The sequence below is a fragment of the Lissotriton helveticus genome, chromosome 2_1 (assembly GCF_964261635.1).
Source record: "Lissotriton helveticus chromosome 2_1, aLisHel1.1, whole genome shotgun sequence".
Lineage (NCBI taxonomy): Eukaryota > Metazoa > Chordata > Amphibia > Caudata > Salamandridae > Lissotriton > Lissotriton helveticus.
Genome location: NC_136059.1, coordinates 1,549,357,031 through 1,549,501,209, shown reverse-complemented (window position 1 = coordinate 1,549,501,209; position 144,179 = coordinate 1,549,357,031).

The window sequence follows — 144,179 nt, the reverse complement described above, 5'->3', positions numbered from 1 at the left end:
AAGTTCCACCAAACTACACCCTTACTTAAGTCCCTTCACTGGCTCCCCATCTTGCAGAGAACTCTCTTCAAGATGGGCTGCATGGTCTTCATGGCCCGTGCTCTCACGGCCCCAGCTTACATAAACTCCTTGATCACCCCCTATTTTCCTTGCCGCAACCTCCGCTCCTCTACCCAGGCTCTCCTTTGTGTCCCCCGTTTCCGAAAGTCCAGAGTGGGTGGCCCCAGGTTCTCCACTCTTGCCCCCCGCTTCTGGAACAGTCTCCCTTTGACCATTAGGTCCATCAATGGATACCTTCATTTTCGGAAAGCGCTCAAAACCCATCTGTTTACCCAAGCCTTTTCCCCATAGTAGTTTCCTGGTGCTCCCCTATTCCCCGTCTGTCAACCCCTTAGCACCAGGAAACCTCTAGGTAACAGAGCGCTTTACAAATCCTTTCAACTTTCAACTTACAGGCCCCTTAGAGGAGCACAAACCAACAAGATTATGCAGTACACGGTGCCGGGCCCAAGGTCGGAGAAGAGTATTAGACCGGACCCGGAGCAAGGACCGCCGCAGGGATCGGCAGCCCAGGATAAGGCTGACATTCTGGAGGCCATTAGAGACTCAAGAGTGGCACTGGAATAAAAAATGGACAGTATGGCCATGGATATAAATCATTTGCGCCTCGACATACGAAAGGTGGCGGACCGAGTTACTACCACAGAGGGAGATCGGGCTTCCCTACGGACAGAAGTCCAGCACTTGCAGGCGACAGTGTCCGCACTCAAAGAGCACTCCTCTCATCTCGAAGACAGGGAGGAGGATGCTGAGGGGCGGTCGAGGAGGAACAACCTCTGTTTTTTGGGCTTTCCGAAAATGGCGGAGGGTCCAGCGGCTGACTTATTTTTGGAGGAATGGATCGTTCTGCCCTTCCGGGTCTTCGGCTCTCCAAGATGTTTGCGGTGGAAAGGACCCACCGCTCCCTCGGTCCCCCCAAAAACCGGGGTCACCACCTAGAGCTCTGACTGCTCGCTTGTTTAATTTTAGGGACCGCGACATTATCCTGCAGTTTGTCCGTAAGAATGGTTCCCCCAGGTTTGAGAATCAAGAGATCCATATTTATGCAAACTACACAAAAAAGGTACAAGACTTGTGGAACAACTTCCTGAGGGTCAAGCGGAGACTGAGGGATCTTAATGTAAAATACAGCTTAATGTTTCCGGCCCGGCTCCTAGTACCATATGCTGACAGAGTCCACTTCTTCAATGTTCCGCAAGAAGCAGCGAACTGGATGGATTCAATGGGCCTGGAGGGGCAGGACCAACATCACGGATGGCAGGAACAGAGGAGACGAAGTGGTCGACAACGACACCAGCATCGCCGCAATGGAGAACATCGGTCCAGCCCACAGGGGATACCAGATGGAGGTCGCATCATGGTGGGGCCAGACGGCACCCTAAGAGAAGAGTTTGGGGGCATACTGACGCAAAACCAGTTTTCCCCACTGTGCCTTGTACATGAAACTTAATCGGAACCGGAAGGCACTGCCAGCACAGTCGCTGACGGCTCTTGAGCTACCTGTGAACAAGTAAGGGGACTGCCATACTGGGGGTACTGGTCTGAGGACCTGCACGTGGCACTGTAAACTCGGACTTCAACGATGATGAAACTTGACTCTGTTGCGGAGCACTTGTGGGGAGTCTTCAACTTGAGGGACTATAGGGGGGGGGGGAGAGTAGCTGTTGGGGTGGGGTGCTATTCCACCACACTGCAGTTTAAAAGCTCCAACTGTAGTGCGCTGTGGCAGCCTGGTTAGGTTGTTGGTCGGGCGGGGTTGCGCAGTGTGAGGCAGATTGGTTGTATAACGAGGACTGAGGGTTCTTGCTGACTGTTGTTGATGCTTACAATGTTGCAGGGGGATTTGAGGGGAGGGTGGCAGCTGTGGGGCGGAGTCCTGAGTCCTCAGACCAGGTTTGGGTTTTGAGAATGAGGCTCTACTGCCTGAGGGTGGAGGGCGGGGGGTGTTCCACTGTTCTGTTTTATTGTTCTATGATGTGAAAGTTTTATGCCGGGTCGATAGAGGTCTTGAAAGCTTTCGGGGGGATCCCAACACTCCACTTTGAGGTCCATACCACTTCTACAACAGGTATCGTGATCACGTAGGATTTTTGACTTATGGCAGGTCACCAACAAACCTATAAACCTATAACATGGAATGTTAGAAGGCTCAATAACATGGTCAAACGGATTTGGGTAGCTACTTATCTTAGGCGGTATAAGATAAGCATGGCCTTTTTACAAGAGATACATCTCTGGGGGGGACTGCCTGAAATATGTCCAACGGCAGTGAAGGGGCCAGTTTTTCACGACTTCCTATTCGGGGTTTGCCAGAGGGGTGCTTATATGGGTGGCACCTGGAGTCCCCTTTCAGGTTTTAAAATGTAGTCCTGATCCAGACGGGTGATATGTGGTAGTGGAGGGGACATTGGATGGGAGCCACATGTGCCTAGTGAACGTTTATGCTCCGAGTACTGATGATGGGGACTTCTTGGGTAAGGTCCTAGGGACATTAGACTTGGCACCAGATGTGGAACTGATTATTGCAAGAGACATTAACTATGCCTTTGATGGCGAGTGAGATAGGCACCCCCCGAAAGTAGATGCTAAACCCAAGACACAGGAAGCCATGAGCCAGATGCTTAGCAACTATCACTTACTAGATATATGGTAGCACCTTAACCCTGAGGGTCGTGCATACTCTTGTCATACTCCGGCAGCTAACACATACAGTAGGCTGGACTATTGCTTTATACAGGTGACAGCAGCCAGTCGGATACTAGAGACACAGTACCTGGCCCGATATCTGTCTGATCATTCCCCCCTGCCGGTGGCCTACACTTTGGGCCGCCCACATTCCAAAACACCGCTGTGGAGACTTAACATCGAGGCTTTGACAGACCCGGTCTACAAAGAGACGATCACTGCAGGGTTGGAAGGCTATTTCGAGGTGAACTGGAACACAGCCAGCTCAAGGGTTCTCGAATGGGAGGCGATGAAAGTAGTGATGAGGGGGTATGTATGTCCACTCAAGTGGGGGTGAGGAGAGTGCTAGAGCGGGACATAAAACATCAGGAAGAACGCTTAGCGGCCTTGGAAGCAGAACTTCCCACAGACCCAGAGGGACCAGCCAAATGGGCAGAGCAACGACGAAAGATAAGGGACATATGGGAGTCATTAGGCAAGTATAATAGGACCACGAGTAGATGTTGTTGGTATACCAAGGGTGATAAGGCCGGACGCCTACTGGCACGTTTGATCAGGTTGAAGACACAGCCTCTCCCGATACTGGCCCTTAAATCCGATCAGGGTCAGCTTGTTTATACGCAACATGAGATTAATACGGTATTTACCACGCACCTCAGAAAAATATATTCTGAGCCTAAACCCAATATTGCCCCCCAGGCTTTGGAAGCCTACCTTGCTGAGATGGACCTACCTTGTCTTGAGGGGGCGCCCTTTACAGGGGAGAAGGTAAGAGCGGCAATCGCTCACCTGAAAACAGCAAAATCCCCTGGGATGGATGGCCTGGCGGCAGAGGTATATACAGAATTTAGGGGAGTCCTAGTTCCTAAGCTCCTGGACATTGTTATGGAGGTCGGTGAGACAGGCATACTTCCTGCATCCATGTGTGAAGCGCTGATTGTGATGATCTCCAAACCGGGTAAGGACTCCTTACTTCCCGCCTCCTACAAGCCAATCTCTATGTTGAATGTCGACCTTAAGATCATTAGTCAGGTGCTGGCAAACTTCTGTATCTCAGGCAACTGGTGCATGAGGACCAGATTAGTTTTATACCAGGGAGGAATGCGCTGCGGAATATCTGCCGTCTTGCCCATGTCATGCAATCACTAGAGGGCAAGGCCCAACAGAGTACCTTGGCATTCCTGGATATCGAAAAGGCGTTCGACTCGCTCAGATGGCAATATTTATGACAGGTGCTATTAAAAATGGGAATAGGCTTTGTGAATTGGGTGAGACTCCCTTATACTCAGCCGGTGGCAAGGGTCGCTATGTCTTGGATGCAATGTCAATAGCCAGGGGGATGCGACAGGGGTGTCCACTTTCCCCCTTGTTGTTCGCCCTTGCGATGGAGCCATTAGTGTGTCGTCTCCGTAGGGTCCTCCAGGGTCGGGTCATTCGAGTAGGGGCCATGGAACATATTTAGGGCTCCCGGTTTTATGGTATTTATTTCTTTGCCTTTTCCGTCTGTATTTATCCATATTTATTTTTGGGGCATTTTTTCTGTATTTATCCACATTTATTTTTGCCACAAGCAAAAGACGACACTACAGCTAGTATTTTTCCACATTTATTTAAATTGACAATACACACATGCGCTCACTTAAACTAGCGATTTGTTGTGGCTTTAGCAGTACTTTAAATGGTCCGGTACTGAGTAATTTGAAAAGGAGAGTACCTGTACTTCTCAGTTCTGCTATAAAAACACTTAATGATACAGAACAAGCACTTATCAGGAGCAAACATGTGCCAGCCCTTCTGTATTTCCATCTAAAGCCAGCTAGAAATCTGCGTTTTTAATAACTTTTGAAACATCTAAGTGAGAAACATTTGTTGTTTGTAAAAGTCTGCAATATATACAATAGATATTGTATTATGTAGCAAATTCAGCAAATATATAACTATGCGAAAACGCCACTGCTACACACTCACATAATTCCAGTGGCCCTGATTTAGGCTCTTACCAATGGCGGTGAGCAGGTGGCACTCATTGTGCCCCAGTCTGATTCTGTCAGTGCGTGTTGCCTGCCTATCACAGTGCATTGTTTTGTGCAGTGCAGTCCGCGCGCTCATGCAGGATTCTGATGTGCCACTGCATTTTTTGTGGTGCCTTCAAAGCGTTTCTCTTGTCTCTTCCTGTCACGTGGAACGGTCCCAGAAGAAGGCAGAAAACATGTTGCACGGACAGTTGGACAGTTGTCAGCGGCGAGTAATTAATTAGTCTGTATCCTGCTAAATGCAGAGGCGGCATCTGCGGAATGTGTGATCAGTCAGGGAGACTGCATGCACTAAACACTGAGCTGCTCAAGGGGTTCACCAGTGTGCCATAGAGCTCACCAGTGTGCTCCATGGCTCACCAGTGTGCTGCAGGGCACAGGGCTCACCAGTGTGCTGTAGAACACAGCGTGCTGCAGGGTTCACCAGCGCGCTGCAGGGTTTACCGGTGTACTGCAGGGTCAACCAGTGTGTTGCAGGTTACACCAGTGCGTTGCAGGGTTCACCAGTGTGCTGCAGGGATCCCCAGTGTGGTGCAGGGATCACCAGTGTGGTGCAGGGATTACCAGCATGGATTAGGGCTCACCAGAGTGGAGCAGGGCTCAGAGCTCACCAGTGTGCTGTAGAACACAGCCTGGTTCAGGGCTCACCAGCGTGGTGCACGGTTCACCAGTGTAATACAGGGCTCAGTCCACATCTGCCAATCTGGAGAGCGAAAATTCCTCCAGCAAACCTCAAATGCGCTCAGTCAATAAGGGTGTTTAGCAATAACTGAAATCTTCAGTCTGGATGAAAACTATGCTCTGCGTGTGCTTTGCAGTCGTGCGGTGTTGCACCCTTGTCTTACAACACGTGCTCTGTTGATTCCGGGAAGGGGCCCGTCAATACTTACCGGGCATTAATGTGTTATATCTGGGTAATATCAGCTCTCCTGCAGCAGTGTCAGAAGACGCTCTATGCACCGGACGCGATCATTACACCTTCTTGATCCGCTTTAATATGAAAGTGTCAACAATTTCAGTGCGCATCCTTCTCAAGATAAATTAAGATTAAAATACAGCCTTGTGTTACAAGCGGCTATTTCAGGAAATTGACACGAGCCCATTCAAAACCTGACAAGTGTATTCCCACTGGCAGAAATCCACCCGGAGGAGAACTCAGTCACTTCTAGAGGCACTAGGCACACGCCCCCCACTGTGGTGATAAATCCCTTATAATGACCTCTGTTTGTGCAGGGCTGACACACCACCCGGGCATGCAAAACTGACATGCACAACCTCCCAAGTCTGCTAGACTCAATCCTAACCAGAGGTGCAACTAGAGCCGAATTTCATGGGGGGGGCTGAGAAAAAATTTCAGGGGGGAGCTGATTGTTCCCTCAATAGGCAGAGTGGAGATGCAGGGTTGAAGGGGTGAAAACTGTAAGAACCGCTAATCTCGCTACTGACATTTGCGGGGTATGTTTGTCAAGAAAAGATCAGGTAATTCCTAGTGGGAATACGTGGACTAGCCTAGTCCGCAAGAGGAGATTCGAGATGGCACCCAAAATGGCCACTGAAGGTAAAACGGCGGTGAGCGGTCTAGTTGATATGCTCACAGTTGCGGAGGAGTAGAGGAGCAGCGCGAGTGCCTTCATGACGACGCACTTCACCAACGAACTTCGTCAGGAAGGTTGCCATATCCTGTTTTTCCCCTATAGTATCTTGGCCGGTATTTTAAGTGAAAGATATTCCAGTTATTTGAAGAGAAAAGGTATCGAATTACGCAACTCGTTCCTCAGAGCCCGACCGGAGTTGCTGCCGAGTAGAATTTCAGAGCGAACACGCGGAGAGCACGGAACGCGTCTGAGGCGGAGGTTCCCAGCTGTCAGTCGTGTGGAGAATACAAAGAGTTTCCGAGCACAGAGCTAAGTGGCAATATTTTCAGTATTAATGAATTAAAGGAAACAAACTTCCAGGAGCGAAGCCCATAATATTGTTGTATTGTGAAAATAAAAAGGACATTAGCGCTAAGGCATAAAAATATTTTCTATGGAACTGAAAGTACTATTGAAGGTCAGAAAATACATACCTGAAGCAGATTTACATAGTAGATAGGAGAAACCCTGCAAAAGGAGAAAAAAGAAGAGACATTAATTGTAATTCAAAAATTCTAAATGTTGTGAATAATGTACATAGTTCTCAGAGCAATATAAGAATACAACTAAGATCTGTGAGACAAGAACAGGTTTTAAACGAAAAGAAGACTAAGAGAATATTAGTGAAAGAGCTGGACTAAAGGAAGAAACAACAGAACCCCCCCTTAAAACATCTCTCAACAGTTAGTGAAGTAAGTGCACTTAAAATAAAATAAAAGATAGACAGAGAAAAGAAAAGGCAGAGGAATTAATATCTTTTTTTTTTATTTAGTAACAACTAACTGACGAGAAGACAATTCAACTAATCAGAAGAGAGGCATGGTTCAGGAAATCAAGGGTGGGTTAAATACACAGTAGAGTATAGAAGAGTATAGTAGAAGTATAGGTAGTAAAGATATTTTAAATTCCAGGTTCCGCTGAAAAGAAGAAGGCGAAGGTGTTGCCAAAAGCTGACAGACGGACCCTTTCCGGACCAGTCTCTTCATTGTTTATTATTTTATCCAATTCCCCCGTCCCCCATGGTAATGGTCAGGAGGTTCTTTACAAGACCTACTGGCATTGCTTAGTGGGACTAGGGATCTAGCATCTCTGTTCCTGTGCAAGAACTGGAAGACATTCAAGTGAGTAACTGAGTTCTGACAAAAACACAACAAAGCCTCGTTAAAAGTAAATGGTCCTCAAAAGACCTGTGAAGTACTCGGATGTGTGTGTGCCCGGGAAGGAATTTCCAGCAGCAGGAAGGGGGCGTGGCGAGATAACTGGATTCGAGCAGGGCAGCGAGACAACATTTTCTAGTATTTTGAGGTTTTTACATATAAATACAGACAGAGGAAGAATTGTTTTCCGTCTGTATTTATATGTAAAAATCCGTTTAAACTGAAAACCGGGAGCCCTAAACATATTGTATCTTTGTAGGCGGATGATGCGCTGATGTATCTACAAGAGCTGACCCACTCGCTTCCGTTATTGCTGATGGCTTTGGATCAGTTTGCCGTAGTCTCTGAACTCTACGTCAATAATACTAAAGCACAACTATATCCGGTGTTGAGAGTCCAGCTCCCAGAGATGGGACTTCCGTGGGTGCCAGATACGTTGCGATATCTCGGGATCTGGATAAGTAGGGACAGGAAAGTCTTTCATTAACATAATATGGGGAGTATACTTAGGGGTCTCTGAGGCAGTATTGCCTTCTGGAATACGCTCAAACTCTCTCTGATGGGGAAGATCGCCTTGATAAACATGGTGGTGCTGCTGCACTGTCTCTTTACAATGCAGGATTCCTTCTTTGAACTCCCACACCAGGTATTCAAAGATCTTGACGCAATGCTTATACAATTGCTATGGAATGGAAAACGCTGTCGGGTGAGCCTAGAAGTCATGAAACGCACTTGGGGTAGGGGCGGTTTAGAAATCCCTGACCTAGAACTTTAGTATTTTGCTTCCCAATTACAGCAAGCGGTGGCCTGGCTCGATACAGACCCTTCCTGGAAAAGAACGCTTCTGGCGGACACATATGGGGATCAACAGTTGGGCGCGCTCCTCTGGCAACCGAAAGGGCGACAGGAACAGTGTCCTGCACTGGGCAGATTGCTAGCTGCCATCTGGGTGAGGGTGGTTAGAAGACTTATTCAGGGGGCGACCGTTTGCCCCGGAGGCAGACCTCTGGCTGATGCAACCTTTCGCGTTCATTGAGCGGGTCATGTCTATCAACAAATGGAAGGCGGGAGGTTGTCTTATGCTGTCGGACCTCTATCCCTCTATCCAGAGCAACGATTCATAACCTACCAGGAAGCGGTAAACTCAGGGCAATTTCTGCAATACGCCAAAATAGTAGCAACAGCATGACACCTATGGTCTACATTCCTGGAAGCCCCAGAACACACGCTTACCCTGGGCACGATGATTGCCATGGCGGTAGGGTAGAAACTTGTCATTCACCTGTACAGGGAGCTCAGGGATGAAAAAAATGTGCACCTCTCAAAGTGGAAGGAAGATGGCAGGAGGTAAGTCCATAGGAGATTACCCCACGAGATTGGGAAAAAATCCATGGAGGTGCACGCAAGGTGGCAGTCTGCAATAGGTTTAAACAGATACAATACAACATGGTCCACATGACCTACCTCTCGACCAAGCGCCTACATACTATTGGCGGTTCGAGAGATCCAAGGTGCCCCAGATGTCACTATGCACAGGCAGATTTCCCACATATGGTTTGGTTGTGTCCGATGATTCAGGTATACTGGACGGCTGTCTTGGGGGACCTGCATAAAATAACGGTATGGAGGGTTGCCATAAAGGTGCGGACTTGTCTCCTTGGTTAATTTACAGAGACCCTAAACACAAAACCAGTAGTAAGTTCCTGGTCTTGGGGCTTGTAATTGCTAGGCGGAGAATAGCGATCCACTGGCTGACACAACAAGGACTGCTGATAGAGAACTGGAAAACGGACCTGAGGGAATGGGTGCTGGCGGAGGAGGGGCACATGTATAGTACTAGAAGAGATGTCAAAATCCCGGAAGTATTGCAGGCATGGGGGCTAATGGTCTGAGAGATAGAGAGAAGCTCCCCCAATTCTACACAGGTTTTGTCGGATGATGGTAGTCATGCGGGAAATGAGTCCTCCTGACAAGGGGAGAGACAAGAAGGTACACCTGATTGAGCTGCTGTTAGACGGACCTCTAGGTGGGAGGCCTGGAGGGAGGATGGGTTGGGAGGGGGGTGTTTTAGTTACAAGTTTATCTTTTTGGTAATGCAAATGACCACACTGATTGTCGGTTCAGTAAACACCTTTACGGGGCAGCCTAGATTGGATAATTTGCTGTTTAATAGAAACTGTAATGCTCATTGCTAAGAGTTGTCTATGGGATGTAATTGTCTATACATGTGAAGTTTACCTTGAAACCACAATAAAGTAATAAAAAAAATAAAAAAACATGACACACTGCCTGGTAGTATCTGCCTCTCATGTATACCATGTTTCCAGATAGAGTGTGCATACTCCAGAGTCTAACTCTGGAATTTGTTTCAGGCATTTCCTGACTTACATGGATTCCTCCCAGACTGGGGGGTTGATTATGATCTTGGCGGATGGAATACTCCATCGCAAATATGGCTGATATCCCGTACACCACATTACAAGTTCCATTACATCCTATGGAACTTGCAATACAGTGGAAGGGATATCCGTCACGTTTGTGATAGAGTATCCCATCCGCCAATATTGTAATCAGGCCCTTTGTTCCACCGTGTCAGTAGAAAGGAGGGGTAGAGTTGGAAGTCTCTCACTAAGGCAAACCCAAAACAAAGGCACAGAAGTGCCAATTAACCACCTCTTAACTTATTGTGGGTAACACTTCTAGCGAAGAATTAAGCAGCTACAATTTAACGGGTTTCCCTTTCAATAAAGGGTCCTTCTATCTCCTATCCTCCACACTATGGAGTCTGGTTCACTACAAAGGAACTGAGAAATGCTGGAAGATAACCCTGCCATTCACATTGCTGCTTACAGCTCTATCCATCTCTCAACGCACAGCCTATTGCACATAGATGGATCACACACACTCACACACATGGATCACCCGTGTCCCACATTGATGGAACAAATTACTGGCAGACCAACTGAAAAAATGCAGACCACAGTCCAGCAGGAAACTCTTTCTGGCACAGAACTTGTAAAAAGGCCTCTACAATCTTTTACTGCCACCAATGTTAGTTTCTACAGTCCTGTGAGTTGAAGGTAGTTAAACTCAATGACGGGAGAAGAATTCACTCTAGACCAAAGAGCCTCTATGGGTCTCATTCTATGTCACATGAAACCCTCTGCATGCACGCTATACTTCAGAGAGTACACTGTTTATGCACTGACCTGTAAACAGTGTCATCCAACTGACATCCCATCACATTCTAACATTTATGGATCGGGGGAGTTGCGCACTTGCGACTCAAGCTCTTCATGAGTGCTCTAGCTTAACTTCCATTTTTCTTAGAGTTAAAAAGTCTAAGCAAAATGGAAGTTAAGCACAGAGTTCCCAGGCAGCAAAAACAATAACACATCAATCTCTACAAAGCACATGCGAAACAAAGAGCATACTATGTATTGCAGAGTACTGATATGTTTTCTGCCTCTCTGGTGCCTGTCACTATCTTTGAATCTGCATGGATCTAAAGGCCCTTTCTTTTCTTTCTTTCACTCCCAACTCACTTGAATATGTTGTGGGTGCACAGCTTTGGTGGTAGAGTAAGAGATTCCTGATCCTTCAGGGCTGTCCTGGTCTCATGGATCACAGGATTACTGTGGTTGGCTGGGCTTTGGAATTGGCTCCGCTGGCACCAATGATTGGTTGTTGGCAACTGGAATAATGAGAGATGCACTGTAGCAGGATCTGACTCTTTGATGCTGCACAAGCATGGATAATCTGGTGCCAAGGGCTGGATGCACCAAAGGTCTCTTGTCTGTTTTTTCCTGAATTGGCTGAAGAAAGGGTGACTTCTCCTAGAAGCCACTATCTCATCATGTAATAAGTTATATACATTATTCACAAGGAGATACTAGTATCAGACGTTAACCACTGAATTATCATAGATATTTCAAACATTCTGTAACACACAGCTTATTGTCACCCCAAACAGTACAATGCAAAATCTCATAAGGATTATTCAATAGCATGTGGTTATGTAGTTACAAAGTATCAAATAGTAGGCAAGTTATTCTTGAACAACAGTGTGAATTAATACAATTGTAACTGGAACCTAATTTTAAAAGTGTAATTCTTTAATATAGAATATTTCGAGCAAAAACGGGTTTCGATGTGTTTAACTCTTCTTCAGGGCTGAAATTTAAGAAACAAAACAAAACTATCTTTAGGAAACAGCAATTCCCATCCAGATAGTTTGTAATTCACAAACAATTCCAGTCTATCTACCCACAAGTGGGTTTCCATTTGTGCTACATAAACTCTTTCTCTGGTGCTATACGGAAAATTTCATTCCTCCTATATTCCCTACTTCGTAGTAATAAACCTAATTGTACTCAAAATCTTTTCATAGTACATTTTTTATAAATAAAGCACCTGTTACTCTATGTTTATATCATAGGTTCACTACAACTCAAGGTTACATTGGCCTAATCTCTTCAATGTACTCCAAATCCTTTTACAATACATTTATTTCAGAGCACCTATTACACCATAAAGGGGGTTGGGAGTACACTGCCTCACAGTCCCAGCACAGTTCACCCCTTTGCATCCTGGTAAATGCGGTACACAGTTCAAACTTACTTCAAAATTAGCTGGGGTTTTTCCCCAAAGTTGGTGCAGACATTGCTGTATATCTCTAGACACGTGTTTCTGGGTTGAGCCCGTCTTCAGTAGAGAGCAGCAGTATTACAGATCAAAGAGAAATCAGCTGGGGTTGCTGGAAATGCTGCCAAGTTCATCTCAGGTCTCAGTACCACTCACAGGTGCATCTCCAAAGCTCATCAGCTTGCTGGCTCAAGGGAGCCTTTTAAACAGAAAGGGGGTTGGGAGCACATGTGGTCCTGAAGAAGAGGTTTAGAGGACACCTCGAAACATGTCAAACAAATACTAGGGAAAGTATACACATAACAGTTACACTTCCTCCCCACTATTAACCCCTTTTTATCCATACCAACTAGGCGCAGAAATAAATTAATCGCTCACTAGCTAGGTATTTTTAGCATCGCCACTCCCCCAAACACTGCACTACTAATTTTTCACAAAAAGTGCTACTACATAGTTCCGCAAGTTATGGCATGCCTCAGACAGTAGCAGTCTAGGATGGCCCCAATGATGAAGCATGTCACCTAGGGGCAACCGTTGGTGAGTGAGGGGACTCAAGAAGAGAATGTTCTCTTCTTTGTTTTGGGGGCGCTGTTTCGCACATTTAGCAGAAGCCCTTCCCTTTATTTAGGTTCTCTGATTTGACATTTACAGATTCATTAATAACTATCCACAGTCTGGAGGATGAATCTTACGTCTACCTCCATCTCCCCCCATTTTTGTTTATAATATTTTCTTGTTTAGCCATCCAGTGTGCCTCTGCTGAGAGTGTGGATTAACTGTCTGGCTTTGGAGTGACAGGGGCTGGGGATGTACATTCTTTTCAGAGAGCCACTGGCGGGGGTCGACGTGTGTCCTGCCTTTCCTGATGGATCAAGGCTGGACTGAATAGAATTGAGCTGCATTTAGAGTAGTGGGAGGAGACTTCCTTGCACCTCAATGGGCCTGGTCAGCCTTGGACAATGCTATCTCCACCTCCTGCCTGGAAGCCGGGCTAGAGAGGACAGAACTGGTTTGGGGGAGTCACAGGCACTCTCTGCCCCAGAGAACAACGAGAAATGCAGTATAAATATTGGGGCCCAAAACCCAGAATTTTAGAACTCGCTGGAATCAAGGAATCTGCCAAGAAGAAGAGCTGGAAGAAAAGCCAGGAGGAGTACTGCCCCTTTGCTTTCTTATTGCTTTGTTGGGTTGGCCTGCAGTTGCTGCTTCTGCCTTTGGCAGTGAAAGGACTGGACTGAACTTTCTAAAACTTGTGCTGAGTATTTCCAAGGGCTTCAAACTGCACTTGCCTCCTGTTCACGAAGTCTCAGGGACAACAAAGACTTCACTTACCTCTGGGAACTGCCTCTGAAACCGCTGTTTCAGTTGCCACAGAAGTAGAAAGCAACAGACTTGGTGTCCAGAAGGCACTGCAGAGAGAACCGCTGCACTGTGCACCGCAATCGTGGTCTCACAGGCGACGATGACCGCTGCCACCACGAGCTGCTGCTTGCACACGGCTCTGGGCACCGCACTGCGCACTGCCTCTCTTCACTCTGCCGCCCTGGTCTCATTGACCACGTCGCTGCCCACTTACCGTGACACCTGTGACTGCACCATGGTTTGGGGGCACCACTTGTAAGTTACATGGCGCTTCGCCCCATCCCACACTGCCGTCTGGGCCGACCGTCGCCATTTCCCACCAACTGGCACTGTCGCTTGCACCGTGATCTGTCAGCAGTGCTATGAGCACCGCCTCACTACAAACCACAGCCCTGGTCTCACCGACACTGTTGAACAACCGTCACCGAGCCAATACCTGTACCACGACGTAAGGGCACCGCACACCTCACTACTATGCTTCACATTGCAACCGCGACGGTTGCCACAACCGGCCCACACCAACGTGATGGGCCGCAACGATAAGGTACTGTTTACGAGACTGCCGACACCCGACTGACACAGTCGGATGGAACTGTTGGATTCTGTTGTTTTCAGCACCACAGAAGCACCGGAAGGAGCTACAGGCTTCAAGGAACTACATTTTAGGGTCAGTCTTGCAAAGTGTATATTTTTAAGTACTATATGTTGATTTTTTAAAATCATTTTGGTCTTGTTGTTTCTATATAAAGTATTGGATATTTTTCTAAACTGGTGTGGTGTTCTTTTGTAGTGTTTTCCCTGTATTACTGTTGGTTATGTGCAAATGCTTTACACACTGCCTCGTACATAAGCCGTCTGTGCTCGTACCAAGCGACCAAGGGCGTGAGCAGGGGTTATATTGGGATTGTATCCCCCTTATCCTGACTAGGAAGAAGGGTTCCTACTTGGACAAAGGTGCAAACATTGCCAACTAGAGACCCCCATTTCTAACACATACCAAATACTTCTTATAAAGGAAATAAAAAAACACTTACCCTCCAGTGCAAATATTAGAACATACACACAACCAATTGTATCTCTAAATCAGATAACACACATTTCTCAAAACCAATTTCCTGCTGTACGGGTCGAGTCTTAAACAGATAAAAGACAAAGGGGGGGTGGGGTGACTGCCTTAACATAAGTCTTCACACTATATCTATTCTGAAATGTATTTACCAATTTTTATCAATCCATACATTCATACCAGCACCCACTTTCCAATAAGCTAAAGTATTCACTTTAAATAAGTCAAGTGTCTCCTTAAGAGGATCCCAGTTAATAGGAAAAAATACCAAGCAAGACCTATTTCTTGCCAATCTTGTAGACTTTTGATTGTAGATGATAAATGACCACCCTCAGCCAGGAAGAAGGAGTCCAGTGTAGGATCTTCAGAACTAGAGAATCCAAATAAGCGTTGCTGATGAAGAAAAAAAGCAAATATCAGGGACAAAAAGGATTCAAAGTGAGTGATGAATGTGACAAAAAATAGTGGAATTAATGTGTCACGAGGCATACACCTCAAGGCAAAGCCTCCTTATAAATGGTCCAAGCAGGAAATGAAATCACAGGTAAATGGGTTAGCATCATCCTGGATTAGGATCTTCAGGCAACAAATACTGGGAAGGCAACCAACATGGAAAGGAGCAGATTTAAGGCTAGCCACACTTTGTAATGTAATGTGGATTTGTAGAGCGCTTCTTGTTACCTGTGAGGGTTTCCAGGCACTGAGTAGACGACTGTAGGAATGTGGCAAAGCTGGGCCTGAATACAGGCCGTGTGATGCCCCGCAAGAAGATAAATTAAATAGCAAGGTCTTCAGCTTCTTGCAGAATTTAAGAAGTGAGGAGGGGGCCCTGATGTGTTGGGGGAGGTCATTCCAGGATTTGGCAGCTTGGAAGGAGAATGATTGACCTCCCGTTCTGCTTCTGTGGATGCTGGATGTGTGTGCAAGTGGGATGAGAGGTTTTCTGGTGGGTTGGTGGAAATAAAAGCACTGAAGCCGATGATTGAGGTTGAACTGGGGGGACGTGGCCTGTTCACCGATCATGGCGTCAGCGATTTAGCACAGCTCCGAGCTGCCACCTAAAATCCAACATCATCCTGCAGCTACACTACTGAGGAAGTGTCGCCATCCTTTAAAAACTAGTGTCCGACAAGTACCAGCAGCACTACAGGAGAGTTTCAAAGTCACGGACGCCCACAGAGACAATTAGTGTTAGAAGCCACCCCCGACCCTGCATTGTGAGGCCCTACAGTGGAGGAAGTTGCTCACAGCAGTGTGGGACGGCAGAGCGGAAGGGGACGTTAGCAGTGGAGCTCTCCACTTTGATGGGAGGCGCCTGACCCAAGGCTAGGACGAGTCCAAGGAGTCCCACCAGATTAATTGGTCCCATTCAAAGGGTGGCAAGATTCCCTAGTAAGGCCAGACTCAGACGGGTGGCATCTGAGATAGCACTTTTTGTGCACCACATGCAAATATCTACCCCGTGTTCCCGGCTTTGTCCTTGGTGGCCGATGTGGACAGCCCGGCACCCCGATCAAGCACATCAACAGGAGAGTAGGGGCACACAAGTAGGACTAGGTTCCCAGGGGGCACATCAATCATAGCTGTAGCAGACAAAATAGGTCTGGGAGCCATCATTCCATGAAGTAAGGGGAAGCTGTAACCTCCCCCTCAGAGCAAGAACACTTCAATATCAGACCCCATTAGATGGCTGAACCGAGTTCCGGTGAGTTTGCAGCAGCGTGGGACCCTTTTCATCCTACCATACCCATGTTTTACCCTGTTCTCGCCTCCTTGGTTGTAAGCCAATGCAGTAATGAAAATCCAGCGAACTGAGGATCTGACTGCACGTGCCACCCACGGTGACGCAGTGGGGGTCGGATGGGTCAATGGTAGAGCCAGACTTGCTGGGATCTTAAGACCGCACCCAGGGACAACTGTACAATATGACTAAAGACAAGGGGCTGCCCAATGCCAAACAAAGTACCCATGAAAAATATACTTTATCAGGTGGGCCCTCAGTACCAGCTGGGGCAGGCAACCATGAAGGTATTGGACAATTCTGCCTTGTTGGCGCCATCACACAGTTTTGAAATGTCCTTGATGCTAAGACAGGTGCTGTGGCATCAGAAGTCACAATGCTCTGTCAGGATCGACGCAATGCAGTGGAGAGGGTCATTGAGGTGGAGGCCTGGGTCTCGGGGGTCGAGGATTCAGTCACATTCCTGCAGCAATCAGTGTCCAAGCTCACTTCCATGACCAGGGAACCAGCGGCACATGTGGAAGACGCGAAGGGAATGGCACGCTGTAACAACCTATGCTTCATTAGATTCTCCAGGGGTGCAAAGGTGCCTTGATGGAGCAGTTTCTAGATCTCTGGCTCAGAGAGTTGCTGCCGTCAGGAGGCTTCTTCCCCTGATTTGTGGGCGAGTGTGTTCATTGGACTCTGGTTTGCTGTCCCCCCCCCCGGGTGCTAGGTCTAGAGTATTGCTAAGCTCCTCAAATATATGGACTGGGATACCATCTTTAAACATGCCGGCTCCAGGAGAACATTTTGTACCAATCACATGCTATTTTGATGTTTCTGAATTACACCAGGCTGGTGCAACAACAGTATCAGTCTTTCCAATCCACCAAGCAGTGCCTCTATGAATTATACATCTGATAGATGCTTCAGTCTCCAACACAACTCAAACTGATCTATCAATGGCAGATACTTCTTTGAGTCCCCTGAGGAAGTGTTCCAGTGGACAGACAAAAGGATCCATCTTAAGACTCAAGTTCTTCCATGTAAGGACTCAAACGCCTCTCAGGACGATAAACAGAACAAGACCGCAAACGCTCCTGCTAATTGCCGCCACAGGTTCCGTTCGTCCTGGATGAGCTTCATGCGAGTGGCTGACACTCCGGCAGGCGAGGAGGATCCTCGACTTCTCAGACATCTGGCACACCTCTCCTAAATGATATTGGGGTACTTAAACCCTAGTTGGGCCTTCTTCAAGCTAAAAAGTGTATATTCCTATAGGCAGCCGTGCAGCATAGGGAGTGGGTGTTCTCATTCCGCCATGTAGATTGTTGAGGCTGGCATTGGCTCACCATTGGGGTCTATTAGACAGCCTGCCCCAAAACAGATACTTCATGTTCTCGAAGTATGAAGAGGGGGTGCTTAATGCTTGTTGTAACTATAGCGGTTATTGCATCAGGATGGTTGTATGTATGTATGTTCGCTCCCTCACACTCCGAGGCACATATGCGCTGCAGCATGACCCAAACATGAGTGTCCTTTTGCAGAAAAGTCCCACTGTCCATATTGGATAGCGTCATGAAATGTAAGTGGCCTGCTCTATAAGGTTAAGAAAGGGGCGGTCCTGAAGTAGACCAAATGGGTAGGGGCAGAGGTCCTATTCCAGCAAGAGACCTATGTCATCAGAAACAAGGTCCCCTGCCTGGCCAGATGGGAAAACACGCAGGCTTATCACTCAGGTTCACACAGGGTTGCAGGGGTACGGGTGTACTAATTAGGCAGATAGTCCCCTTCCAACACAATAAAACATGGACATAAAAATATGGTAGATACACCGCGTTAGAAGGGATGCTTTATGGAGAATCTCTCACACTGTTGAGTGCATATGCCCTATTCCCCTTGGACATTCCTTTGTTGAGTTACTGACGGAGCTCTAGGGGTATTTGCTGGCTGGACTCGTAGTGTTGGGGGGGATTGGGATGGAGTTATCACCATGACATCGGATAGATGGTGCCCACAGGGATCACCACCTGGGACGGGCTTAAAGCTCCTATTCTCCTTTATCTTAGCCTTAGGTCTTGCAGATGTATTGCAGGCACACCGCCCTACACCTGGGGGTTGCACCTTCATCTCGGCGGACAGAGGCTCGTCCTAATGACTAGATTATTTCCTAGTTCCCCACACTTACTTACACAGAGCGACAAATATCATAGTGCTACCCAGGGGACTGTCAGATCACTCTCAGTGCATTGGGTCTGCAGGTAGTTCACCAGCGCTAGGCGCTCTGTTGGCACCTATCACCATGGCACCTTCAGAACCCCGATTATCGCAAATATATGGAGTGCTCCATAGATCGTTATTTTGTGCCCAATTTAGGAACAGTGACATCTCCTCAGGCACTAAGGGAGGCTCTGAAGCCCACTCTCTGAGGGGCAGACATCAGCTACTGCACAGGGAAGCACCAACGCAAATTACGAGATCTGATAGACCTTGAGGCCATGATGGCAGAACTGGACCAGCAGTGTCGCCAACTCGATGGCCAACGTGCGCGTAGGTAGCTTGGCCTGGTGCAGCAGCAGTACCACCAGGCCCTGGTGCGCAAAGCACGACTGGCCTTGCAGGCATCCCAAAGCTGTATCTACTAATGAGGGGACAAGTTGAGTCAAATGCTTCATAGATTATGTCGGGGTAACCCCAGATTGCGTTCTTTTCCCCGAATTAAGAATGAGTCAAGTATACTACTTGAGTGATAGTGCACAGTTTTATTTCTATTTTGAAGGGGTGTATGCGAAACTGATGTAGTGTCCAGGATGCAGACTGAGGAGTTTGTGTGAGTGCTCTCACTCTGGACTCTCTCCCCGGCAGCCTGCGGGGAGAGAGTAACATGTATTTTGTTGAAAAAATTGTTATGAGATAAAGGAAAGGGCTTTACCTGAATATCCTTCTTTAAACACAGGAAGAAAACCGAAGATGGCCTATTTAAACTAACCTTTGCAAATCCACCCTTTGAGAGAGAAAAGACTTAAAAGGAAACAATTTATTTGAAAAGCACCGAGTATGTTTACCTTCAGATATAGCCAACAGAAATACATACCATTGACAAAGCTGACAGCCCTGGCTTGTTGTATATGTAATACTACTTGCTGCATTATATATCCGGATGCAGTAACAGAAGCACGAAAATATCAGAGGGGTGGATCACAATGCAAAAGCACATATTTTTAGCTTACGTGTTTTTAAGCCACGTGCTTATTTATATCTGCTTCGCCCCTTTGAGAGACCCACCAGTGTTTTCATCCCACATAGACCCTTCATTGAAGGCCAGGGTTTATTTCACAAAGCACGCTCCAATCAGTAACTTGCTGCATTCGATTTTCTTTCTTTCTGAGCGTGATGAACTGGCAACTGTGGTAAAATTTTATGCACGCGGTAATTCAGCATTATTCACAGCTGGGTGAAGCATAGTGATATTGTGTTGGATATTTGCATAATGCACACTGGCATCTGGGGTTGTTACAAATTGCTGGGGGCTTTGTTTCAATGCTTTTGTGGCTAATCTTGATAATTGTTCTCTGATTCTAACTTCTGTGGCCGTGCTCCCCCCATACTGCAGTGTAACTGAAAGTGCGGGTGATTAATGGTCCCTTGCCACCGCCCACCTGGGCTACCTGCAGGTAGGGCCTTTCCGTGCATAGCGTGGCGCACACTGAAAGAGCCTCTCACTCCATGTGCCGCCTGTTCAATAAAATGTGAACATCGGCTACTTTTCTTAAAAAGTAAATGTGGGTGAAAAGGTTGGCATGTGTATGGAAAAGAGTGGCAAACTGTACGGTACCACAATATATACATTATGGCAACAGTGGAAGTCGTTTTACAATCGTTTTCTGATCTGAAGAAACTTGTTACATATGTTTCTTTTCTTAAATAGGATTATACTGTAATTGCATGTACTGGTGATTTTCCTAGGATTACATTTGTACACATGTGCTGCTTTTGTGGGCATTTTCCCTAGGGCAGGATGACATTTGGATATTTATTAGCACTCATATTCTGCATCTACAATTTTGTCAACTGCCCCTATATCGTGGCCAAAGCACACGCAGCCATTTTCTTTGTCGGGCATACTGCTACCACCGATTCATAAACCACAATATCTGCTTGGTCACTCTATCTTGCTCTCTGCCTCACTCTGAGAACACGGAAGAGAATGTGCGCTGGCACAGGCAAAGCATTGTAGCGCTATTCAGGTAGCTCCCTGATGCTAAACTACACAGCTAGATGAAGTCATGTTTTTAGATCTCGGCCTGACGAAAGCAGCGCATGCGCTGCTCTCGTCATACGAATTTGTTGCAAAGGGGTGGGTAACCCAATATACCCTTGCGGGCTCGGGCAGTAAGTAAATAAATGTAATGGTACCGGCAAGGGTTTTATTTAAGAATCAAAATTACAGCATCAGGAGGTCTGCATGGCTAGAACTCTGCAACTGAAAATATCGGTAGCTGTCTAAGTTGAATTGGCACCAAAAGTAATTGATAAAAGGACCCTCAGAAGGCTACCACACTAGTCTTCGAGGAATGAAAAACAACACCAAATATTAATTTTTGAAGAAACTTATTTTTATATAAGTATCTTTGAATCAAATTGATAAATTACAAGGGTACAAAATGAAGTGAATTAATACCAGTTCTTCAGTATAGAGAAAGAGAAGCATTCATTTCAACAAATACTAAAGATGAAAAATCCAGTCTGACAAATGAAAATAAAGCGACTTCTTGTTAAAATAACTAGTAAGTCAAATGAAGAATGCAGACATGGATTGGTATGTCGACGTTTCGGTCTTTCGTGGATTTATCCCAAGACCATCATCAGGACAGAAGAATGAGATGGTAATGTTGACCCCTAAAGAATGACATAATGTTAATTAACATTAAAAGGTGTTGCAAACATTTTGATAAAGGTGCAAATTCGGTCTAGAATTCATTCACTCTATTTACACTTGTATAGTTCTAACATACATTTGTGTCGGTGTGGCGACATTTCATTACTTTACAAATTATAGATGACATCTTGAAGTTTTACTATCATATCCATCAAGTTACAGTCATATTAGCTAAAAAGTCTTCTATTTGTCCACTACTCACTTTGGAGAATCACAATGAACAGTGTGACTTCTGAACAATGCTAGGATTTTGTGCTGTTACACTCTGTAAAAAACAGGTAAAAGATAAACATCCTTAGACCTCATGGACATGTTTATGACTTTTGCGTTAATCAAGTTGGTAAGTGTGTTCAGAGAGCTTTTGTTCATTACCTTGGGGAGTCCAGGTAATCTCCCTTAGACGTAATTTGGTCGAAAGTACCAGATTTTTGAACAGTCAAAGGAATAACTGCAAGTAGATAATAAGAGCATTTGTCAAGCTATGAACTTTATCTTATGCTCATTAACTGATTTTAACTATATCTGAGTTGTTTTAAGGTCACAGAATTGAACACATGAAGTTACATAAGGAAGAAACATTTAAAATGGTTTAAAAGACTTCACATACTGGGCTAGAGAGCCGTGTAGTGTTTTTTAATGTAATTTATTGGCCATTGCCCGAAATTTTTAGACACACACGTATTCAAACGTCTACCTCTCATGGCTGGCAAGCGAGTTTAGTGTTTGTTAGGAGAACGGTACCAATTTGACATTGTCACATTGCTAGAAACTTAGAGACTTAACGTTTCGATATCTATGTGAAGGTGGGGAGACAGTGATAAATCTCCATGTTTAAGGTCAATTTTATATCCTAGCCAGGTCTTAAGAAAGGACACATCAAAGGTACAGAGCGTTGTACGTTCATGTTATAGCCGTGCTTCGCAGAGCGTTTACGGTGTGCATTAATCTAGTGGAATATCTTGCCTTTGCGTTGCTTCTATTATATGTTTAAGATATCATACTGGGTTGTTGTGACAAAGACTGACCTTCGGTGAACTAATCACTATATCAACCGAAAGGGAATCTAAACATTACTTAACAATTCTTTCTAAAGAGAAGATTAAGGAGCCCTTAAGTACAATTGCTAACAATAGTACAGCGTACTTACTTCTTTAGAATTTAGACGAGCGTAGACAAGGAAACACCAAAAACCGCGGAGTCAGGTCAGAGGTTATCTAAGAACTCCTGCATCTCAGCCATTTAAATACCTCATTTCCGCATTCGGGCGGCAACTTCCCTAGTGGCGACCCATGTAGATGTTTTTTGAAAGAAAGGGCACGAATAGGGCGGCCATCTTTGAGTGGTTAAATCTACTCGTAACACTGCTGGATGTATATTGGGGAAGATATTCTCGCAATTCAACCTTTAAAATAATCGTTTATGATGGGTAACCATTGCTACTTGAAACCTTGTTTGTATAATGGGACAAATGCTCTAGGTGATTTTGTGTTTTTTTTTAAAATTTAGATCATGATCAAACTGTCGCAGCAAAAACTCGCGCGCACAATCTGGATGACAGTATAATGTGACACACTAGACATTCTCAATGGTACGGCAGAAAGACGGAAACAATGTTCAACTTAAGATAGCAGATATTCAATTGGCATAAAACTGTCGCATAGAGAGTTGCGCGCACATTCTGGACAGCGTCATAATATTGAAAACTCAACATAGAGAATATAATGCTATAGGTTGCACCATACATCTGTCTTTGGACGAGTGAGTGTACAGTCAGTTATTTTGAACAAACAGTTACACATTTAACATTTTGTAGTATGTATATATTTAAGTTGTAAAGATAATTGTATATATTATTCTTAAGGGTGGTACTGCTGGTTAGTTATCACTGAACAGACCCTAGTGAAGTAATAGTTGCAAAACCTTACAGTGCAAACACTAAGAGCTAGAATAAACAGGCTAGTGTATGCCATTCTGTGGAAGAGTTCAACCCATGTTTGATGCTGTTGGTTGACTCAATCCATTGGTTTTCTTTCAGAGTCAAAAGTCTGTCGACGTTCTGTTGTCTAATGGTGGGTTTAATTACTTCTATCACCCACCATTTAATTTCCTTCTCGGTGTGTTTAAAGCGTAGAAAATGCTCAACAAGGGGCGCATTCTCTGTTCTGCATCGGATTCGAGATTGGTGTTGGAGTATTCTTTGCTTAATCATTTGGGTAGTCTTACCGATATATATCAGGCCGCAAGGGCACTGTATACAGTAGACTACATTCTCCGTTCGACAGTTTGAGAAATTCTTGATAATGTTTGTCTTACCATTTAGTACAAATGACTTAATGTTAGAGGTAGTGCCACATGCCAGGCAATTGTTGCATTTAAAATGTCCTCTTAAAGGGACTAGTTGTCTCATGTTGTCCACAATGTTCAAATCATTTGTTTCATATGCATGTACTAGCCTGTCACGTAGATTGCGGCCTCGTTTGAAAGAGAATAACGGTTTCTCCTTGAATTCTGGAAGTTCCTTAAGGAGTGGCCAGTGTTTTGATATTATTTTTTTCATCTGGTTGCTAATCGTCCCAAATGTTGTGACACAAACAAGGGGGTTGGTGGCTGGTTTTGTGCTTTTTATGAGCAACAAGTCTCGGTTGTTGTACCATGCTCTCTTGAGAGAGTGCTTGAGAAGTTTGTTGGGATACCTCTCTCAGATAATTTGTTTTTGAGAATCTTAGCTTCTCTGAAGTAATCTGTTTTCCTCGTGCAATTTCTCCGAAGTCGGAGAAATTGTCCGAACGGTAAACCATCCCGCAAAGCCTTGGGGTGATGGCTACTGTACTTAAGCAGTGTGTTTCTGGCGGTTGGTTTTGTGTAGAGTGTTGTGTAGAGGGTATTATCCTCATTGACTTTGATAGATAAATCCAGGAAATTCATAGCATGGTTATTGCTTTCTAGAGTGAATGTTAGATTGGGATTTCTATCATTAAGCCATGAATGGAAATTGGAAAGAAGATCTTTACTACCTCTCCAGATAACAAAAACGTCATCAATATACCGTAGCCAACATGAAATGTTGGCTAGGTATGGATTCAAAGGGTGATAGAAGAATCTCTTCTCAAACTCTGCGACATATATGTTTGCTATGTCTGGAGCATATATTGCCCCCATTGCCACTCCTTTGAGCTGCTGGAAAAAGCTTCTTTCAAAAAGGAAAAAGTTTTCGCATAGTGAGATTCTAATACATTCTAGGATGAAGTCGGTTGGTACTTCATGAGGTCGACAGCGAGAGTCAAGAAGATGCCTCAACACATTCAGAGCCTCTTGTTGAGGAATGTTAGTATAGAGGCTTTCTATATCCATCGATACTAAGAGTTCCTCTTCTGGGTTGAAAGTGTGATTCTCTAATCTGTTGATGACTGATGTTGTATCCCTAATGTAGGTATCTGAATCTACTGCAAATGGTCGAATGAAATAGTCGGCATATTGTGCCAGTGGTTTGAGGATTGAATTGCATCCTGACACTATAGGCCTCCCTGGTGGTTCTGTGGTGTTTTTATGTACCTTGGGGAGGATATATATTGCCGGCACTGTTGGAGCCTTATTTTTTAGGAAAAGTGCTTCTTTTTTACTTAACCATCCCCCATTAAGGCCAGTCTGGCTAAGTTCCGCTATTTCTTTTTCAAGTCGAGCAGTGGGATTGCTAGAGAGTCGTCTGTAGTTGTCTGTTACTGAAAGCTGTTTAAGGACTTCGTTTCTATATGCCGTTCTGTCCCAGAGGACAATTCCTCCACCCTTATCTGCTGGTTTTATAAGGGTATCCGGAAGAGATTCTAGGGTTTTCAAGGCAGTACATTCTTCTTTGCTGAGATTGTTCCTGATGAAGGGCAGTTCTTTGAACAGAATGTCAGTTTCAATCAACACAGCATTCTCAAAGGTGACTATTTCCTTTGCTACCATGTTGTTAAGTGGAAAGAAAGTAGATGGTGGGCGTAGCCCTGTAATGTTTCTTTCGGGATTAGCTGGTCTGTTTGAAAAAAAGCTTTTAAGTCTGATGGTTCTAAAAAATTTGTACAGTTCAAGTTTGGTTTGGAACTGATTGTTCCTATTTGTTGGTACAAAAGAAAGTCCAGCTGAAAGGACCCTAATTTCTGGCTCCGTGAGAGAGTGATTTGAGATGTTAAAGATAGGGATCGTGTTGTTATCTCCTACCATTCGTAGTATTGGTTCCGCGTCTGGCGTTGGCCTGGGGTATATTGATTGCGGTACCAACCTCGTCTCCCGCCCCTGTTGTTCCGAGGACGGCCTGTGCCTCTCCTGTCCTGTGCTAAAAAAGGCTGTCTGGAGGTTGAGGGATGTTGGTCAATGGTGGGTCGGGACTGACCCCCTTGTTGTTCAGAATCTGTGTCAGATCCTGTGTCTGAGAAAGTTGTTCTTTTTTGTTGGAACTGTTGGGAACCCTTGTTGGTGTTTTGGGGTTCATAAAAGTCTTTTTGTAAATATGGATAAGTTTTATCCTTATTGTATGCACGGATGTCCTTGTGAAGTTTGTCAGTTTTCTTTTGAGAGTTAAAGATCTCAAATTCCTTGATTGTCTGTGATACCTTCTCTAGGAGTATCTTGGCATTTGTGATGTTGCTGTCAGAGTTAATCCTATTTTCAATTGTTTCTATTTCCTTTAGTAGAAGTATGATCTGTTTGGCTGCAGTCTCGATGCTTAAAACCATCCACGTTCGTGAACATTTATTCGCAGCGAAACCGAAGCCGGTTTTAAAGTCATTGTCTTCAATAAAGATAATTGGAATATTTTTAATCTGAAGTCCAATGATGTTAGAGTTTAGACTCTCCAAAGTGAGTAGTGGACAAATAGAAGACATTTTAGCTAATATGACTGTAACTTGATGGATATGATAGTAAAACTTCAAGATGTCATCCATAATTTGTAAAGTAATGAAATGTCGCCACACCGACACAAATGTATGTTAGAACTATACAAGTGTAAATAGAGTGAATGAATTCTAGACCGAATTTGCACCTTTATCAAAATGTTTGCAACACCTTTTAATGTTAAATAACATTATGTCATTCTTTAGGGGTCAACATTACCATCTCATTCTTCTGTCCTGATGATGGTCTTGGGATAAATCCACGAAAGACCGAAACGTCGACATACCAATCCATGTCTGCATTCTTCATTTGACTTACTAGTTATTTTAACAAGAAGTCGCTTTATTTTCATTTGTCAGACTGGATTTTTCATCTTTAGTATTTGTTGAAATGAATGCTTCTCTTTCTCTATACTGAAGAACTGGTATTAATTCACTTCATTTTGTACCCTTGTAATTTATCAATTTGATTCAAAGATACTTATATAAAAATAAGTTTCTTCAAAAATTAATATTTGGTGTTGTTTTTCATTCCTCGAAGACTAGTGTCGTAGCCTTCTGAGGGTCCTTTCATCAATTACTTTTGGTGCCAATTCAACTTAGACAGCTACCGATATTTTCAGTTGCAGAGTTCTCGTCATACGAAGGCTTCTTGGAATCGATACGATTCAGAAGCTCCCTTTCTGCTCTGCCCATGTTTTGCATTGGTGCACGTCATTTTGCGTCACTAATTATGCAAAACCGGGTGTTCTGATTGTCCAGGAGGGGTTTTAGTCCCTTCTGGTTACCACCCTCTCTCCTTTTGGCCCCGCCCACTGGGATTGCATCTTTTACTGGCGGCGGGAGACAGTGGCTCCTAATTAGCCGCTACGCACTTTTTTGTTATCACTCGGCTTTGGCAAAGGCAGCTGCGTTTTTATTTTTGAATCGCACTTTCACTTAAAGTGAATTGCGATGCAATTATAAACAAGCGGCTGCTTTTGCCAAAGCCGAGAGCTTGTTCTTCTTTGATGGAACAGTTTGCACATCATTTGTTATGCACAGTTGAAAATGGGACATTTTTGCTTGCATCCTCCTGGTCCTTCATTGGGGATTGCGCGAGGGAAGAGAACACGGTGAAAACTCATTGCAGTTAAGTGGGTTAAAACTACTAAATTACTCGGCCCTTAAAATAAATAGCATTTTGGATGTTCAGCACGTAAAGAAGGATCACAATTACCCACTGTGCCATTTTAGTATTATTATTCAGCCAAACCCATGCTACTCGTACGTCCACCTCTTTAAGCGGAAAGTCTGACATGGTCCTTTTGGGATGTGTAACCTTACCTACAGTCACTGTATATAGTGGGCGCAGACACAACTATTTCGTACTGCCTTCAAAGCATTTTGAGAGTGCGTTTAGTGAAAATGAATGCTTTCTAGGCTGTCAATGGAGACACAATTAAATAAAGGCTGTTAAAGTAAAAGAGATTTTTGGGAAGAATATGGAGAACGGTTCCTTCTAACAAAGCAACGCGCTGGCAGCGATTTAGGATGTTGCTGGGACAGGCAATGCCTCCCCAAGATGGGCAGGAAACTATGGTTTGCTGCTGCCTGCGATGCTTACCAGCCCCTGCAGGTGAACAGCATCTCTGGCATGTGTCGCAGCAAAAAAATCCCCCCTTTGCATCGTGGCCCACGCTTCTCCGAGGACTGTTTGGGCTGTGCTCTAGAGAAAATATATCCAGATTTGTTCCATGTTCTTCTGTCGGATAACGGAAAATGTTTTATTCATATTGATGCTGCTTTCCTTTTTTTTGAGAGAATTTACTTATGACAGTTTTGAAAAAGCCACATCGTGCGTTTTTACATTAGGGGAATGAATAAAAAAAATCAAATATCCTTCATTTTGTAATACCTTAAAATAAATAGGTGAACATGCTTGCTAGTTTTGTATTTGCCACATTTGTACTTTTAAACTGATTTAAAAGTGAAGCTAGAATACATTTGATGCAAACGTCCAAAGGTTCTGTCAAAATATAATTTTACATTTTTTCTTCGAAATTCATCTAACAGATTTAGGTACTTAAGAGTATGGACACCAACTTAATGTCCATAATAGTCACGGCAAAGAACCCAAGTGGTTAGGAGCCACATATATTGATGCTTCCTTGCTTTGTATTATGATGGTGAGTGACTCATCCAAGATGACTGCGGGAAGGTCACAAGGAGCATCTTGATTTTATTGCATTGAAATACTCAGTGAAACAAAGTGGTGATGAACACTTTCTCCTGCCTGTATGAATTTTTTTTTTCTGTCTTGGAGTTGCAGACCTCCAGAAGGGGTTCCCATGCATGGCCACTCAACACCTGAACTGGGGTGGGGAGTGAGCTAAAGAATGGTAATGGATTAAACCCAGATCAGTTGACTGGGGGTGAGTGTTTGATTTGCTCAAACGCTCCGTCCATCATCCCCTTTTCCATCCCCTTTTGTATCTCTTCACTCAACACCTTGGTCCCCGAATACTGATGTGTTGGTATTTTCTGACATCCATGTAAACACCAGTTTGCAAAGGGGTGGGAATTGCATGTCAGCTGGTAGTTACAGCATCCCGTAATTAAGGGTACAGTAAATATATCTCTATTCTTTAAATAAATATTGGCAAGTCAAAGCTGTCAGAATTTAAGAAGGGAAAAGAAAGTATGGTAGGTACCTCACCATGCAGATTTGCACCAAGAACTGAATGTTACTTCTAGGAAACTCGTAATAGGTGCTATTTATCATGCCCAATAAACAATGTATCCCATGGTATTACTTATCTGGTGCAATAAAAAGTAACCCAATGATTCTGCCATGCTCTATTTACCTGTCCAATGTGTGGACCTGCTCAGTGACCTCTCAGTATCTTTAGAGCAGTGGTCTTCAAACTTGTTTATGCTGCTTCCCCCGCCCCATCTAATAAAAAATTATAAATTATCACCCGCCACACAGAAACTTTCTGTTATTTTGGCAATGCTTGGAAATGTCTAAGCATATTTAAATATTGCACTTAAGTTTTGTTATCCCTTTTAAAAATGCAATCAAATACATGATTGCCAAACATACTATTCTGGTAACCAGGTCTTTCTAAAGTGTAAAAGTATCCACAGTGGGATTATCAGAAAAAAGCGGGGGTGGTCTGAGGAGTATTTGGAGTCCCTTCCTATTTGACACCTATTCCCAGCTATTATATAAAGACAAAATATGTTAGTGATTGCCCATTACATAGCGGCATATTGGCACTCATTTTTTTTCTCACTTAAAACAAACACTGTGATCACATGATGCCTTTCTTGCCCCCCACAAAATCAATTAAGGCTCCCCAGTTTGAAAACCTCTAGACTTGAGATTGCCATTTTTCCTTCCAAAGCCAACAGTGCCTCCATCTTATGACGTTTTCTGGATGAAAATGCTTCTAAAGAGTCTGTTTGTTTAGACCGCTCCAAAGAGTATCTAAATATGTAAACAATAAGTCACACTTCACTCCTAGCCCAGCCAACGCACATGAGTAAATCCACTTCCGTAAAGGAATTTCAGGAACAAGGCACAGATGAAGGAAAAGAGAATGCAGGGTTGGGTGTGCTGAAAAGGGGCGTGTTTCAATGAACAAGATGAGCCCAACGAGTGATAAAAACCTCAACACAACAAACCCCACCCCCCTGTAGATGACAGCTCGTGTCACAGACATACTGGACTTTTGAGAGAAGCAGATAGGCAAAAGAACCATTGAAAATGCAATAGATCTTGCCTTACATTAAGTTAAAGCTATTTGCTTTGCTAATGATGTTGTACAGCAAAGTAACTGGCTTTAACTTAATGAAAGGCGAGACATATTGCATTTTCAATGCTTGTTTAAGTTTCTGGCTGTCTCAAATTGAGACATACTGCATCTAGTATGTGGGCTTCCGCCTGCCCATAAGCTTCCCATTTGCTGCCACCATCGTCACTCTTCAATGTTATCCACATCATTCCACAGCACACCATGCCACATATTTCCACTACACAGCTTCACACCATGCCACACAATTCCGCAACAAAAAATTCCAATCTACCACAACTCTCACTTGCACTATCACCAATCCTGCCATCTCGCCCCTGCACACTCACTGCCCCTCATCTCTCCCTCACACTCATAGTACCCCCTCTCATCTCGCAATACCACCGCCCCTCTCATCTCTCCCTCATACTCCATGTCTCCTCTCTATACTGCCTGCTCACACAGGCTACCTTCCTGTACCACCGCACGCTCTGCACTGGTCCAACTCTCGCCTTCCCCCCATATGGGCCACTTCTACTCGTACATCTATCTCTCTCTGTCTCTTACTTTCTCTCACCCTTCTCTCTCGCTCTGTCACACTCTGATCCCACCTCTCTAATATGGTTCCATTCAAGTCTTCAAGCACAGTTCCTTTCCTGGCCTTTTCAAAAATTTCCATTCCTCAAACCCACGCTCTCCTCATCTTCTTCAGGTTTATTCTGCCACACATGTGCTCCCTCTTTCTGCATCTGTGGCTTGCTCTCCGCTTCTTTCTCACACACTCTTTCTGCTCCTCTATCTCAAATGCAATCATCACTTCGTGCACAAACTACCTATTCCTGTGTATCCTCCTTTCTATCTATTCTGTGCAGCTCTCACCCCTTTCTATTCACCATGCCACATAATTCCACCACAGAAATACACCATACAATTCCATCCCACACAATTCCACAACTAACAATTCCAATACAACGCACATAATTCATCTCAACACCACATACATCCACTACACTCAAAACCAAGACACACACGTTAAAGACTTTGGGCCATATGTAGGTAAATTGCCAATACCGAATCGTTAATACCGATTCATACCGAATCGGTATTAAGAATGAGGTAAACGTGATGTAGGTAAAAAATCGTAAAACATTACCGAATCGTTGCAAATCGGTATTAAATACCGATTGTGAACTGATCGGTAATAAAAATACATACCGAAAGGCCATTACCGAATCGGTGTTACCGAATCCACACCCAAAACGGAATTACCGAATCGGTAATTCAAAAAATAGCGTTTTGGTGAATCAGCCAATCCTGATACACCCATTAACTTCCCAAACAGGAAGTTGCCACACCCAGCCAGGTGCACAGGGCCTGGAGCACACTGTGAGGCAGGCAGGCAGGCAGGAGAGCTGAGGAGCCAGCAGCAACACAGCCAAGAAAAAAAACCAACAACCACTGAACAAGCATTGCAATGGCAAGCCAGGACAAGGAGAAGGAGGCAGGTGAAAGAAAAAGAAAACTCAAGTTCAGCGACAAGGAGCTTGAGATCCTGATCGAGGATGTCACCCAAGAGTACCACAAGCTGTTTGGAGCGCAGTCCCAACAAGTGCCAGACGCACAGAAGAGGCAAATATGGAGTGGCATTCGGGACAAGATCAATGCCATAGGTGTGACCCTGCGCACCATAGAGGACATCAGAAAGAGGTGGTACGACCTCAGAAAAACAGCAAAACAGAGGATGGCAGAGAGACATAGGCTGGCTGGGAAAACTGGAGGAGGAAAAAATCGTGCCCCAGTGCCAACACCACTGGAACAGATGGTAGAGTCCACCATCCAGCGGGAGAGTGTGAGCGGCATAGGAGACGCAGACAGCTCCGCCAGAGCAGCTAGAAAACAAGGTAAGAAGCATGCCCAGCATGCTGCCCTACCCCCTCCCCAACCCCAACCCCCATAGTGGTAAATGTGCTCCCACTCCACACCATGTCTTACTGCTTACCTACAATGCATTCTGGGTGATGTAGTCAGTGTGAAATCATGATCAGGACTGTCAGGGCAGCAAACACAATAGCATGGTAATTGAATAGGACAGGTCAGGATAACCACTGTGCACTGTTGGCATGTACTTTAATGCAATGGCATTGCAGACAGAGCATTGAGAATATTTACATTTGTGTCATTTCAGGCGAGTCATCTCGCAGTGCAGCTGAGGGCAGCAGAGGCAGGTCAGCCAGGCCAGAGGGGAGTGGACGGGATGAAGACAGCATGCCTGCAGGGAACACCAGCTCTGCGCCATCGCAGCCAGCCAATCCTCCACCACAGCCATCACCACAGCGCCAGGGAGGTCCGCAATCCCCCCTCACTCAGTCACCACTGCGACGTTCACCAACACCACCACCACCACCACCACCACCACAGTCAGGCAGGAGGCATGCCGTGAACACCCTCCAGCAGATGGAGGCGTCGGAGGAGGAGGGCAGCCAGCGCGCACGAAGTCCTATCGTAGAGAGATCCAACAGGGAGCGGGCTGGTTCTGCATCCGAGGGTGCGAACATCTCATCACGACGCCGCAGGGCAAGGCCAGACAGTCCAGTGGCAGTTGAGCAGGGTGACAGTGTGTTTGATGGACTGGAAGGCAACATGCTGAAGGTCCAGCGCCTGCAATGGAGGGAGATGAAGTCATTACACAGGGAGGTGGCAAACATTAACAGACATATGCACAAGATGGAGAAGGGTATCAGTGCCATGGGGGAGAATATGTCTGCAGGGATGGAGAGGGTAGCAACCTCGGTGGACAACCTCTGCAGCCAGCTGGAGCAGGACCGTGTTGGCATGCCCCGGGAGAGACAGAGACTCCAGGACTATACCAAGTCGGTGAACCGGCTGGCCACTACGACATCACTGATGTGTCGCCGGTCCATCGCCATGCAGGAGGAGATGGCGCATTGCAGCAGGGATGTGGCCAGGGGGATGGTGTCCATGACCTCAGTGCTAGAGCTCATGCAGAATGCTAAGGCCTCAAATATGGAAGGGGGGGGGACAGTGAGGAGGCTACCAGCCGTGGTAGCATTACACCCTCACCCACCGAGTGCAGGAGGCGTAGTGGACGTAATGTCCCAGCACAGGAACGGTCCGACTCACCAGTCTGTGTCGATGGGGAACATGCACGTGCAGCACGGGGACGCAAGAAGTGAAGGACACTGGCTGTCCACATGCATGTGATGGGTGATGTAACCCATGTCCAATTGGACAATGCTCACAATGCTGGAGGTGTGCCAAATAAACACCTCTACATGTAATTTGAAATGCCTCAGTGTCGTTACTCACTCAGAAATAGTGTGATGTAATCTCTGCCCGTCTATGTCTCCCATCATGTTCAATAGCAGCACCAATCCGCGCTGGGCTCTGGCTGAGGGTTGTCCTCGTCCTCTGACTCAGTTAGTTCCACTGCTGTTCCTTTTTTAGTGGCCAGATTGTGTAGCATTGCACACGTAGCAATGATCTTGCAACATTTGATGGGGCTGTACAGACGTGCACCTCCTGTTTTGTGGAGGCAACGGAATCTGCTTTTGAGCAAACCAAAAGTGCGCTCCACCACGTTGCGTGTGCTCCTATGTGCCACATTGTATCTCCTCTCCCTTCGGGTGGTTGGGTTCAGATATGGTGTGAGGAGAAAAGGCCGGAGGGCATATGCGCTGTCACCTATGATGAGAAGTAAGTTGCATTGATTGGTGTGACCAACAGCTTGTGCCAGGGTGTACATCAGGGTGTGTGACATTTACTTACCAAGTATGTATCCGTCGGCAAATTCACCAGCAAGCAGACGTGTATGTATGCCACTGTTCCTGAAGATGTAAGCATCGTGGGTACTCCCGGGGTATTTTGCCACGATGTCTGTTATTATGTGTTTAGCATTGCAGATCACCTGCACATTGATTGAGTGGGTGGATTTGCGGTTCCTGTAAATGTATTCACTTGCTGCAGGTGGGCAGATGGGAATGTGGGTCCCATCGATGCAGCCGATCACGTGGGGGAAGTGGGCAAGTTGATAGAACTCCAGCTTGGTTCTCTGCAGCTCCGCCTGCGTACTGGGGAAGGATATGTAATGTTCCATTCTGTCCATCATGGCGTCTAGGAAGGTGTTGAAGAACCGGGATAGGCAGCTCTGTGATACTCCACCCACTGCTGCTATGACACCCTGGAAACTTCCTGATGCAAGGAGGTGCAGGCAGCAGAGTACCTGGACATGGGTGGGGATTGCGTGGGCCCTTGGCGTCTGATGCTCCAGATAGGGTCTTAGGTCCCGTATTAGCTCCAGGATGGTTTGTGGGTGCAATCTGTATCTCTCGTGTATTTCTGCCTCTGTCAACTGGAACAGAGTGATGCGTACTCTGTACACCTGCTCCTCACGTCTCCAGATCCTCATTCCTGCTGCTCTCAGGCGTAGCCGCCTTGCTATGAGATAGAGGCCTGCCATTGTGTTCACACTGATGCATTTTGGGTCTGTTTATATAGACTCCTCCTGATTACCACATGCTCCTGAAACGTGGTATTTAACGATTCGTTATTACCGATTTTGGCCAAAATCGGTATTACCGGGGTTTGCTACATAGCATATTTGGGGGTTTTACTGATTCGTTTATACCGATTCGGTATTCATTGTTTCGGTAATTCCTAGTCGGTAACTTATTGTTTTTACCGATTCGTTATTATCGACTCTATTCGGTATTACCTACATCTCACATGGCTAACTTTTTGTCGGTAACACCGAAAATGACCCTTTTTCGGTGTTACCGATCGGTATTTGGCCACCTACATATGGCCCTTTGTCATTTACAAGGTCAATAGCTCTAACTCTTGCAAAACAAAGACCTATTGTTAAATGTTTGGTAAATTATCCAAGCCAATAACTACGCAGGTCTCTGCTTATTGACTGAGGGTTATTACGTGTGATGAAGATGCTCAGTGGCTAACAAAAGCAAGGCAATGAAATGTTCAGACTAGATGAATAGTTTAGAAAAATGCATCAACACCAAAAAAAGGTGGTGCCTACCTTAACCAATAGCTGTCAATCCAGAAACATGTAATCCAATTCTCTAAGAATATGTCAGTCACAACAGCAGTCCCAGCTCTTTCTAGGTATCTTAACACTCTGCACTGGTATTGCATGTATGTATGCATAGATATTTCTATAATCTGAACATCAGAAATATTGGAGTGTTGATGGATGGGCCAGCCTATCAAATAATGTACTCCATTTGGACAGGACAGTGGAGTCATGTTCTCCACTGACCTGGCAGACTTACAGCCCACCGTACTGAGGGAGTTCTGCCAGCCTGAAAATTCCATGCTAGTTAGTAGGACTTTAGTCAATAACATGAACAGTTGTGGGAAAATCCAGCTTGCACAACTGCAGGGTCGGCTTTGACTGTGAAGTGAACAGATTAGTGGCGTTTCATTGATTCATTTCACCCTGATTCGAGTGCAGCTATTGCACAAGAGACAATTCTTGATTTGTCCTGTAGCTGGATAGTAAGTTCTTTCTTTAAAAAAAATCTTTTGATTGAGTTTTTAACAACTTTAAGATCACAATACTGTAACACTGCATCGTCATCCACCCCATGCTCCCCTTGCACAACAACCCATTGAGTTCCAGAATACCATGAAGTTGACCCCACTTAAGTCAACTGCGACCAGTCTGAGTCCGGTAAATTATGGATAGATCTATGCTCCAGACAACAGTGTACTTTCCCCTAAGAACTTCCTATAGGTATTTTTTGCTGCTCTTTCCACTGTCCCCAGACTCTATCATACTTTTGTGAGCATCCTCCGTACCTATATACTGCTTTCTTAACGTAAGAGCAGTAACCCATCCCTCTTAGCTGTTTTGAGATTGGGGGATGCCACAGATCTCCAATGGCCCACTATGTGATGTTTAGCCAAAGCACAACCTATCCCAGCCATCAATTTTTATCCCCTTACCCATCCCATCCGTGGAATACTTCCATGATTCCTAATATGGGGTTGCGTTCTATCAGAAATCGTCATACCATTTCTTGGTTGTAGAAAAGCAGGTTCCAATACACCTGAATCACCCGGCATTTCTATACCACATGCATAAGAGAACCTCTGGCCTGTCCACAACTGAGACATTCAGGGCCGCTGTCGCTCCCCATCCTCCACAGCCTGTCAGGGCTGTAATACATTCTATAAAAGTATTTAACCTGGTCTAATCTAAAGCGAGGCAATATTTCCAATTCTCCAGTTGCCATTGCTTCCCTCAATTTAATCTATTAATTTAATTTTCAAAGTTTTATATAGCGCAAACAAGATCCTTACAGATATCGGAGCGCTTTACATAAATATGAAATGAGGAGAACTTAACAAGGCAGTTTGTGCAAATATCAAACAGTGCCAGGTAAACAAAATGTGAGTGGGTGGTCGATTCAGATAAAAAGTATAATAGAGAGATAAACAGTCAGCAGTATTTCCACAGTATATGTTCATGTGAATTTAGCCAAGAGGATCGATTTGACTTCCGTTTTGAAGGATGAAGTAGATGAGATAAGTCTTGTTTCTGGAGGGAGGGCATTCCGTATCCTTGGAGCCATCCCTGAGAAGGAGTGTTTGTATGTTTTTTTCTTGTGGAATCTCTGTGGTTTCAGAAGGAGAGTTTCTGCGCTTCTTGTGGCTCTTGCGCCTCCTAAGATAGTCAGTTTCTGGGCAAGGTAACTGGGCGCATTGTGGTGTAAGGCCTTATGGGTAATGCATGTGATTTTCAAGTGTATTCTGGCTTAGTAGGGTAGCCAATTCAGTGATTTTAAGTCCGGAGAGATGTGTGAGCGTTTTTTTGAACCAGTGATGAGTCTTGCTGCAGCATTGATAGAGGTTCTTAGTGGGGCGGTTGTTGATAGGGGGAGGCCGCAGAGGGCGGCACTTCCTTAATCAATCCGAGGGATAACTAGCGCTTGGACTGCAGTCCTAAAGTCTTTAGGTTGGGAGGAAGGGTTTTAACTTCCTCAAGGTATTGATTTGGAAATTAGCACCCTTCATTGCGTTGCTGATATGTTGTTGCATATTGAGATTGGAGTTGAGGGTTATGCCTAAAGATTTTGCTGAGTCTACAATGATAGGCTGTACGTTGAATGCAGTGAGGTGTTTAAGCCACTCCTGGGCAATGAGGATTTTGGAGGGGGGTGCTATTAGGAGGAATACAGTTTTTAGAGCATTAAGTTTGAGGTGGTTCTCTGCCAGCCATGACTGTGTGTCCTTGAGTGTTGAGTTGAGAAGTTTCATGTCTTCAGGGGAATGAAGTTTGAGGTAAAGTTGGGTATCATCCGCATACATGTGAAATTGCACATTAGAGGCTTGAAGCAGTGTGGTGAGTGGCTCCATGACTAGATTGAACAAGGTTGGGGATAAGGAGGAACTTTGTGGGACACCTAGTGTTACTGGAACGGGTGTGGACATAGTGTTGTTAATTTTGAATTTCTGAGATCGGTTATGGAGGAAGGAGGTGAACCATTTGAGTACTGTCCCTGAAAGACCCATTCTGATATTCAGCAGTTCGAGTTTGACCGCGTCGAATGCTGAAGAAAGGTCGAGTAGGATGAGGAGACAGGTTCCGTTTTGGTCCAGAATTTGAAGTGCGTCATCAATTATGTGTGTCATGGCTGATTCTGTACTGTGGCCTGCACAGAAGCTGGATTGGTGTCGATTGAGGAGGTCAAAATGATCGATGTGTTTTGTCAATTGGAGGTGAACACATTTTTCTAGCAATTTGGTTATGGTAGGGATATTGGAAATAGGTCGATAGTTATTAAGGTCAGTAGGGTCAGCTGTGGGTTTCTTTAGTATGGGCGATATTTGTCATACTTTGCGGGAGTCCGGGATGCATCCTTGTTGAAGAGAACTATTAATGATTTTGGTCCAGAGGGGGAGAAGCCATGGGAGGAAGTCTTTTACAGCGTTTGCAGGTAGACGGTCCGAGATATGATTGGAGGGCTTCAGGGTACTAAGGATCTTGCCTATAGCTTCTTCCGTGTAGGTATCAAAGGATGACCATGTAGCATTGTTTTTTAGTTTGATGGGTTTTTTGCTGAGGGGGCTGGAGTATAGGCTTAGATCCTTGAGGAGATCATTCTTGATGTTAACTGATTTTAGATTGAAAAAGTTGACGAATTCTTTATAGGACGGTAGGGTTCCTGGGTGTGTTATGTAATCGTTGTGGTTCCATTTGTTATCATCCAAGGGCCGCAGGTCTGCTTACTTTCTTTCCTGCAATTTGTTTAGCAGGTCTGGAACGTTTATCACCAGAGATCTGTATAAGCAAGATCTGTCCTTCCTACCAATAGCTGACATCATGAGTCTGATTTCTTATGGGCTGTACTCTGTGAGCGCTGATATGTGTGCCTTGTGCCTAACTGCCAATTGATAATTTCGATAATGAATCATTAATTAAAACCGTTGCATACACATAGCATAAGTGATTAAATAGGATTGATTGTGTTAAAAAGCAAGGTAAAAATGAAAGTTAATCAGTTTTGATGTTTTCTGTCATGACTTCCATACCCTTCTTCTTGCCTGCTTTTTACTTTCTTCTGTGTTATTAGCCGCGGGATGCTTGGCCCGGGGTGGCGCCCTTCTTGCACGTTATGTTTCTCCTTTTATTTTATTTCTTTTTGTTCCTCCTTTTTCCCTTCTTCCCAGTTTTTTGTCCTTATTGGATCCTTTCCCTCAGTTTCCCCCTTATTTTTCCCCCTCTTCCCCCCCCCCCCCCTTCCCTCCTCCCTTTTTTCCCCAGGCTAGTATGGCGGGTTGATTGGGTTCGTGCAGTCTATCCGCTCCCCTAGCGTTTGTTAGCATGTCATTGGGTGGGGAGCATGAGATGCTGGTAGTACTTGTATGCTTATCATATATTTTGCATTTGTTTTATGCTGCGATGAACTCGTGTCTTCACATCCTCCCCCCCCCCCTCTTTTCACATTGGCGAAGGTGTATTCCTGTGTATCGGGTTTTCCCGCATTTTCCACGAACCTGCCATGAGCCTTGTCCCCTTATTGTAAAATGAACCTTCATTGTTCCTGATATTGGGCCGTTAAAGTCGCGTGTCCTTTCCTTAGCAATGTTTTACATATGTTTGCTTGCCTGCCGACTGGCCTTGTGTTGCTTACTTCGACTTTTGCTTACACTTTTTGACTTGTGGCCGGCCGGCTTGGTTGTAGGCCCACGAATGTATATCCTATGGCTGCAAATAAAGGTTTTCAAAAAAAAAAAGAACAAAAAAAATGAAAGTTAAAAGAGCCTTATTTGTCCAATTATGTCCATGTAGTGATTATTTGGGTTAAAATCGAAAGAAAGCTGCTCTGTGCTCCATTTGTCCTTTCTGGTGCCGATGTTGTTTTGCCTGAAAGAGAATCTTGCATAGATTTGCATATAAATAAGTCTTGTGCGTAGTGCCGCTATGCAGACTAGGCTTATGAGATTCGTGGGACCAAGTGTGTCCTATGATGGTCTTTCTGCTAAGCAGTCCTTTGTTGTGTGTTGGTTGTATTGTAATGCTTATTGGAGTTGTGCGATGTGCCAGGCTAGAATGGTTCTAACTTCAGTCTCTTCTCTGCAATATTGAGAATTTTTATAAATCGACAGGTCAATTGCATGTTGACAGATATGAAACAAATCAGCACTGCCTGTCTGCAGGAACAGATCCTGTATGGATTAAAGAGGTAGCAAGAGTAGATGTTATTCTTGTACTAGGTTTTTGCAGTTGCAAATTATGTGTGTGAGATCTTCTGACGCTACATAGTTGACAGATGTTGTCTCTGGGTTTCCTCTTCCGTGGTGGAAGGTGTGGTAAGATTGGCATTATACCCATTCTGTATTGTAAAAGTTTCTCTTTCATATGGATATTGAATCCATAACTTAAATATTTTGGTAGTTTGGCTGCTACATAGTTGTTTAGTACGTATCAGGCATGTACTCTCTTCACAAGTGCAGGCTTATCTTCTTCCAATGACAGTGCTTTGATGGTCTTGTTAACCACTTCTTGATGCTAGTGTGGGACGCTGACGTTGCCCGCAGGTTCTCCAGACCAAGTTGACTTAGGGAGTCTCTAAGTAAATGTAAATGTAAATGTATGTGTCTTGTAAAGCGCACTGCTGCCCTGAGGCGTCATGGCGCTGTAGACCGCTGGGGAACCCGTCCTGGCTATCCCTGTGAGATGGTCCCTACTGGGTATCTCCAAGGTGAAACCAGGCATCTCCGGCGAATGTGGGGGGCCGTTGTAGAGATGAGGCAAGCTAATGCCCAGAGTTGCCGAGTGTGATCCCTGGTTAGAGTAGGCACCGAGGCGAGAATTATCGAGTCCGCTGACCCTGGTCCACGACACTGCCGCGTCGGGAATTGAACCCTGGTCCCAGGCTGTTCTCTGCTTCCGGGTCTGCCGCCTCTAACCAGTGAGTCACACCACTCCACTCTAAGATACGTCCCCACCGGTAAGTTCTTTCTTAGTGATAGTTCAACCCAAAGATGCCAGTTCAGTGTATCTTGCTCTGCACCTGTGTTCTTGTGCCAGCATTTTATAAATGCACCCCTTCTGGCCAGTAAATGCTCCTGTAACCCAAACTCTATCCTTATTTGGGCAGAGGAGGTGTATTTTGGGAGGCTGAAGATTGTTCTAAATGACCTGGTGATTATTTTTCCCCAGAAGTGATGTCTCTTCCTCTCATTGCCTCGCTCCCGTATGTTATTGTTGGAAGGAGTTTGGCTTGGATAACCTCTAATAGAGGGCTCTGAGATGGCCCGGCAATCACTTTTTAAAAAGTTTTCTTGGAGAAGGATAATGTATTACCTTTTTCTTTCAGGGTTTCCATATGAGGGTTGCAGGAACCTTTGTTATCTAGTAGAACAATTATTTGTATTCCTTTGCAGATTCTAGTCGGTGTGTGTCCAGAAGCCTAGCTGCTGCATGTCAGTGCTGTTAGAAAAGAAAGAACTGGGATATGTGTAAATCGTATTCAGCTTTGATTGGGTCATAGAACATCATATGGTGTATCTGCCAGACATCTCCCAATTTAGGGATCCCCAACTTACCTCAGTGCCCTGGATCCCTACCATTTCCGATAGCCATGTACTCATCCACTGAGGCTTATTCCTAGTGGGCACCCTTCACTGTCCAACCCACTGCAGTGCCTCTTTCCAGCTAATCACAGGAATGTCTGAAATAGCCGGAAAAGTGGGCAGGGGGGCTCCCCATACAGCCAAAACCCTGGGTCCTGCCCGGTTAAGAGAGTCCGCTCGAATCTCGTAGGTGGGTCCCCCCGATCCCCAGAGATCCAGTCATTAACCGAAAGCAGGAGGACTGACTAGTAATACAGGGTATACAACTGTGTTAAGGGTTTTAGGGTATAGGAAGTGATAGCGCTCAGCAAATATAGGTATAGGGTGTTTGGATGAACGAGCGAGTATGGTGCTAAACAGGAAGGGGAGACCCATGTAACCCCTCAATGTGTGTAGGGAAGACCCTACAGCAAAACAGTACAACGTTATCCTGTGCACTCATATAAATTAAAGCAAGTAAATACAACATTCGACGCACGCAATATGTTCAGAATTCTTCAGTGATACTGGATATTCTTTATTCTATAGAGAAATGTAACCAGCCAACACGTGTTTCGTCAGGGAAAAGTAATCCCACAACTCTTCAGGGCTGTTGAAAGTTGCGTGAACGTAGTAAAGCCCAAAGCCGGTGATAATTCCAACCCGGCTGGATGCAAAATTGATCGTAGATATTTGCAAGACAGCTAACTAAGTCTGTAAGAAGTCTTGTTTGTGTGAGGTATTCGGGAAACCGGTGATCCTTCCAAACTGGCAGTCAGCACATCTCATCAATGATAAGATCGGGTCTGAATTGTTTGGCTTGGTTTATAATATCATAAAGAAATGGTGCCACAAGTAGGGGATAAGTAAGAGTCCAAACGGTTATACATTAAAGTTCCATGGGGTGAATGTCACACCGGAATGCGGTGAAATCTACGGTTTTCGCGAAGTAAACAAATGGATAGAACTCATGTGTGTGTGTTCCCTATGTCTTTTTGAGCGAGAAAAAAAGCTATCGCGCATCCTGTCGGCACCCGTTCTAACGTGTGTGTGTGTATGTATTTACTTGCTTTAATTTGTATGAGTGCACAGGATAAAGTTGACTAGTAATACAGTCTGATGTCTACTGCCCCTAGTCTGCCATCATAAGGGGATTGTATGCAGTTCTTATTGGAGATTCACAGCGCAGATCCTCCTACTTGTAGCTATTGATGTTGGCCAGTAGGGTTGTAAATTAATGGGTACAGATTTTGTGGGGCTAGTGTTGCAAAACTTATAACAGCTATGGCAAGGCCACCGTTTTGAAGAGGGCTATATGCCCCATAATGATCGGGGGAAGGAGCTCCATCTTGCCAAATATCACTTAAATTTGCGAGTCAAAGGGGTGATTTTCCTGTCCCAGCGTTCCTGTGGGTCTCTTGATATGCGCATGCTCTGATGTTAGACATTTGTTTACTGATTGGCAAAAATATGCACCCTGTCCAAGCAGAAGCCATAATCCTGGTCAGGCTAAGCTAGATTCACACTTAAAGATAACCTGTGCTCACCCTCTGGCGAGGCTTATCTAAAGAGGCAATGTGTAAAGTATTTGTGCAACACACACACAGTAAAAAAATGAACACGGGACGCACGATTGCCACTTACCCGGATCTGCACTCATTTCTTGCCGCTAGTGAGGACCACCATTTTGCCCAGAGGGGTTGCTGTGTTTGCCGCATAGTCCTTGCTGCCGCCTGCCACCTCACAGCCTCTCCCCCGAAGTCGCGGACCGCGCGCTGCCTACTACAACACCCATAAGGCAGCGCGGTCCTGCGAGAGGAGAGGAGGGGCGGGGCCATTGGAGACATAAGTTGGGAGTGGGGCTCCCACGGCGCGGGATGCGCGATTGCCACTTGCCCGTATCTGCACTCATTTCTTGCCGCCAGTGAGGACCACCATTTCGCCCAGCGGGGTTGCTGTGTTTGCCGCATAGTCCTTGCTGCCGCCTGCCGCCTTGCAGCCTGTCCCCCGAAGTCGCGGACTGCGCGCTGCCTACTACAACACCCATAAGGCAGCGCGGTCCCGCGAGAGGAGAGGAGGGGCGCGGCCATTGGAGACATAAGTTGGGAGCGGGTCTCCCCAGTGCGGGAGGTGCGCGGGCAAAGCCCAGGCCAAGGGCGGGCCCGTCTCGCGCCCGTCGGAAGCCGAAAGAGGCTGTGCTGGGCCCACTCTCTTGGTCCCGACTTGCGATCACCTGTAATCTGGCCAAGTAAGACTTTATTCATCTGTGTTATCAGCCCAGCTATTTTAAGAACTACATACTCTCAAGACTGTTTTTTTGGGACTAAGTGTGCCGCATACATTCATATATCTGTTTTGCTGACCCCGCCGCCACTTTATTGGGGTGCGGGCTATTTAAATCAACTATATACTAACATAGACAGTCCATTGGGCATGAGTAAAAGAAAAATGACTAGTCAAGTTCGAGGCGTAGAGGGAAAACCTCACCCTGACCCCCAACAATCTCTACTGAGTTTTCTCACTGGTGCTATGGGGGTCCTAAACAAGCATATTCTAACAGTAGAAGAATCCCTCGAGGCGGGATGCTCAAAGAACTTTACTGAAACAGATCAAGTAGATAACGAGGTTCCCTCGAAACCATCTGAAGTCCACAAGAGTGCCACCAATGGCTGTATTCAACACAGCTTAGAGGAGATTTCGATAACCGACTCTGATTCACCTAAGCAGCCGCCACAGAAAATACAAAGGAATCCCGCACCTCTAGAAAATGTTGACGCAGGCAAAACTACTTCCAAGAGGGGGAATAATACAGTAGAAGTTTGTCACGAAGCCGAGCTCCCTGACCTGGATGAGCTCCCTGACTTGGACGGACGGGGTGTACCTGCTAACGTTTCTTCCTTTCCACCCCGTCCGCAGGATCCTTTCGACGTTTCCTGGGTTTCCCCGGCTCTGCCTCCAGTACATCCGTCTCTGTATCCAGCTTCTGTGACGCTGGGGGCGTGTTCTCCGGTATCTACAGCAGTCGACCACTCAGGTGCCCGGACGTCATCTGACACTGTCCAATCGGGGGAGCTAGGGGCGTTTAAGGAAGCTCCGTCTTGTTCTGTCAGCGCTGAACCTTTTGGATGCCAGCCGAAGCACGAGGAAGACGCCGTCACGGAGGAAGAAGGAGGAACTATCGTGGAACCGCTTCTGGGACCCCTGGAGCAGAGACTCGACAAGCCAGGAGGCCAACTTTACCACGAACCGCCCCGCCACACTTCCAAGGGAGAAGTGTGGCTCCACAAGGTACGAGGGCGTTTTCAGGGATTGTTTAAATCACGGGGTGGGACAGGGTAGCCTGAGGGTGGTCACTATCGCCGTACCTTGCCGTCCGCCTACACTCATAGACTGCTATAGATGGTGGTAGCAACCTGGTGATCCCTCACTACCCTACCCTATTCTCTCCTCTTGTGCATATCGACCCCAGCCCCTAACGTGGCTCTTTTTCTTTTCCCGAGCGTATCTCCGGACCAGCGGCCACCTCTGGTTGAGTCAAGACAGGAAGCGAAGACCCCGGAAGTTCCCCCAACGGAGAGACTCCACGCTTGTGTTTTGTACCCTGCTGGATATTGTGTTCTTGAACCCCTTCTGAGACTAACCCGGTATTGTTAAACCGAATAAAAACCGGTTAATGATAGACTCCAACTCGTGGCGACTCTCATTCTCCCGACCCCCCTTCCCACAAAGTTAATGCCCAAATCACCCCGAAGGAGCGCAACCAAACAAAGAAAAAAACGGGCTGCGGAGCGGCTTAGGTCAGAATACAATTGAGTCTCGTAGCAAACCTGACCCACTTAATGGAGACATTAAGAACTTAACTACGCTAGTGGAAAGGCTAAACCTTTACCTGAGAGTTAGTCTAGACTAAATAAAGTCTAGACTAACCATAATTGAAGATTTTATATTTGCTAACAAGAGTCAGGGTCCTGAGCCTGTAGCCGCCCCAAATGAGCAAGGGGGAGGGAACAAGGGTAACACTTTACATACTAGACCATCAACTGCTGCTGAAAGGGGCCGTCCTAATCCAAAAGAAAACGACCCTTCTGCGCCGCCAGCGGCATTTATAAAAGTTGCTGTTAACCACACAGAAAGGACCCTCTCCTATCCGACTAAGACACATAACCTATTAGATAACTGCATTACTGGTAGCAAGAATAATGTTAGAGAAAGGGAGACAGGACATTTTTCCCACTCATCACTCTCCCAGAATTCCAACCAACTAATACCTCCCTTTACTGTACGATGTTGGGATAATTCCGGAACAGACCCACTCTTACATCTTTCCCCAGATGCAACATCGTATGTAATTGTCCTGGCTAATGCCCCAATAAAGGGCCTGACGGAAACCGAATCTTGGGTATCACTCAGAAATAAATCACTCCACTGGCTTGGCCAGAGGATAGGTTTAACTGAACATCTGTTTCAAGAATTTAAAATGGTGAGAAGGGTTCAATGGGTAGGAAATTTGGAAAAATCGCTACCAGGAGACTGTATAGTTCTCACATTTAGATCAACTTTACGATTGCAGGTGGGATCAACATTCTCCCCCTGGGTTATTTCTATCCTCCGACTACCAGATACCCAATTAGAAGTGTTTCCCCACCACAAGTACCATTCTATGAATTTCCAACCTCTAACAGATTTAACCCTCTTATGGGCCTAGAAGGAATAGATTGACTGGCTCGTCCTAACTTTAGTTTGCTGGGGCTATGGTTAGCTCCATCTCAACTATCCAGTCAAGAAAACGATCATCCATCTACCATTAGTCGACCCCTATGTGTAGAGAATTCGGCTAGCAAATTTCATCCACTCAGGTCAACTCACCAGTTTACTCAAATGAACACAGGTTTATTATCAAGGGGCACTGACTCCTCAAAAGGTCAGGGGACTAATAACACACCCGCAGGGGAGGGGCAGGCTAATCAGATCTCTGAGAGATCAGTACACTGTTCTGGAACATTGCGGGCCTGCACTCAAAAATGATGAACAAGATCTGGCATGGTTTTTTTGGGAATTGTAATGTCCTCTGTTTTCAGGAAACATGGGAAAAATCACCTATTCACATTGAGGGTTACAAGACATTTTTCTCCCAAGCAATTCCCTCTAACTCTGGGAGAGCCAGGGGAGGCCTAACAATATTTATCTCAAAGCTTTTGGAATTGAAGAAATTTGCCCCATTTAAGCAGGAACCAAATTATCAAATAGTAATATTAGAACAGAGTAAATGTGACACCTCTGTAGTAGTACATTTTTATAATAATCTTCGTCAGGCCGAACTAATACCAACTTTAAAGGACATTTCGAGTTCACTACAGGAACTAAAAAATAAGTACACCAAAAATGTCCAAATAATATGGGGGGGGGGGTGACTTTAACCTTACCCTCTGTAAAAATAATATTAACTCTAATTGTGGCCTTCAGGATGAGAACAGTAATACATTAATCCATTCTTCCCACACCCAGGTAGGAGAATGTCTAAACGAGATCCTATTAGTTCTAGACCTAGCTTTGGCCAACGACTTAGTGACTCCCGCAATCCCACTTACTGCTACGTTTAATGGCAGGGGAGCCCATAGCATTATAGATTTTATATTTACCTCCAGAAATTTAGCTTTTTGCCTTCTGGATTTTAGAGCCCATCAAAACGCAACTAGTGATCATTTTCCAATTAGTATAACTGTATCTATCCCACTCAAGATCGACACGCGTAACTCGCAGAGATTATATGGGCAGGGTACAGTAACTTTGGATAGTCTAAATGGGTATTCTCTTAGGTGGGACATGATAGACCCCGTAGCAATTACCACGGAGGTCGTGAATAACTCTTTAAGTTCAATTAAGAAGTGTTTAGATCTTCCAACCCCACATTCGGAAATTTTAGACAGTTTCATGGCTATAAATAGTGCAGTTAAAACAGCACTGCGAAGGAATGTAAGGGACAGAAATGGTAAAAATAAAGGATGGCTTAATTACATTTGCAGAAAAGCCTACTATAATTTAAAAGCCGCCCTCCACAAGACAGAACGTGACAAGCAAGAAATCACCTGTCTTAGAAGGGCATATAATCAGGCCATTAATGCAAGGAAAAGAGAACTAAAAAATGAACTGTGGGACCAACTACATAAAAGTTGTACCACGAGAGACAACATTGCTTTCTGGAAAATCATCAAGTCTCCCTTTCTTACAGAAGCTAGGGAAAATTCCAAAATCGATATAGCCATCGATGAGGCTGCATGGGTTCCACACTTCGAACAGATTTTTGGTCTGCCCTTGCAAGACCAGGACCCCCACAATGATAAGACCAAGAAAATCCCCAACCCTATGAATCCCATTTTCCCAATAGCACTCGAAATTACACAACTAGAAGTTGAGCGTGCTCTGTCAGTGAGCAAAGGGGGAAAGGTGCCCGGTCCCGATGGGATCCCAGTTGGTCTATTTAAACACAATTCAGAAATGTGGATCCCAATATTGACCCGAGTCCTTGAAACCTAGAATCATGGTCTGACTCAATTTTAATCCCAATCTTTAAAAAGGGGGACCGTCAGTGTCCATCCTGTTACCGGCCAATTTCCCTGTTAGATTCGCATGGTTAAGTAGCAGGCCGTATCATTCTCGAGCGTCTTCAGCAGTGGGCAGACAACAATAGGAAGCTCTCAGACCTTCAATTTGGGTTTAGAGAGGGACTATGCACTACTGAGCAGGCTTTAAATTTGACACTAATTACGGAAAAATATGCTTATGCAAGGGGAGGGAATCTTTATATGGCCTTCGTTGACTTAACAGCAGCCTTTGACTGCGTGAGTCATTCTATACTGTGATCCATTTTATTAAATATGGGGGTTGACAACATCCTGGTCAATTTCCTACAGGAATTATACTCCAATGCAACAGCCAGGGTAAAATACGGGCTATCGGGCGAACTAACGGCGCCATTTAGGGTGGAGAGAGGGGTAAGGCAGGGCTGTGTCCTGGCGCCCATCCTGTTCACGCTCTATACAGATGGTCTGGAGCGTAAAATGTTGGAGGGATGCCAGAACCTACCTTTCATCGGAAAACGCCCAATACCAGCCCTGCTTTACGCCGATGACACCGTGATCCTCGCCCGCACCCCTTAGGACTTCAGCGCGCCCTTAAAACCTACCACACTTTCATGGGAAAACTAGATCTCAGGATCAATATCAAAAAAACCTTTGTGATGTCCATAGGCCCAAGATTCAAGAAAACAATGGACATATTCATTGATAACAAGAAGCTTGAAACCACAAAGACGTATACCTATTTAGGTATATTAATGGACAATAAATGTTCGTGGAAGCAAGCGATTGAGGCGAAGAAACTTCTTTTTATGAGTGCAACTATTGCACTAGCGAATTTTGCATAAAGGTTGGGACAAAGACCACCCACGAGTTGATTAAAATCTATCAGGCCAAATGTATAAGTGTCGCCATTTATGGTGCAGGGGAGTGGGGATAAGGTAAGGTGGACGCCCTCCAAAAAGTAGAGAACAGCTTTTTGAGATTTATTCTCGCTGTTCCACGAAGTTGCTCCACTTATAGTTGCCACCTGGAACTTGGTGTCTATACGTCACTGACATTGTCAAGATACAACCAATTCTTCTATGGTACCACCTTTGGACATCTACCAGGACTACCCTTAATCAAGAACTTATTCAGGACTGCCTCTCTCTAGTATATGCCCATAAGATTTGTTGGCTTAACTACAGTAAGAATTTTTTGACTGATTTGGGTTTTAGTAGATACTACTACTCCCCAACAACAATCTCGGAGTTGTCTAGGAAAGGCCTAAAAAAACTCTGCCTAAATCATTTAGACCAACTGCGGTTGACTATCGAGGCTCCAAAACCTACAGTTCAGCACATGTTAACCATCCAAACCACAATGACTATCCAGCCTTACCTCACATTTAATCTAAGTAGCTATGACAGGTTTCTTCTTACACGATTTAGGTTGGACATATTCCATCGCCTACTGACCTTTCCAAGAGTAAACGATTGGTCAAATCAGTTGCCACCGTGTCCGTGCGATGAAGTTTCTATGCAAACAACAATCCATCAGGCCCTATTTTGTAAATTCTATAAAGATGTAAGGAAGCGATGGTTGATCCCGATCTTAAAAATTATGGGCCTACGTAGATGCCGACCAGCCTACCTTGCACTGCAATTCCTTGAAGAACCTTATACTGCTAAAATCCCTGTACAATTTTTAAAACATTGTGTAAGGCATGGGCCTAACTTAGAGTAGCTGTTGAACTGTATTGGCAACCTCAAGTAATCCTAGAACGCTCACTGACACTACATTCTGCACTGTAGCACTTTAATTGTTGGCTTGCCTATCAATGTTTTCGAAATATATGAAATTTTAAATGGTCGATTTTATTTGCTAAATTTTATCCAACTGTTTGAATGTACTTTTATGGTTTTTATATGTGATGAAAACCGAATAAAGGACTTTGATTTGATTTGAATACAGGTTATTATATTTTAAACAAAAAAAGAACAAAATGAAAAAAATCCAATGTACAGACTTTGAGAAATTGAATTTTAAAGGCATAAATGCAGTAAAGTGCTTAGAAGCAAGTATTGCTAAAAAGGTTACTTTAAGTCATGCTGGACCAGGTTCAGGCTGAGCAAACATGGAAGCACAGGTCAGCTAAAGGATCCACGCAGGACCCAGTGAACAAAGCATCTTTCCTGGTCACAAACAGTGAGATGTGTTGATCTGTGCCTTGTAGTGAAGGCGATGCGTCTGTTCCGAAGACGGGTGCTGGAGTTAAGAGGTGTCGAACAATTTGTCGCATCGGATTCTACCACGCAGTCGAGGGGATGCATTAATCTCACCAAGCAGCAGTGGCGGTGTACGCTGTCTGATGCATCGATCTCTGAAGGCAAAAGCGCTGATTCCAATGTGATGTGCTCATTTTACATGTGCAACCGGATCGATGCTCCCGTTCTGCTATACACTGACAGAAGATGCGTCAAATTCCGTGCTGCAGGTATCTGGGCCACATCCAGTGAGTTCAGGCGCAGGAGTAGAGGAAGAAACTTTGATATCCCTGAGCCTCAAGCAAGAGGAGGCAAGCCAACAAGCCCTTGGAGGTCACTTGGAGGGAAGGTAGATTCCAGCTCTCCTTCAGCAGAGTCAAAGAGCATCAGACAGCAGGGTAACAAAAGAGAAAAGCAAACCTTCCAAGGATGCAGTCGAAAGATTTTTTATTTAAGCAGCACAGCAGTCCTTGTAACAGATTCAAGTTCAAGATCCAGAAGTGTCTCTTTTTGGGGGGGGGGGTCAGAAACCCAGTACTTATTCCCAAAAGTGCTTTTGTTGTGGCGTGGGGTGACTTCAAGGCAGCTATCTGAAATGCATATGTTCCCCTTACAGGCCAGACCTGTCTGCCGGGCCATCTGTGGAGGGTAATCAGTCCTTTGTGTGTGGACAGGATACTACTTATTCAAGTGAAGTGTTAACCTCTCCATTCCTTTTTTTTTCTTTTTTTGAAAAAAGAAAAAAAAGCATCTGCAAGATTAACAATAAAAGCCCATTCCGACCTGGGCGCCCAGGGCCTATGTCATTGCATTTGCTTTAGGTCAACCATGCCAGTTTCTTTTGTGCGAGGCTTGGTGTAATCATTGGACCATTGAGACCTTAGACCAGCCTCATTTCCGTACCCCAAGATATCAGTGGTGGCCAGATGTTTTTATTACTATTATCTACCAGGCCCTGGTCCAATCGCGCCATGCCCAATGCCGCACCCAACCAGTTCTCGTGCAGCAGAGGTCTAGGGTCTTTCCACAATTTACAGATCTCCTTGAGGGCAATCAGAATAAAGCAAAGAAATGAGCCCACTTGCACGGCAGAAAGCTGGCTTGTAAGGTCATTGTCCAGACCAAACATGACTTGGGCTAGGTTTAACTTCAGCTTGAATTAAAAAATGCCTTCCCGGGCACGCTCCACATTATACCAAAAGTCTCTTAAATGAACTCATTAAAAAAATATATGTATATTGTCCGCCTCAACTAAATCACATCCAGGACACTTGGGAGTTGGGCAGGAGGTGAATCTTGCAATTTTCTTAGCCGTATAATACAGCCTATTAACAACATAAAAATTATTCTTTTTAAGAGAAGCCGGTTTAACAAACTTATATAAGGTTTGAAGAGATGGAGCCTATAGATTAACAGATGTATCTCGCAAAACAGATGAATTCCGTACTAAGTGAGAGGGAGGAAGCTCTACATTCTAAGCGTCTAATAGGCTCCTGTACCAGAATCTAACCTCCTTTTTTTGGGGTCTGCATTCTGAAGTCTATACTCGATCTCCCAATTTCCGCCTATATGCTCCTTCTCTGCTGAAAACCAGGAGCATAATTGCAAATATTTGAATCTAGAGAAGGAGTCACCAATTGTAGATATTAAAACATCCCAAGGGAGGACTCCGTCAGATGATATTAGGTCAGACCAGATCGTGATTCTGCCTTCTTAATAGGGGAGGCTAAATTGTCTTCTAGACACACAGGCAGTCCCGGGGAATCCCAGATTGGAGCTAAGTCTGAATAGTATCCTATCCTCTATCTCGCCTTAACTTTATGCCACACATTAAGTGCTGATTTTAATACCTTTAGGCAAACCTTCTTGAAAAACCTTGGCTCCCCGACTTATAAAGAAACCCGATACCCCTTCCCTCGAAACTGGCCATGCCCTCAGAATCCTCCCCCAGTTAGTTTTTACTCGGCCATAGATGGTAAGGGGTAAATTCTGCCATCTAGAAAAAAGATGGTCAATTTCCTTAGCCACTTTCCTCAAATTAATCAGGGTAATATTAATTCAATCCTGTAGTATAGTTATCCCCAAGTACCTGAGCACCTTGCTGCAGCTTCCACTCTAGCTATCAACGCCCCAGCACTTTACCTCAGTCTTGGGTGAGTTAACTAAGTAACCAGAATACAGACCAAATTCTTTCAGGGTAGTTTCTACCTTAGGGAGCAACTCCGCTGGGTTGTTAGTATAGACTAGCAAATCGTCCACATAGAGGGCTAACTTGCACCTGTATTCTGAGACTTGGAAAGGAGTAATTTGTTCATCTAGTCTCAGAGCTTGGGCAAGAGGCTCTATATAAATGTCGAACAATAGGGGCGAGATAAGGCACCCCTGTCGTGTTCCCCTTTTTATACTAAAGCTCGATGTCGGTGAGCCATTCAAAAGGATAACTGCAGAGGCGCCCTCGTAGCATCTAATGAGGGTTTGTATGAATGTTAAGCCAAATCCCATAATTTTTAGAGTCTCCCAAGTAAGACCCAATTGACGCGATCAAACGCCTTGGCTGCGTCATATGCAGCCACTGCCAAGGGCTCCGACCGTGCCAACGCCTAATCAATTCTGCCTATTAGCTGTTAAGTTTGTTCCTGTATGAACCTTCCCAGGATGAAACCCTTTTGATCAACATTGATCAACTGTGGAACCATCTTGACCAACCTCCCTGCCAAAATGCTGGCAAGATCTTATAATCCGCGTTTAACAGGGAGATTGGTCTGTAGGAGTCTGCTTTAAGAGGATCCTTTCCCGGCTTCAAGATAAGCACTATTGTTGCCTCCTTCCATGACGGGGGGACCCTACCTTCAAAACTGTAAATGTAATTAAAAAGTTCACATAATCTAGGAACTATCACATTTTGAAGGGCCTTATAAACTTTGCCCGGAAGAGCATCCGTCCCTGCGGCTTTGTTGTTCTTGATCTTCTTTATGTGGAGCTTAATTTCCTCTTTCATGATGGGGCCATCTAGCATGTTCCGACCATCTCCTGTCAATGTTGGTAAAGCTTTATTTTTCAGCCACTCCTGAATACTATCGGGCTTGAAGTTATCTCCTCTTTATACAGCTTAGAAAACATAGAAAGGAGGCACCTTTGCACAGCCTCTTAAATACAAGAGGTCGCCCCAGTCTCGTCTATGATCAATTTGTTGATGTTATTCTCTACTCGGTCCGCCTTTACCTTACATGCCAGAATCGCTCCTGCTTTTTCACCATATTCATAGTTTTCCATATTATGGGCTAACCATTGTGCTTTTACTTTTTGCTCCAGCTTTCCCCTGTAGCTCCAAGTCGCTAAGAATTTGTGTCAAGTTGTCAGGTTGACAACTTAACCTAACTCCTTCCAGCCTAGATATTTCTCTTTCCAGTTTTTGGAATTTTAGCGCCTCTTCCTTATTTTTAGAGCACATCAGGCTGTGTAACAGGCCGCGAATATGGGCCTTAAATGCGTCCCAGACATAATCTAGGGGTGGAGTTAGACTTAGACTTATTCCTTAAATATGAAAAGGTGATAGGAGCGTGGTCAGATAGAATACTTGGGAGAATAGAAATATCTTCTAGGTTCTCTACGCCCAATCTATCCGTAGGAATATAATCAATTCTAGAGGAGTGGCCGTGCTTTTTACTGAAAAACGTGAAACCTGGTTCTACACCCTTCTTAGCCCTCAAAGCGTCTACCAGTCTGAGCTCATGGATCATATTGATCATTGCCCGACGTGTGCGGGGGGCAGCAGCATGCTGACTATAATTTGACCTGTCTTGAAGGGGATTGAGAAGGACATTAAAATCCCCACCGATTACTACCGGGGTAGTGACATCTACTAATTTGTTCTGTACTCTGAGTAGACAAGCAGGGTCATCGACATTGGGGCCATAGTAGGACACCATGGCAAGCTCGGTCCCCCTAATGGCCACCTGTACCAAAATCCATCTACCAGCTTGGTCGGTTAACGTGAACTTAATGGTACCACCAACGCCAGATCTAATTAGGACCGCAACCCCCTTATTATTACTGTCTGTTCGGAGCAGCATAAATGTTCAACCCCTCTATATTTTCTGAAGACAGTCTTACACTCAAGATAACTTAGGTGAGTCTCTTGTAAGAGGCACACCTGGGCTGAAGATTGTTCTAAAAATTTCTTAATCAGCCTTTGTCTTCACGGGCATTGGAGCCTATTGACATTCCACGAGATAAACCTTATCCTAGTGGTCGTCATGCTATTCAAGTTCTTCCTACCTCCCTCCCCTTAACTGGACACCCTGAAGACGACTTACTCTTCAAAAAAAAGAAAAAGAGGACATTTTTTATATTTTCTCCCCGTGCAACCCCACCTGTGCTCCCCCACCCCCGAGTGACCCCATCAATCTCTCACGACCCTGGGGAACCCTCCCTTCTCCTCTAAGCATACGCCCTTTGGTCAGGAGCCCCCCCCCCCCCATGTGCGGCTGAAAAATAATTACACAATTAAAGGGAAATATAAACTGATCCCACCTGGACGGCAGCGGCATTTCACTATACTATACATTTTCCCTCAGTTTTTTTATTTCCTTATTTTTTAGCTTATTAGTTCATTTAGATACCATACACACCCTTATTAGTTATACCTCACTAACACCTCCGCTTCCACTTCCACGTCCATTTCTGATCTTATCTATTAGAGTATCAACTTCCTCTATTTGGCGCAGATTATTCCTGAGGTTATTCCACATGATCCGAAGGGATGCATGAAATCTTAACTGGGTCTTAGCCCCTAATGAATTAAAAATTGCCATCCTTTTGCCCAATTTCCACTGCTTTGTTGTAGTGATGTGGGAATCATTGTAATGAATAGAAAATGAAAACAGGCTGGAGAAGGAAGTGCACTTAAGATGACCAGCTTTCAAGGCCAAAGATAAGATGCTCACCTTAATAGCATAAGTGAGAAAGTTCACCAGGATTTTCCTTGGGCGCTCTTTCTCAGGATTTCTCCTTTACGGATCGAAATGGACCCTTTGAATGTCGGCCATCAAATCCAAATCCACATCCTTAGAATCTTTTAAGAGAGAAACCACGAAGTTCTTGATGTCCCCCCTTCCAGATTTTCGGGTACATTTATAAATGTGCACATTATTTTTTCTGGAGTGATTTTCAAGGCGCTCAATGTCATCCTTCAATTCCCTGTTTTGTTGAACCAGCTTGTCCATCGTGGCAGAAGAAGATCATAAAGCCTCCTTAATCTTGGGGATTTCTGTCTCAAGGGCATCCGTTCTCTGTGAGACCTCTTCAACTTTCTGTGCCAGTAGTTCACAAGAGGCCTGAATAGCAACTTGATTGGCCTCCGAGATTGTGAATCTCCTACCGATATCCTCTTTCAGGCTTAACAAGATGTCTACCAATGTCCCAGGCGCGGTCGATTTCAGGGGCAAAAGGGGGGTGGAGGGCCCAGCCAATCGAGGCCCAGATACAGTAGATGGAACCTCTTTCCCCTCCTCCAGTGCAGTTCTACAGTCATTTCCCTGGTGGGTACTCTGATTATCTAATGCTGAAAAGCTGTTTGATAGTTCCACTGATGGATGCACTATTACCTGCTGTTCTTGTAGCGCACTCCCCTCCCCTGTTATATTAGAAAAATAACTAGAGGAGGGCTGAGGAATTTCTACCGCAACAACGGGCCGACTAAAGCAGCAGTAGAAGCGGTAGAGATGGTGGCCATAATGGTGTTTTTATCTTGCCCCCGGTAGCAGGTGGTAGTAGAAAGAACATTATAGTAAGATTTCAAAGATGGCATAATTTTAGGATTAGTAAAAGGCCCCCTCTCACTTTTTTCCTGCCTCTTCCGTTGCCAGGAGGTGTACCTTCCACAATATGGCTTCCCTTCCCCCATCTGGTAACAGCCTTAACTTCTATAATAGGGGGCAAAATTACCAGCGGTTTAGGCACAACTGAGATAGTTTAAGGGACCCTATTGCGTAGGGTATATCTGTAGACAACAGGTTCAGATTACAGTATTGCAGTAGCACAGTTTGAATCACTGCTGGAAACACAACACACTCGCTTCTCCATGCAGTTCTTTTGCTCTTGCCGTGAGTATACAGTCTCAGCTACATCAACATGCAGCTCTGGAAAGACTCTGTCATCTACAATTGTAACCTGTTTCTGAGCCACTGCACCCCCACCACCGACCTCCAAGGGAGAGGGAAACAGGGCGGCAGCCGAGCCCCGCAAGACCCGCACAGGAAGCTTCAAGACCTCACCTTGACCTCTATAACGAAAGACACCAGCAGCACCAACTTTACCGTTATCCAATCGCCGTGCTTCATCCTCTGCCCGGGCTCTTTCCATGCTGCTCTCTCGACTAAGTGCCGGCCCAGTAATAGAAAACAGACCCCCCGAGGGAGGGCTGCCCGAACTGCAAACGAGAGGTTCTCCGCCTCCATTCCCTTGCCGCCCCCAGAATACGGTACCACAAAGGCTCCAAAACTGCTCCTCCCTCGGCGTCGCACACCATCGAATCAGCGCCTCACCAGGATGCTCCAGAGGGCAACGAAAAAAAAACACTTCGCTCCACGCATATTCACAGAGCAGAGGTGAGCATTTTTTTAAATATATTTCAAGAAAAACGTATTTAGGGGAGCATTATTAGAGGAAGAAAAGAACTTTGCAAACTGCTAGCCGCTATGGTGGAGGATCAAATGCTGCATGCTGGACCTTTTTAATCTTATTTGCACAGCGAACGGAGGAACGCATTGCCCTAGCGGCTCACCTGTCTTCAGCCAAGCGCAAGCCAAGCGCAACTTCACTTCTCGGCGCACCCGCTTCGCGGGTGCCCCATCGCCTGCACCAGGAGGGAAATACACCTGCCGTTGAGAGGAGCACAGAAGCGGTAAGGAGGGAGCGGAACCGGGCGTGTGGCTGCAGCGGGGCTGCGAGCGTGCGGGGACTTCAATTCCCAGAAGTCCCTGCTAGACCGAGTGTGAACTTCCGGTCCGCTCTCCCTGCTGGCCCGCCCCCCGCCCTCCTGAGGCTTCAAAACCACACCTACAGGCCAAAGCAAGTGGGACCTTTTTAATCTTATTTGCACAGCGAACGGAGGAACGCATTGCCCTAGCGGCTCACCTGTCTTCAGCCAAGCGCAAGCCAAGCGCAACTTCACTTCTCGGCGCACCCGCTTCGCGGGTGCCCCATCGCCTGCACCAGGAGGGAAATACACCTGCCGTTGAGAGGAGCACAGAAGCGGTAAGGAGGGAGCGGAACCGGGCGTGTGGCTGCAGCGGGGCTGCGAGCGTGCGGGGACTTCAATTCCCAGAAGTCCCTGCTAGACCGAGTGTGAACTTCCGGTCCGCTCTCCCTGCTGGCCCGCCCCCCGCCCTCCTGAGGCTTCAAAACAACACATCACTCCCGCAGCGCGGGACGCAGCCCGGGCTAAGACAGGGCAAAGACTGGGCCGTTTGAGGCCGTTCGAGGACGGCCGAGGACTGGACTGGCCCACTCCCCCTGGACCGTGCGCCCTGACTAGCTCCTCTTTGTAGTAGTAAGTACATTGCCGGGATTGACACTTAAACACAAAATGAATACCCGGGGGAGTCGTAGTAAAACTGCTATGGGGCTCAGCAAGCCTAGCGGGACATTAGATGATTTCCTTGTAAAGACAAATTTAGCAATCGACAATGAGATTACCAAACTGCAGACCAGGGTGTCACTTGAGCTTGATGCCGCACGCAGGCTTTCTCAGACCTTTGCAAATTCTAAAAAATCTTCCCTAGGGAAAATCGCGTCAGCTGTATCCCCACAACATCCGCCTTGTCCTCCTTTATTGTTAATACATGCTGATATTCATTCTGTTCCCCTACTGGCCCCTCTCCCCCTAGAGCCAATACCCACCCCGGTCATTACATCCCCTAACATCTTTGAGGGAACAGCCCTCACTGGAACTGGCAGTGGGCTTGGAGCAAGAATGGCGAGTAACCCCTCGGACACTGTTAAACTTCCCAACTGTTTTGGTCATGTTAAAAATTTTGCCGGTACAACTTCACAAAAGAAAAATAGTATCAGATCTGCCTATGCCCGTAAAAGAAATGCTTATGCCCGTAAAAAAGCTAAAAGTGCAAGGCTCCAGTTTTTCAATAAAAGGCGAATACTACCAATCTTGGGGGACACTACACAAACGCCCAATCAGGATATTAACCCAACTGGGGGGGCCGAGGCGCACATTGCACTAGATGTGCTCCCTGTCCCCACCCAGGGGCTTTCCCCCACACATAGCGAGAGCCAAATGGAGAGTGTACAATCTGAGACTGGAAAGGGCAATAGCAAGGGGGATGAAGACGAAGATTTCCTTAAAAAAGTCTGGGCCACATTAAAACAGCTATTGTCACCTCTAGAACTGAGACTTTCGCGTATCGAGAATAACTTACTCGATATGGATAAGACTCTAGTCTCCCTGGCTACCCTCACTCTAAAACATCTGGAATCAACTTATCCTAACATCGTCGAGGGAAGTAATCAGGTTGAGGACGATGGAATTCTTCCGGCCCCTCTACCCAATGTGAGTCCCCCCCCCCTACAAACAATACCTTCGGTCCTGCCTCCACCTTTACCACTACCAAAACCAAATCCAATACCCAAACCACGGTCTAAGTTAAATGTCCCTCCTGCAATAACACCAAGGCTCTCCATACCAATGCCAAAACGTCCAGTAACCCAGACTTCATCCAAGCCTACCACTAATGCTGCCTTTAAGTCCACCAAGACCACTGTCCCCTCTACTGACCACATAGCTAACCAGTACTATGGTCGTCAGAATTTCCGGGGGGGATATATTGATCTCCCTCCTGAAGCGGGCCCCTATGTGGCCATCTTGGCTGGTGTTCCACCACTTGATCCGCATTCTGTGGAGACCCAATGGTCTCTAAAGAATAAGGTGATTCACTGGCTCAATACGAATAGGCGTCCTCCCAACCCCGGCAGGACAGGGGTTCTAATGGCCAGGAGAGTACCATGGGTGGGTCGTACCAATAAGTCTATTCCTGGAGACTGCATAGTGATCTCATTTGCAGACCCCCATACAGCCCAATATATCACTAGATGGGAAAACCAGGAAACTGACCATTCCATCGTCACCAGACCCTTAACCTTTTTCTACCCCCCAAAACAGACCATTGATCCATTTGGGACATGGACATTAGTCCACAACCGTAGAGGGAAAGGATATGGGGATGGCTGGCAACCAACCAACAACTGGTGGGAAGGAGCGCCCACGAGGAATAGGTTTGAATGTCTCGACCAGGTGGATTGACTGGGAAAAAGGCTTGTTGCTCTTCAAACCAACACCCTAGATCCCCTAACAGAGACTACTCGGAATGAAAAACTAAACCCCCCACCCGACGTCTCTAGTACCAAGGGGACGGATTTAGAATTATTAAAAGAGCACACTCTCCCCGCTCAGGTTATTACACAGGCAGATCCTATGCTTTTGAGAGATCTGAAAGGTACAAGGAGGACCAGTGGGCAAAAGCTACATTCAAAGGAAACTGGAAAACCCATGCACTCTCTTATTTCCTGGAATGTAGCAGGCCTAGCCAGTAAGATCACCCATAAACCTTGGCTAGAAACCGTGCAGAAGCATGGCATTATATGCCTACAAGAGTCATGGCTTATAGAGGAAGCACATATGCTAGGTTACCGAACCCTCCATTCACCAGCGGCGCCATCAGTTCAGGGGCGCAATAAGGGGGGCCTGTGCACATATATCTCGAATATAGGGGATATCAAACTCTGTAAATTCATATCTAACCAATATTTTCAAATTATATCATTTAAATGGGGCAATTCGCAAAAGGTAATCCTCGTGAATTTTTACAATAACCTGCCGTCTAATGAAGTGGAATCAACTTTGAATACCATGATCCACCACATCCATAAAATGAGAGACCAAGCCTCTGGGGTACACATAATATTGTGGGTGGGCGATTTTAACTGTACCGTCTGTCCGTCATCCGAGCTAGGTTTGTGCGGCCTATCAGATGTAGGAGAGGACGGTCCCTTACACTTCTCCCATTCCACTGTGGGGTCCCTCCTTAATAACGTTATTTTCACCTTTGATCTCAACTTTATTAATCAAGTATGCTCCCCCCCGGTCCCCTTTGCCCCAACGTTCAATGGCAGAGGCTGCGGATCCACAATTGACTTTGCCCTTATATCATCAACCGACCCAGACTTTGTAACCTTCTGGGAAACGGGGGATGACCCGATGACTGACCACTATCCAATTACCTTTGGGGTAAACCTGACTGATACCAAGGAAAAGGAATCCAGTGGGCCCTCACACCATATTGAGATTTCTCTAGTTAGAACCAACGGGTATGTAATTAAGTGGGAGAAAGTGGATCCTGCATCCTTCCTCCGTAATCTTATGTCCGCTTGTCCTAACGACATATCTACCTGCCTACAGGAAGACATGGACGCAGCGAGCCTTATGGCTGCTTTCTCTAACATTCAGCGCCACATAAAGAATGCACTGACAAGAAACTACAAACCCGAGGGGACCCAGACCAGAGGGTGGTTTGACTCTGGATGTACCTCCACGCTGAAAAATCTAAAGAAAGTTTTGTCTGCGAACCCGAAAGACAGGGTACAAATTCGCCAAGCAAGACGTGATTACAAGCTGGCAATTAATCAACGGCGGGCGACTTTGAAGCAAGAGGCATGGGAATCCTTGGGGGAGGCAGCCAGGTCTAAGGATAGTAATGCTTTCTGGAAAGTCATTAGATCCGTGTATAATTCAAAAGACAGGGATAACTCCATAGAGGTGGCGATAACGGCTGACCTCTGGGTAGAACACTATGGCAACCTTTATTCAAACAAGATACAGGGTAATCCCTTGAAACTTTCTAAGGGGATCTCCCTCATAGATAGTTTAAACCAGGATGACAAACCCACCGCCTCCCCAGTATCTCCTTATCCCATTGATTTAGTATTTACTATATCAGAAGTGGAAGATGCCCTTAGAGAAAGCCCATCAGGTAAAGCCCCAGGCCCGGATCTTACACCAGTGGATGTCTATAAATCAGAACCAGACTTTTGGGTCCCCCTGTTAACCAATGTATTAAACATGGGAAATAAGTGTGGCCTCATTCCCACCTGGTCTGATGCGATCGTAGTACCCATCTTTAAAAAGGGGAATAGGGACGATCCTGCTTGCTACCGCCCAATATCTTTATTGGACGGCCTTATGAAAATAGCTGGAAGGATAGTCCTTAAGAGGATCCAACACTGGGAAGAGGGGAAGATGGTTATTTCGGAGTGCCAATATGGGTTCAGAAAGGGCCTGGGGACATTGGAGCAATGCTTAAACCTGTCCCTTTTGGTCTCTAAATACACGCAGGCCAAAGAAGGGCACCTCTTTGTCACCTTTGTCGACCTCAGCTCCGCATTTGATTGCGTGGACCATGCGTTGCTTTGGTCGACACTGGAAGACATTGGGGTGGACCATATCATCCTCACATTCATCAAAGAATTATACAGAGAGGCAGGGGCCAGAGTCAGGTTCGGGACCCAGGGGCAATGTTCACAGAAATTTTCAATAAATAGAGGGGTTAGGCAGGGTTGCATACTTGCCCCCTTGCTATTCACATTGTATATAAACTCTATCGCCGACAGTTTAACAACTCTGTCATGCGATTTCCCCACTATAAATGGAAGGCCTATACCCATTCTTTTATACGCCGATGACGCGGCCATCATGTCTAGAACTAAGGTAGGCCTGCAGAAGGCTGTAAATGAATTTTCATCTTTTATGGGTAAAAGAAATTTAAAGGTGAACATATCCAAAACTTTCTCCATGCCCTGCTCCCAAAAGAAAAATAGACCAGCATGTACAATATACTTAGACCAGCAAAGGATTGCAGTTACTGATTCTTTTTGCTACTTGGGCATTGTGTTCGATAGGTGGGGTAGGTGGAAACATGCAGTATCAGCCAGGAATCTTGCCTTTGTTCGCGCTATAGGCGCTCTAAGAACCTTTGCTGCAAAAATCGGGGGTAAACCCACTAGGGAAATGCTGCAGATTTACCAGGCAAAGTGTATAGCCACAGCCACATATGGCGCAGGTATATGGGGTGTCGAGAATGTGTCCTCAATTCAAACACGTGAGAACACCTTCATTTGTTACCTATTAGGTGTGCCAAAAACAACGTCGACATTTATGACCCACATCGAGGTCGGTGTTAAATACCTTAGCGATACCATAAAAATATCACCCTGTTTGCTCTGGCATAAGATCTGGACCACAGAACAATGCAAATTGAATAGAACCCTCATTAAAGACTGTATGGCCTTGGATGGGGTATCAAAAATCAAATGGTTACGATATGTTCAAACGATGTTCTCTAATATTGGTCACCCGGAATTTTATGACGAACCAGAGTCTACACAAACCATGACTAGATCTGCCCTTAAAAAATTATTATTTACACACTTAGAGAGCGTACGATGGGACACTAAGAAACACAATGACAACATTCTAACCTACCAGCAAATTACTCCAACGGAAGGTTTGCAATTGTACCTAGGGATTGAAAATGCAACCTATGCTCGTTTTCTCTTAACTAGGCTGCGCCTAGGGATCTTTTTTCGTTTGGTCACTCTGCCAATACAGAACGATTGGGCCTCATCGAAGCTAATATGCCCATGTGATGACCACTCTTTACAGAGTAACATACATATTATGTTCTTCTGCAAACTGTATACTAGCCCGAGAAAATTATTCCTCTTACCCTTACTTAAACGGTTAGGAATAAGAACATGTAAACTTGCATTTTCAAAATTATTGCTCCTAGAAGATGTGAATGTTATCTTTGCTGTCTCTCGTTTTTTAATGGCAGTGATGAAATTCAGAAATACCATGAGTTAAACTGTTATGGGCTGCTTAAATAGACCAGGGCAAAATGATGTCATGCTTTTTAGCACTGAATTAGTCTCTCACCCTAGGAGAAATGTATTATCTATTGTTGAAATCATGCATTCCATTAAATATTTCTTTAATATTTTTATATATATTCTTTATGTAGAGACTCTATTTCTGGTTTTATGATCCCTTGAGGAATTTATCTTGGAAACTTTGTCAATATGAATATTCTTTTATCGTTTGTATAAATTTTATTTGTATGCTTTTATGATTTCTCGAAAATCGAATAAAGCTTTTTTGATTTATTTATAAATGCTGCATATCAGGGGAGCTCCGCCACGGCCCTTATCTTCCGGCCGCCATGTTCCCCCTTAACCTCTCCATTCCATCCAGCCCAGGCAAGGCCATCAGAAATCAGATGTATGTAGATGGGTACTCAAACACACCTATCCTTCCTGTGTTGTGGCTGTCTAGAGGAAATGCACAAAGCATAGCTGTCCGCCACCTTAGACATGCATTGGAGATGGGCTGTCAGGCACACAAAGCTTTAAGTGCAGAGAAAGGTCCACTTTCTAAAAGTGGCATTTCTAAAATAGTAATGTTAAATTCAACGTCACCCGTAAGTAGGGGTTATCACTACCATTCCAAACATATGAAACAGCAAACAGCTACTCCTCTCTGATCAGGAATTATAGCTAAAAAGTATATTAAGGAATTCCTGAAGCTAATCTATGAGAGGAGTGGGCCTCACATTAGCCGTTTTCCCTGCCGCAGCTTCTACCCGAGTGGTGGCATTACTTTTTTAACGGACTATTCTTGTCTTTTTGCCGATTTGGGGCCAAGACTATTGAAACCTGCTGGAACCTTCATTTTACCGAGGAGTGGGCGTGAGGAGCGGGACTGCGAGGACCAGCAGTCTGTGCGCTCTATCATCTAGCGCACCTGGGTCCTTCTTCCCGCCCCCTTGACCTGTGGCTATTTACAGCTCGCGGCCCCCGCTTTGCGGGAGCCGCTCGCAGCCGTTTTCCCTGCCGCAGCTTCTCCCGAGTGGTGGCGTTACTTTTTTAAAGGACCATTCTTGTCTTTTTGCTGATTTGGGGCCAAGACTATTGAAACCTGCTGGAACCTTCATTTTACCGAGGAGTGGGCGTGTGGAGCGGGACTGCGAGGACCAGCAGTCTGTGCGCTCTATCATCTAGCGCACCTGGGTCCTTCTTCCCGCCCCCTTGACCTGTGGCTATTTACAGCTCGCGGCCCCCGCTTTGCGGGAGCCGCTCGCAGCCGTTTTCCCTGCCGCAGCTTCTCCCGAGTGGTGGCGTTACTTTTTTAAAGGACCATTCTTGTCTTTTTGCCGATTTGGGGCCAAGACTATTGAAACCTGCTGGAACCTTCATTTTACCGAGGAGTGGGCATGAGGAGCGGGACTGTGAGGACCAGCAGTCTGTGCGCTCTATCATGTAGCGCACCTGGGTCCTCTTCCCGCCCCCTTGTCTTCTATATAACAGTGGTCTTTCCCGCGAGATGCGGGACGCGCGCGGGACGAAGCGCGGGCGAAGCCCGGGCCAAGGGCGTGCCCGTTGTAGCCCGTTAGAGACCGTGTTAGACCGGACTGGGCCCACCCTCTAAGTCTTTTCACCATATCTTATAAAGAACTGTATGTATGCCTCACGCTTGGAGTAACTTGTATCTGAATTTTGTTCCTATTTACACATAAGCGTTTACCTGGAATAGTATATCCTCACCTGTGAATCATGACTGCACGAGGAAGTAGGAGTAAAACTGCTGCTGAAGGGGGTCAGATAGTAGGACCTATAGATAATTTTCTCATAAGGGCAAACTCTTTTATTGATCTGGGTATTGCCGACCTTGAACGCAGAGTATCCCGAAACCTAGCAGTTGCTCTCTAAAAAAGATCTTCCTTGGGCCACCTTGCCACTGTAAGAACTCCTGATCAGACTAGAAAACCTCCCTCGACAGAGGTTCACATTGACGTGCATAGCCTACCAAATGTGGTGGACTTATCGGCATCGGAACTTCTGTCTGACTCCCAAATCAGTTTAGAACTAAAAAAACTCTAGATTTATCACTGCACACTACACCAGAGGTAACAAGACAGCTGAGAGGAAAGAGGGAGGGCGCTGTAAAGAAAAAAAGGGATAAACAGAAAAATAAAAGGGCCAAGAGGACACATGAGTTAGCCAAGCACCAGGGAAATAACCCAAATAACCATGTGCAGAAGGCGGAGGAAAATAGAAATAACAACTTATTAAATCCTGTTACAATCGAGCCTTCGGGAAATGTGAACACTGATGTTTTAACTATCTCGATAGAGGGAGAAAATGACAACGAAAAAGTGGTAGAAAATCAATTTCTAACAAAAGTGGGAGAGTTAATTAAATCTTATCTCGCCCCGCTAGAAACTAGTTTACAGCATATTGAAAAACACCTAGCTGAATTAGTTACTCTCTCAAGAAGGAAAAACCCATTAACACCGGGGATATCAAAGCCAGGGGGAAATAACTACTTGTTGATAAAACTGCGGTCCCACAAGTAACAAAAACACTGGCTGCAGGGCAAACTGTAACATCGAAAACCCCTGGAATAGTAGTAGAGAAGAAAAGTAATGGAAAACCCAAAGAACCTGTTGTGCAGGACAGGGTGATCAGTAATACCCCCACAGTACCCCTGATGAATGTCAATAGGGATTCCTATAGAGGAGTGTCCAATAGTAGACTCCCTGCTAATCTCCCCCCTGAGGCTAGTCCCTTTGTGGTAGTGTTGACTGGTGTCCCGGAGCTGTTAAACACCACAGATGAACCTCCCTGGGCATTAATGAACAAGGTCCAACACTGGCTCAATAAGAACCGACCATTACCACCTTATTGGTCGAGTCAGATCATAACGGTTTGCAGAGTTCCCTGGGTGGGCCATGGAAAGAAGTCAACTCAGGGTGACTGTATATTGGTTAATTTAAAGGATCCTAGTACAGTGAATCACATCTGTTCATGGGGCCCCCGAAACACCAATGAAGGTATAGATACAAAACGACTATCCTTTTTTTATCCCCCTGGGACCCACAATGACTTAGCTTACGAACAGAACTGGCATAGAGTAGGCCAACGAGCACTAGGAAGAGAGTGGGAGGATTGGGGAGGTAATTCCATCAGATACCCTACCAGGGAGGATTGGGGAGGAAATTCCACCAGATATTTTACACAAGAACCATCTTTCAGGGACACCTGGAGAGGAATCCCAACTATGAACAGATACAGCTGTCTGGAGATGGTGGATTGACCATCAATGCCAACTGGGCGCCAGAAAGGTGATTTGATGCATACTGATTGCATCTTACCACAGGGCGAGAGTGCTATCTCGAGACAGGTAGAATCTGTCTCATTGGATGTAGATATTAGTCAATCAATCAATCAATCAGGTCATTTGTAGAGCGCACTACTCACCCGTAGGGTCTCAAGGCGCTGGGAGGGGGGGGGGTGCCGCTACTGCTCGAACAGCCAGGTCTTGAGCTTCCTCCTGAAGGAGAGGTGGTCTTGGGTCAGGCGCAGATTGGTCGGAAGTGAGTTCCAGGTCTTGGCGGCCAGGTAGGAGAAGGATCTTCCTCCTGTTGTCGCTCTTCGGATGCGGGGGACGGCGGCGAGGGCGTGGTTGGTTGATCTGAGGAGGCGCTTGGGAGTGTAGAAGTTGATCCGGTTGTTGAGGTAGCTCGGGCCTTGGTCGTGTAGGGCTTTGTGCGCGTGGGTGAGGAGCCGGAAGGTGATTCTCTTGTTGACCGGGAGCCAGTGCAGATCTCTCAGGTGTCCGGAGATGTGGCTGCGTCGGGGGATGTCGAGGATGAGTCTCGCCGAGGCGTTCTGGATCCGCTGGAGTCTCTTCTGGAGTTTGGCCGTGGTTCCGGCGTAGAGGGCGTTGCCGTAGTCCAGTCGGCTGGTGACGAGGGCTTGGGTGACCGTCTTCCTCGTCTCGGTGGGGATCCACCGGAAGATCTTACGTAGCATGCGCAGGATGTTGAAGCATGACGAGGAGACGGCGTTGACTTGTCTGGTCATGGAGAGGGAGGAGTCCAGGATGAAGCCCAGGTTGCGTGCGTGGTCCGTCGGTTTGGGTGCGGTGCCCAGGGCGGGGGGCCACCAGGAGTCGTCCCAGGCGGAGGGCGTGGAGCCCAGGATGAGGACCTCCGTCTTGTCTGAGTTCAGTTTCAGGCGGCTGGTCGTCATCCATTCGGCTACGTCTCTCATCCCTTCGTGCAGGTTGGCTCTGGCGGTGGCGGGGTCGTTGGTCAGGGAGAGGATCAGCTGGGTGTCGTCGGCGTAGGAGATGATGTTCAGGTTGTGTTGGCGTGCGATGGCCGCGAGGGGGCTCATGTAGACGTTGAAGAGGGTTGGGCTCAGCGAGGATCCTTGGGGTACGCCGCAGATGACTTTGGTGGCCTCTGACTTGTACGGTGGTAGGCGGACTCTTTGTGTTCTTCCGTCGAGGAAGGAGGTGATCCATTCCAGTGCCTTCTCCTGGATTCCGATGTTGCTGAGGCGCTGTACTAGGGTGCGGTGGCAGACAGTGTCGAAAGCCGCGGAGAGGTCCAGGAGGATGAGGGCCGCTGTTTCTCCGTTGTCCATTGGTAGTAACCCCGAGAGCTAATGATGCACCCCAATCTCAAACTACAACACACGTGGGGGATGTAGACAGCCTGGCTGAGGGTTACTTCTTTCCGCCTGATCTCGTGGAACATAGCTGGTCTCTCACGGAGGCTAGAGGATCCGGCATGGTTAAAATTTGTGGAATCCTTTGATATAGTCTGTCTCCAGGAGACATGGAGCAGGGGGTCCCCTGGTTTGGATGGTTACCAATCTTTTAATGTCCCAGCAGAACCCTCACAAGCTGGAAGAGCCAAGGGTGGTCTTATGGCAGCCATTTCTATAAAGCATGATATGATAAAAACTGACACACTGGCGGAATGCCCTTGGTTTCAATTGCTTGTGATTAAGGACTTATTTTCGGTCCCCTTGCTCTTTATCAACTGGTATTATAATATATTCGATTCCCAAACTACAGTGGTCATACAAAAATTACAGGATGAGATTGCGAAAGTAACTAATACCATATTTCCTCTTTTTATTATGTGGGTAGGTGATTTTAATTGTTGTTTGTGTAAATTTAGTGGTTCAAGAGTCTGTGGCCTATTAGACCTAAATGACCAGCCGTTTGCGCATTTTAAGCACTTAAAACAAGGTGAGGCCTTAAACAATATTATAATAATTAATGATCTTTGTGTCCTGGATATGTCTAGTTTTTCAAGACTTTTGAGTATCCCTACTTTCCATGGCGCGGGAGGCCAGATGAGTGTTATTGATTTTGCCCTGGTCTCAAGAAAATACACTCACCTTAGTAATGATTTTCAGATTGAGGTTAACCCAGCAAGTGACCACAATCCACTTATTCTAAGTCTGTGTCCTGCTTTTAAGAGAATGCAGATTGTGGAACACCCAATTAAATTTAGTCAGAACCAGGGGTTACCTTAAGGCGGGATAAGGTAGACGCAAGACTTTTAGAGCTGGAGATCTTTAAGATAAATAAACAAAGGTTAGAAGCCTGCCTAACGCCCTCAAATGAGCCAGAGGTAATAATTGATAATTTCGAAGCTCTTTTAGGCAATGTGGCTTCTCATCTCCTGAAACCTACGGGAGGGAAAAAGGGTATTACCTGTAAATGGTTCCACTCAGAATGATCCAGAGCGCAATCGAGCCTAAGGAAGGCATTACGCCAAGTACCTCGGGATAGGGCTCTGGTCAGAAGGGCAAGGAAAGTCTATAGAGATGCCATCATTAAGCGTAAAACTGACTTAAAAAGACAGCAATGGGATGATTTGGGCAAAGCCTCAGAATTAAAGGACAGACGACTTTTTTGGGAGGTTATAAATCATCTTTTCCTAAAAAGTGAAGAAAAGGACACCCTACAGGTGCACATCCCAGGGGACATATGGGAGGCACACTATGGGAATATCTTTAATCCAAAAGGGGCCCACCTCGTAACTAGCCTCGAGGGGTTCTGCGACACAAAGAGGGAGTCATTAAACATGCTTAGCCTCTCACTGACTCTCCCTGAGGTAGAGGCCGCACTTAGTAAGGGCATTTCATTGAAAGCTCCAGGGCCGGACTCGGTGCCTTTGGACTTTTTTAAATATAACACAGATGTGTGGGCACCACTCTTATTACTCCTGTTTAAAGCAGTTGTGGTAGGTCGCATTCCGACATCATGGCAAGAGGCTGTAGTGGTCCCGATTTTCAAAAAGGGTAACAAACTTGACCCCTGCTGTTACAGACCAATATCGCTAATAGATGCGTCCTGTAAACTAATGGGTAGGGTGATTCTGGCTCGTTTAGAAACTTGGGCAGAATCGAATGGCATTATTGTTGAATCCCAATACGGGTTTAGGCGGAGAAAAGGCACTATTGAGCAGTGCCTAAATTTGGCACTAATCATGGGTAAGTACATGAGAGCCAAGCGTGGTTGTATCCACTTGGCTTTCATGGACTTATCCAGTGCCTTCGACACTGTATGTAGAAATAAACTCTGGCAAATGATGGAGTCTATGGGGTTTGAGGAGACATTGGTCACACTACTTCGCAGACTCCACGCTGCCACAACAGTAAGGATTAGATTTGGCCCTGCAGGGGAGAAGACAAAGTCCATACCATCGACTGAGGGGGTTCGCCAGGGGTGTATATTGGCCCCCTTCTTGTTTCTGGTGTACACCAATGGTTTGGAAGCCTTCCTGTTAGAAAGTTGTGCTGATTTTCCCCAGGTAAATGGTAAACGTATACCGATGTTATCTTATGCAGATGACACGGTTTTAATGACCCTAACTGCCAATAGCATGCAAATTTGCCTAAATGCTTTTGAAACCTTTATGCAGGGGTTAGATCTAAGGGTCAATTTCTCAAAGTCCTTCGCTATGGTCTGCGGGCCGAAAGGGGTAAAATCTCGCAGGCTCGCGGTGAAGGACTCAATCATTGAGAAAGTTGATAGTTTTAATTATCTGGGGAACTTATTTAATAAAACCTTGAGCTGGGACCCTCTAATATCAGCCCGTGTGCAAAAGGCTACCCAAGCTGTTGAAGCCATCTTCCGTTTCTCTAGCAAATTGGGTCAGAAGCCGGTTGCAGAATTAAACTCCTTATACAAAGCTAAATGTATCCCAGTTGCAACATACGGTGCGGGTGTGTGAGGTACTCAATCCTGTAACAATATCCAAATTATGGAAAATACGTTTATAAAATGCCTTTTATGTGTCCCAACAGGTACTCCTAACATCTTTTGCCATACTGAGGTGGGTCTTGAATTTGTGAGTGATACCATCCATGTCTCCCCTTTGCTGCTTTGGAGCAAGGTTTGGTGTTCTGATGATCTGAAACTCACTAAGGAAATACTACAAGACTGCCTCAAGCTTGAACATTTCGATAAGATCCCATGGCTATTATACGTCAGGGAAACCCTCTCCAAGATAGGTTTGGGCTATATTTTCTCGAATGTTGAGACTATTGGTACTGAGACTAAGCCATTAATTAAAGAGGCTTATCGCACCAATCTAGGTGTGCTGAGAAATAATGAGAGTGCGATCTACCATAGGGGAAAGTTGCAGCACCAACCCTACCTTTCATATATAGGGCAGACACAATGGCGCTTTTATCTAACCAGGTTTCGTCTTAACACACTGGATTTTTTATTTGCTTTTCCAAAGCCTCTCAAAACACTGTTCATCTTGTACTTTTTTGTTCTCTGTACAAAGATCCAAGAAGTAGATTTATTAGACCAATTCTGTTAACCTTTGGATCTTGCTATTATAAAGAGGGATATGAACATGTACTCTCACTATCAACCCCAGCAATATGCAATGCTGTGCTTAGTTTTATTAGAGTAGCACTCGGTATCAGAAACCGATATTGATTATTGTTATGGATTGCTGTTTCCTACATATGTGAATAGTTTAGAGTTTGGTACTCATATAAATTGTATTTGTATTGTTAAAATGTTTCTTCTTTTAATATATGTGATTTCTTTTAAATCTATCCGTAAATCATGTAACGACAATATAATATTAATGTTTAGATATAAATTGCATGATTCTTTTAAATTGTGTAATACTGCTATGTCATACCTTTATGATTCTGTTTTATGAATCGAAATAAAGTTTTCTAAACGAAACTAAATATGTTGTTTGTCACTACCAGGACGTGCAAACTATAAAGTAAATGTCCCACATTTTGCTTACATACCACCCTGCCCTAAGGCCTACCTAAGGCCTACCTTAGGGGTGACTTATATGTAATAAAATTGAAGTTTAAGGCTTGGAAAGTAGTTTAAAATGCCAATTCGAAGTGGCAGTAAACTGTCCACAAAGGCACTGCAGTGGCAGGCCGAGATGAGTTTGACAGGCTTCTTCTGGTGGTGGGACAATCATGGCTGCAGCACACTAGCGGCAGTACATTTACAGAGGCTGTGTATATGGTATACCACCTTACAAGGGACTTACAAGTAAATTAAATAGGCCAATTAAGTATGCACCAATTGCACGCATGCTCAGGGAAGAAGCACTTGCCCTTTAGCACTGATTAGCAGTGGTAAAGTGCTCAAAATCCTACAGCCAACAAATGATTCAGCAAAATGTGCAGCCAAAAATATTGGGGTAAGACCACCATAAGACTGACAGGTCTAACACCAAGTATTTAAATGCTCCAGATCGCCGTTGAGTCTGGAAGTAAATCTAGAGGAGAACCCACCATAGGGGTTATGGCTGATTCCCCCCAGTTCACCCTCAGGCCTGACACATCTTTGTAGATTTTTAGAATATAAATTAGCTTGGATGGATTAGTTTAGTCACCGGATATAAAGGAGGACATTGTCTGAATACAGAGAGATGCGGCTCTCTAATTTTCTGAAATACCTCAAGCTCAACACCTGCACATCCCGGCAATCTATTTGGCCTGTGGTTCAGTTGCAAGAGTGAGCAGGAGAGGAGACAGCAGGCCTCTGCCTATCTGGAACTGCTGTGAGTAAATCCTGTTCCCTCTGACCCTAGCCCATAGCATCATGTATACCAGCCTCACATACTAAAGGAATCTAGGACCAAAATTAATATTTTCCAAGATATTGTGGAGGAAATACCATTCAAATGGGGCAAAGGCCTTCTCAAAGTCAAGTTGCATCATGACTGTGTGGTCAGATACAGAATGTATATGGTCCAAGTACATATTTAGCCTCCTAAGACAAGGCCGTGTGCCTCTGACTGGCATAAAGCCATTTTAATCACAATGCGCTAGGGGGCTCACCTGTTTCATTTGCCTGGTTGCTTAGGCCTCTGCAACTATTTGACTTAAATATTTATTAGGGCGATCAGTCTGTAAGACTTGCAGTCTGTCGGTGGCCTATATCGTTTGGGGAGGGCTACCACTGAGGCACTCCAGATTTCATAGGGAAGTAGCGAAGCTGTCTCTGCAGCTTCAACCATCGTGCGAAAGTGAGAGAGTAGTGTTGATGCAAACCTTTCCAAGAATTCCACTGCTGGAGAGCCTCAACATGACGAGGGTTGCAGCTAAGGGGTTTTGTTGCTCCAACCTGCCCGGCTGCTTCGATTGGTAAAGTGCCTCATAGTAATGTGTGATTTGTAATGGGTCACCTCAGTCGAGCCCCATGTCTATGGGACAAACCTGTCTTCCAGAGTTGGTTGCAAGCCTGTTGTTGGACCTGCGAGGGGCAAGCCCAGCACAAAGTGGGTAGCTTGGCTCAAGTGACGAGGCAAGTGAAGGCTGTAGTGTTAAGCCGGCTCTGACCCAATAATAACTCCCTGCACACCACACAAAAAGAAGGACACCACACCACTGTTATAGAAAAATACGTTTCGTTTATGTAAAAGTTCTCTGGGTTTGTAGGAAGTTCACTTAGGTAATCACATTCACATTTCTTACATGGGTTTGATTAGCTGTGTACTGGTTTCTCAGGAATAAATAGTTGGACTCTAATAAATAAATATACTGGATAAATATCAGGATTCAATACATTAGAATAAATATCAGCAATGACTGGAATAAATATCAGCAATGACTGGAATAAATATCAGCAATGACTGGAATAAATATCAGCAATGACTGGAATAAATATCAGCAATGACTGGAATAAATATCAGCAATGACTGGACAGTTTCCTAGCAGGTTAGATACTGATCGTTTCACATAAATATCACAGGGTCATTCTGGTATCGCTGCCAACAATTAATCACTTTCAGGGTAAACACATTACGTTTGTCATTCAATGCGGAATGCGTGCTCTTACAGTTTTTGAAGTGTTCACGGGTTCGGGCTCTCTGGGCACAAGATACGCGTGATAATCCCTTAGTTGCACTCACAACTCATTGCGCGTATATCTAGAAGATAAAGGCATAAAATGACTACGGCAATTACACTCCGCAGTCAGCCGGTTCAATGCTACTGCTGCCGGAGGAGTCTGTGCGCTTCTGTCAGCGCAGGCGGAGTTTCCGAAGGCGGCTCCAGTTCACGAGTCTTGGGACCGTCGAACGGGCTGCCGGAGGGGCCAAAACACCTGCGCGCACAGTTCAAAATGAGACCGCATCACAGTTCCACAACAACGCGGCAACTTCAGGGGTAGAGACGGCCCACCTCACTTCGGCGGCGCCGGTAAGCGCTCCAGTCAGTATGGCACTTCTCCCAAGGCCGAAGGGGGGTTCCAGGGGCTCCGCGATCCTCCCTCCGAGCTCACTCACGGGGGGGGGTTCCCGCCCACACACCAGCTCCCAAGTCACTCGGGCAGGGCAGAGCCAGTAATCTCGCCCAAATGAAGGCCAGCCTTTCCCCGCCCCAGCGCAGCACCTCACCTTCTATCCACAAACAGCGCGTCGACGGCGGTGGGTTCGGAGACGTCCGAACGCCCGCCAGGAGGCACTTAAGTTGAAGCTGGCACTTTAAGAGTTGCGGTTGCGATCTCACCACTGGGGGGGCGGGGAGGCTCTAACTATGGCCAAAGTCTCTGAGGGGCAATTGGGCACTCGCTGACCAGGCGCTGAAGGCTAGAGGACACTGCTCACGCTTCTGACTGGAACGCCAGTCAGGGTCCACGCCAGCAACCTCTGCTGCTCTTCTGCCTGAACTATCAGCTGCCTCAGGGGGTTAACAGGGCAGGTGTCAATCTTGGGTCAAGTCCTCTTCTTCTGGTGTTCTTTGATCATTCTTCTCCTCTCCTCTCCTCTCCAACATGGCCGCCAGGGACTGGGCCTTTTATCGCCAGTGCCCTAGGATGCCAGCACGAGCCAGAAGGTTCTAGAACCTTCCCTGGCTATGTCAATGACATGGCCCTTTCAAGGTATCTATTTGGTCATTAGGAGCCACCGTACCGGGCTTCCTAAGGCAGCCATTTTGTGTACTTGTAACTCCTGAGGGGATTCCTGTCAGGTTTGCAGGTTACACAAAGTGCGCCAAAACCTTCAAAGGGTCAGAGGTCAGAGGGGCTCCAATGGGAGTCACTCTCATAGGGGACAATGGTGTCCACCATTTTAGGGTTGACAACCCCAGTTGGTTATGCCACCGGTTCCGTCAGGCGCCTTGTACATAGGTGCCAGGAACTTGGTGAGCAACTGGGCATCAAAGAGCATCTAGCCCCATGGGACAACACACAAAAAGGTCCTGGTAGACAAAGAAAAAGCGACAAATTTTTGGAGGCACGGGGGAACAAAATAAATCATAGTGTGAGGGGACTCTCAGAAGCAGACAGGTCTAACACGCGTCCCCCCCAGCTGAAAGTGGGGAGAGCTACCCAACCCCTTGGGAGTTCTCAACACTAAGGCGGAAATACCTGGAGAGACCGTCTGCATTGGCGTAGTCAGCTCCGGGCCGATGTTCCACCCGAAAGTCCATTCCCTGTAGGGAGATAGACCACCTCAACAGTTTTGGGTTTTCCCCCTTCATCTGCATGAGCCAACGAAGGGGTCGGTGGTCTGTCTGAACCAGGAAGTGCGAACCAAACAGGTATGGTCGCAGCCTCTTCAGTGCCCAGACCACCGCAAAGGCTTCCCGCTCAATGGTACTCCATCTCTGTTCCCGGGGAAGTAGTCTCCGTGACAGGAAGACCACGGGTTGATCCAGACCCTCTTCATTGAGTTGCGATAGCACCGCCCCAATGCCAATGTCGGATGCGTCTGTCTGGACAATGAATTCCTTTGAGAAATCTGGAGCCTTCAAAATTGGAGCGTTGCACAATGCTTGTTTCAGGGTGTTGAAGGCTCGTTGGCAAGCCTCGGTCCAGATGACTCTCCTGGGTTGCTTCTTGGCCGTGAGTTCAGTAAGGGGAGCCACGATAGTGCCATACCCCTTCATGAACCGTCTGTAGTAACCTGTGAGGCCCAGGAAGGCTCGGTAACACTGTGGGACTACCAGGGCCCGTGACAATCCGTGCACTGGCGCTCTGGGTTCACTGTAGAGAAGGCCATCCTCCCAGTAAACATGATAGTTCCCAGACTCGTTACCCGCTGCTTGGGCTTCAGCCTGTTGCCTCAGACCCTCGAGGGAGGGACATTCCCTTTGTCCCTTGCTCAGTTCCTCCCTGGACGGACCTCCCTCCACTCGCCAATCAGCGGGGATAGGTAAGTTCTCCAACGGAACCATGTCCTCCTCCGTGGACTCCGGGTCCACCTCCGCAGGTGGCCTATCCGCCTCACGGGGCACGGACCTCGAGGCAGGCTCCTCCTGTCCTCGACATGCTCCCTCATCAGCAGCTACGGGGCGGGCCATTGTTCCAGACTCCGACCCCTGCGACTTCTCCACTCGAGCAGTCGCCGACCTGGTACTCACACAGGCCCAATCAGGTGTACCCAGCATCTCAGAATGAGCCCGGTATTCCACCTCCTTCCAAGCATTGTGCTCCATATCATTGCCCAGCAAACAATCGACTGGCACGGCGGGGCTTACGGCGACTCGAAGTGGACCTGCAACCCCTCCCGACTCAAAGGGAACCTCGGCCACAGGATAGTGACCCATTCTGCCGTCAGCCATTGCGGCTGGATGAAGTACGCCTCGCATCACCTGCTCCGAGGACACCAGATGACTCCTTACCATAGTCATACTGGCTCCTGTATCTCTCAGAGCTTCCCCTCTATGGCCATTGATGGTGATCCACTGCCCATACTTGGTAGTATTCGCGGGCACCTGGATCTTTGGAACCATCTCCCGATCACCCAGGGACACTAAGGTGACTCCCGCCCACTCCCTTCCCTTACTTAAGGACATCTCCTCCCCGAGCGCTACACTAGCGACTCCCGGGGCCTTTCCTCCAGTGGGAGGGGGTGGTCTCTTTGGGCATTTCGGGTCTCCTTTGTAATGTCCAATACCACCGCACTCAAAGCAATGGACAACCCTTGGCTGCTGACTCTGGCCAGGATTAGGGTTCTTCTGCGGGTTAGCCTTAGAGTTGGAAAAGGTGTTTTTCCCCTTAAAGTTATTTTGGGGACCTTTGGAGAACTCTTTCTTATTATCTCCCCCCTCTTTCCTCTGGGGAGCGCCCTGTCTGGACTTCTGAGAATCTCCTCCAGTCCCCTTCGTGGACACTCGGGTACTCGCCCAAATGTCCGCCTCCTCAGCAAGCTTACGGGGGCAAGTAAGTTTGCTGTCTACCAGGTGTTGCCTCAGCTCGGGAAGACATTTCTCGAGTAGATGCTCCTTGAGGATTAAGTCATACAACCCTTGATAGTCCTCCACCTCACTACCTTGGACCCACCCTTCCAGGGCTTTCTTGGCAAAATCCAGGAAGTCAACCCAATTTTGTGAGCTCAGCTTGTGGCTGCCCCTAAACCTTTGCCGGTATTTCTCGGGGGTCAACCCAAACTTCCTGATGAGCGCCACCTTCATGGCGGGGTAATTAACCTGTTCCTCCCGGTCTAGGGCCAATAGGGCATCCCTACCTGTCGGAGGCATGTACCGGTATAATCCACCACCCCAATGCTTCTCATGGATCCCATGGGCTCTTAAGGAGACCTCATAGGCTGCCAGCCACTTGGCTATGTCGTCTCCAGCGGTATAACTGGCGACTACGTCCTTGGGTAAATGGGGCCTGGGCTCCCTGGCAAATTCCTTTGACTCGATACCCTTCGGAGTGATGTTAGGGGCCTGGAATTCGAGTTCTCATAGCTTGAACTCGTGTTCCATCCTTTTCCTTTCCATCTCCAGCTTGGACTCATGTTCCAACCTCCTCCCCTCCCTCCTTTCTTCCAACTCCATTTTTGCTATTTCCCACCTTAACAGTCTTTCCTCTCTCCTGTCAGCTAACTCGGTTTCTGACAACCCTCTCGATGACACACTGCTGCCCTCCCGTGAGGTTGCCTTGGGGCTGATTGACATCTCACCCACCCCCGGGGGACATTCCGCAGTCCTATCAATGACAGTACCTCTGTCCGATTCCTCCTCCTCCACCGTTCCCTCCGTGTGTGCTTCCACCCATGCTCGCAGACTAGTACGGAGCTCCTCTCTTTTGGCCCCTCGCCTGACAAACACTCCCCTCTCCTGACAGAAATCCTTGAGCTGGGCAACAGTATAGGTCTCCAGCTCTGACATTTCGAATTCCATCTTGTCAGTGAAAAGTGTGGACCACCACCCCGAAGTAGGTGACCAGGATAAGAACTTTGAGGGTCACTTCCACCCACCTCCAGGAGAGAATTTGGAAAAAGCAAAACGTTGAATTTGAGGGCCGCTAGGAGAAAACTCTGGGTGTGTACCTGTGGTGCACACTGAATTATTATGGGGTTCAAAACAAGCACGGCTCGCAATCCCACCCGCTGAGCACCAATTTTATGTTGGACCTGCGATGGGCAAGCCCAGCACAAAGGGGGTAGCTTGGCTCAAGTGACGAGGCAAGTGAAGGCTGTAGTGTTAAGCCGGCTCTGACCCAATAATAACTCCCTGCACACCACACAAAAAGAAGGACACCACACCACTGTTATAGAAAAATACGTTTCGTTTATGTAAAAGTTCTCTGGGTTTGTAGGAAGTTCACTTAGGTAATCACATTCACATTTCTTACATGGGTTTGATTAGCTGTGTACTGGTTTCTCAGGAATAAATAGTTGGACTCTAATAAATAAATATACTGGATAAATATCAGGATTCAATACATTAGAATAAATATCAGCAATGACTGGAATAAATATCAGCAATGACTGGAATAAATATCAGCAATGACTGGAATAAATATCAGCAATGACTGGAATAAATATCAGCAATGACTGGAATAAATATCAGCAATGACTGGACAGTTTCCTAGCAGGTTAGATACTGATCGTTTCACATAAATATCACAGGGTCATTCTGGTATCGCTGCCACCAATAAATCACTTTCTGGGTAAACACATTACGTTTGTCATTCAATGCGGAATGCGTGCTCTTACAGTTTTTGAAGTGTTCACGGGTTCGGGCTCTCTGGGCACAAGATACGCGTGATAATCCCTTAGTTGCACTCACAACTCATTGCGCATATATCTGGAAGATAAAGGCATAAAATGACTACGGCAATTACACTCCGCGGTCAGCCGGTTCAATGCTACTGCTGCCGGAGGAGTCTGTACGCTTCTGTCAGCGCAGGCGGGGTTTCCGAAAGCGGCTCCAGTTCACGAGACTTGGGACCGTCGAACGGGCTGCCGGAGGGGCCAAAACACCTGCGCGCACAGTTCAAAATGAGACCGCATCACAGTTCCACAACAACGCGGCAACTTCAGGGGAAGAGACGGCCCACCTAACTTCCGCGGCGCCGGTAAGCGCTCCAGTCAGTATGGCACTTCTCCCAAGGGCGAAGGGGGGTTCCAGGGGCTCCGCGATCCTCCCTCCGAGCTCACTCATGGGGGGGTTCCCGCCCACACACCAGCTCCCAAGTCACTCGGGCAGGGCAGAGACAGTAATCTCGCCCAAATGAAGGCCAGCCTTTCCCCGCCCCAGCGCAGCACCTCACCTTCTATCCACAAACAGCGCGTCGACGGCGGTGGGTTCGGAGACGTCCGAACGCCTGCCAGGAGGCACTTAAGTTGAAGGTGGCACTTTAAGAGTTGCGGTTGCGATCTCACCACTGGGGGGGCGGGGAGGCTCTAACTATGGCCAAAGTCTCTGAGGGGCAATTGGGCACTCGCTGACCAGGCGCTGAAGGCTAGAGGACACTGCTCACGCTTCTGACTGGAACGCCAGTCAGGGTCCACGCCAGCAACCTCTGCTGCTCTTCTGCCTGAACTATCAGCTGCCTCAGGGGGTTAACAGGGCAGGTGTCAATCTGGGGTCAAGTCCTCTTCTTCTGGTGTTCTTTGATCATTCTTCTCCTCTCCTCTCCTCTCCAACATGGCCGCCGGGGACTGGGCCTTTTATAGCCAGTGCCCTAGGATGCCAGCACGAGCCAGAAGGTTCTAGAACCTTCCCTGGCTATGTCAATGACATGGCCCTTTCAAGGTATCTAATTGGTCATTAGGAGCCACCGTACTGGGCTTCCTAAGGCAGCCATTTTGTGTACTTGTAACTCCTGAGGGGATTCCTGTCAGGTTTGCAGGTTACACAAAGTGCGCCAAAACCTTCAAAGGGTCAGTGGTCAGAGGGGCTCCAATGGGAGTCACTCTCATAGGGGACAATGGTGTCCACCATTTTAGGGTTGACAACCCCAGTTGGTTATGCCACCGGTTCAGTCAGGCGCCTTGTACATAGGTGCCAGGAACTTGGTGAGCAACTGGGCATCAAAGAGCATCTAGCCCCATGGGACAACACACAAAAAGGTCCTGGTAGACAAAGAAAAAGCGACAAATTTTTGGAGGCACGGGGGAACAAAATAAATCATAGTGTGAGGGGACTATCAGAAGCAGACAGGTCTAACACCTGTTTAGCAATTTTCCTGTCTTGCCTCAAATTCGTACTCTCGGTTTTTAAAAATCAGACACTGGTGTCCTGGCATGAGTCATCAGTTTCTGTTTAAGGGCCTCCTTAGTAGCCTCTAGACTACAAAGTGTTTCATGATCTCTCATTTGGTTAAGGCGATATTCTAATTCCCCAATCTGCCTTTCCAGTGCTGCACTTTTCGTTCTCCTCCCACAGGGTATGCTATTATTAACCCCCAAAGAACTGCTTTCATTGCCACCCACATTGTGATTAGGAAGACTTCTATTGTGGAGTTTGCTCTTAAGTAGAGTTCCATCTTTTTCTTCATGTGTTCTTAAAACCTAACAACCTTCAGCCACCCAACCTAAAGGCTCCAGTGCATGTTAGACCTACACCTCCCTAGTCCCATCGTTAATTAAATCGGTGATTTGCCCAGCAGTACCCCTGCGTGCATTGTAGGTCCTGACGACTATCAGAGTCCTGCAGCTGGGAGGAAGAAGTAGTCTAGTATGTGACCTTTGGGAGTGGGAATAATATGTGAACTCACATGCCAACTTGTTCTTTGCTCTCCATGGATTGCAAAGCCGCTGGGACTCTGCCCATGGTGCAATGGTTTAGCCCCACTTTTCACATCAAGTTGTAGGTACATGACATCATTGAAATCCCCCTACGATAAGCTCCTCATCCAGGCCTGTGATAACTGTAATCAGATTTTTCATCAAAGTCGCCTGCAGGGTCGGTGGAATATACACAGACACTACTGCCAATGGAATGCCAAACAGGAAGCGACTAACCACAACATATCTATCTATGGCATATCAGATAGTGTCCACGACCATCAGGGGAAAAGTAACTCCTCTGGAACCCCTAGTGAACCCTGCATGATTAAAGACATAATGTTCCAAAAAGGCACCCCTATTCCCAAGAAAATGTGTCTTTTGCAACAATGGAACCACTAGGACCCGATTGTGGGCCTCTCGAAGGATTGTTCTGTATTTTATTTTATCCAGCAACCCACTGAAATTCGAAGACAATTGCTTGTAGGGGATGGTGGTGCTGTCAGAGGTCATGGCAGGTCATTGCAACCATTTGACTGGGGTCCGCAGTCTGTCTTGCATGAGACGTAGTATTGTGACCAAAATAAACCCTAAAGTACCCAACTGTTCCCCCAACAACCCTCTACTCAACACCTCTAAAGTGGAAGCATTTTTAGTCTCTAAATCAAGCAACCCCAATGGAAGCATTTTTAGTCTCTAAATCAAGCAACCCCAATAGAAACAACATATAATACAATGTAATATTAAATCAAAATAAAGTAACCACAATGATCTTGTGCAGAGGGGAGTGCTTTGCCTCGAACCAGCCCCTGTCTCCAGAGGCAATGTGTCTGTTCTCCCTCAGCAAATGAGAAAACACTTGTAGCTCTACATGGAAGAAAGCAAGGAAGGGGACCAAACCCTTCCTCTATACCGCTGAATAATGTCTCATCATCCACTAGTAGGGCCCCCTCCCCGGTAATCACCAGAGCTCTATGAGGAGGATGTCCTATGTTTATCCTCCTGTTATAACCAGGTTTGGCCTCCTATCAGACTGCTGCATTTCAGCCTAGAGTGGGATGCTTGACCCCCTTCAGTCTCCCGAGATGGCATTGGCTCCTTTGTTGATATGGGCAGTCGTTTCATATCCGCCGCTCAGATTCAGGCATCTTAAGAGCTGTAAAATAAAAATGGTTCCCCACTGATCCATAACTTTTAGTTTGGCAGGGTACATCAGCACATTCAATGTACATAGTCCTGACTTTCCACTTAACCTCTAAGAAACATTTATGAAGGAGCTGTACTTAACTGTGTAATCGGAGAAGAGCATAAACTTGGAGTCGGTGCAAAGGACGTCTGGATGTTGGCGAGCCTGCCGCGGGATAGAGTCTCTGCCTACAAAGTTCAGTACCCTAATGATAATGGCTCTAGCTGTGCGACCGGCAGAGGGCATGGGGCCAGCGTTCTGTGTGCCCTTTCCAGAACGAAGCAGGGGGATAGCTCACAATCCGGGACTCTGGTTCTGAAATATTCTGTGAGGAATTTCTCTGGGTGCTCCTCCCCCATGCCATCTGGCAGGTCTACCAGCTGGGAGGGGACAGAAGGGGATGTATGACGTTACAACGCATACTTTTACAGCGCCTACCTTTACATCGCAAGTTTTACAACCCATACCATTAGAACGCATAATGCTTTTGGGCGCTGGATAGTGAATAGTTTAATTTACTATTCCAACTCCAGTCCCCGTGGATAGTAGGGTAGGTGTTGGATAGTACATTAAACCTATTCCCTATCCTAGAGCGCCCCCCAGCGGAATGCGTTGTAATGGTTTGCGTTGTAAAAGTTGTGTTGTAATGGTAGTTCGTTGTAAAAGTTTTGTTGTAAAGGCTGTATACCACAGAAGGGTCCTCCCTACACACAATGCAGGGGATATCTGTCCATGCATGTCTCTATGAGGCCATGTCTTACTGGCTCAGTGTTGGGGCCCCCTCTCTCCCCTCCTCCCTCCAGATGTCCTCCTGAGACACCACGGTGATCAGGGGTGGGGTAAGGCTGGGCTTTTGTGACCGTCACTGCCCCCATTGGCCATAGCAGTCTCCCAGGACTTCTGGGCACCCAGAGGGGATCACCTCCTGAGGTTGAAGCTATGTGCCCAGTCTCCTAACTTTGGGGTGAGACATCTTATGTGGGTCCCAGCGCACCTGGGCTGTAATCTTAGTCCTGGATGCTCATGCTGCCCATCCAATCTCTTCTACTCAGGCCCACCAATTCGGCTCATCTGTTGATGTGGCTGCCTAAAAGTGAAATGCGGTCCCTACCACTTCCCTCCCATGTAGCTGTTTCCTCTGTGCCCCAAGAGTCAATGCGGAGGTAAAGATGTATCGCCGCTATGGGATTGTAGCTCTAGGTTGGGTACGTTGGCAGTAGGCCAGTCTTCCGGCATGTCGTTGTTTGCCTAATGCTTTTCTCCCATCCCTGGCTCCCTACACAGGCTTGGGTAGGACAAAGGGTACATGAGTAGGGGCCACAACATGGATGTTTGCATCAGAGAAAAGGTCGCCCCATAGTTGGCTCGCCCAGTCTGCAGTTGCAGCCATGGCCACGTGTGGCACCCAGTCTGGCTCCTCCACTCTAAGGTACCTGTTCTGCTGTTTCCAGCCACCGCTTGGAAGTGAAAGCGGCTTCGTGCCACACCCCGGCCACTTGGCTGTCTTCTCTCCCTTGAGCACCCCAGGAGTCGATGCACAGGGGGGTTCACAGTGACTCCACAGCTTCAGGTGATGTTTGTCACCAGCAGGCACATGTCCAGGCAGGTCGTACGAATACCCAGGCTGTCAATCGCCAAAAATTGTCTCTCATCCCGGGCTCCCTGGAAGTGCTCCAGTGGGCCAAAAAGGGTTAGTATATGAGCCACTGCATCGGTGCTTACGGCTGAAAAAGGTAGCCTAAGGGTCAGATTCATCAGAATTCTCGGAACTGGCACGGAGCTCGCGTAAAATGCAGCCTCCATCATGCACTGCTTGGCAACTCCTCCCAGTAATTTCTTTGCTCTTTACAATGTAGTGGAGGTGAGTAATCTGTCAATGGTAGGCAAGAACTTTGGGAGCCAGGATGGTATTTATATCAGATAAGGTAGATACTATATGGTTTAGAAAGAGACATACACAATTTATTGGGTCAAGATCAGAGTAACCACTTCTGGTAGCAGCACACTTGTACACTGTCAGCTTACCATTATTCACTGTTTCTGCATATTTGATCAATTACTCACAAAAGTAATAGTTCTGCATTTAACGGTGATGAACACAAGGTTTCTTGAGGTGTGCAGCCTTTTGTGACTTCCGTCTCTGTGAGACTCATGAGAGTCTAGATGTGTTGACAACGGTCTTGTTAATGCTGATATATTCATTATATTTTCAGGATCCAACTATTCTGCTTGAAGAAGTAACACCACCGGAACACAGGGATGCCTTCGACATGCCCACCATTGCAGCTGAGAAATATGTGAGTCTTGTTTAAAGTTCTATACCATCAAGTTCATGTGCCCTCTCTCTCAAACTTTGTGGCTTCCATTCCATCTACACAAATAAAAAAAAATCCACAATATATCACAGGAATAACTGCCCATTGAAACTGCCCTCTATTCTCAGAAACAAAAGGAATTCATTACAATATTACCAAGGAGTGAATGGTGTAGTAACTCACTCCGTCTCTTATCCAGTGGCACCTTAGAGAGTTAGAACCGATTTCGTAACTTTAACACTGGTTTTAGTGCACAGTGTAAAGGGGCAGAGGTGGAAGCTATCTCTTGCTGGAAACAGGAATTAATTAAAACAATCACCCTTCTGACTACAAGACTAACCTCTTCTGTGAGAGAAGAGGACAAAGCACACAGGGGTTGATCGTATTTGTGGACGAGCAAGGAACTATAGAATCAAAAATTCCCTTTCACCTTAGGAGCAAATTTAGCTTTTTCTATCCTCACTTCTAAACCAGGCAAAGGATTCAGCTGGCATTGGCATTGAGCAACAGAGAAAACAATCTCCTATTCCCTGGGATCAACCAGTTACTGGCAATGCCCAGAGTTTACCATTTTTGAGAAAATAAAGTCATCTGTTATGCATGTTGTCACATCTAAATAGCCTTCTTGTTTCCATTCTCTCTATCTACCAGATCGAGGACATGATCAAAATTATGAAAAACACTCTCAAGTTATTCGACTACATACTTTCTAAGTAGGGTGAGGTAAGATTTTGATGCTTTTGTTTTCTGTCAATGTGAGTGAGATTGTGAGTACTAACAGATTGAAAGGATCACACAACAAACCATCACTAATCGATGGGGTTACTGGAATATATTGTAAATGTAAGGTGGATTTGTACAGTGCTGATTGTCACCCGTGAGGGTAGCCAGGCGCTTCTTCCATCCAATTTTGAGTTTTCTGTACTTACCAAATAATCCACCCTATGCTACATAGGTTGCAGATTTCCACAAATAAAAGTATTGCTACTTTAGAATAATCAAAGATAACACATGGTGCTGCGCCATGGTAAACATTAACTACTCACCAGATTACCTCACCCACGTGCTATACTGGTATAAGAGAGGCAAAGCTTTTTGGGAGAACAGCATTAATATGTGATAAAATAGCAGAATAGTATTCTCACAGAATATAATATTTAATGTTGCATAATTTTCACTGTGTCCCATAATTTGGCCATCCAAATGTACCTACTGAATATTGATATTGTCGAACACTAATATAATTGACAAAAAAGAGAGCAAAAAATATCAAAAGGTAAATATGAACAGATTTTCTGTACCTAATTCCACAAATGAGTACCAAAAATATATATACATATATCTTCAGTAAGGTGGAGTTAAGAATGGTAAATATATCTGCCCATCTTTGCATTTACCATTCAATATTTTTTCCCTCGATATTTTGTCCATGGCATTAGTGCGCCACAATATTCTTATACCAGACATTCAAGAGTACAATTGGCCCTTCATAGTCTCATAATTCCAGAAGCAGTTCTGACAGAAGGCCTTTGATTAATGTTTTAAATTACATTACAGTTGAGTGTCTAGAGAAATATGTAACCAACAATGGACATGGAGAGACTGAGGGATCACATCCCATTGGTTCTGGAGAAGGAGCGATTCTGGAGTAGGGTTGTCCAAAGCAGTTGTCATCAAAGAGATACCTCTATGTTGGGAAAAATTGGGTGCAAAACCTTTTAGAAGAGAAAGACAGTGGACTCGATTCACAAAGGTAAAGTTAGATGAAAGTCTAACTTTATGACTTTCGGTATTCACAAAGGGCTTTGACGAGTAGTAAATGCCCTTTGTGAATACCGAAAATCATAAAGTCAGCATTTTATCTAACTTTACCTTTGTGAATCAGGCCCTTTGTTTTTATGAATTCATAGATGCATCATCTGAGAATACAGCCATCAAGAGCTTGGCTGTAATTCCACTATGGATGCTTAGTGATTTCAAAAGAAGAGCATAATAATTCTGAACATCTGGTTCAGATGCAAGGGGGGGCCGTGAGCAAGCATTGGTATCTGCCCCCTTGAGTCGAACACTGGCATTTATCAGGTCAGTATCACATTGTTAAAAATAATCCATCTGATTACAAAACACCTACTGCCTGTTTAGGAATTTCACAGAGTCTTGAATTCTGTGGAGTAGCTCCTGTGTAGTAGAGGGTGTGACACTGAAGAGGACAAGAGGCAGCTGCTGGAGTACAATATTTGAAGGCAGCACATTTTTATGAACTAACCTCTTGTCATATCTGAAGAGGCATAATCTCTTCAGTGCTGACTCCCCCTTGACCTTGGTTAAATGTATTCAAATTCTTTGCAAGCCAACGTTGGAAACAAGGCAAAATATATTTTATCAGCTCATGATGCCTCAATTGCTTGCTGCACTGTAAGGATTGACAATTGCCTACTTGACCTATCTGACCATGTACCTTTCAACTTCCAGGTACCAGCCTAAGTGCCATCTCTTTGGCCTTTGATTCGGACACTGTGGCTAATATCACTAACAGCATTTATTGAGGATCCCTCACCATCTCCCTTTCTGATAAGCCTTCAGTGCTGAAACACCATATCCCACCAGAGGACATGCAGAGAACCATTAGAAATCATTGAACAGCAACACTTTACCAGCTATAGAGAAACACATAGATTCAACTGTTTGTGATTTGGTGAAGGATGATGACCCTATCTCATGAGTACGGCTGAGGATCACCTTGATTGACAACGAAAGATTGCTTCCTCTGGTCTTGGGCTTCTACATCAAATAATTAACTGATATCGGCTATGACACATTGGTTCATCAGAACCTGAGCAATATTAAGCAGTTGTAAATAGTTATTGTACAGTCATGATGAATTTTAAATTGCCTACTATTTGTGATGTAGATCTGGCTTTTTAAAATATTTGTATTGTGAATGCTGTTTCCCAGACCCACTGTATACAAACATTGTAAATTTTTTCTATGTAATCTATTTTTAGGGCCCTTCGCAGTAAATATTTTTTTTTTTAAAGATAATAAATCACTCTTGCCTTTAATGAGAACTCTCATATATTCTTCGCTACACAGTAATCCTTCAAGATCGAGTTTCAAAACTAAGTAGGTGTGGGGCCAATTGCATCACCATGCGTCACTCATGAAAAATCATTCTCAGCAAGGTTTTTCTATGCAGATTTTAAGATTTGGATGGAACATGTTTCTTCAATCACATTCAAAAGTTTGAAACACAGGGACCCACTGATCTTTGTCTATTAATTTGCTTGGGTCAGCCCTGTGCAAGGGAAACAATATGAAAAAAAGAATTCCTTTCGTTAGCCTGGGCGGGAAACTGCTTCACTCGCGGAGTTTGCAGAGTTTTCCCCACTCTGCTCTCCGCACAGAGTGCGGAGTTTCAAAAAACTCTGTGTAGTGGCATGGAGCTGAGTTTTTCCTCTCTGATGACGGGTCACCAACGCTAATTTGGCAAGCGCAAGCTAGGAAAATCCACTGCTAGACTATCTCCCGGGGAGATTTCTCAACACAGGCGGTCACAGCAGGTGATTACCGCTCACATTGAGAAACCTGCCACTTGCGTTGAGGAAGCTGCCACTCGAGTAGAACATCAGCTCAAGGGGCAGAAGGAAGCTGTACCCTCTTGTGCTGCAGGTGGTGCCGTTTGTGCTGTAATAATCCCGGTACAAAAAATCTGCAGCATGACTTAACTCACTCCACGCCGCATGCGGAGCTCAGCGGAGCACGGTGGAGTTTTTTTGTGACTTCATGAACTCCGCCCAGGCCTACTAATTTGTCCCTTGTTTATGTAAACGCGTATTCCAGCAATTAAAAACCCATGAAGAACCTAGGAAATCACATGTACACAAATTACCATAAAAACAATCAATGTTGATCACATTTATGAATGGTCTTCAACTATTTTCAACCCTCATCACAATTAGGGGTGTTTCAAGGGACATATATAATCTCACTCTTTGAATTGTTATGTGGTGTCCTTGAGCAGGGTAATGGGCACATACATCTTTCTTGGGAAAATAAATAAAGGACCATTTTTTTTAAAAGTGACCTCAAATGATTTTTTCTACTCTTGACTCATTCTAAGAAGGAAGAGATGTAACTGAGGGTCATATGGCTTCTCAGGCATTGCTCAGAGACAAGATCGGTAATCTGTGAATGTCACTGCTCTCCCAGTTTAATTTGAACCACTAAGGGCCATCATCCTTTGCATGTATTTTTTCTCCTATTCGCTGAATTATATTTATGGTCAAATGTTTCATTTAGTGCACAACTAAATGCTGATGCCAATTACTCAATTAGATTCTTTACAGTTTCTCACTGAGCAATGAAACATTTATGACTAGCAAGCATTTCACACAAGTGTCTAGACGGTTTGCTTCCGGACATCCTGATTGACATCAAAAAGACAATGAGATTGAAGCTTGAGTTATTTATGATGCTTCTCAGAACCCTCAGGGGAAAAATATTGTTGTTATTCACTGACACCAGCCTACAATTTAATGTTTGTTTTGTATGTTATGTATGGCACACCCAAATCATATGTCCCTGGTTTTACCATCTGTGCAGGGTTAGAGGAGTCATGGATGGGCAATAAACACAGTAATCTCACCTCCATCAGCGCCTTTCCTTGTGTTACATTTAGTGTCTTGAAACATATTTCCTCACCCTCTGACCATACCTTTATCACCTCCCTCCAAAAAAGAATACCCATTATCCTGCCAAACTCCAGAAAATCCCTAGCAATACTTTATCCTTCGCTTTGCAAATATTTACAACAAATATACAGGGTGTCTTGCTGTCCACACTCAGCATCCTCTGCATCGATCATCTCCTTAAAACCAAATAATTTTTTTTATTTACAAAAAAAAAACCTGGTGTTTTGCCTCCTACTCTTTAGGTTTTCCAATATATGAAATTGATTTTGCAGAGCCAATAGTCAGTTGCTGTTGTATTTCTGTTAATCTTCCTCATGCACCTCACTGTGATGTACACTTGATTGACTTTGTCATGGTGATGCAGCTCAATATGAATTTTGGCAACGACAATACAACATACATCTTGATGCGCATTTGTAATGCAATTAGTGTATCTCAAATGCCTTAAAAGGTTAAAACTGAGGGCCCATATCCCATGGGGTTTAGATTACAGTGGACAGGATATCCATCATCCATTGTTATGAAATAATCAGTCCACTGAGTTCTAAATCAGGTCCTAAATTAGAGGTAGAAAAACCTAAAATACAAAAAATCAGAAATTCTGAAGTTATAGTTATGCCCTAAATATATAACTTACCAGCTTCAAATTCTATAACTCAGGAAAATCTAAATTCAGTGATGTCAGCTACCTAGTCACACTACAATATAATCTTAAGCACCTTTAAGATGCACGGTGTTCTCACAAAATATCCTATTTGAGATGTTATTAGTGTTTTTATGAAAGCTATGATTTCACATAGTATGTGATGTAATAAGAAAGGGTATAGGCAGTGCCCTGTAAAGATGAGAGTTACAGTTACAGTGGAGTGGCGTGAAGTGCAGTAGCACAGAGTGGAGTGGCATAGAGTGAAGTGGTGTAGAGTGGCTCAGAGTCAATTGGCGTAGAATGGAATAGTGTAGAGTGAAGTGGCATAGATTGAAAAGGCACAGTGTGGAGTGACATATACTAGAGTAGCATAGAGTAGAGTGGCATAGAGTTGAATAGCGTTGAGTAGATTGGGGTAAACAAGAGTGGAATAGAGCATGCTAGCGTAGAGTGAAGTGACGTGTGGTGTAGTGGAATGTAGTCCAAAGACACGTAATGTGAAAGAGTCGGAACGGATGTATATGAAATTATGCAGGAAGATAGGTTATGACATGAATATATGTTTGTGGTGTTACCTGTAAATTGGATAAGTACTGTTAAAGTTCTAAGTAACAAAACACTTAGATATATATTGGACTGCACAATAGCACAATAATTTTGGGGGATACTTAGGTACATGCCGAGCACAAGGCAGTATATCATTGGATAATGACTACCCTTACAAAACTAAAAGGCAAGCATGTAGTTTTCACCACACTTTGGCAGTGTTCTAAGTTATGGCTTTAGATATAGGAAAGTTGTAGGTTTTATTGATGATCCCTACCTATTGCCACTTTATTAAAGTGGCAATAAGTAGTTGTAGGAAGCTGGCTCTGAATATACTATACGAAAGTAAGGTATAGTGTGCACAGAGTCCAGTGGATCCACAAAGGGAGGCAGAGGCAAAAGTAGAAAATACCTTACTCTCTATTTGTGGTAGTGTGGGCGAGCAGTAAGGCTTTATAAGAGGGTATTGATAAGCATTTATTGTACACTCTCAGGCAAAAAATTATGTCACACACTCAAAGAATGAACTCAGACCAATTTGTTTGTATAGAAATATTATTCAGTTGTACTTTATTTTCTACAACCAAGCCAGGCCTGGTACAGTTAAGTGTGACAATATTTTGCTAGAATATTGCAGGTAAATACAGTTTGAATGCTGTTGAATGCAATTGGGTTGGTTACAGGTAAGTCACTTGTTCATAAAACAATTGGAATTACTTTACAGTTAATGTTTAGATTGCTTTGTATGGTACATTTCAGATTACTTTTCAAGTTACTTTTTATCCTGAGTGCTATATGCCTAAATATCACACTGGGACATTTCCTAGAGAAAATTTAAGTAAATCAGTTTTTGTACATATGCAGTTGCTTAGAGTTCATACATACCAACTCCAGACGTGGAACAATTTTCACAAGAAAGCAGTCAATGCAGTCCTATTGGAGAAAATAATGTTATCGGTTTCGAGGTAAGTACTTAGGTTTGGGAGCTGGTTTTCTGGGGTTAGAGCCAGGGTTGCCCCAGGGTCTAGGATGCACTCTCAAAGCGCCCTCAGCAGCACTAGGGCGGCTGGGTGCAGAGAGCTGGGGTCCAATGATTTCCAATGGGAGATTGGGGGCTTCCGGTTGGTGGCTGCTCACAATCAGGCCACAATGTTGTGGGAGCAAAGACCCTGGGCTTAAGCTGGGAGCAAAGGGGGATCCGAGTTAGCAAACAAAGTGCAATCACAGCTGCACAGGGCCGGCTGAGTGCAGGGTGGTGTTTTGGCAGCAGGTGCCCTGTACTTGTCAAAGGGAGTTATAGGTTTGGCATTTCAATTGCTAGCTTGGTCCAGGAACTCTTCCAGGATGAGGAAACAGCTGGGAAAGTAAGGTGGAGGGCTAGGGGATGTAGGTGCACCTCGGGTTTGCTTATCCAGGGTGCAGGGCGCCTGGATGCAGGGGTGCCTTTTGAGGTCGGTTTTCACCTAACCGGGGTACTCGCGGTTGGGGGTCTCCATGCAGAGTCTGCAGGTGACGTCGGGGAGTCCTGGAAAGGTCTACGCATGGTGGACTCGGACTCTGGAGTGCTGAGGGACCTCCCTGGGACCAATGGGCCACTTAGACTTGGGCTAAAGGCATCGGGTGCAGTGGTGGTTCCAGGAGTCGGATTCCTTTGTCGTCAGCAGGCTTTGAGTCTTTCTTTGGTGATTCTGTTGAATAGAGCTGCTTTTCACAGTAGATCCAGTCTTTGTAGAAGGCATTCTGTCCTCCCAGGGGTTCTGGAGATCGCAGGTTATAGGACAAGGCGATATTTACACAGGATCGCCTTAAACTGCAGAAAGGCCGGTAGGGCTAGGCCCACTCAGGACTTCTCTGCAGTCTCCTCTGCAGGTGTCTTCTTTTGCCCTTCTTCTTCGTAGGCTCGGGGAATCTTTCTCCTTGGTTTAGGGCTGCCCCTACATACTGTATTTCAGGAGCATTTTAGGGGTCCCGAGGTCAGCTGCCAATGGGCTACTGACCTTAGAGTGACAACACCCTTTGTGTGCTCACCCCGCAAGGGGCGTGATGGCAGGCACAATCCCTAATCCTGATTAGAGAGTGCGTGCCATCTGCAAGATGGCAGGCACTGAAGAGTGGGCTTCACCATGCCTCCCTCACCTGAGGGGTGGAGTTGGAATAGGTGCGCACACCTTCTGGGCTGTTCTAATTTTCCCGCCTGTCTTCCCACTGAAAAGGTGGGGAGACAGGAGGGGGGCCTCCTCCTGATAGCAGGAGAGGTTGGGGGTTGTGTTACAAAGGCGGCAAGGCCTTTGAAGCTTCCCAGCCACAGATAGGTCTTCCTGACCTGGGGTAGGAGTGACTACCTCCACTGAGGAAAGGCTTTGTTTCTGGGCTCAGGGATCGAAGGCTCACACCCCAGGGGTACAGAAACATGGCGTGTGGTGGCTGGCTGGTGTTTATCAGTCGGGAAACCCCCCAGAGGCTGGTCATTTTTCAGGGGACATCTCTAAGATTCCCTCTGAGTGCATGCTATAATAAATCCCACACTGGCATGAGTGTGGGTCTTTTATGCTGAGAGGTTTGCTACCAAACTTCTCAGAATTCAGGGAAAGCCATTATGGTGCTGTGGAGTTCGTAATGACAAACTCCTAGACCCTATAGTCCTTATGACTTAACTGCACTTACAATGTCTAAGAATTGACTTTGATACTGTAGGGGTACAGTGCTCATGCAGCTATACCCTCACCAGTGATAAACTGCAGCCAGCTAGAGGGGTGTCTGACCTATACTGGAGATATTGGGTTGCAGGCAAGGCACACAGGGATGTGTGCCCTGTCGACCCTTCACTTTTCTCTGCAGCAACACACGCAGCCTGCAACTGCAGTGTGTGTGTTAAGGTTCAGGACCTCTAAGGGTGGCACAATATATGCTGCTGCCCTTAGATGACTTGCCTAGTCACTGTTTCCTTGGTACCCACGGTACCTTTTACAAGGGACTTACATGTGGCCAAAGAGGTGCCAATTGGGGGTACAAAGGTTCAGTTTTGGGAAAGAACACAGGCCGTTGTAACCTGATTGACAGGGACCCAATTCACATCATGTCAAAGTGCATCAGAAATCTGGCAACAAGTGGGAGGGTTATTGCAACAGAAACCCAGCTTCTTACACAAGCCTCCACCAGCCCAAAGGCCAGGAGACTTGGCCACACCTGGGAGAGTCTTCCTAGTCTTTCTTTCAGGCTCGGAAGAGTAGAGAAAGTGGTTTGAATGTTGCAGGGCCTACTCTGCCTTTCATCCTTCTGTCCAGGTCATTCCCACTGTGGAGCTGACCTACCTCAACAGTTTCAGGACCTAATTCCCAATGCTCCTTTTCTATATCTTTGGTGTATTCACACTATCTTTTTAGTTTAGGTTCAGAGGTGCCTACCTCTGCAAATTCTGAGTTAGCTAGGGCAGACCCAGCTTACCCACAGAGGTTAACCACTGCTTGAGTAACCCCACCATGACCAATAGGGTCAGGGGCCTGACTTGCTATTTGGCATGGGACTAGGCCACCCTGCTAATGACAGTGCTGCCATGAAGGCTAACTCCCGGTAGAGGACACCGACAGTTGTCAGTGCCCAGACCCACACTTTTAGCTCTTTATTGGTCGCTGAAGGGGCTAATTTACAGACTTCTTTAGGTTCTGGTGGCCTACCTGCTGTCTTAGGGTAGGGACCACTAAACGTTGTAGTGAACACCCTTCTTCCAACCTCTGTTCTGCCAGCTGAGGAGCCACCAATTCCGGCTGGTCAGTTGCCTGAATAGTCAGGTATTTTTGTGGGCTAGGGTGGACTTCACCAGTGCCAATTTTGGAGTTCTCCCTTACTAATATAGAATCTCATTGGCCCACTGGAACTGTGGCTAACAGTTGCCCACCTTCCTGACTCTTTTTGTTTCTTTTGACGCTTATCTGCATTAACTACAGGTTCAATCCCCCCCCCCGGTTTCTTGGATACGGTCTGGCTCTGGAACAGTAACTCACTTTGGCTCTCACCAACCTCTAAGTTGTCATTCCCAAGGAGACAATCAAAGGGAGGTCTTTATTGACTACCACCTTTCTCCAACTAAGGGACCCAGCTATTTCTGGAGGCACTACAGGTACAGGCCCAACTGTGACTTCCCCTGGGATAGCCCTTACTCTTTTTTTCCGCCTGGGACATACTGGTTTGAGAGTACCAACCTGCCATGCACCACAGTGTGACTGACGTGGGTATCTCTCAGTGCAGTGGCTGGGATTCCAGTCAACAGTAGGTGAGGAAAGTATCTACTTCCCTCTGGAATCTCCAACTTACCTTTTGGGCCCATTTCAAAGCTAGGGGTTCTTCCTCAACCGAGGAATCACTCTCCAAAGCTACACTGGCAACCCCTGGAGCTACACTAGGGGCTCTATTCTTAGGACAGCTGGGGTCCTTGGTGTGATGTCCTGTCTTTTGACAGTTTTGACACCATACCTTGTTGAGATCCCAACTCTTACCTTGGTACCTAGTTTTAGTTTGTGAGGTGTCTTTGGGCCCACCCTCCTGGAAAGGTTTTTGGGAGGCTACCTTAGACTCTTTTCTTTTTTTTTTAGGAGGCTCACTGTCTTTCCTCAGGAAAGTTTTTTTTTACCCCTTTCTTTTGGTCACTCCCAGTAGAAATCTTAGTCACCCTTGTCTTGACCCGGTGGGCTGCCTTCTTTCACAATTCTTGGGGACAAATTGGACCTGGGTCTACCATATATTAATGCAACTTTTCATCAATGCAATTACTTAATATGTGTTCTTTCATAAACAAATCATAAAGACCATCCTATTCTTGCACTTTACTTCCAGTCAACCAGCCACCTTGTGTTTTCATTGAGTGGTCTACAAATTCCACCCAGGGCTTACTCTGGATTTTCTGAGCCCTCCTGAATCTAATTCTATACTCCTCAGGAATGAGTCCAAATCCCTCAATCAGGGTGCCCTTCATATGTTAATTTGACTCTGCTTCTACCCCACTAAGAGTCAGAAGTCTCTCTCTGCTTTTACCAGAGAATAGTTCTCAAAGGAGTGCTACCCAGTGAGTTTATGTCACTTTTCTGGCTTTATAAGCTCTCTCAAATGCTGTGAACCACTTGGTGATATGATCACCATCCTCTAATTTGGGGACAATCCATTTGGGGAGTTTGGGATCATAAGATTGCACTCTAGCCCTGTTTAGTAAGTTGCTGCCATCATTGATTGGAGCTAGGCCCATCTCTGCTCTTTCTTTTTCTGGAGCCAGGAATCTTGTCTCTTAGTCCAATCTTTTAGCCAACCTTACTAAAAGTTTTCTCTTCATTGAGGCTGTCCTCAAGGGACTCAGAAGCACCTGACCTGACCCACCTGTGTGGTAGCTAGATGCTGTGAGTTGTATTCCTGGAGTAAGGGGCACAGGGAACCTGTTCTCTCTAAGAAGTGAGGGGTTGGAAGTTATCCTCACCCCCTCCTCATTCTTCCCCATTTGAGAGGGCCTCGTCTTGCTCAGAGGTGTGGTCCATAGCAGACCCTGCCAACAGCTTTTTGAGCTTCTGTTTGGAGGGATGGGACCCCATAACAATGTTTTCAAGTTTGCACAGAGACCTTAACACCTTAACTTCTAAAAGGAGGTAAGGGGTGAAGTCGAGCTCCTCAGCAACATTCTCTATGCCAATTGGTATGTTTTCACTAACAGTTGGGTTCTTCTTAAGAGACGTTCTGAAAAAAATCTAAACCCTCTCACCAATCACTATGGTGAGCTTTTATTTTTCTAAAATTCTAAATGGACTTTAAAAACCTTGTTGGTGCCTTGGTTGTCGTTTGAAAAAATTTGTCAATTCAAAAAATTCAGAATTCTAAAGACCATTTAGGAGTTCTGTCGTGTGATAAGCTGTTGACCAAGTCAGTCCAACAAATGCAAAGACGTAGACCCCCCACGGATCCAGCAATGAAGTAAGCTGGGTCTGTATATACTATACCAAAGTAAGGTATAGTGTGCACAGAGTCCAATGGATCCCCAAAGGTAGGCAGAGGCTAAAGTAGATAATACCTTACTCTCTATTTGTGGTAGTGTGAGCGGGCAGTAAGGCTTTATCGGAGGGTATTGGTATCGAGGTATTTATTGTACCCACTCAGGCAAGAAATGATGCCTCACACTCAAAGACTGAACTCAGACCACTTTGCTTGTATAAAAATATTATTTAGTTGTATTTTATTTTCTAGAACCAATCCAGGTCTGGTACAGGTATGTGTGATAATACGTTGCAAGAATAATTCAGGCAAATACAGTTTGTTTACAGTTGAATGCAATTGGATTGGTTACAGGTACTTCACTTATTCATAAAACAATTGGACTTAATTTTCAGTAACTTTTTAGATAACTTTGCATGTTACTTTTCAGATTAATTTTCAAGTTACGTTTTCTGCTCAATGTCATATGCCTAGATATCACACTGGGATATTTCCTAGAGAAAAGGTAAGTAAATGAGTTTTTGTACATATAAAGTTTCTTAGGGTTTCATGCAAACCAACTCAACACAGAACAATTTTCACAAGAAAGCAGTCAATGCCTTCCTACGGGAGTAAACATTGTTATCAGTTTTGAGGTAAGTACTTGGGGTTGAGAGTTGTTTTTTTGAGGTTAGAGCCAGGGTTCCCACAGGGTCAAGGATGCACTCTCAAAGTACCCTGAGCAGCACTAGAACGGCTGGGTATAGAGTGCTGAGGCCGAATGTTTGCCTATGGGTGAAAGGGGAGCTCCCTTTGTTGGCTGCTCACAAGAAGGCCAAAATGTTGTGGGATCAAAGCTCCTGGACTTAAGCTCAGGGCAAAGGGGGATACGAGTTAGCACACAAAGTGCAACCACAGCGGCACAGGGGCAGCAGGGTGCAGGGTACTGTTTTGGGGTCTGGTGCTCTGTCGTTTTTAATGGGAGTTGCCGATTTTGGATTTTGGCTGCAATATCGGTGCAGGGAGTCTTGCCGGATGGACCAACAGTTGAGCAGGAAAGTTAAAGGACTATGATACATAGGTGCACCTCAGGTTCTCTTATCCAGAGTGCAGGGCTAGGTGGATGTGGGGTACCTTTTGAGGTCCGATTTCACCTTACCGAGGCTCTCGCAGTTGGGGGGGTCTCGGTACAGAGTCTGCAGGTGATGTTGGGGAGTCCTGGAGGGGTGAAGCCATGGTGCACTCAGACTTTGGAGTGCTGGGGGACCTTTTTGGGGACAGTGGCCCACTCGGGCAGCAGGCGTCAGGTGCAGTGGTGGTTCCAGGAGTCAGGCTAAAAGTCTAACTTTGGTGATTCTGTTGAACAGAGCTGATGTTCACAGGGGATTTGGTCTTTGTTGAAGGCAGTCATTCCACACAGTGGTTCTGGGGGTGGCTGGCTCCAGGACAAGATGATTTTTTGAGCATGTTTTCTGGAAACTGCAGACGTGCCGGTAGGGCTGAAGCCAAGTCAGTTCTTCTCTGCAGTCTTCTCTGCTGGGTGTCTTCTTTCATCCTTCTTTGTAGGTTGGGGGAATCTGTCTTCTTGGTTCATGGCTGCTCCTACATACTGTATTTTGGAGGCATTTGAGGGATCTCGAAGTCAGTATCCAATGAGCTACTGACCTTAGGGTGAATATACCCTTGGTGTGCTCACCGCATGTGGGGGAGTGGGCACAATACCTGATCCTTATTGGAGAATGCCTGCCCTCTACAAGACGACAGGAACTGAAAAGTGGACTTCACTTCAACTCCCCCACCTGAGGGGTGGAGTTGACATATGTGGGCACACCTTCTGAACTGTTCTAATGTTTCCCAACGGTCTTCCTGCCGAAAAGGAGGGGAGTCTGGAAGGGGGCCTGCTTCTAATAGCAGAATAGGCTGGGGTTCATAATACAAAGGCGGCTAGGCCTTTAAAGCTCCCCTGCCACAAATGGCTCTTCTTCACCACCACTGCCCAGGAAAGGCTTTGTTTCTGGGCTCAGTGATCGAAGGCTCCCACCCCAGGGGTCCAGAAACATGTCTTGTGGTGGGAGGCTGGTGTTTACTAAGATGCCCTCTGAGTACATGGTATAATAAATCCCACACTGGCATCAATGTGGGTTTTTATGCTATGAAGTTTGCTACCAAACTTCCCAGAATTCAGTAAAGCCATTATGTTGCTGTGGAGTTCGGAATGAAAAACTCCCAGACCATATACTCTTTAGGACTTTACTGCACTTACAATGTCTATGAATGGACGTAGACACTGTAGGGGTACAGTGCTCATGCAACTGAACCCTCACCAGTGTTATTGTGCACCCAGCTAGAGGGGTGTCTGACCTTTACCATAGGCAGTGGGTTACATGCATAGAACACAGGAATGTGGGCCATGTCGACTCTTCACTTTCCTCTGCACAGAAACAATCAGCCTGCAATGGCAATGTGTTTGTGTTAAGGTACAGGATATCTAAGGGTGGCACAATATGTGCAGCAGCCCTTTGAAGTCTTTACTGGTCATGGTGGCCTTAGTACCCATGGTACCTTTAATAAGCGACAGAGAGGTGCCAATTGGGGGTACAAAGGTACAGTTGTGAGAAAGAACACAGGGCCTGGGAACCTGATTGGCAGTGACCCAGGTCACATCAAGTCAAAGTGCATCAGAATTCTGGCAACAAATGGGAGGTTTACTGCAACAGAAACCCAGCTTCTTACACAAGCCTCCACCAGCCCAAAGGCAAGGAGACTCAGCCAAAGCTGGCAGAGTCTTCCTAGTCTTTCTTTCAGGTAAGTTAGAGTAGAGAAACCCACCTTCCCACAGTAGGAGAATATATACATTTTTTCGATACTTAAAAAAAAAAAAGTTTACGGAGTGCCACAGTAAAACCTACAAAGTACCATGGTGCTTACTGGAAAAAAAAGTAAAATTAAAGAATACACAGGATTTTTCTTGCACAGTTAAAAAAAAAATCAGTAGTTCACACTTTATAAGTAGTATTGCAATGCTGAATTATTGTTCTTTTTAAAGTAAAACATTTTTTTCAAATTGCACAACCAGTTCAGAACACTCTGGGGCATATTATCAAGAACGGCGTTAAAATTATCACCACTTTGGCGCAGGAAATGCAGCTAATGTGGCGATAATGGGCTTGATAATATGCCCTTGAAAATTCCAATAGAAGCCCATGTTCACACCAGAACATGGGCTTCCACTGGAATTCACAAGGGCATATTATCAAGCCCATTATCGCCGCTTTAGCGTCAGGATCCTGCCGCTAAAGTGGCGATAATTTTAACACCGTTTCTTGATAATATGCCCCCACGTTTGTAAAATATAATGTAGTACAGTGTATTTTTCAATTTTTTACATATGTATTTGTTTGTCCTTTCTTTCAAGTTCCACTGTACTTCCAAGATGGTATCATAGTACTGTGTGATTTTTTTTAAAATATCCAGAAACTTATAGATAATTTGCCCTACCTAGTACTACTTTATTAAACTGGTAGTAGATTACCCAGAACTCAGCCAAAGTATGGGTAAAACAACATGGCTGCCTCTTACATTGATAAAGGCAGCCATCATGCAATCATATACTGCCTTGTCATTGGCAAGTACCACAAACTTACTGTGAAATTTAGCTGTGTTTCATGGCCTCTAATATCACTATGTTTAAATGCCTTGTAACTTTTAAAATGTATTCCCTACTTACCTACACACAATTAAAAAGTGTATTGAAAAGGAATGTTTCAGGAAGAAACGTGTTTTTGGTCCCTCTGATTTCATTGCATATCCTTGACCAATCAACATGTAACTGTGCATCATCTACCAATGTAGACAAGCATTCGCATTGCCAATAGGTCTCGCTTTTGGGACCTTCTAAGTATTTAGTTATGCAGCACAATATTCTTGGTGCAACAACAACTATTTCTTGGCTAAACACTTAAAAGGTCCGAAAGGCGAGACCTATTTGCTATGCCAATGCTTGTTATAAATTGGAACAATGATGGATTTTTTCCACGTCACCAGTGGACACACCCTTGCGATGGCGTTAGACACGTCCCCAAGCAAAGGCACCAATAAAACCTTACAGTCCATGAAAACATCAATTGGTACCCATTCAGAGCCGAGAGCCTTACCACTGCTACATTAGCCCAGGGCCGCTGTACTTCTGCTAAATCAAATACCAGAGGGGTCGCATGTATGCCTTGGTCATTGGTGTCACTGACTTCAGTTGACTAATCAGAACTTGAATATATCATTGAAAAATGTTCTATCCACCTAGATTCCAGTGTATGTACATCTCTGGATGGGGCAGTAAGGTCCCTATAATAGTGACCTGGATAAAATTAAGGGCTGAAATTAGATAATAAATTCAAAACTGCAAGGGCGTGGCATGAGACGTCAAGATGGCGGTTGCACTCTAAGAGTGCTCTGGGACCCCTCCGTCATCCACCTCGAATCCTGCAATCTCTGGCACCCATCAGTCCTCCCCACGTACCTGCTGTCACCCCTGGTGTGTGTGGGGCATCCTTTGAAGCCATTTGTAAACTGGTTCGGCCTCTAGGGTGGCCGGCCATCTGCTACAACTCTAGTGCCCTTGATTGCGAAATGGCGGCTCTCTTTGCACCTCGCCTATGGGTCACATGCTCCTGTCCTGGGGGGCTGCTTGAGATCGCGACTCTCCCCTGATCCTGCAGCGGAATCCCGAGCCTCTTGGATTTCGCTTGGCCTCTGACTGCCCGCAGGCTGCCAGGGCCGCTCCATACTCTCCGGGTGCGTGATGGCGGTGCCCGGTGTCACGAGCGGGCTATCTCCTTTCTTGCAGTGAGGGCCTCTGTGCAGTCGCAGGCCGGGCACCCGCTTTGGTGCTCTTGTGTGAACCGAGCCCATGAGAGGGGTGGGGCGGGCGGAGGTGGAGCTGGATCAGCTCGGCTTTGGGGCTGCCCGCAGCTTCTGAGGTGAGACAGTGAGAGGCGGATCATGAGGTGGTGGCTACCAACTGATGTGCGGCCCTCCCTGGGTCTCCACCCCCTCCAGGAGATTTCCACTGTTCGTGGCGGGAGGCTCTTGGCAGCGGGTATTGAGCTGCAGGCGCCTCTTTCTCTCTATGCCTTTCACCCAAGAGGTGGTCTCCTGCCTAGAGGTGCTGCGGCCCGGGCCTACATCGTCTCCCGGCTAAGTGATTCCTCGTAGTTGGGCGGCCTGCTAGGTCTGGGGGGCCGAGCTATAATCTGTGCTGGTGAGTGGGGGGTGGGTCCGTGGTTCGGCTGCATAATCGTACACCGGGGTCGGGAGGTCGGCATTGGGCTTTCCCGTGGGTGATGCCCACCCCCTCCCCCGCCCCTCCCGTGTGGCTTTTGGGAGTTCTGCTGGCACTGTGGCTTGGTTGGGCAGATCCCCTCCTCCACAGTGAAATGGATCCAGTGGACTTGGCACTTGGGGTCCCGCGGGGGAGAGGCCAGGAGCTGCTACCCCCCAGACTTTTTCACCATCGCCCAGGTCTGTGAGGCCTACCCCAGCCTTCTCCTTCTACCGGCTGCCAGTTTGGTGGCGGGGTGCAGCTGGCTGGCTTCGCCCCCCCCTGGTGTTCCCACTTCCTCCCTCCTGGATGAAGACTGACCGGGGGCTCACTGGTGAGCTTGTGGCCTTCACCTTCCACCTTGCTAGTCACACCACCAGACTGTTCTTTTACGTGCCATCTGGGGCGGGGCGTGGCTGCCCCTGTTGATCTTCTGAACCGTGGAGCTCCTCCTGTCCCAGTGGCGGTTCTGTGAAGATTCCCACGCCAGCTGTCGGGACCTTAGGCTGACCCCTGCGATCCCTGTGGCCCTGCCCAGTCGACAATCATGGGCAAAGACAGGACATCCAAAGCAGCGGCTGCTCCCACACAAACTAAAACTGCATCGCTTCACCACCCTTGGGCACGAGCCGCCAGGGCCGGCTGGGGGCACACCCCCCCATACCGGGCACAGAACTAGTGACCCTCTTGCAGGCCATAAGTAACTCGCAAGCCTCGGTGGGGGAAAAGATAGGAGAGATCAAGGTGGATATGTCTCTCCTCCGACAGGACCTCCGCAATGCCACGGCCCGAATATCCGAAACTGAATCCCGAATCTCAACTGCAGAAGATGACATTATTCAGCTCAAAGAGCAGGTGGCCAATCTAAGCTCCCACACCAAGGAGAACCACCAGCGCGCAGAGGAAACTGAAAATCACGCACGCCGCAACAACCTGCGACTGGTAGGATTTCCGGAGGGGGCAGAGACGAATCAGACGGCTGCCTTTGTGGAGGCTTGGTTCACATCCTGCATGCCGAAGGAATCCCTCTCAGCCTGGTTTGTGATAGAGAGGGCACACCGGTCCCTCGCCCCCAAACCACTGGTCGCGCCGCCCCTCGTCCTATCATCCTGAAGATTCACAACTTCAAGGACCGGGATGCCATCCTGCGTGAGGGTCCCCTAACACTCTATTGACCTCGTGTCCTCATTGTCCTTGGGCCTCACTTTCATTGGAGGGGACTTTAATGCGGTTTCCTCCCCGGATCTGGACACATCTGCCCCCGTCCCAAAATAGTTCTGCGCAGGAGAAACAATGACTGAACTGGTCCAAATCGCTGGGGCTGTGCGACCCTTGGCGCAACTGGCATCCACAAGCCAAACAGTTCATTCACACCTTGGCAGCCCACCACACGCACGCACGCACGCATTGACGCAATCTTTGTCCCCTCGATAGACTGTGCCATGATTCAAGATGTATGATCCCTCCTAGGGGTATATCTGACCACTCTCTGGTCTTACTCAGCTCGGGCCCCCCCCTTCCTCGATGCGTCTGACGTGGAGGCTGAACGCATGGAGTTCCGGAAGGTAGTGGGGCAAGAACTCAAGCAGTACTTTTTGGCCAACCACAGGTCTGTGTCCTCTCCGGGTACATTATGAGAGGCGAGCAAGGCCACAATCTGCGGTTTTGCTAAGGGCCACCCTAAGCATCAGTGGCAGGAGCAACTGCATCAGATTTCCTACCGTGAGGCGCAGGCTCTGCACCTCAAACAAAACTTGTCCATAGCTGAGGATGCGCACGGGAAGAGACTTTTTGCCCACCTCCACGCTGACATAAGCCAATTTTCTAAGGATGCTGCTAAGCTTCTTTAGCGTTCGTCGGTCGCCAGGGTATATGGATGGGGTGACAAGAACGGCACCCTCCTTCACAGGTTGGCCACCTATCCCAGGGCGAACAGCATTATTCCCGAAATAGTTGACCTGGATGGCTTGGTGCACCACTCCCCTACGGAGATCGCCCGCGCCTTCTCCTCCTACCACGGCCAACTGTACACGTCCAAATCCCCGACACACTCACTCACAGGCTTGCTAGAAGCCGGGAACACTCGCCTTCTGCGCTTGGACCCCACGGTGCAGGCGGATCTAGACCGTCCTATCACTCATTGAGGAGATCGCGAGGCCATAACCCGTACCGCCTCCGACAAGACGCCAGGTCTAGACGGATTCCCACAAGAATTTTATGCTCTATATCGGGATACCCTCCTTCCATACCTTGCTGGATTGTTTGAGGAGGCAGTTGACAAGGGTTCCTTCCCACCCGAGACTGACCTGTCCACCATTGTGGTTCTTCCCAAATCCAAGCCACCCCCTTCTAGATGCACGGACTACCGCCCCATCTCCCTTATAAATACGGACTTAAATTTTTTGCTACAATCCTGGCTCAACGGTTCCAGCCGCACCTGACCTCCAGGTTTACCCGGACCAGTGTGGGTTTATGCTCTCCCGCGGCACCCAACACTGTCTCCGACGACTGCACCTGGCCCTAGCCCACTGTAACTTGCTCAACCCTTATTCAGCGGTCCTCCTGGTGGATTTCGAGAAAGCCTTCGACTCTGTAGATTGGGGGTTTCTAGACGCCGTTCTCACCACAATGGGCTTTGGTCCATACTTACGGAGCCTGGTCAAGGTCCTTTACGCCCACCCCAGAGCTCGTGTTTTAGTCAACGGGGTCCTGTCGGAGCCCTATCCTGTCTGCCGAGGAACGCAACAGGGGTGCCCTCTCTCTCCACTACTCTTCACCCTAGTGATGGAGCCCTTAGCTGCTTTAATAAGGTTCGAGAGGGGTGTGCAGGGTTGGGCCTGGCCCAATGCATAGGCCGACAAGATCGCCCTCTACGCAGACAATGTTCTTGGCTACCTGGCAGACCCGGCCCGGGCCTCACTGCCTCCGGATTCTCCAGTCCTTCGAACGGGCTTCCTGTCAGAAGTCACAGGTTCCGTGCCTTCTTTATGCCTAATGTATGCCTTCCTTTTGCCTTTACTTATGTCTTGTGGTCCTCTGTACCAATTATGCCTGGTCTTGTTATCTTATACATTAAGTGAATTTCGTTTCAGGTACCAGTGCTTGTTATTTTCAGTACACTACTTGTAGTTATTTCTAGACCAATGCTTGTTTGAATCTAGATACTGCTGAGGACTTTTTGTTCGTTTGCAGCCACCGTAGTTGTGATCCTGGGACTATAAATAGGACCACGCCCAAGGAACCGTGCGGATTATTCTAGTGTGCTTTGCTGATGAGAGAAGTTGCTCCGCTCCGTTTCCTGAGGCTCCGGTCATCTCTTGAAGACTTCCTTGCAGTTTCCTGTTCATTGGTGGTTTCCTACCACAGAGTTTCGAATGAAGACGCTGCAGGTAGGATCCATCCACTGTTTATTATTCCGCATCGTGGAAGGAACCTTTAACTCTGCGTGTCTTGGTGCGAGTGGTGCAGCAATTATTTCATTACAAGCGTCTTGCTTGTACAGGGAGTCTTTTGGCTGAAAGCTTCAACATTTAACTATTTGAGTTCTGAAAGGTCACCACTCTTGCGAACTAAGGGCCAGATGTAGGTAATTCCTATTTACCGACTCTTTAATACCGACTCATACCGAATCGGTATTTAAGAGTCGGTAAATAGGAAGGAGGCAGATGTAGGTAAAAAATTACCGATTCTGTAAGAGTCGGTATTTACCGAATCGGTAAATACCGATTCGGTATTTCACATTGATTCCTATGGGCCTTGAAGCCCATAGGAATACGTTTGGTCCAGGGCCCCCAAAATCCTTAAGATGTCTCTGCGTGTTACAGAGCATGGAGGCTTGTTTCTGTGTCTTTTCTTTGTGCCCTTTATGCATGTCTATCCTTGCCAGATTAATGCTGTATGTCATGTGGGGGTAGCTGGAAGCAAAGAGTTTATCTATAAATAATTCTTGGTGTTTATAGCAATGCATTGCTTCAATAACTTTGTGCTACAAACAGGCCGAGTATCATGTATGACAAGTACAACCAAACCTGCCATTTTGCCTCTGGCGTTGTAGTTTCACATTTTTCGCATTGTATTAACTTAAAAGTCCTAGCATGCACTGTGCCATTGTTCAAACATTCAGAAATGCCTATTTATGTTGTGCCTGGGGCCTCCTCACAGTTTGGAAAAGTCCATGCTCCTATTTTTATCAACATCGGGTAATTAAACGCCGAGCTAGCTATTTGGAGACAGGTCTAGGGTAACGATTCCTGCACTAAGGACAGCAGCCTACGGGAATGTATATTATTGGGAGTGCGACCTCAAGTTGTTAACAGATTTCTGCAGGGGGCGCTCTTTCGTGCAATCAGTCGGCTCCGGAAATGTTTTCACTACCCGCGGCCACGAGCCAGACTGGCCGTGCTGGTCAAAAAGGGCATCTAATTAAATTAAGGAAAGGAAAGCAAACAGAGCAATAAATGGAACAAGCAATGGCCGCGAAAGTGAAAATAATTAGGCCAGCGATGCGAGGAAGAGATAAGAAAGGCAGATGGCGGCTGCACGCATTCACGCGCACATGCATGCAAGCTTTATGCCAGGAAAAGCTTGTGGGTAGCACTTTGAAATGCCCCTTACTAAAAGTCGAGCAGCAGCTCATGCTGCTCTAGGCTCGACCTAAAAAAGAAATAGGTCTGCAAAGGTTCATGGACAATCCTCAAAAAGGCATACATATTATTGATGCTCAAATATCTGAGAAGTTCCTAACTCTGGGGATCTGACCTATAACTACAGAGTGTCTACCACCAATCTGTAATACAGCTCATGGAATGTTGCTATCGAAAGTAATTCATGATAAAGGAAACAGTCCCTGTAAGCACCAGAAGAGTGGACCAAAATGATAACAGCACACAAAAAGTGTACAAATTGATAGCCACTGGTATTTAGATGTTTGAAAACATTGGAAATTAATACAAATTCCCAGCAAGAATTGCCCAAAAATATATCTGGAAATTAGGAAACCCTTCCCATGATGCTTATAGCAAAAAAACAGTGTCTGCTTTTTCATTAAAGTGTATAGATAAGTGATGGATGGAATGCTTGAATTAATCTCATCCAGTGGTAATTACTCGGGCTGCATGCCAATCCATAATTATTTTCCATAGTATGCCACCTCAATTGGGACCCAGCCATATGCAAATCAGTCTTGACTCTGCTACAAAAGGAACAGGAAAGTTTCTCCCTGTACCAAAACACAAGCAACACAGGACTGGTTTTGCACTACTTAGGGCTCATCAGACAGGTATAGCTTGGCTCCCATGACACAGAGAATGTCCAGATGTGGTTTCTGTGACACTGTGTAACTGGAACAAAGCTTTACCTGGATTGGAAAGCTTGTGGGCAGTCCCTTATTGAGGAACTATGAACTCTTCTGCATTTTATTTAAAGATAATCCTGCTTCTGTTGCAATTTCCCACACACCAGGATTCCACCCTATACAGATTCTGTGTCTGTGACATCATCAGACATTGCCAGGTAGCAGAAATAGAAACATAACACGCAGATGGTTGCTGACAGTGTCATGATGGCTATATTTCTGTTCCCTGTGACACTGGAGATGAGAGTTCTAGATCTCAGGCACAGTCGTCACTTTCCTTGGAGACTTGGAAAGAGGAGGTTGGAGCAGTGTTAGCTTGTGAGAACTATATTAACAACTAGAGAGTGAGGGAGCTTTCACTCTTCGTCCCCCTAACGGATATACTTCAGAACAACAAAAGAGCGAAAAAAAGAGAGGGACTTTCAAGGGTAGCACGAGGAGAAACCTCTTTATTTAAAAGAAACCTCACTCACCAACCTATAAAACTAGTTATCTTTTAATCTACACTACCCTTAGACTAACACCATCCCCACCCAAAAAAAACCCGCTCCGCTGTAATTCAGGCGTCATAGCATACCAGAGGGACAGTCGGTCCCTCTGGTGGGAACCCAATGATGAAGCATGTCACCAACTAGGTTGGTGAGTGAGGGTTCTTTTAAATAAAGAGGTTTCTCTTCATGCTGCCCTTGAAGCTTGTGAGAACTGCAATTTCTTTAAACACTGACATTTGTTAGTGAGCTTGAATACTACTACCACTGGTAAGTTCATTTATGCATTAGATTGCTTGACTGAGGGTGTTATTTAGTGTATGGTGGATGGGGAACCGGACAGAGACTTCTTCCGCCATATGACAAGTGCCATAGACTATAATACACTTGGAATATGATGGATGGGACTTCTGTTACGTTTTGACTCTCAATCATCATGTTAATATTTAACTAAATTATATTTAGACACTGTTCTACCTCCGAAGGCCTATGTATGTTCAGAATTCATGCACACTTACACACACATACTGTGGCCAAAAGATGAGACTTTACGTTAAAGTTAAGGGATTAGGGCTTATGCATTAGGGCAGTGGTTCCCAAACTTTTTCAACCCATGTCTCCCTTGGCTTATTGGCCGTTGGCTGTGTCTCCCTATTATGCAAATATTTTTTGCGGGTGGATGGCCTCGGGAGTACTTACACCTTTCTCCATGAAAATAATTGGGATAAAGTTGGGTCATGTACCCCATGACATGCATAACAGTCATGGGGTACTCCTGTAGTGTAGATTGGGATGGAACACCTATGGCCATATATAGGTGGCCCAATACCGGTCGGTAACGGTGAAATTCATTAAATTTCACCGTTTCCGACCGGTATTTAGGCATTTGTGATGTAGGGAAGGATTCAGTATTAAGGAATCGGTAAATACCGATTCCTTAATACCGATTCCTCATGGCCTTGCATTTAAGGAATCTGTAATACAGATTCCTTAAATGCAATGTAGGTTGCACTTAAAACAGTGCACCTCAGCCTTAACGAATTGCTATTTACCACCAACTTCAAGTTGGTGGTAAGTAGCGATTTCCTTTCGAAAAGCACTTTTTTGCTTTTTGAAATGTGCCATGTGGCACACATCCATGCCCTTAGGGCATGCATGTGTGCCATATTTGCACACATGCACATTTCAGGTGTGCAACAGGGTATCCTTTGGACACCCTGGTACCCTTGAAATACCTCCCGGTATTACCGATTTGGCAATACCGAATGTCTTCACATTCATTCGTATGGGCCTCCTAGCCCTTAGGAATGAATGGGTAGGTATTCGTTATTACCGAATCTCAATTACAGATTCGGTAATAACGAATATTAGGAATTTGGTATTTTTTACCGAATTCTTACCTACATCTGAAATAATGATTTCTAAATACCGAATCAGTAAAATTTGGTGTTTAGGAATCGGTATTTCCCTATTACCTACATCGGGCCCCTAGTTCAGTTGGGACATTCATCACACACAATACATTTCAATTCTTTTATAAGGAAGATGCACTTCATAACTTCAGGAAGCCAAATATTGCAATCTGTTCTCAGAGGAAATGTTTGTGGTTACTTTGCAGCTAAAACTACGCTGAGGGCTATCTGACCATCTATGACCGAAATACAGCTATAATGGCAAGTTTATATTTGTACTCAAAGCGCAAAGTCATGGCACAGTTTTGCAAGGCTATATCTAACTTGGTTATGCAGATGGAATACAATATTCTTGTTGGACAGCATTGGTGGAACTGCGCTGCTCGAGCACCATCAATGTTGGGGGTCAATTGTGCTTTCTTCCTATCTCAATTTCGTATTTGCTCAGGCTGTGTGCTCCTGATGAGCAGATGTGTTCTACAGTGCTGCAGAGTCAGCAGAAGCAACTGACTCTAGCACAGTCAGAATTGCCAAGCCAATGTAGAGGTCTAAAGTGCTACACTGGTATGAGCTACACGCTGAGGTTTATTGCTGCTTGTCATTGAACAAAGGTGCATAGGTAGGTATGATCATTCTCTGGCCCCTCGTCGTTGGAAACTGTTGGAGTGGGTGGTGAGGAGGTATGCAGGCCCTGATGGGCTCAGCGCTGCTTGTCAGGGAATCGCAGGTGCAGCAGAAGGTGCGGTGGAATAAGGGCATACAGGGAACCTCAGAGCAGATCTTAGTCAAGCTGACCAGTGGTCACTATTCTAAAGCCTTTCTCACTTGATTCACTTGACTGACACTCAGAAACACTAGACTCCAGCTCTCCAGAAGGAAGGAAAATGTTCTCCATGCTGGGGTAGGTAGTGTTTCTTCTTTCTCTTTTTAATTTCAAAGCAGCACTGTTTTTTCCTCAGTTCTGGAGTAATTCCCTAATCCTGCAGGAAAAACAGCCAAAAGTTTTACCTCCTCTTCCAAATGCATTTAAGGACTATATAAGCCTGGAGGGTGATGCTTATATCCAGTACTATGATAGTTGAGCTCCAGCTACACAAATTCAAAATGGGCCCTGTATATTCTAGGGTAGCTTCATTACAAATCGCTTTTCCTTCCTGTGTTTTATAGCAGCCTCCTATCATGACCACTGTCACTTGATTGGGAATGGGGTTAACTCTTGCCATGCAGATGCTCTTGTTTGTTGCTGGCTTCTTAAGTAGGAAATATGAGTAACCAATCTCCACTAGAAACATTCAGTTATGCGCTCTAATTAAAGAGTGCTCTGCTACCATCTGGTGGATAAAGAGGTTTTATGCTTTTACCAAATAACTCACATTTCTGTGATGTTACTCGCAATTTATGGCTTGAAATCGAAATTCTGAAACCTTTGGAGCACGGCGCTCCTGGCTAGTCTGGAGGGCGCACCAGGGAGCCGCGGCACACAGATTGGGAACCACTGCATTAGGGGAATGATGTGATGGTATGGCGTTAAAATGTGTGGTTTTAGGTTAAGAGTATAACAGTTAAGGTGGTGAGGTACAGGTTTAAGTGTTAAGGGTTTTGGGTATAGTGTTAGGGATTTAAAGGGTTAGGAGTTATGGTTATGACAGTTACAGAGGATACGGTTTAATATTGTTTCATATGCAGTATAGGTATTGACACTTTTAGGTGTAGGGTTAAGGGAATAGAGTTTAACAAATTGGAGAATAAGGTAGAGGGACAGGGGTATGGCTTAAGTATTTTGGGGATTTTTTATAAATAATTGTATTGATTTTTGCATAAACAAATAGCAGCACGACACATTTGATCGATATTACACAACATCACACGGTATATTGGAATTTAAGGAGTACCTTGTTCAATGTCTACGACGTGTGCATTAACAATTGCGTACATCAGTAAGTTACCCTTTACGTTAATTTAGTTGGCTGGTCCACTTGCCCCATATCCTACAGTATTTATCTGGACACATGCCTGCGCCTCAAATAAGAGTTTTTCCTGTATGGCACACCAATCCACCCGCCCACACCATTTGGATACACTCGGGCCTAGTCTGAGCCCCTGCAGCGGCAATGTCACGTTTGGCCACTGCGGGGGCTGTCCCAGGAACAGTTTGTCGGATTGGGACCCATATAGGCTGTCCAGCACTCCTAAAATGAGTCGTGTGTGGTCATGAGGAACCTGCCAGCCAGGATATGTGTGAGCTCGGATTCTATTGCAGTCCATTTTGTGGCTAGACGTGGGCAAGTCCAGATCATGTGATAAAAGTCTGCCAGTTCATCATCACAGCGCGTGCATCCTGAAGAGGAGTGCAGGTCTGCCTTATAAAGACGTTCTGGGGTGAGATAAGCGGTGTGTAGATAGTATAATTGAATAAGGCGGAGTCTGGCTGAAGTTGTGATGGGCTTGGGAGCCATAGGGGCAAGGCACCAGTCTTCTTCATCCAGGGTGGCCACCCATCCCTCCCAGCGGGTCCTGAGTGGGTCAAGCGTTTCCGGACTATTATTAATTAGGGTTCGGTATATTCAGGACTTCCCACCCTTCCCCTGGTTTCCCATCATGACCTGAACTTCTAGTGGGCTGAACTCTGGGAGTTTTGTGCCCGTTGACATGTGTGTGCTGAGGGCGTGGCATAGCTGCAGGTACCTGTAAAATTGCGAGGTATGAAGGGTGTATCGTCCCTGCAGGTCCTCGACCGTCCTAATGTGATCGCCCACCCAGACATTGCCAAGTAGTGAAATGCCAATATAGTCCCATAGTTTGATCCCCGCACGTGCAGTCACTTCTCCCAACCATCTTCCTTGCCAGAGAGGTGTCTGTTGACTTAGTTTTTTTTGTCCTAATGTGTGTGTCCTAATGCCGTGCGCTGTGCTATCAGGACTGCCCTAGTGATCAACGGCATTGCTATGGGTATTGGGCTTCCGTATAGGATCGCCTGGATCTGAGGGAATTCTAAGTTCATGAGCTCTGTTTTGTAGGCTGGATCGTACCAACCCCCAGTAAACCAGTCATGGAGAACCAAAAGCTGGGTGGCTATGTAGTAGAGGTGAAGAGCAGTCATGCCCATTACGCCATCAAAGGGCGGGATCCGACATCCCCCCCACAGTAATCTCATGGCCACACCATCTGTTTCCTTAAACCAGCTATGCGGGAAGTCAAGGGAGGTGTTCTGGATGATGTAGAGGAAGCATGGAATGACCATCACTTTATACAAAGCCACTCTCCCCAGTGGGTTGAGTGGTAGGGTTTACCAGCATTTGAGATCCTCTTTGATTTTTTTAACCAGCGGGGTAACGTTTAGTGCCTATTCAAGTTCGGGGAGCAGAGTAATCCAGATCCCCAGATATTTGAAGGATTGTCGCCTAATGGGGATAGATGCTTGCCAGTCAAAGCACTCCCTGGAGGGCTGAAGGGGCACTAGGATCGATTTTTCCAGGTTAAGCCGGATCCTGAGACCTTCTCAAAGGTGCAGAGGGTCTGGAGACATCTAGGGCCGGAGTTGGCTAGGTCTGCCAGGAAAAGCAGGACATCGTCACCATATAAGCGAATTTTGTCGATGTGGTGAATGTCCCAGGTCCAGCCTTTGATCAGGTCATCTGACCGAATGAGACATGCCAGGGGTTCCATTGTCAAAACAAATAGGAGAGGAGAGAGGGAGCAGCATTGTCTTGTGCCTCTTTGAATGGGGAACACCTCTGATAAGGCTCTATTGGTGAGCACTCTGGCTCTAGGGTTAGAGTAGAGGACATGAACGAGGCACCTGAATCGTGGACCCAGGCACATCATCTTCAAAACCTCTTCCAGATAGAGCCAATCAACTGTGTCGAAGGCTTTTTCAAAATTGACAAGGAGGAGTGTAAGATAATGAGTAAGATATCGACGGTGAGCCAGGGCCAGGTGGAGGCGCTTCAGACAGTGCCTCATACTGCATGCTGGCATGAATCCACATTGGTCTGGATGGACTAATCTGCTCAGGAGTGGGTGGAGATGCGGGGCCAGTATTGTGGCATCTATCTTCACTTCAGTGTTGATTAAAGAAATGGGGCGGTAGTCCGGGCAAGATGGTGATGGCGGTTGCATTTTAGGTATCACCACAATGGTCGCCACGTCTGTCTCAGGGGGGAAGGACCCGGCTTCGGCCACCTGTCAGTATAATTCCACAAGGTGAGGTACCAGTAAATCTCAGTACGCCACATAACAATCCTGCGGGAAACCGTCCGGCCCAGGTGTTTTCCCCGCTTTCAGCGAAGAGATGGCGTTGTGTACTTCTTCCGGGGTAAAGGGAAGATCTAAGTCTGCCGCCTCGAAATCCGTGAGGCAGGGAAACTGAGTTTTTGCTTGGTTAATTTTGTCGTGGAGGGATGCATCGGGCTTGCGAGCGGATTATAAACTGGCATAATAATCGGCAAATGTTTGTGCGATAGCATGTGATTTGCGTTTGATGGCTCCAGAGGGGTCATGGATTTCTGGGATTATCCGATTAGTCAGGGGATATCAGGCCAGGCTATGTAATAGCCTTTGATTTTTATCACCCCAGCCATATACTCGGGCTACAGAGGAACGCCACAGCCTCTTGGCCGATTCTAGGGAATTGTGTTTGATCTCTTCATGTATGGCTGTGAGCTGCCTGTCATGCAGATCGCTTGGGGGCCCATTTGGGGCTGTTTTGAAACGTACTGCTTGCGCCTCAAGAAGGGTTGTCGGTTGGTTTCAGTCAGCCGTCTTGCCTGGACTTGACCTGTGGCTACGCCCCGAATGGTGGTTTTACTGGCCTCCCAGAGGGTGCTCAGGGAGATGACCAATCCCAAATTTGCAAGAAAGTACTTGGCCAACTCTTCCCCTATTGCTTGTCTTGCAGGAACCAGGCATTTAGTAGCCATATTGGGCGAGGTGTATCAGGGCTTTCACCTAAGCGCAGAAGCAGGGCTGAGTGGTCCGAGATTCCCCGGGGAGAACGACAATGCTTGCTACTCTCTGACACTCAGAGGCAGGCATGATGATCATGTCAATTCGCGAGTGTGTGTGGTGCGCCGCTGAGCTATGAGTGTACTGGGAGCTCCGGGGGTTCCAGATTCTCCAGACAGCGCACAACCCCAGGGCAACTGCCCAGTCAACCATTTTTTTCGCATTTGCTATCCTAGCAAGAGAGGTTGCGCTAGTCATGTCCAGTAGTGGTTTCATGACTATATTAAAGTCTCCCACTATCACCTTCTGGCCCGTGAGCAGGGCAGTAACAATGTCAGTAAGGTGGTGCAAGGAGGAGATGAGTGTAGCTGGTGAAATGTATATGGAAACCAAATTGAGGGTGTTCTCTTCCAGCAACTCTGATAAGGTGCTAAGGCCTTGTCGTAGTAGGATTGCAACCCCCTGAGACCCTTGCTCGAATCCACACCCTATCGAAGCCATATCTCGCAAGGAAAGGGCATTGAGTTCCCAGGAGGTGGGTCTCCTGAAGGAGAATTATGTCGGGGGCATGTCTTTGGGCATACTTAAGGACAGCTGTCCGTTTAACGCGGTCTAACAGTCCATTCACATTCCAGGACAAAATTTGGAGGATTTACCTTTAAGAGAAGTACGCCTCATATCTAGTGTGTGGCACAGATGGGACAAGGGGCGAGAAGTCCTCAAGTGACTGATGTATTTTTGTGGGAGGGCGCAGCTGTGGCCTTCGCCCTGTGAGGTGTGTGGTCATAGTGCTTACATGAGGAGCATGTGTCAAAATTCTGCAAACAATGAAAAAGAGATGAAGAAACATTGGCTAGTCCCAACATGAAACTTGACAGAGGACAACAGTCCTAACCCTCCCCTCCCTACCCCCTCCCCCCCCACCCTATACTTCTGGAACGGAAGCATCTGTCACCCTGCAAAGGAAAACATGACTGGTTAGACTAAACTAAAATGTTTAGCTGGAACCTACGTGGTAGACCCCTCCACAATATCGGATAAAGTGTTAGCATTGGCAGGTGATTCTAGGAGCTGTGGCTCCATGAGAAATGTTTCTCGTGTTTATTCTCATTGAAACCCCTCAGTTGCATCTAACACAGGTGGCATCAGTACCTCAAATCGCAGGGCTTCTGGAAGGGTCTGAGTCTGTGAGCGCAGGATCCAGGGTATTGGAAGGACTCTGTGCGGTGGATAATTTGTCCACAGATCTGACCCGGAGTCAGCGGTGAGCCGCCCAGGCTGGTGGTGGCATCAGGCCTCTGGGGCATCGCATTGGGCAATTCAGAAGTCTCCTTGCGCACTTTACGGCCTCTACAGGACTGTTTGCGCCTCCTACATGGCTTAGGAGATGGAGGATCTGTTGCCTGTGATCTGGACGATCCAGGCAAGGATGCGGAGCGGACCTTGAGGGGTGGTTCTTCGGTTATCTAGGTCCAGGCTGATTGTGGAGACTCAAAAAAGTGTGTTTTATTTTGAAACACAACTCAGATTCGGGCTGGAAAGAGAAGTCTGTATTGAAGGCCCAGGTTGCGGAGTTTCTGTTTGACCTCTGTGTAGGAGCGCAAATTGGGCATAGATTTCCTTAGTGTACTCTGGGAAGATCATTGTAACATGGTTGTGGAATTTCAGGGCGCCCTGGACCCGGGCCGCACTTAGAATATCGTCTCTGTCCCTAGGACGCGGGCAATGATGGGGTGGTGTGGGGCGCCGGTAGGTGTTTTAGGCGCCAGAGATCGATGGGCCTGCCCAACCAGGTTGACAGAGCGTCTCAGGGCATCCATAATGTCAGCCAGTTCTCAAGGAAGGTTGCCGCCTGGTCTTGTTCTGCCCCTTGCGGGAATCCCACCAAGCGCATGTTATTGCGTCGTGACCGATTATACGCGTCTTTGTCCCTCCTGTGCAGTTCCTTATTTTGATTGCGTAAATGAGTCACTTGTTCCTGCAGTTTACGGATATCGTCTTCGGCTGTGGCTATGTGGGCTTCTGGTTCTGAGATACAAGCTGTGGAGTTACTCAGGGTTTGGCAAATAAGAGCCATATCCACCCGGGCCTTTCCGATTTTGTTTTCCACTGAGGCCTGGAATGTGCTGATAGCTTGCAGGATTGCAGCGAGGTCGACCTCAGGGAGGGATGAGCCTCTGGTCTCCCCTTCAATTGGGCCTGTTTCGCTTGTGGTGTATTGGTCCGTTTTGGTCTGGGTCTGGATGGTGGGCGCTTTGGGGGCCTGATCTTTTGGTGTCTGGGTCCGACTGCTTGGTAGTGTCCCAGCGTAGGGTGCAAGTGGGGGTCAAAGGAGAGCCATCATCCCACTCCATCCCACTCCAGTGGTAGATGTGGAATGGGGATAAGGCCTGGCCACCTGGTCGCTGTCCACCACCGTCAGTGCCCCACCCGAAGGTCTATGAGGGGGGTCACGCCATCTGTGACCAAGCTCTCTGAGGGTCAACTGGCTGCAGCAAAGGAGGTGTTAGAGATTGGATAGGTAAATTGGACCGAGGGGCCCAAATCGTGGGCCAGGTTTCCTCTGGTTGCAGGTTGGTAGCAGTCGGGTCCCCAGGATGAGTTCCAAGGAATAGCGGGGGTCCGCCGCAAGGAGTGAAGGTCAGAAGGGGCCTCTCAGGAGTCAAGGGCCAGCCAGACGCAGCAAGGCAGCAGGAGTGTTTCGGAGTCTCTCCTCCCGTTCTGATTGTCCACAGGACCCAGCTCACCTCTGTGTCCGCCCAAGTGATCTCCACTTCAAGCCTGTTTGGCGTATGTCCGGCACCAGCGGCACCCACCAGGTCCCGGTCTGCACGGTCATTTCAATGCGACCGGCTAGTTGATTGTGGGGGAACAGTCATAGTACAGGTTCTATTGGCGTTTGCTGTGTCTCTGGCTGTTACTTCTTGGTGGGGGCCTCCTTGGGAGCCACCAGGCCCAAGGGCAGGTCGGAGCTGTGGTTGCATCTCTGAGCGGACGGGGGGGCCCGCCGCTCTTGTCCAGGGTTCACGAAGGGCACGTTTTAGGCCTCACCGCCCGGCAGGCTTCACCGCCAGTGGGGCGTCAGGAATAAAGGTAGAACAGGCGGAGTTGTGTAGTCCGCTCTAGCTTCTAATTCGTGGGAGGGAGGGGCGCCAGGCGGGTGGAGCGGCTCAACTGCCATTGGTGCCGGATCAGAGATTACCCACAGATTACATGGTGCAGGGCCTCAGGGGCACGGAAGACTCACTGCTGACACTTCCCCAGCTGCTCTGGCTGATCAGTCGGTCCGTACAGGCATCCACCCTGCGGCCCAGGGCTTGGACCGCCTCACTCTCCACCGCAGATCTGGTTGGGTCGGAAAGACCGCAGCACAATGTCCAAGGGACCGGGTCAGGCTCCCGCCAGGTCCGAGCTCGCCCAGGGGCAAGCAGCGAAGGTGTCTGGAAGCTGGGCTCGGAGACTCCGTCCACAGGCCACGCAGATTCAGACCCGGGGAACAGAAGGTCCAGAGTTCCCGCGATTAGGCCGTTGCGGGTTTCAGGCCACCTCAGCAGCTCCCAATTTGCCCGGGGTTCAGCAGCAGGGCCAATTTGAGGTGGTGTGGGTGGCTTCTGATGACCACCAGTGCTACTGTGCCGGGCCTTAGGAGCCTGCCACCTCCAGGTCTGGTTGTGTGACGTGCTCCACTGAAGGCCCTCAGCGAGATTTAGAGCAGGGAAGATGGTGTGCCACAGTGCGGGGCTTTGCCAAGGCCTCGGCACTGAGAGGCTCAGGACCGCGAAGGATGGGTGGTATGGAAATTTCAGGCACTTCTGGTTAGTGGCGAGAGGATTCAGGCTGTGGGTTACAGAATTTAAGAAACTCTGCTATTACCTTTCTTTAATAATACAGAGTGAAATGTTTTAGATATGAGGTATGCTAATGAGTGTTTCAGGAGTTTATAGCCCATCTGTAAGAAAAATAGGCAGGTTCACTTTTCACGAGTAACATTGCTCTTAAATCATTTCAATGTACCATACATGACTTTCCCGCTAATTCAGTTAGAAGTGTTGCAAAATAACTGGACCTATTTCTCGGTATACAACTGTTGTGTATTGATTTAGATTCCGTATGCATTTCCCGATTCATGCCCTCATATTGGTAAAATTGACACGTTGCCCTTACATAGGCATGGAAATTCAGTCCTTATTTAGGCATAGTCCATGCTACTCAAATACAGGCATGGCTACCTCCATCCGTTCATCTACGTCACAACGAGTTCTTGGAAAACTAGACTCTTAAGCCGTTAGGGACTTCCCCTTGCTTGGATATTGATTTCTCCAAGAACTCATTTATTATGCATGAACATCTATTCCTTAGGGGTTCATTCATGACGTTCATATGCCCGACTTTACGTTAATACTGGTATTCCTAAACACCTTCGAGGTATAAATATACCTTCACTTGCTATGTCAAAGCACGGTGTGGTTCGGTGCAGTTCGACTACCTACTTGCACGACGCAGCTCGTCACAGCAAGTACCGAAGGAAGCCAACTCCCCAGCTGATGCACTGACTAGACGCTGCCATCCTCCTGTCGAGAATCCAGCTCCAGTGTTTCTGACTACCCTTGCGGGTGCTGGGAAATCGAGTCCCGAGAAAAAGATACCAACCTCTCTCATTCTAAGGTATTGAGCTGATTAGAACCTAGAGAAACCTTTGGCAATTCTTGGCAAAACTAAACCTATGCTAAAGCAGCACCTACTTCTTCCCTCATACTAGACCTAGGTTAGGTACACTGGGGTAGGCTTATTTTAGAAGCACCAGTTGAGTATTTTAGCCTGTGTTATTCATGTATGTATTTTTATATATGTCATAGCAACAGACAATGCTATTACAGTATTATTTTATATTACTCTTTGCACTGTATGCATTATACTTTGCATTCTGTCAAATGACTGTAGCAGTTCACATCTCTTGCATGAGAAATAAGACTGTTCAATAAAACCTTTTTATTGAAACTGAGTGAGAGGGCAGCTCAGGCTGCGAGGGACAAAGAAACCCACCTCCTGTGTTGTTGAACCATTCAGAGGCCATCGAAGCTCGGGATCAGCAGACCGGTCAGCAGTGTTGCGGTGCCTGTGAATGCAGAGGAGTGACTCCTTCACTCCAATAGAGTTTATCTTCAGGTGTCTTAGATGCTCCACAGGACCTGCATTGATTCTGTAAGGTGCATAGGCACAGACGAGGCAGCAGACTGAAAGGAAGGCAAAGTCAGGCTCCAACGAAGTTCAGCGAAGTCCAGAGTGCCCAGACAGTAGAAGTGCAGTAGTTTCAGTACTGAATCTTGTCCACAATGAATCTAGGGACCTACACCCAAGTAAGCCCTTAAATACCCTAAGGAAAGGGTTGAGAAGATTCAGGGGACCAGGGGAGGGTCAGGATAGGGTGGAGGTTACTCCCATGTCCTTCGTCCAGTTTCTCAAGAGAGCAGGAGCCAACAGCTCCCAGGACTAGTTTGAACTGGACTATGCACAGGGACACCAAATGTGCCCCGCATGCAGACTTTTAGGTGCTGGCAAGCTTACTCACCCAGCCCAATTACACTAAATCATGTCTAGGAGGTGGTCACACCTCCCTGTGACAGGATGCCTATTGTCCTTCCTTTCCCTGCTCAAGCTTGACTCAGCAGAAGGAGGGCAGAAAGGTGTGTCTGGTCAGCAGCAACCATGTTGTGCTGTCTGGGACTAGAAGGCTGATACCGGGAATACTACGGAGGGCTCTACCGGTAGGTGGAATCAAACCTCCCACACCGGTAATGCTGTGGTGTTATGATTCCAAAATGTTTGACACCAAACATGACAGGGTTTATTGCAGCTGTTTTCGAGAAGATGGTCATTGGGCGGTCACACAATGCCCCTCAATATTAGTATATGGGGCGACTTAAAGATTTTAAGTGCAATGACCATTAGATATGGTAAAACTATAACTTTTATAAGTGGTGCATGCACCACTTTACATAGGCTGCAATGGCAAACCTGTAGTTCCATTTTTTTTTTATTGAGATGAGACATAATACAGTAGGATATTTGGTACACAGAATGAGCGATACAAAGCACAAAGCAACAACAAAAGCAAAACAAAAGCATAGGGAAAGCAGAAGAAAAGAAACAATACAATATGCGTACCCCACTCCTCCTTATCAATCATATTACATGATATTGAATCTACACAAAATTAGCTTAGTTTTTTCCTTTTCCACACATCTTTCTACAAAATTTCCACCATTACATCCTCAGTATCATTATTTACGATCATAATACGATCTGTTCCTTTTTCTTTTTGTATTACCAACCCCTTGTCTCTTTTGCTCCTCCATCCAGACAATAAGTGGATTCCAAATGTTCATACCTTTTTCATAGTTTTTACCCCTTTGCGCTTCCCAATGAATATTAACCTGTTTAGCCACTGATAAAAAGTAGGTGGTTCCTGACCCTTCCATACTGTTGCAATCAGGAGGCGTGCTATTGCTATAATTAAAAACACAAAGTCCCTCTGTGCCACATCAGCTTGTAGCCTTGAATCATAGCCCACTAGCATCAGTGTAGAGGAGATCTTTACATTAGCCTTTAAGTTTGATGACATAAAACAGTTTTTCCCAGCTCCAACACCTTATCTATATCAACCTCCCCATCGTTTAATTTACTTTTCCAATTTGCTTCTGTTTCTTTCAGATCATAGAGCAGAAATGTTAACAGCTCTTGATAAAAATCTTTGATTCTATTACTAGAGTTGCTCATGAGCTGTAAGATTGGTATCGGACCCAAATTAATACTGTCTTTAGCCATTCCTTTTATGCAGTTGCAAATTTGCAGATATTTAAAGCATGAGTCCTTCTGCAAACCGAACTTTTGTGCAATTTCTATAAACCCCACCATTTCTTGATTTGCGTAGACATCTGCCAAAGTAGCAATCCCCTTTTGCTCCCACTTTCTGGCAATATCATAATTTATAAGTGGACGTAGAAGATCAGAGTGCCAGAGTGATGAATACTTATTAAACCTACTTATCCTACACATTTTCTCTGTCTTTTTCCACTCTTTCAGAGCATAGTCAATACATTTATAGCCTTTCTTTTGATATTTTTTCATGTTGTTTTGACACTGAAATATTCCACTTGAAACTTCCCCAATTATCAATTGATAGATATTCGGCACTTCAATCATATCGCTTTGCATAATCTCGTAATGATAGAGGGTACCTAGGTCTTGCAGGGCCGTATCCCAATAGTACAGCTGGATATTGGGAGCATTCCACCCCCGATCCCCCACCCCCTCCCCGGTCGATTGGCAGAGTCAAATATTTATACGCCTGTCAAGGTTTATGATAGTTCCAGATAAAGTTAGAGAACATCCCCTCTATTTTGCGTATTTTTTTTACAGTTAGCTCTAGTGGGATAGCCCGGATTAGATATAAAATGTTTGCAAAGATTTTCATTTTAATAACATTTATCCTTCCAATTATTGTGAGGTGTAAATGGTCTAGCCGTTTCAGCTCCCTATTAATTGAAGCCATCGCTGGATCTATATTTAATGCCCATAAGTCAGTAATTTTAGATGTTAATATGACTCCTAAGTATGTTGCTGACTGCACAACTCTGGTGAGGAGCAGATAATTTGCGTCTTTGAGCTGTTCAATAGATAGCCCGATCTCCTCCCAAATTTTTCCGCCAGCTTTTCTACTTCTATTATTGCCTCTTGTGGAGCTGAGGTTAGTAGGGCAATATCATCAGCGTATGGCAATATTTTTGTTTCATATCTATGAGAGAGTACCAGTTTAATTATTGGATTACTCAAAATTAAGGAGATGAAGGTGTCCAAATAGAAAGCAAACAGGTTTGGGGAGCAAGGGCAGCCTTGACGCGTACCCCTTTCTATCTTTAACCTTCTAGAGGTATATCCTATTATGTGGATCTTGGCATGAGGCTTGTAATACATAGCCTGTATTGCCCAGATAAGTCCTGGACCCAAGACTCTCTCAACCAATTTATCCAACAAATACCCCCAGGCCACCCGATCAAAAGCTTTCTCTGCGCCCAGGAGGACCACAGCCACTGCACTTTTTTCTACCTCAGCGATGTCCATTACTGATATTACGCGCCGTGTATAGTCTGTGGTCCCCCGGCCAGGAATAAAGCTGTGCTGCCATGGTGAAATAATTGCAGCTATATTCTTTTGTAGTCGGGTGGCCATGATTTTGGAATATATTTTTGCATCCGTATTCATAAGAGAAATCGGGCGATATGACGAGGGGAGCTCTGGGGATTTATCTTTCTTTAAGAATACTATAACATCCTTGTCCTGCCATGACTCTGGGGGTATTCCATGATATTGAATATCCAAAAATAAATCTTGCATAAGAGGTACTATTTGTGTTGCAAGCATTTTATACCGCTCAATAGGGATTTTGTCAGGCCCAGCCGCCTTACCAGACGATAAGGACGCCAGTGCCACCTGCACCTCTTCTGTCGTCATTTCCTGCTCTAATTCTTGAGAGGTTTCATCATTTATCCTAGGAAGTGGTATAGCAGTGCAATTGGTATCTTCCAAAGCCCCTTGATCTCCTGTCAGGGGTTCTGCTTGATAAAGTTTATTATAAAATTCCTCGAAGATTCTAATGATCTTTTCTGGGTCTGATACCAGTGCACCTTCCAAGTCTTGCATTTTTAATATATTATTTCTGACGCTTTTTTGTCTCGTTCTTAGAGCCAATAATTTGCCAGTTGTCTCTCCAAACTCATATACTTCCTTCTGATAAATCTGAAATTTCTGGGCCACCTTCTCTTGAACACATTGGTTAATTTCAGCTTTAGCCAGTGATATTTTACATAGATGTTGTGATAGTATATTTTCCATCGCTCCATTACTGAGTATTTGAATATGCGCTGATTCAAGTTTACCGAGCTTATCAAACAATTGATCCATCTGAATTTTACATTTCCTCCGAATGTGCACTACAAACCCTATTACTTCCCCCCTCAGGGCTGCTTTATACCTATCCCAGACCACTGCTCGGGATGCACTATATCTATTACTATAAAAGAACGCTTGAGTCCAATGTTTAATGTGGGTGCAGAACTCATTGTCTAATTTGTTTTTTTATCAAAAGTCCAAGTAGTTTGTCTATTCAGACCCTGAATCTCCTTAATTTCCAGAATTAGTGAATTGTGATCTGAGCATAGCTGCAGAAGTTTTATTATATCCAGATTATCCAACCATTGTGGGGGAGCCAGAAAGTAATCTAAGCGGACACATTTTTTATGGGGATGTGAATAGTATGTAAAAATAAGGTTACTTTGATGTTTCTCTACCCAGACATCTCCCAGCCCATGAGTATCCTTGAGTGAACAAAGTGCTTTAAATACTTTAGGCTTCCTTCCTATATAAACATTTACAGCACTGCCACCCTCCAAATGTATATTGAAATCGCCCCATATAATAAGCGAGCCAGGCACGTGTGCTAGCTCCATCTCTAGCTTTTCCCAAATATGAGCCTCATCCAAATTTGACCCATATATATTTACCACAGTAAAGCTCAAAGATAGCTCCATTATGGCCCATCGACCCCATTTATCTGATTTTGTTTGGAGGGCCGTGCCACTCCGATGTTTAACATATATAGCCACACCTCTCGTTGTTGTTGTCTGAGAGGAGCACACTACTAAATTATAGCCTCTAATCTCCAGACAGGTTTTGTTAGCCCATGCAATGTGTGTCTCCTGTAAGCACAGGAAATCCGGATTTAGCATCATAATTATTTCAAACACCTTCGCCCGTTTTGACTTATCATTCAGACCACCAACATTCGATGAACAGATCGAGCATTTACCCATAATTCCCTGATAGGAATGCCTTATATCCTTTTTTTTTTTTTTTTTTGCGATTACCATATCCACTTGCTGCTTTTGTACACGAACATATATATAAGATCTAGGTCCGACCCTCCCAACGCTACCATACGGTGGGGACCTGTTCATCATATTATCGAGTATATACATCTATTTCCTTGACCAGTGGGCAATTATCATATTGACCCATAAAAACTCGGACTACGAATATCGGATATCTGAGAGCCCTGACGAAGTTCGTTGTGAACGAAACGCGTTGGCTGAAGAGGTTGTTTTATGGATATTAAATAAAGGAACTTTGGAATACACGTTGGAGCTTCCGAGCACCCCTTTCTTTCTGTGCACCGTCCGCGTATATATGAACTTTTTGATCTGCTTGACAGGAGAGTATTGGTGCGGCATACTCTGGACGCATTGTGCACAATATATGGACTTACATTTCATACTCAGAAATACTTGTGCATAACCTTGGTCAGCCATTTCTTTTCCTTTTTATTTGATAGGAATGCCTTACATATCGATTGCCAGTACTCTTTAAATCTTTTCGTATTGTAGTACGCCTCCCTACACATCCAGCTGTATGTATCTGATCTCTGTTTTTCTTGCAACCCCCCCACCCCAACTAGCCCTACTACCCTCCCTCAGTTCCCACCCTTCCGTGACCCCAACACACACCTAATCCTCCACCCCCTGTGCCTCCCCTCCCCTACTCCCCCCACCCTCCACCCTTCATCTGAGAAAAAGGGGCTTATGGCTCTTGCGATGGGGAGAGACTTTATTCCAGTCTCCGCACTGCTCCAACATTTTAATCCTTAGCCACCATTTTCAGGTAATGGTATGCAAAATCTATACTAACATATTCATAATCCATGTTCCATCTTCCGTTTTGCTCATTACTCATTATCTAACCAAAATTAGGCAGAAGAGCCCCCTATTCTGAGTATTTATTCTAAGCTCTTATTTTTAAACATTCCTGAATTTAATATATTGAGGTTTTACATTTCAAAGAGTGTTATGATATTCCTGAGCTTATATCTCTGATATAAAAAAGCGTATACGTCCCTTATATAGTACTTTCAAAGTTGCTGGGTTCAGCAAAAAGGCCTGTGCTCCTTTGTTTTCTTGCAAGGAAAAAAGATGGCGTCCATGACGGACGAGTGAGAGGTTAGCTCCGCTGAGTCTCCTCTCTGCTCAGCAAAGGAATGCAAAGTCGGAAGAAGAAATCGGGAGATGTTACATGGAGAATTCTGCAAAGAAAGAAGCTAGCCTCCTACCTTACCTCTGGTTTATACTAGGTGGCTGCTGAGGTTGTTGGACGAAGCAGAACGGAACCACCAGAGCCGGCAGCCGGCAGAGTGCTGTGGAGCAAGCTGCGGGCACAGACTGTCGAGGGGCGGAATCGCAGTGACAGTCCCATCATCGCTGTGAGGAGGACGGAGTACGTGCGGAGGGTGTGTGGCGGCTGACGGCAGCTGACATCGGAGGACACGCCAAGCGGAGCGAGAGCGCCGGGACAGCTTCCATCGATGCACCACTGATGCATTGTGGTATCGCGAAGGCCTTGGACTACAATCAACGCCGTCGGAGCGGCTACGGTAATGGAGGGCGCAGCGGTGAGGCCGTGATGATCAGGTTACATTGCAATAAGTAACAATAGGCAGCCTGCGGCTGGTGTGAGAGAGACGCAGGAAGTAGACTGCTTTAAATGATACGGTGGGCAATTGCTCTCTCTACTATTTTTTGCTACTCCACCGTTTTCACTGCATAATTGTCAAGGTAAAAGAAGGGATAAATTGTTAAACACGGTGACTGTTAGCTTTCGTGGCAAGGAACAATGAGTGCCGCTGAATGTTGAACATTCACAATTTTTGCAAGAATTGAGTCTGGGTTCGAAATATAATGTATATAATAACATATATAATTTGGCAATTTGTGGTCCCTGCCTGAACTATTGCTGCAATAAGGTATGAGACATCAGAACTGTTGTGCTTTAGAGATGCCACCAAAAACAGCACGGGCGGAAAAAGTAGAGGAATGTCCGATACCCCTTGGGCAGCCGATTTCAAGACCCCCAGACAGGAGGGAGCATTAAAAAAAGAGCTCTGGAAGGATCAGTTGCAGAACTGAACTGCCCCAATACAAAGAGCGATCTGAATGAGGGAAAAAACAAGAAAGTCCCACAAATGATTGCGACCAGGAAGGATAAAAGTAAAGCAATCCAGAACATGGCGAGTCAACAAAAGCCTCTACCAGAATTAACAGCTCAAATAAATGCTGCAAATTTAATTGAGACAGATCAATCTGGAAAGAAAGCAGGGGGGCAGATGCTAAAAACAACTGCGCAACCTATAGATGTTTTGGACTCTCGCAATAGTCAGACCTCGGAGTGCGATATGAGTCCAGAAAAGGGCACAAAACCTACAGGCGTGAGTGATTCAAGTGAACCCTTCCTCTCACTATCAGATCGTTAGGATAGCTCGGATGAGGACCCAGATGAAGGACAGAAGGAGGAGTCCTTAGAAGGTTCGATTACCAGTCTGGCAAGCGAGCATAATGACTCAATCATGGATTCCACATCAGAGGAGATGACTCCAAATGCCACTATGGTTTGCAACTAAATGGTGGTACAAAAGTCCTCAAACACAGACATACCGCAAGCCGGAACAAGCAAGAGTTTAGCATGGGAAATATCTCTCTCTCCGCAATCTCCACCTGAAGCTCAAGCCAGTGTGGAATCTACTCCGGGAATAGCAGTCGAAGCCACAACAGAAATTACAGGAACACCTAATAACTCAAAGGAGATATCATTGGCTGCAATTTATCAGTTAATAATGGAACCTATAGCTGAGACACGCTCAGAAATCCAGAAGACACATACAGCCTGCCGTAAACTTCAGAACTCAGTTAGAAGAATTGCAAAGCGTTGCAGTGAATTCTCTAAAAGAATAAATGCAGCAGAGGGGCGGATATCATCCATAGAGGATCAAATGCTGGTACAAAAGGCCGATATAGATATGATTTCATCCGATTGTGAGGATATGCAACTAAAGATAGTTGACCTAGAAAATCGACTCCGGCGAAATAATCTCAGGATACTAGGAGTTCCGGAGGGGATGGAAGGGACGGATGGTCACAAATTTGTACAGGAACTCTTTCTTGAAGCCTTCCCGGAGCTAACAATGTGGAACTGGGTCAACGAGATACAGAGAGCTCACAGGTTTCCATTTAAACTACCTGAGGGGAAAAGCGGCTCAGCAGGAAATCGCCCTAGGGCAATTCTGATTAATTTGAATAACTTTTTAGCTCGGGAGGCATTATATGATCTTGCAAGACCCTATAGGAAATGACTAGGCAAAGGATTCCAATTTTATGTGAGGCCACACTTTTGCCATCACATAGTGGAGAGGAGGTGGCATTTAAGACAATTAATTGACCCCTTTCAAAACAAAGGAGCTGTAGTTCCATTTTGAAAGGTCTCTCATGGGTGGCATAATACAGGCTGCAGTCTTTGTGAGACCTCTGGGGTACCTATGCCCCGGGTCCATGGGTGCCATATACTAGGGACTGACAAGGGTATCCCAGTATTCAATCTGGGGTGTACCTAGGTACATAACTTGACAGTTTAAGGAGAAAGACGATGGACTGCAGTACTTATTAGCAGGATCCCAGTCAGACTAGTCAAAAACCTGCTTAGCACCAGGCAAAGAGTAGGGGTACACATGCAGAAGGATCCTACCTTCCTACAAGCTGTGATCATCTGAGAAATCAGTGCTTGCTCCCACTGTGCTAACACCCCTGCTGAATGTGCTGCAAGAACCTTTGTGACTTGTGACCCTTTGAGAGATCAATACTTGAGATCATCTACTCTGACTATGTGGGTAGTGCTGCCTTAGCACCTCAACAAATCCACTCCATCTGAAAAACAGTGCTTAGGTATATCCCAAAATCACCAGATTTGAGGTTACAGCTTACATGTTCTAGTCACAGCTCATGGCAGTAACACCCACTCAAAGTATTTGCTACCTGCCACTCCTCATTACACCAAGCACATACCCCCACTTAATCACAATCCCTGTCTCTGCCAACCGACCACCACTGACTTTTCAATAAACCTCTGCCGTGGACTTTCATCTCTCCTAGCAGTTAAGCATCCAACAAACATTTACCCACAAAGAAAACCAACCAATCTCCATCCTCACTTTATTGTGTCCATGGAATAAGAGGTGCCCATGTAAAAAGACCCAAAATATTATTAATCAATCATATGTATTGTAGGAAGCTGGTTATGTATGTATATACTGTAACAAAGTATGGTATAGTGCGCAGAGAGTCCAGGGATTCCCCAGAGGTATAGCAGAGGCTAAATTAGGTAAGTCCTAACAGCTCTCTTTGTGGTAGTGAGGGCGAGACGTTAGGCTTATCCAGAGGGTGTTCTAAGAATTTATTGTATTCACTGAATCAAGACTGATTGCACACACTCAGAGACATAATCCAGATCAATTAGGTAAGTATAAAAAAGGAAAACTTGTATTTATTTCTAGAACCAAGCAGGACTCGGTACAGGTAGGTAAATTGCACTTTTAATTGTAAACCTTAGAACTTTAAAAATACATACCCTACTAATAATGGATGAGTCTCACAAGAAATGACAACAAATATAACTGGAAATTAGGAAACCCTTCCCATGATGTACAAAGTACAAAACAATGTCTATTTTTTTGTATTGAAGTGTACAGAGAAGCAATGGATGGTATGATTGAATTAGTCTCATTGTCTAGTAATTACTCGGGCTCATCCAGATCCATTATTATTTTCCATACCATGCCACCTTAGTTTGGACCCAGTCAAATCAGTCTTCACTCTGCACTAATGGGAACAGGCAAGGTTCTCCCTGAACCAGAACACAAGCAACCCAGGACTGGTTTTGCTCTAGTTAGGGCCCATCAGACAGATATAGCTTGGTTCCAGTGACAAAGTGTAGGTGCAGACATGTTTCTTTTTTACACTGTGCCACTGGAACAAAGCTTATTGAATAACTATGGCCTTTTCTGCATTTTCTTTAAAGTGTGTTAGAGTAGAATGCCATAGAGTGTTGTGGCATAAAGTGGCGTAGAGTGGAGTAGTGGAGTAGTGTGCAGTAGTATGTCATAGAGGAAGTTGCGTACAGTGGAGTAGAGTGTCGTAGAGCGGCATAGAGTAGAGTGTTTTAGAGAGTGGTAGAGTGATGTAGAGTGTTTTAGAGTAAAGTGGCATAGAGTGTTGTAAAGTGGAGTGACAGAGAGTGGAGTAGTGGAGTAGAGTGGAGCAAAGTGAAGTAGTGTGTTATACAGAAAAGTTATGTATAGTAATGTGGAGTGGCATAGAGGGAGTTGCATAGAGTGCTGTAGAGTGATGTAGAGTGTAGTAGAGTGAAGTGGTGTAGAGTGGAGTGCCATAGAGTGAAGTGTCATACAGTGTGTGTCGTACAATGTTGTGGTGTACAGTGTCGTGATATACAGCGTCATGGCATAGAGTGTCATGGCGTAGAGTGTTGTGGCCTACAGTGGAGAGGCATAGAGTTGAGTGGTGTAGAGTGAGTTGCATAGAGTGGGGATGTGTTTCATAGAGTGGCATGTCATAGAAGTGTCTTAAAGTGGGGAGGCATAAAATGGAATACGGTAGAGTGCAATGGCATTGAGTGGAGTAGAGTGTTGTTGAGAGGAGTGTCGTAGAGTCGAGTAGAGTTTCATAGAGTGTTTTAGAGTAGAATGGCATAGAGTGGTGTGTCATATCGTAGAGTGGAGTGGCTTGTCGTAGAGTGGCGTGTTGTGGAGTGTCTTATAGTGGATGGGCGTAAAGTGGAATAGAGTGGAGTGGCGTGTCATTGAGTGGCATGTTGTAGAGTGTCAAAGTTGAGAGGCGTAAAGTGGAGTGCCGTAGCGTGCAATGACATAGAGTGGAGTAGAGTTTCACTGAGTGTGTTAGAGTAGAATGTCATAGAGTGGTGTAGAATGGAATGGCGCACAGTGTAGTAGACTAGAGTAGAGTTCAGTAGTGTCTCACAGAGTAGGGTGGAGTAATGTGGTATAGCGAGAGTTGCATACAGTGGAGTAGAGTGTCGTAGAGTGACATAGTGAAGTGTCATAGAGTGGGGTAGAGTGCAATTGGGTGCATTACAGATGAGTGTGTTAGAATAGAGTCGAGTGATACAGAGTGGAGTATTGGAGTAGAGTGAAATAGTGTGTCATACAGTAGAGTGGTGTAAAGTGACGTGGAGTGGCACAGAGGAAGTTGTGTAGAGTGAGTAGAGTATTATAGATTGCAGTAGAGTGGAGTGGCGTAGAGTGGAGTGGCTTAGAGTGAAGTTCCATAGAGTGTTGTGTAGTACAGTGTCATGGCGAACAGTTTTGTGCTGTACAGTGTCATAATGTACAGTGTTGTGACATAGAGTGTTGTGGCGTACAGTGGAGAGGCACAGAGTGAAGTGGCATAAAGTGAAGTGATATAGAGTGCAGTTGTGTAGAGTGGGATGGTGTGTCATAGAGTAGAATGGAGTGGCATGTCATAAAGTGGCATGTCGTCGAGTGTTTTATAGTGGATGGGCATAGAGCGGAGTGGAGTGGAGTGGCATGTCATGGAGTGGCATGTTGTAGAGTGTCTTAGTGTGCAGAGGTGTAAAGTGGAGTGCTGTACAGTGCAATGGCATTGAGTGGAGTTGGGTGTTGAGTGTCATAGAGTTTCGTAGAGTTTGTTAGAGTATAATGGCATGGAGTGTTGTAGCATATAGTGGTATAGAATGGAATGGCTTAGAATGAAGGAGTGGAGTAGAGGGAGTAGAGTGCAGTAGTTTGCCATAGAGTAGAGTGGAGTAAAGCGGCATGAAGTGGCATAGAGGGAGTTGCATACAGTGGAGTAAAGCATCATAGAGAGGGACAGAGTGGAGTAGAGTGTTGTAGAGTGGTATGCCTTAGAGTGCAGTAGAGTGTCGTAAACTGGAGGACCATAGAGTAGAGTGTTGTAGAGTGGAGTGGCATACAGTAGACTGTCGTAGAGTGGAGTGGCATAAAGTGTCATGGCATAGAGTGAAGCGGTGTAGAGGGAGTGGCGTAGAGTGGAGGGGCATTAGATAGGGTGGCATGTCGTACAGTAGATTAGAATGGTGAGTCATAGTTTGAGGGGAAGTGGCATGTCGTGAAGTGTTCTAGAGTGGAGTAGATTGGAGTAGAGGGCTGTAGAGTGGATGGGCATAGAGTGGATTAGAGTGTTATAGAGTGGAGTGGTGTACAATAGAGTGGTGCGTCGTAGAGTAGAGTGGAGTGATGTGTCATAAAGTGGTGTGTCATAGAGTGTTTTAGTGTGTAGAGACATAGAGTGGAGTGGTGTAGAGCGTAGTGGCATGTCGTACAGAGCAGTGGCGTGTTGTACCCTGGAGAGGCATGTTGTAGAGTGGAGTGGCATGGAGTGTTGTACAGTGGAATGGAGTGCCATAGACTGGAGTGGGGTGTCATAGAGTGGAGTGCATGTTGTAGAGTGGAGTGAAGTGGAGTGCATGTCATAAAGTAGAGTAGAGCGGAGAAGAGTGGAGGGGCATAGAAAGGAGTAGAGAGGGGCATACAGTGTAGTGCTGGAGTACATTGTTGTAGAGTGGAGTGTCACAGAGTGGAGTGTTGTAGAATGGAGCGTTGTAGAGTGGAGTAGCATAGAGTGGAGTAGAGTGTTGTGGAGTGGAGTGGCGTGGAGTGGCGTAGAGCCTCATAGAGTGTGGTGGGGTGGAGTGGCAAAAAGTGTCATAAAATCAAGTGACACAGAGTGGAATATTGTGTCATAGAGTACAGTGGAGTAAAGTGGGCTAGAATGGCATAATGGGAGTTGCTTAGAGTGGAGTAGAGTGTCACTGAGTGGCATGGAGTGGCATTGAGTGGAGTAGAGTGTTGTAGATCTGAGTGACATAGAGTGGAGTAGAGTGTGGAGGGCGTGGAGTGTCGTAAACTGTAGTAGAGTGTCATAGAGCAGAGTAGAGTGGAGTGGCATAGAGTGTTGTGTCGTACAGTGTCATGTCATAGAGTGTTTTGGTATAGAGTGCCATGGCCTACAGTGTTGTGGCATAGACTGTCATGTCGAAGAGTGAAGTGGGGTTTTTGTGGAGTAGCATACAGTGGAATGGCGTAGAGTGGTGTAGCGTGTCATAGAGTAGAGTGGAGTAGATTGGCATGTTGTAGAGTAGAGTGGAGAGGCGGGTTGTAGAGTAGAATGGAGTGGCGTGCCATAGAGTGGTGTGTCGTATAGTGTCTTACATTGAAGGGACGTAGAGAGGAGTGGTGTTGAGACGAATGTCAATTCATAGAGTGAAGTGGCATGTTGTAGAATGGATCGGCGTGTCGTGGAGTGGTGTGTCATGCCATATAGTGGAGTGAAGTGGTGTATCGTAGAGTGTTGAAAACTGGAGTAAAGTGGCACAGAGTGAAGGACCATAGAGTGGAGTACAGTTTTGTGGAGTATACTGGTACAGAGTGGAGTAGAGGAGAGTGGACTCAATACCTCCTGGCAGGTTGATGTCGCTGGTTCTTTGATGATTCTCTAGTTCTTGTAGGACTTTAAACTTGTTGCTAAGGGTGACTGAGTATTTCAGTGCATCTTTAAGGAGGGTGGTGTTATATCACTGGTGTTGGTTTGTCGATATCATGCATGCTTTTTAGCTTCAGCCTGGCTATGAAAAGAAAGTGGTCTGATTCCACATCCACTCCTTTCATCACTCTCACATCCTGCAGAGACCTCCGGAACTTCTTGGCAATGCAGTCATGGTAGATTTGATTCTCTGCTCGATGGTCTGTTGACACGCATATTGCCTTGTGTGTTGTTTTGTGTGGGAATACACTGCTGCCTATCACCAGATTATTCAGGGTGCAGAGATCTACAAGCCTTTCACCATTCTCTTTCATATCACCAAGGCCACTGTTGCCCATGGCCTCTTCATATGTGGTGTTGTCGCCTCCAATCTTGGCAGAGCAGGTCTCCAGGATGGACTGCAGTCTGTAATTTGTATGTACATAGCACTGGATAACATTCATGATGATCCTGATTTTCTTTGTGCAAAAGGTTGCTGTAATGATTCTGGGACCTTGGGCTTTCCATTCACTCTGAGCTCGTTGGCTTTTGGTGTTAGCATCAGTGCTTCTCCCTAAGTGTGTTGGGTGTTCTCTTCCTCATGTTCTGAATACATCAGCATTCCTCCTGGAGCCAGCCTTTTCTGTCCTGACTATGTCCAAACTGATGCCAAGCTGGGCATGGTTTTAGTTTTTCATCCCCGCTGCTACTTGGGCTGTCTTGCCTGTCCTGTGCATGGTTCTCACGTTCCATGTCCCAGTGTTGATGGTCTTGGTTGAAAGCAGATGGATCAGCTTTGTGGCTCCCAGGGATCTCTGGATTTTACCACAAGCTGACAAATATCTCCGTGAAGGAGAATCCTCTATCCGCAAGGCCAGGATGTCTTTTGGTTGACATTCTGTAGATAGGATTTTTTACATGGTTGGGTAAGTATAAAAAGTTTATTGTTTCTGATTAATTAAAACCATTACAAAAATAGATTTAGATACACGTTTCATCGATAAAAGTAGTTAAAAGAGAAAGGGAAGGATCTTTGGGCTAGATGTAGGTAAATCTAATTTACCGATTCATAAATACCGAATTTTACCGATTCGGTATTTATGAATCGGTAAATTAGAAGTAGGCAGATGTAGGTACATTTTCTTTTACATTTACCGAATCTGTAAGATTCGGTATTTACCGATTCGGTAAATACCGAATCAGTATTTCCCATTGATTCCTATGGGCCTTGAAGCCCATAGGATTCAATGGCAGATACCGATTCGTTAATTACCGAATCGGTAAAAATACCGATTTTACAAGGGGGACAGGGTGTCACTTTGACACCCTGTTGCACCCCTGTTTCGGGCTTGTGTGCCATGTGACACACATACATGCCCTTAGGGCATGTCTGTGTGCCACATGGCACAGGTGTACATGCACAGATGTGCATGTACACTCGAATTCGTTATTTACCATGGAATAGTATTCCATGGTAAATAACGATTCGGTAAGGGCCTGTGGCACTGATTACAGTGCCACCTACATATTGATTTACAGAATCAGTATATTTACCGATTCGGTATTTTACCGACTCTGTAAATTTACCGAATCGGTAAATATACCGATTCTGTAAATAAATTGTCCCCTACATTTCAAAACCCAAATACCGGTCGGTAACGGCCGAAATCGGCCGTTACCGACCGGTAAAGGCCTTCCTACATCTGGCCCCTAATTTGTTATAAAATCAGAGTTTGAGAAGTGTCCATAGTTCCTTATTTTTCTAAACCGCCAATGTCTATGTTGGATTGTTTAAGCACAACTAATTTAAAAAAAACTGCCCATTTAATAGCGGGAGTCTTGGGTCGAAGCATGCAAGGACTGCTTGTCTCCTCGTGCGTAAACTGTATTCGTTAAAGGTGTTTTTTAAGAGGGCTACTCTTTCCTCTTTTAACTTCGTGCAGGAGCATAGCAAATGTTAAATATTTACTATCCCTGCACCACATAACCTACATGTTGTCCCGCAGTTCCTTCTCAGCCATGGTTGTAGATGGGGTATGGCTGGTAGGATTCCTAGCCTGTGTTTTAGGAAGGCTTCTTTTGATTTCCTGCAATACCCCAGTCCGAAGTAAGTCTGTAACCCGGGTGATTTATAGGTGCTCAGAATCATCCAGGCATGGCGCCCATGGGCAAAGGTGGCTTTATCCTCTATAAAAGAAAGTCTCTCTATGCCCTTGTTTACTGCATTCTTAAATTGTGCATGCGGTAGGGAGATTTCCCATAGTTCTTTTAATCCTCTGGTAGCCAGTGACTCCTCTAAGTATTTTTTTGCCGGTGCAGTGGAGCTGCTACGCAAATCTTGCCAAAGCAGGTGGTTCAGTGTGTTCTCCGGTGAATTCTTTATTTTGTACCAACACTTAATATACGATCCTCGCCTTGCAAGCAGTTGTTTTGTTAGTCCTAGTTCTAACCGGATCTGGGCTTATGAAGTATAGGAGGGTAAGTTGAAGAGGACTCAGTACGCTTTTGAAATAATGGTATACAGCAATTTCGCATCGGCGCCTCTTAATGCTTCGCTGCCATAGGTAATTGATGACTGAATTTTAACTTGGGCAACACGAAGTAGTGGCAGAAAGGTAGGCCGGTCAGTTTGGTTTTGAGTTGTCTAAGTGTTGTCGCAATCAGCATGCCTTTCCTCTAGATGGTTTGAAAAACGGCCTCCCCTGTCAACTAGGACGCCAAGATATTTATATTCAGAGCAATTCGCGATCGCCCTTGTTCCAAAAATCCAAGAGTGGGACTTTTTATTCCCAGTTATTGACAGTATTTTGGTTTTATCAATGTTGACTTCGAGAAGGTTCTCCTCGGCATATCCATGCATTGTATTCATGAGGGAAACCATGGCAGCCGCTTGAAGCTCGGTCGCGGAGGTTCCCGAGGATGAGAGAGCTGCAATGATCGTTTTTCGAATCCCAGTGACGGTAAAATAGAAATGAGGGCTGGAGAAGAAGCTCGTAACATAATATAGGCTTGTAAGGAGAAAAAAAGATGACTTTAAAATAACTGACCTTGCGGGAGTTAGGAAGCGCAGAAGTCCCGAGTCCTGGAGTGTTTCTAGGTGTAGACGCCGAGGTGGTTGCCTGCTATGGTTGGTCTTTGTCCTGTGGGGCGCCGGGTTTGAATCGTGGAGTCCCGGAGTTTGGAAGCGCTGGACTCCTGCTGGTCCCGCGCTGCTAGAGCGCTTGGAAGAGGTAGGAAGGCGCTGGGACAGCTTTTGTTAAAAGGCTCCGGCGCTTGGGCTGGTGGGGGCAGTAGGGGCGGTGGCAGAGTCAGAACAAGTCACACAGGTCCCGGAGATCTCGTGGTGAAGGTGAGAGAGGTGAGAGAGGGGAAGTGTGGAGCTACGGCTGCTGCTGGGTCTGGAGGCGTGTTTGCTCGCAAAGAGCTTGAGGTGGAGAGACCAGGTAGGGGGAGAGAGTCCACAAAAAGAATAGAACCCGCTATCACTGCACTTGTAGAAAAGCCGGCGAATGTGTATTTTCCATACTCAAGCAGTACATCCCCTGAAGTAATCTCAAGCGGCAGGAGTATTAATTTAAAGGTGGCAGAACAGAGGGTACCTAAGGGGCCGAGAGAAAAAGTTACCCAGTCTTGTGGCTATAATTTGAGGAAGCTGGAGGAAAGAAAGAAGGCAAATTCCATAAACACTGCCTTGTGTTTGCAAGACACTCCAGGCAGAGTCAGTAAAAAAGGTATTGAAGTAGGCCCCCCCAGTCTACAGGACATAGACGGGGCGTGGGAGAGTCCAAGGACTACGAGGAAAAAAGGGCTAAGAGGGAGAAAGAAAGATCCACTCTCCAGAGTTAAAGTCACGCCATCCCTGAGATCATATTTTAAAATAGCACCCAAAGTAGTGGAACTGAAGAATCCTGCGCTAGGTGCTGAAAACCCGGGGGCTGATGAAGCTATTCTAAGTCCTAATAGATATCAGGTACTGGGGGAGATCATCGAAGACGGTGAGTCTCGGGCCTCGATTCTGCCAACAAAACAAACATTGGTACAGATTGAGGAAGGAGATTCATCGCCTGGCAATATGAGTATACAAATTAATAGCAATAAACCGCTAGAAGCTCAGCCTACAGCAATTTTGGTTGCTACAGGGGACATGGCCAGTTCTCACCTTCAAAGTAACATACATGACCTGACTCAGCCACAAACACTGCCGCAAACACAAGCACAATCAGTGTCAGAACTGATTCAAATATTGACAATGGAGGTAAGAAGTAGATTTGAGACTTCAGAGACAAATCAAAAAGAGATTAGGATGTTTTGCGACAGTTTGGAAAAAAAATGGATGACATCACCGAGAGGACAATACAGCTAGAGTGTACGGTAAAAGATCTGGAGGAGAAAACTGAGGCGAACTAAAATCAAATTACTTGATTATAAAAACAAGCAAGGCATAAACAAATACAGAGTGCTGTTACGGGCGCGAGGCCAGACAGTGAATAAGAGAAAAATCAACATTACATGTAGGGGGGGGGGGGGGGATTCATAGGGGCAAACAATAAATCAAAATTACAATCAGTGAAAACAGGGCTAGGGAGACATCGGAGTATCAATGTTATCCTTCATTGGGGGAGTGCATAGATCTCCACGGTAAGCGTTCCACAGTCCCCACACACTCTGCCATTTCCGTGGACGGCTCCGGGCCACATATACAGTTTTTTCACGAAACATGCACCAGTCCATGTTTTCCTTCCAAAGTTCGACCTGAGGTGGTCTTTGCGAACCCCACAATTGTGCAATATCACGTTTTGCTATCATGGCACCCAGGGTCGCCCATTGAGTTTGGGCCGCATTATAATCCGTGGGCTCCCAGACATTCAAAAGACAGCGCCTAGCTTCCGGTAGGAGAGAGACACCCGTGACTTCCTCCATCACCTTATATACTCCGTTCCGATAAGCAACAACCTCAGGACATTCCCAAAGAATATGAAGAAACGTCCCCACCGAGCCACAGCCCTGCTTGCAGAGCCCCTCCTCAGAAAAACCCATACGTACTAGACGGGCACCAGTGACATATACCCTATGCAGAATCTTAAGTTGGACCAGTCGAAGTCTCGCAGGGATCCCAATCTCCTTAGGCGAGGAGACAGCAGATTGCCAGTCCTCATCATCTAACTCGAGACCGTCTTGGACCCACCGGTCACGTAGTGGTAACAGGAGATCTGCTCTGTCATTAATCAGTTTCTTGTACACCAGGGAGATTGTACTGTCTGGAACGTGACCATCTAGCAATCTATCCTCCAGTGGAGTTGATTCGGAACCGACTCACCGCTAGTGAAAACCGACATCAAAGCATGACGGATCTGTATATATCTAAAATACTCCGAGTCCCCCAGCTCAAATTCCGTTTTCAAAACATCAAAAGACTTCACCTGTCCCTTAACGCACAAATCTCCCACCTTGCTAAGTCCAATGAGATCCCACTTTTCGAACCCTTTGGATTTCCACAAATTACCGAGCCTTTCAGAGTCAAAGAGTGAGGTCGCCAGAGTCAGTCGGCCCCTCCAGCCCAATGAGGCGGTAGCATCATGCCACACTCGGACGGCTGTTCTAGTTGGCCCAGACAATGACCTGATCACCGATGTCGAGTATAGAGCTCTAGAGTAGTTACCCCCCGGAAGCAACAGTTTATCCATCGCATATGCCGAGTTCAGTGCAGGGCCATACATGCCATGATTGATGGCACTAAGTTGGGACGCCCAATAATACCTCCTGATGTCCGGGAGTGGGATGCCCCCGTCGTACCACGGGAGAGTTAACTTTGCCAGGGCAATGCGTGGCCGGCCATCCCATATCAATTTCCTCTGGAGGCTCTCAATCTTACGAAGATAACTGGCGGGGACCACATCTAGCGTGTTTTGGAGTGCGTATAAGAACCGAGGTAGGGACATCATCGTAAAAAGGGCCGCGCTCCCTAGTGGTGAGAGTGGGAGTCTACGCCAACCCAAGACATCACGCTGTAGCCTAACCAGGGGCGGAAGGAGATTGCGTGTGTATCTAGCCACGGGGTCTGCGGTAATCCAAATACCCAAATATTGAAATCCTGCCTGTGTCACCTGAATGGGGCAATTCCGCGGAGGAAGGGGCGGGTCCCCTGAGATCACGTATAGGTAGGACTTCGCCCAATTGATCATAAAACCCGAGTTCATCCCAAAGGAGGCTAGGACATCACAAAAAACCATTAAGGATTTTCTGGGCAAGGTCAGATATAATAGAATGTCGTCTGCATAGAGCGAGATACGATCTCCGTGCTCAGGGGACCACTGAATTCCTCTTATAGATGGCTCCCAACGAACCCAGGCGGCAAGGGGCTCGAGGCCCAAGGAGAACAGAAGGGGTGAAAGCGGGCATCCCTGACGGGTGCCACGCCCAAGATCAAAAGGAACCGAGACTCGACCATTCACCACCACCTGCGCCAGGGGTTCCTCATAAAAAAGTTGCACCCATCCTATAAACCCGGTACCAAAACCGAACTTGGCTAGTGCTGCCCACAGATACGGCCACTCGATAGTATCGAAAGCCATCGAGGCGTCCAAGGACGCCAAAATGGCCGGTTCACGCAGTGACGCTGCCCTCGCAAGAACTCCATGAAGCAGTCTGAGGTTCAGGGCAGTATTCCGGTGCGGAATAAAGCCGGATTGATCCGGATGAACGAGGTCACTAATGACCCTAATCAACCGGTTCGCAAGAACCTTAGCTAGAATTTTTGGCTCGGCATTCAGGAGCGATATAGGCCGATAAGACCCACACTGATCTCTTGGTTTTCCCTCCTTATGAATAACGACAATCGTCGCCATCCGCTGGTCCCGAGGGAGAGTGCCACATTAACGAGATTCCAAAAACATATCTCGCAAATAGGGGGCTATCTTATCAGGTCGCAACTTATACAGTTCTATCGGCAATCCGTTCGGTCCCATGGCCTTACCAGAACGCAAGGAACGAATTGCGATGGCAACCTCCTCCGCGGTTATCGCAGAGTCCATAAAATCCCTGTCTTCTTCAGTAAGCTTGCGGAGGGCTATGTCTCGCAGCAGTAAGTGGGAGTCCTTTTCCGGTCTGTCCGAAACAGAAGAATACACTGCTTTGAGGTGGTCCGCAAAGCACTGAACAATCTTAAGCGGATCAGACACCCGCGTACCGCAGGCCATCTCAATCACAGGCACTACGCGATGAACTCTCTCCTTTTTGTCCAGCCAAGGAATCAATTTCCCTGCCTTATCTCCCACCTCATAGAGGCGGCCCTGTTGCTCGCGGAACATAGTCTTAGCCGCTTCAGTGACCAACGCCTTGTAATCTAATTGCTTTAGTCGCAATAGATGCATGTTCGCGCGGGTAGGGTCATGCTCCAGAACAGACTCCAGGTCTGCTATCTCCGTTTCAATCTCAACTACAGCCTCATCTCTTTGTTTTTTGACACCGGAGATCAGCGACAAAGCCTGTCCCCTCAAAACCGCCTTAAAGGCCTCCCAAAGCGATATCGCAGAGGACACGGAACCCTCATTTTCCAGGAAGTATAAGTCAAGTGATTTTATCAAGGCAGACCGTGTTTTAGGATTACGAAGGTACCAGGGATTAATTGGCGCAACCCTCCCTTCCGATCCCACAGAGAGTTCAATTCGAAGCCAAACAGGAGAGTGGTCAGAGATTCCTCTAGCCATGTGCCTAATTTCCGCCACAGACGCCGCCTGTGCGGCAGGTACCAAGACATAATCAATTCTCGAAAGACTACCATGTGCACCAGAGTGAAACGTATACTGTCGCTGAGAGGGGTGCAACAATCTCCAGCAATCAGCCAGACCCAAAGTACCAATAAAGTCGTGCAGCCAACTCTGTGAGCCCTTGAGGTCCCTCGGTGGGTGTCTATCAAAGGTACCTGAGAGGACTGCATTAAAGTCACCACCCAGTATCAATGGCCCCACAGGGTGATCTAGGAGAGTCCGCCCTAGGTCCGCAAAGGTAGTGGATTGCAACCCGGGGGGAACCTATACTGATACCAGGGACAACGTCTTACCCTCCCAACGGCCAGTAAGAACAACATAGCGGCCTCTATCGTCCAGTATCGTTGTGTCGACCTCCAGAGGAAATGAATTTTTAAGGAGTATACCAACTCCTCGGGAGCCCGATGAGAACCCCGCATGAGCAACCAAAGGTAACCCCCTCCTATTCATTGCATGACCCGTGTTTCCGACCAAATGGGTCTCCTGAAGCAGGACAACATCAGGGGAATGGCGTTTAATCAGCTGAAGCACTATACCCCGCTTGATCCTATCTCCCAGCCCGTTCACATTCCAACTCAATAGTTTCAGCCCCCTACCCCCCATCCCATACAAAGTGGACATTCCAGCCACACGTAACAGTCAGCACTTGAACCAGACATGTAAACGATGCATTGCCTTGCAAAAACAAAACTCCAAAAACAAACACACCCCACCTCCCCCCAACCCCATCCCTTTACAACAGCCCCCACCCTGCACCCCTGCGTATGACCAAAAAGCCACCCCAACTTGCAGTGTGCCTGTCGCCCCCACATCCCAACTAATCTACGGAAAGTCTAACTGGAGGAGGAAAACGACCCCCCGATTCCCCCCACCCCTCCTCAAGTGTCTCTGTGAATCTTACTGCACAGTCAACGAATCATAGTTCAAAGTCTGCAGGAACCCAGGAGCCAAACAAACGCAAAAGAGTCATTCTTGATCCGGCGTTCCGCCCTCAGCCTCACCGCTCTGCCCTTCCTGCGGGCGGTGGGCCGGGAGTGTCTCAAGCCAGTCGGCCACCACTTCTGGTCGGTCGAAAAAATAAGTTCGCTCAGCATATTCAATGCGCAATTTAGCCGGAAAAAGCATGGCATACTTGAGTCCCATCTCACGAAGTCTCCTCTTCACCCCCAGAAATCCGAGTCTCTGCTTCTGGACTGCCGGAGTAAAATCAGGGTAGAAGCTGATGGTGGTGTTCTCAAACTTCATGGGTCCACTCAAACGCGAAGCCTGCAGGATAGCGTACCTGTCACGAAAGTTGAAAATCCGGGCGATAATAGGCCACGGAGGGGCCCCAGTCTTATGCCTCCCACCAGGGACTCTGTGGGCACGTTCCACGGCAAAAAAGTTACTGAGCCCTTTGGGGGCGAGGTGGTTCGTGATCAAGTTCTCAACAAAGAGATCGGTCGCAGAATCTTCAGCCTGTTCCGGAACACCTATGATGCGAACGTTGTTCCGCCTTGATCTTCCTTCAAAATCCTCCAGGCGACGCACAAGGAAATCATTAGAGGCCCTCAAATTGCGGATCTCCGTTTGAATCTCAACAACATCGTCCATCAGGGCAGAGGTTTTAATATCAAGTGATTTGACCTTCTCGTTGGTTTTTGCTAGGTCAGTGCGTATCAAATTCACATCTATGGCAACAGTGTCGAGTTTATGAGCCAGCGTTTCCATCTGTTTCCCAAGAGATGATTGGATCCCATCAATAGCGACCATTACGTCTTGCAAAGTGAGGTCCGCCATCGGGGTCGACGATTCCTTTGTTCCCTCGGGCGTCTTACCCGTCCCACCGGGTGATACCTTCTCCTGAGCATAACGATCCATGATGTTGGTTTGGGTGTAGCCACCTCGTCGAGTGGTCTTAGACCTCTGCTTGTCCCCCTCTGGCTTGCCAGCCATGGCGAAGGGCCGTGTAGACGGTTACCACAAAGGTCAGATGGTGACAACACACAAGAGCCGAGTAGCAGGCCACATCCAATGTACAGGCGAGGTCGAGGAATATGGTTCACCAAGTCGCCGGTGAAGAGTCCAAAATCGACCCAAGAGCGCGGCTTCGGAGTCGCTGTGAAGTCATGCAACTCATAAATGTTCACACTGGAGCGCAGGTCAAACCACAACGGCAGGAGACTGATGACTGCTCTTGCGGGATCGTCTCATCCAGCAGAAACGAAAGTGAAAGTAGGCCCACCCGGTCTTCTCCTTCATAGCTGGCCGATGTTGTTCAACTTCAGCTCGGGCATCACACCTACACCACCGCCGGGCATCGCGGGGGTAGAAGGCCGCAACTCTCAATCGGTACAACTTCGGCACCCCGGGTCCGATTCAAGTTCTGATTGCAGTGTTCGTGTCTACCGTGGTTCGTCTACACGGAGACGTAGAGAAAAGTCAGGATTATCCTCAGGATATATGCCGGAGGTTGCGAGGGTCTCGGGAGCCCTAAGCTCACGCGGCCATCTTGGTTGCGCGCGAAGCCGCAAATTACAATCTTAAAGGGGAATGAGACTATGCTAAAAGAAAAACTAGAATCGTTGGAAAATCATCAAAGGAGAAATAATCTTCGATTTCTAAGAGTACCGGAAGGATCTGAAGGGGAGGATATAAGAGTTTTCGTGGTGCGATTAATTATGCAGGGAGTACAGGTAGACATATCGGAAGAGGATTTAATTCAAGATATTCAGAGAGTGCATAGAGATCCCTTTAGACTTAATGCAAAGAAACCCAAGCCAAGGAGAATTTTAGTCAACTTCCTTACTTATAAAATCAAGGAACAGATACTCTCAAAAGCCTTAAAACAGAAAAGCCTATCATTAGACGGAATGATTTTTGATTTTAGATCTGATGTGTCTCAGATAACGGCTAGTAAACAGTGGGAGCTGGGGAAGTTGATCGAACCCTTCAGGAAGCTTGGCGCAACGGCGCAATTAAGATTCCCTGCCAGCCTGCACATCATGCATAATAATAAAATGCAGAACTTTCGAGTTGTAGAAGAGGCTGAAGCTTTTTTGGAATCAATATCCTATCAGAAGGAAAGATAAGAAAAATGGAAAGTGATGAGAATGGTTTACCTCAGGTTAAATCTCAGGTTCTAACCCCTTTTTCTTTCTTTAACACATAAACAAACTATTTATTGGATGTGTTTGCGCAAGTGGTAGGTGTTTTACCTACTTATTCTTTTTCTTCTCCTTTCCTGTGGATTTTAGCCACAAGTGCTGGTGTGTACCGCAATTTAAGCCAGGCACATATACGTTATCTTTTTCTTTCTCTTTCTTCCCTTTCTGTTCCTCATTTCTGAGTTATCACTTTTTTTTCACTGGGAAAGGTTAGTGAGACATATCTCAATTCCAGGGAAGACTCCTCAGGCTTATGCCATGAAGGAAAATGGAAAGGGGGGTTTTCCAAGGGAGGGAGGGAGCATAGGGAGAAAAAAAATATATATATTTGTCCTTTATTAGTGCATTGCAGTCCTGACTATAGGAGAGTGACGGGGGTAAGGGTTAGACCATGAGTACCACTAGGGAGGTTCAAATAAATTTACTCTCATGGAATGTTAATGGCCTCAGAGTAAAACAGAGAAGAGAAAGAGTTCTACATTACTTAAAAGATGCCTCTGCTCAGGTTATAATTTTGAGACACACTTAACAAAAGAAGAAACTATGGAGATTTTAAAATCAAGAAAATGGATCCAGAAAGTGGTATGTACTGACCATCATTTAACTATAAGAGGTGTGGCAGTTCTTGTTAAGAGTAACCCTCAAATAATATTTGAGGATGCTAGAATGGACAATCTAGGTAGGTGGGTAATTGTGAAAGTAAGATGTCACAACCAACCATTCACAATAGTCGGCTATTATGGCCCAAACCTAGATGATTCTAATCCATTCAGCAATTTACTGGTAGAGCTATTAGACTTTCCTGACCCAGTGATTATGGCCGGCGATTTTAATGTGGTACTGGACGAGAAATTAGATCGTTCAACTAAAAGTAGAGCTGTGACCCATAATAAAACGCATTGCCTGATTAAAAACTCAATTAAAAATCTGGGCTGGTGTGACATCTGGCGGGAGAGGATGGGTGGGCTAAAAAGCTTCACGTTTAATAATTTGAAATACAAACACCAATCAAGAATAGATTTCTTCTTAATAGATAAAGGTATTAAAGAACAGGTCAGGGAGGTCAGCAATGTAGGTTCCCACTTATCAGATCATTCGGCGGTGACCTTACGTTTGGCATTGTTAAATACTGCACCCCAAAAAAGATGGACTATAGATCGTACTATACTGGCTGATGATGTCATGGACTGCCTCGGCCCACGTGAAGCGCCTGCATGAATTGCTGTAATTGGATGTGCAGAACACTATAGCGCTTGTCATGGACTACAAGTCCCATAATGCCTATGAGAGGGAGGAGCTAGATGTTTACTTAGGTGGCCGTGAACGGCCAGCAAACCGTACGTGATTTGCTACCCGAACTTGAGATTGGTCCGGAGCTTGTTTGGGTCTTCCTGTTCACTTTCGTTCAGTGGCTGCTGAACGCTCGAGTGGCTTCAAGGGCGTTGCGTGTCTCGGCTGAGATACGCAAGGAGCAGTGACCCTTTTGGATTATTACTGGCAGAGGGCGCCTGCCGAGGGTGCCCAGGACTCGCTTGTGTGGCAGGATTAACACAAGGTGGTTGTTGGAGTATCCAGACTACAGAGGCACGCATTTCTGGCTGCTGCTGGAAACCTTTCTGTCAGTGCTGTAGGAGAACGGAATCCCAGCGTTCTTAGTAAACCATTGGATTGTGGAACTGGGAGTTTT